The sequence below is a fragment of the Phascolarctos cinereus genome, unplaced genomic scaffold, assembly GCF_003287225.1.
Source record: "Phascolarctos cinereus isolate Bilbo 61053 unplaced genomic scaffold, phaCin_HiC Scaffold_2;HRSCAF=192, whole genome shotgun sequence".
NCBI classification, from domain to species: Eukaryota; Metazoa; Chordata; class Mammalia; order Diprotodontia; family Phascolarctidae; genus Phascolarctos; species Phascolarctos cinereus.
The window spans coordinates 76,664,816-76,808,994 of NW_027555625.1; the positions used below are offsets into that span (position 1 = coordinate 76,664,816).

Below are 144,179 nucleotides of genomic sequence, written 5' to 3' on the forward strand. Positions count from 1 at the left end.
ATTCCTTCTCCTGTTTCACCATGAGTCCTTTGAAATTATGGTTAGTCATGTGTGGGATGCCACTCAAATTAAAAAATAAAACACAGAGGTGTCCAAGGAGAAAGAGAAAGTTAATTTATTAGTTATAATTATTATTATTATTTCAAATCTCATGATTTGGGTGTCCTTCCACCAGAATGCTCTGATGAAAGGAGACAACCTGAAGAAGTGGAAGTCAGTTTATATAACCCTAAAGGTTCAATTCCCACTTCCTCCCCCAACTGTCCCTTAATTCGGCTCACAATCTCACAGGGGGGACTCTAGCATAAGATAAAGCACATAGCATACATCTCTAGATTTCTTAGTTTGTTGAGATAACATCAAAGAAGCAATGAAAAATGTGCAGTTAGGCTAGACTTTGTACTGTGGAACCAGTTTACCATAAAAGATACTTTACAATTGTTTTGGAAGGTCTTAGGGATTGAACAGACAATGCTGGGAACTGGAAGACATCTGAGTAAGATCCTGTCAAAGGGAGGTAAGGAGTAGATAAGGAACCTTTTAAGGGTTTTCTGGAGCCAGATTCTTTTAGGGGCAAAGACGAATTTGAATAAGATTAAAAAGTAGGTTAAGGCTTAATCACTAGACAAATTTTAACTACTGATATTTGTCACTAAAAAAAAATAACTCACAGAAATCTATTCTTAACCCTATCCTACCTTCTGAACTCATTACCTTAATTACACTAAGAAGTCTTCACTGGGACATCCCATTCAGTCATGATCAAAGTTACTATGTCTTTCAGAGTTGATTATCTCTACAATATTATTTTTACATAAATTGTTGCCCTGGTTAAGCTCATTTTACTTTGCATCAGTTTATACAGATTCCCAAGGTTTTTCTGAAACCATCTCCTCATCTTCTCTTAATGGCACGATTTTTTGCCATCAAATTCATATACCACAACTTGTTCAGCCACTCCCTAACTCCGCTTTCAATTCTTTGCTACCACAAAAAGGGCTGCTATAAATATTTTTGTATTGTGGTAAGAGGATTTTTATGTATTTGCTTTATGACCATCATTGCAGTAAAACAGCTTGTCACATCAACTAGCTAGGGTCTGCAAAATGAAACTGAGGCATCAATTACAACCCTCCTGCTATCTGGTTAGTTATTGCTCTGCCCGTCTACAAATTCCAGTTTTATCCCCTAGTATTTGCCAATCTATTTTTTTGCCTAATGCAGATCTTCCCCTTCTGCTATTTCTTTTTTGATGTACAAATCTTTACCTTCCTGTTTATTCTCTGTAAAATTCTAATTTTTGCTATCCTGACTTGTAGCTAAAACCTTTAAAACGTTGCTGAAAATGTCATTTGAGGCCCATTGATTATTGTTTCCATTGGAACTGCTGTAAGCATATAATAAACCCGTTATTAAAATGTCCCTTCATGTTGATAAGTACAGATGGCAGCAGTACCTATAAATGAATCCTTGAACAAATTTATACCAATTTGGTGGTCCACAAAGAGACAGGAATACGTCTTCCAGCCCAGACACCACACAGCACACATGATAAAATCTGCCTAGAGAAACTTCCGAGCAGGAAAACTCAACTATAGATAAAGTTACTATTTCTTCTAGAAAATCACAAGACAAGTTAGTGGTCTGTATTGTCTGTATTTATCTCTTGAATAATCACATAAACTATTGAATTTTAGAGTGCTTATACTGGAAGCCTCATGATCTCTCTGATGAGCATGGTGTCAGAAGGAGTCAGAAGCCAGGGCTGGGCTGAGAAACTTTGGGGTCTTAAATAGAAGAGCCTCCACTATCCCTTCTTTTTATGGTTGGATGCTTGGTCTAAGACTAAGACTAGGTATTTTCCAAACTCTGTTCCCTTTCATCTTGTTTTCCCTAAGTCAAATAAGCAAGAAAATGTTCTTTCATTTGCCATTACTGTACTGTCATGGTTACCCTCCCTGTCTACATTCATAGATAGTCTTGACCTGTTCTGATTAAAAACTGACATACCTCTGCTTTGGGTGCTCAGCAGTGAATTTTGAGATCTCTTATGGTCTGGTTTGGCTAAAGAATACAAATCTGACATAAACCTCAACTCTACAATGGGCAGTCAGAAATCTTTTTTTTTTTTGGTGTCTCTCTCAGGTTGACTTGTCTGCTGTTTGTGATTATTTCACTGTCTTGGTTAATCAGTAGTATCAAATGCAGCTGACTACTAACTGACTGAAACTGACCTTGTCCCTGTTCTCAGAAGGATCAGTAGGCTGAGGGTGACCTCTGTTTTGCAAATACTTAACTCTCCCCTCTGAAGAAGAAATTGGTAAGATGAACATGAATATAATCGGGAAGTGGGGGAGGCGAGAGGAGAAGTACATATATTATGTACATATATGACCAAACATGGGGACTGTGTTTAGAGAATGTTTCTGCGTTGGCTTTATGACCATTTTATTGTGATAGCTAATCACATTAACCAGTTCAAATCTGCAAAATCCATCTGAGACAGTCTGCCTACTATTTCTTTTTAAAATTTTCTTTAAGATTCATTAATTTATTTTTAGTTTTCAACATTCACTTCCACAAGATTTTTAGTTCCAAATTTTCTCCCCATCTCATCTCTCCCCCAACCCCAAGGCAGCATGCATTCTACCCTTTCCCCTAATCTGCCCTCCCTTCTATCTCCTTCCCCCTGCCCCTGCGCCTCTCTTATCCCTTTCCTCTTCTGTTATCCTGTAGGGCAGGATAGATTTCTATACCCCATTACCTGTATATCTTATTTCTCAGTTGCATGTGAAAACAATTTTTTAACATTTGTTTTTAAAACTTTGGGTTCCAAATTTTCTCCCTTCCTCCCTCACCCATCCTCATTAAGAAGGCAAGCAACTCAATACACGTTATACATGTGTAGTCATGCAAAACACTTTCATAATAATCATGCTGCAGAAAACTATATTTCCCTTCATTCTATTCCACCCTCTGTTTATTCTAGTCTCTCTTTTGACCCTGTCCCTCCTTAGAAGTGTTCACTTCTGATTACCCCCCAATCTGCCCTCCCTTCTATCATCTCCCCCTCTTATTCCCTTCCCCCCATTTTCCTACAAGGTAAGATAAATTTCCATACCCAATTGAGTGTGTATGTTATTCCCTCCTTAAGCCAAATCTGATGAGAATAAGATTCACTCATTCCCTCTCACCTTCCCCTACTTCCCCTCAAAAAGTAAAAGCCTTTTCTTGTCTGTTTTATGTGAAATAATTTACCCCATTCTACCTCTCCTTTTCTCCTTCTCCGAGTATAATCCTCTCTTACCCCTTAATTTTATTTTTTAAGATATCACCCATTCATCTTAATTCACCCTGTACCCTCTATCTATCAATCTATCTATACATATAATTTTTTCCCCTTCCAACTACCCTAATGCTGACAAAGGTCTCATGAGTCACAAATATCATCTTTCCATGCAGGAATGTAAACAGTTCAACCTTATAAGTCCCTTATGATTTCTCTTTCCTGTTTATCTCTTCATACTTCTCTTGAGTCTTGTATTTGAAAGTCAAATTTTCTAATCAGCTCTGACATTTTCATCAAGAATGCTTGAAAATCCTGTCTCACTGAATGACCATTTTCCCCCTGAAGGATAATACTCAGTTTAGCTGGGTAGGTGATTCTTGGCTGTAATCCTATCTCCTTTGCCCTCTAGAATATCATATTCCAAGCCCTCTGGTCCCTTAATGTAGAAGCTGCTAAATCCTGTGGTTATCCTGATTGTCTTTCCACAATACTTGAATTGTTTCTTTTTGGCTGCTTGCAGTATCTTCTCTTTGACCTGGGAACTCTGGAATTTGGCTACAATATTCCTAGGAATTTCCCTTTGGGGATCTCTTTGAGGAGGTGACTAATGGATTCTTTCAATTTCTATTTTACCCTCTGGTTCTAGAATATCAGGGCAATTTTCCTTGATAATTTCTTGAAAGATGATGTCTAGGCTCTTTTTTTGATCATGGCTTTCAGACAGTCCAATAATTTTTAAATTCTCTTCTCCTGGATCTATTTTCCAGGTCAGTTGTTTTTCCAATGAGATATTTCACATTGTTTCTTTTTTATTCTTTTGGTTTTGTTTTAAAGTGTCTTGATTTCTCATAAAGTCACTAGCTTCCAATTGCTCCATTCTGATTTTTAAGGAAGTATTTTTTTCCGTGAGCTTTTGGACTTCCTTTTCCATTTGGCCAATTCTGCTTTTGAAGGCATTCTTCTCCTCATTGGCTTTTTGGACCTCTTTTGCCATTTGGATTAGGCTATTTTTTTAGGTATTTTTCTTAAGTATTTTTTTGGGTCTCCTTTAGCAAGCTGTTGACTTGTTTTTCATGATTTTCTTGGATCACTCTCATTTCTCTTCCCCGTTTTTCCTCTGCTTCCCTTACTTCTCAAAATCCTTTCTGAGCTCTTCCATGGCCTGGGACCAATTCATATTTTTCTTGGAGGCTTTGGATATAAGACCTTTGACTTTGTTGTCTTCTTCTGGTTGTATATTTTGATCTTCTTTGTCACCAAAGATTCTATGGTCTGACTTTTTTGGTGAGGTTTGCTCATGATCCCAGTCAATTATTTGAGTTATAAACTTTTTGTTAAGATAGGGGTCTGCTTCCAGTGTGGAGAATGTACTGTCTCAAGCTTCGGGGGGTTTCTGTAGCTGTTTTCAGAGATACTTCTAGAGACCTTTAAATTTTCACTTCTTCCAAGCTGGTATGATAAGGGGAGAGATGTTTACTCCTTTCCTGGCCTGTGCTCTGGTCTATGAGTGACCACAAGCACTCTTTTCTGTCTTGGAACTGTGAGGAGGATTTACTCTGTACCACCGCTACACATGCTCCACCACACCAGCACTCCTCCTCACTCCAGGACTGCCACCCAGAAATATGACCCAGATACAAGCATGGGCAAAGCATGAGAATCCTGCCTCAGCACCAACAAAGAGATCCCTGTGATCCCCCTCTGATCAGCTACTTGATTCCCCCTCAGTCTGTGAGCCACATGTGGGGAGCCACAGCTGTCCATAATTCAGTCCTTTGTGGGCTGCTCCAGATTCACTGAGGCCTGTTTTGCCTGTGTGCCCACGCTGAACAGCATTCCTCTCCCCGCCCAGTGTGACGGACCTTTCTAATCAACCATTCAAGTTGTCTTGGGCTGGAAATTTGTTTTACACTGTCTTTTTTGTGGGTTCTGCTACTCTAGAATTTGTTTAGAGCCGTTTTTTACAGGTATTTGGAGGGTTGGGGGGAGAACTCAAGCAAGTCACTGCTTTTACTCCACCATCTTGGCTTTGTCCCCCATCTGCTTATCTGATTAGTTCCCACTCTATTAAAAAATTAATTCCCTTGACTTTTTTTTTAAACCTTTTGCTCTTCCAGATGAATTCTATTACTAATTATTATAGCTTTACCAAATAATCCTTTGGCAGTTTGACTGGAATGACACTAATTAATTTAGGTAATATCATTTTTATTATATTGGCCTTGCCTACCCATGAGCAATTAATATTTCTCTAATTATTTAGATCTGCCATTATTTGCCATATGTATAAAGAATGTTTTGTAATTGTATTCATATAGTTCCCATATGTTTTGGCAGGTAGACTCCTAAGGATTTTATATTGTCTGTAATTATTTTAAATGGGATTTCTTTTTCTATCTCTTCCTCCTGGGTTTTGTTGGTAATATACAGAAATGCTGATCATATGTGTGGGTCTATTTTATAACCTGCAACTTAGCTGAAGTTGTTAATAGTTTTGATTAGTGTTTTAGCTAACTCTCTAGGGTTATCATTCCAATTATAAAAAGTCATAGTTTTGTTTCTTCTCTGTCTAGGCTTATTACTTCAATTTCTATTTCTTACCTTATTGTCATAGCTAGCAATTGTAGTATAATATTGAATAGGAGTAGTTATAATGAACATCTTTACTCTTTATCTTATCGGGAAGAGCTTCTAGCTCATCTTCATTTTAAATAATACTTGCTCTTGGTTTTAAATATGTAATATTTATCATTTTAAGGAAAGCTGTTTATTCCTCTGCTTTGTGCTTTTTTTTCTTAACAGGAATGGGTGTTGCATTTTATCAAAAGCATTTCTACATCTGTAAAATGTACATCCTATATTGAATTGTAATCATATAATTTTTGTTGTTTTTAATTAAAAGTCAGTTGCACTCTCAGTTTTTCTAATAATAAACCATCTTTGCATTCCTGGTATAAATCTAATTTGGTCATAGCATATGATTTTTCTGATAATTTTGTTGTAATTTTATTAATATTTCATTTTTTTGGTATCAATGTTGATTAGAGAAATTTATCTATAGTTTCTTTTTCTGTTTTCACTTGTAAACCCATGTAGTCCTGTGATTTGTTACTTAGAGATGTCATTTATGACTTCTTCAATTTTTTTCCATGACAGTTATTTAAGATTTTTATTTCCTGTTCTGTTCATCACAGCAATTTATATTTTTCAGACACCTTAACCCATTTTAGTTTTATTGACATATATTTCCTTGTCTTTGTGAATTAACCTTTTTCATTTTTGATACTGGCATTTTGGCTTTCTTTTTTAAATAAGCCAGATGTTTATCTATTTTATTGTTTTTCCCCCTCTCAAAAAAAACCCCAGTTCTTTGTTAGTTTAGTGTTTTATTTTGTTTTACTTCTGATTTTGTTCATCTCTTCTTTAATTTTCAGGATCTCTATATTGGTATTAATTTGAAGTTCTTACTTTGTTAGTTTTCTAGTATTTCCAGTTGCATATTGTGGGGGGGGGGGGGGTAGATGGGAATAACCAAGTAACTAGATTAGAAATTTGTAAGCCAAAGCAAAAGTTATTGAATTCACCAGCTAAAATGGCTCTCTCACTTGGGTAGAATTATACTATTCAGGGAGACAGCAGTGTTTATATGGGGCTGGAGAGGAATGGGGATAGTTATGTTTTTAGTGCCCTGGGGCAAATCTTGCTTCACACTTGTTTGTCCATAGAGTCTAGGATATTGTGGTTAAGTTAGTTCTTAGAATCAGGCTGCAAAATAAGACATGTTGAAAACTTATTCTGGGGTGCTTGCAATTGTAAGTGGGAAGTAGGTCAGGGGGCATAACAGGGAGGAATTAATACCTGAGAGGTTGGGTGGCAGGATCAGGATCTACATTTGCCTAATTTATTTATTTGCTTTTTTCTCTTTTATTGATGTATTTAGAGACACAAAAAGTACTGCTTTGGCTGCAACCTGCAATGTCATCTGATTGCAATTATCTTTAATGAAATTATTTCTATGATTTGTTCTTTGACCTACAAATTCTTTAGGAGGTTAGTTTCCAGTTAATTTATAAACTATACTTCAAAGGCCCTTTATTCAATATAATTTTATTGTATTATGATCTGAAAAGGGTACATTGAATATTTCTGGTTTTTTGCATTTGTGCAGTTTTTAAAACCTAATATGTGGTCAATTTTTGTTAAAGTGCCATGCTCACCTGTGTAATAGTTATACTTTCTTCTTTTCCAAGTAATCTCCAAAGGTCTATCATATCTAACTTTTCTAAAATTCTCCTTAACTTCTTTATTTTATTGTTATATTTATCTAGATCTGAAAGGTCTAACTTGAGGTACCACACTATTTTAGATTTACTGTTTCCTCCTGTAACTTTTCCTTTGAGAATTTAGATGCTATGCATCTATGTGCATCTATGTGCATATATGTTCAGTATTGATATTAATTTGTTTTTGATCCCCTTTAACAAAATGTAGCTTTTATGATTATTCTTTTAATTAGGTCTAGTCTTGCTCTTCCTTTGTCTGAGATGATTGCCATGCCTTTTTTAAAAATTTTAGCAGAATAACAGATTCTACTCTAGCCCCTTATTTTGACACTACATATATCTTTCTGTTCCAAATGCTTTTCTAGTAAACCACATATTGTTAGATCTGGTTTCTAATCCTTTATGCTATCCTTTTCCAATCTGTGAGTGAGTTCATCCCATTCACATTCAGTTATGACTGTTAGCTGCATATTTCTCTCCCTTCTATTCTCTTATACTTTTCTTCCTCTTTTATATCCTGTCTCCTCCTCAAGAATGTTTTGCTTCTAATCACTCCCTCCCTTAATCTACCTTCCCTCTTATTTGTAATCCCTCCTATCTCCCACTCCCTCTCTACCCCTTCTTCTTTTAACTCCTTTCCCTCCTACTTCTCTGCTGAAGATGAATTTCTGTACCCAACTGTGTTTGTATATTCATCTCTCCTTCAACTAGTTCAGATTAGAGTGAAGTTCAAGTGTTGCCATCTCCCCTCCACCATATAAACTCTGATATGCCCCATTTATTTTCCTCATTCTTCCTCTCCCTTCCTTCCTCCCAATATATTCCTTTTCCTCAAACTTCTATTCTTCTGAGATCAACCCAACATGTCAAACACATTAAGGCCGTCTAATTAGAGTCCCTCTAAGACCCCTAGTAATGAAAAAAGTTCTGAGGGGTTTCATGTATCAACTTCCTATATAAGAATGTGAACAGTTTAACCTTGTTTAGTTTCTTATGATTTCTCACTCATATTTAGCTTTTTATGCTTGAATTCTGTGTTTAAATAGCACCTTTTCTATTCAGCCCCCTTTTCTTTTTTTTCATCAGGAATACTTGAAAGTCTTCTATTTCATTAAATATCCATTTTCCCCCTTTGTAGGATTATATGGTTTTGCTGGATATATTGTTCTTAGGCATAATCTTAGACTTCTGGAATATCATATTCTAGGTTCTCTTTTCTTTTATATGATGCCTGCTAAATCTTGCATAATCCTGACTGTGGCTTCACCATATTTGAATTCTTTCTTTCTGACTGCTTGCTGTAATTTCCCCTTGACCTGAGAGTTCTAGATTTTGGCTATAATATTCCTGGATGCTTGCATTTTGAGATATCTTTCAGAATATGACCAGTGGATTCTTTCAATTTTTCCTACTTTGCCTTCTGGTACTAAGATATCAGGGTAATTTTCCTTTACAATTTCTTGAAATATGATCTTTAGGCTTATTTTAATTTATGGCTTTCAGGTACTCAAGTGATTCTTAAATTATCTCTCCTCAATCTATTTTCCAGGTCAGTTATATCTCATTAGATATTTCACGTTTTTTTCCCTCAGTCTTTTGATTTCGTTTAAAGTCTCATCTTATTAGCTTTTATTTAGACAATTTTTGATGTGGCTAATTTTTAAGGAGTTACTTTCTTCAGTAAGGTTTTGTACGTCTTTTATCAAGCTGTTAATTCTCTTTTCATAACTTTCTTACCTAGCTTTCATTTCTTTTCAGATTTTTTTCCTCTACTGCGTTTATTTGATTAAAAATAATTTCTTTGCTGTTTCTTAATCTTTAATTTTTATAAGAACTCGTGCTTGTGTCCAAACTGTATTTTTCTTTGAGGTTTGGCTTATATGGTTCCAAGTGATTTTCTTCTACATTTTTGTCTTGCACTTCCCACTCACCAGAGTAGCTCTTTGTATTTGTGTTCTTTCTTTTTTGTTTGCTCATCCTTCCTGCCTACATCTTGACTTTAGATCTTATGTTAGTGCTCTCCTCACTTCTATGGAGTATGTATCTTGGTTTGAGCATGTCTTTTTAGGTTCTGTTGCTTTTACAGATCAGTCTAGGAGCCTGCAAATTTTTGGTGCTTCCAAAGTAGTGTGATCTGGGTTGAGGTCTGTTTACTGCTCTCCTGGTCCAAGCTCTGCAACTTATTGATTCAGGTTTGTCTGTTGGCTTGTGTGGTTGAATTTCTGTAGACAGCTACTGGACTTAGTTACTTCTAGCCCACTGAAGGTTAGGCAGGTTCAGATTAACTGAACTACTAGTTCCCCTTTGATCTTGGTCTCCTGCCTGGTGTGCATGACTAAAAGTTAGAACTCAGTTCTCATTCTCCTCTTTTTTTTTTTTTTGCTAGGCAGTGGGGTTAAATGACTTGCCCAGCGTCACACAGCTAGTAAGTGGTATGTGTCTGAGGCCACATTTGAACTCAGGGCCTCCTGATTCCAGGGGTAGTGCTCTATCCACTGCACCACCTAGCTGCCCCCCTCATGCTACTCTTGGACTCAGAACCACACAGCTAAGTTTCTAGAACTTGTTCCTTGTGCTATATATAGTGAGGGTCCCTCCAGCTCATAACCACTCCTTTCTATCCAGGAACTGTGATCCAGAATTGGGTAATGGGCAATAGAACTGCCATTTATTTCAGCAGTCTCCTGAGATGTGTTTCTGCCCCAGTGTCTTGGGTTTGAGAGCCAGTTTAGCTTCCAGGAAAAGATAGTTCCTCTGTACTCTTTCCTTGTTGAACCACATGAAGAGATGTGAAAAGACAGCTTCAATTCACCACTTTATGGAGGTGGGAGGGCCACCAGTGTTCAAACATTGCATGTTTTTGGACTTTCTCAATGCATCAATCAGTTGTGCTTATTTTTTTCCTCTTACATTTCTGAATATGGTTGATGTGTGAATTTGTTTTGCTTGATTCTGCTTATTTGTAATAATGGGGGCTCCCCCTCTCCCTTTAATAGAGGGGGTGGTAGATTTGAGAGGGATTATTAAAAAAAAAAAGACAGAAAAGCAGACCATGGGGTCATTTTCTTTCTTTTTTTTTAGGCAATTGGGGTTAAGTGACTTGCCCAGGGTCACACAGCTAGTAAGTGTCAAGTGTTTGGTCTGAGGCCAAATTTGAACTCAGGTCCTCCTGACTTCAGGGCCAGTGCTCTATCCACTATGCCACTTAGCTGCCCTCCATTGGGTCATTTCTTAAAAGTCCATAAGAGAACAGAAGAAGGTTCAGAAGGAGGCATAAATCAAGGACAACTTTTGGGGAAAAAAAAACAGGCCACCTTTGATATTAATGTGTTTAATTTATTATACAAGTTATATTTAATAAAGATTCATGGTTTCATGTACAGTCCTCTTTTTGTGTTTTTTTTAAACAATATTCAAATTGTTGATGATTGTCAAGTTCAGGATAACAAGGAAAAGAAACATTTAAACAAAAAAAAAGTATATGAGCTCTTTTTAATTAGGAGTGAGATGAGATTAAATCTCAACTAAACTAAAAGAGAGCCCAACCTCACCCAGAAAGGTCCATTTTGCAGTCTCTAGGGAGGCAAGCTAGATATCAGGCACATATTGAGGAAACAACTCTAATTGTCTGCCACATCTCGCTTCATGTGTCTCTCCCACAGTCTCTCTGGTACTAAATGTTTCTGTCCCAGAAATTCTGTACTCTATGTTATTAGTCCTTTATAGAGGCACACATCATGTACAACATCCTTCTCCAGAATCTGAGGTCATATCTCCTACCATATATGCAGCAGCACACAAAATACCTCAGGCTTGGGTAGTAGCTTGGGTTATATTCAGGCATAGTTTTAATTTTTACAACCTTCCTAGCAAACCAACAAAGTAATTTTCTTGTTATAATTCATATTCTACTTACTTAGTACAAAACCTATAGGTATGAAAGTTAAGAATGAAATTTTAATTTCATTAAAATGACCACAAAATTAAAGCTGTAAAATGTGTCTCATGTCTACTTTTCCAATATGGATGTCACTACCCCAGCATTTCTTTATTCAATTTGAAATCTGTTAATCATATGTTCTTATCTTACTATGTAAGAACATAATCATATGTTCATCTGAACATATAAGCTAGACTCTCTCTCTCTCTCTCTCTCTCTCTCTCTCTCTCTCTCTCTATATATATATATATATATATATATATATATTATATGTATGTATATAAGCTAGATATAAGCTAGACCAAATATATGTATCAAATCTTTTCTGATTTTAAAATTCTACAGCTCTATGGCTGAGGTCTTTCCTACTCTTGCTTTCATTGATCTGTAAAAGCAATGAATCATTCATCAGATAAGCCTTCTGATTCCCTTAGTTGGTCCCAGAGGAAAGGATCGGTGGGATGGAAGTAGACCATTACTGATGCCCTGATTAATACTAACTTGGGGCAACAAAATGCCATAGGTTACTAACAACATCCTAAGACAAGGTGATATCAAAGATGACACAGTGTACCAAAGCAGAAAGAACACTTGATTTGAGTTGGGTTCAAATGTCAGTCCTGCTATTTTTTTTCCTTCTTCAGCAACTCATTAAAACTCTCTGAAGTTCAGTTCACTCATTCCCAAAATAGAATTCCTAAATGCACTGTTATTGGGCAATTTGCTTTACCTCTCTGGCCCTAAGTTTCCTCATCTGTAAAATAAGGGTGTTGCAGGTCCCTTCTAACTCAAAATCTATGATGTTATTACCCTATAATACCCACTCAACATCTTATTCCATGTTCAATAACAAGACCAATCTTGCTAAATTATTAATGGAACAATGCCTCAATATTTTCTTAAAATATCTCCATCCAGACTTTGCCAAAAGATAAAATAAAATAATTTGTTCAGGATTCTTTCTTTTTTGTACTTACTCTTTAAGGCCTAGGATTTTATATTAATTATGTTGGGAACCCCCATGATTAAAAAATCACTTAGCTTATTAAGAGACTTTGCACACAGTTACATGGTAGTTTAACAGATGAGTGAATGAATTAATTTAACCACAAGATATTATTTTTGCTAGAAACTATGGTTTTCTTACAAAGGGAGCAGTTATGTGGATATAGCACTAGGCCTGGAGTCAGGAAGACCTGAGTTCATATCTATCCTCAGACACTATCCATGCGACCTTGGTCAAGTCACTTAACCCTGTTTGCCTCAGTTTCCTCATCTGTAAAATGAGAAGAATATGGCAAATCACTACAGTATCTTTGCAAAGAAAACCCCAAATGGGTTCATGAATCCGACACATCTGAAATGATTGAACAACAATAGCAAAGTGGCTTCTTGTCATTATAACTAAGCTCAAGTTCTATGCTATATATAAGGTCCAGGAGTAAATGGGTCTTTATGGTAAAATTTTTTTCCAGCCCAGAGCATCACAAGGAGAGACAGTTGTGGTACTACACTGAGGAATAGGGGTGAAAAACTCAAGACTACAGAATGAGGCTTTTTTTAAGACATAGTAAATGAAGAAAATTGTTTTTCTTGACTATACATATTTATAACAAATTTTGCTTTTATTTTTCAATTGGGAAGGGAGGGAGTGGGAGTAAGAGAAGCTGGATTACTGCTGATAGAAAAAATTTTTAAAGTGTAAGAATCATTTCAAATAAGACTACAGTAAACACAGAAAAGACAAAAAGATATAAACAGTGAAATTATATTGTGCTTAAAGGCACCATAGATAATGAATATATCAATATTTTATACATGTGCAAGCAATAGCTTAGCGTATCAATACTTAACAGAAAATTTCATCAATTTAGAAGAAGAAAATAGTAAAACTGTAAGAGTAAGGGACTTAAATGTACCTCTTTCACACCGAACAGTAATTCAGTAAGAATTTGTTAAGCACTTACTACATGCAAGGCACTAAGCTAGGGAAAAACTAAACAAAAGATAAATGAAAAAATAAGGACTTGAAAAGAAACTTAGAGGCAATGGATAGAGCACCAGCCCTGGAGTCAGGAGGACCTGGGTTCAAATCTGGCCTCAGACACATAACACTCACTAGCTGTGTGACTCTGGGCAAGTCACTTAACTCCAATCACCTCACCAAAAAAAAAAAAAGAAACTTAGAAAAATTCAAAATTAGAGATGTTTGGCATTACTGAATGGAAATGGAAAGGATTTTACATATAATTCAGCTGCACATGATACTTAGCAAATAAAAAAAAGACATCTTAAAACATAAAGACCTCACCAAAAAAATGTAAAAAAGCAGAAATATTAAACACATCATTTACTAATCATAATATAATAAAAGCAGGCTTAATAATCATGTGCTAAAAAAAGAATTTAAAAATAATTGGAGACTAAATAACACAATTTTAAAGAACTGTTGGGTCAAAGAAAAAATTATAGAAACAATAGAAAATATCACCAAAGAAAATTACAATAATGAGACAATACAACAAATTTATGGGATGCAAGTTAAAGCAATTCTGAGGGGAAAAATTTATATCTCCAAATGCTTTCATCAGCTAATGAGAGAAAGTACAAATCAATAAAATGGACAGGCAATTAAAACACCTGAACAATAACAAATCAAAAATCCCTAGCTAAGCAAAAAAGTAGAAATTGTGAAAATTAAAGAACTCAATAAAATCGAAAGTAACACCACCATTTAACTGATAAATAACAATAACTGGCATTTATATAGTACTATCAGGTTTACAAAAAGCTTTACAAATATGATGTCACTTGATTCTAACAACAACCCTCAGAGGTAGATGTTTATTACCCCCATTTTGCAGTTAAGGAAACTGAAATAGAACTCAAGTGTCTTCCTAAGGATCACACATCCAGTCAGTGTCGTAGGTTGGTTTGAACTCAGATTTTCTTGACTCCAGGTCTAGTGCTTTACCCACAATACCACCTAGCTAATAGAGGTATGAGTTTTTTTTTTTTAACATTTTGAACATTTACTATGACCCAGCAGCCCAATCCATTTCCTTGTTGGATAACTGTGATTCTTGGAAATTGTTTTCTCTGATTGAGTCAGTTAAGAAATATAAAGTCACCCACATTATAGAAAGAACCCTATCAGGGACATAATGAACACTGTCTTCTTCACGTATGACAGTTGTACAAGTTTGGAAAGTACACAAGAACGGTCTAGATAGATGCATCTTGTGCTGATTGCTTGTGGATCATATTTAATTAGTCTTGTCCAGGTAAGGGCCTAAAAAATGATAGTCTGTTGGAGAGTTTCTCAGAGTAGCTTCTTTATGAAATTTCCAATTTAAATAAAAAATATTATGTAGTATGTACTTACTATGTGCCAGACACCATGTTAAATGCTGGGGATAAAAAGAAAATTTTCTAACAGTCCCTGTTGGGGCAGCTAGGTAGCACAGTGGATAAAGCCCTGGAGTCAGGAGGACCTGAGTTCAAATCCAATCTTAGACCAGACACTTGACACTTAGCTGTGTGACCCTGGGCAAGTCATTTAAGCCCAACTGCCTTGCCAAAAATAAAGAAAAATAAAAATAAAAACAAATAAAACAGTCCCTGTCCTCAAAAAGCGCACATTCTAATGGGGGGTAAACAACACATGAATAATTACATATATAAAGACTAGATGGAGATAATCTCAAAGGAGAAAGCTAGAAGCTAGATAGCTAGAAGCGCAGGGAGGACAGGAAAGACCTAGAGAAAATGGGATGAGTTGAGACTTGAAGGAAACCAAAGAAATCAAGAGACTAAGGTGAGAAGGGAAGAGTATATTCTAGTCATGGGAGATAGCCTGGTCAAAGTCAAAAATCAGAGTTTTGTGTGTGAAGAACAACAAGCAGGCTAGTGTAGCTGGACTGTGAAGGAATGGGGGAAACAAAATATAGCAAATTTAAGAAGGGGCCAGGTTATAAAGGTGTAACTACCAAAGGATTTCATTAGGTGGAAGGTTATATCCTTGAGGTAAGTGGGAACCACATTGACTAGGGAAGTAACATGGGCTGACCTACACCATAGAGAAAAACGGACATGTAAGTGGGATATTGGGTTGGTAGAAATGTTAAAATTGGGTAATGAGGAGAAGCTAGTTTGTGTAAGATTATTATATGACATTAATACTCACAATGCCCTTCCATTAACTCAAATCATTCAGTGAAAAAACTCCAAAAATGTATTTTAAAATCTGGAAACATAATTCATTTTCCACCTATGTGTTAGAATATTTCCTAACAGATTCAATGTATTTCTATGTTCTTCAAAAGAGTTATTTTGAAACACAATGGTGACCATTTTAGGGAACTCTACTACTTTATTAAAGGACAAAAGAGGAAAAGAAACAAGAGCTTTATATTTGATCCTAGTGGCTTCCTTCAAATCCAAGCTAAAATTCCACCTTCATTTCCCACCTGGTTAATCTGGATTTCATGATCTCTTCAAGATGAAATCTTGAATTCCCTGTGGGAATTCTTTCCTCCCTTTGGTTGGAGAGTATGGGGATGAACATCTGAGAACTCCTCTTAGACCCTCCCCTTGAGGAAGGCAACTAGGGAATTCACTTCTTCATTTCCCAGCAGGTTGATCTCCATACTTTGTGATCTCCAGAAACTCATTCTGCAACATGAATTCAACTGTTATTCATCACCACAGGTGATACAGTGAATAAAGCACTTGACCTGGAATCAGGAAGACTGGAGTTCAAATCCAGACTCAGACACTTCTAGGTATGTAACCCTAAGTAAGTCACTTACCCTCTGTTTGCTTCAATTTTCTCATCTATTAGATGGGGGTAATAATAGCACTTACCTCCCAGAGCTATTGTGATAATATCAGTAAAGTGCTTAGCACAGTACCTGGCACACAGGAAGTACTTTATAAATGTTAGCTACTATTCTACTATCATTTCCCTCCTAGATGTAGGACTTCATGGTGCCCGTCTCAGGGTACCCCCATCTCTTTTCAGCTTCTTTTTGTGTCACCTTCCCCCATCTGATTGTGAGCTCCTTGACAGCAAGGACTTTTAGCTTTCTTTGTATCTCTAGTGCTTAGCACAATCTCTAGCACTTAATAAATGTTAACTGACTGACTGATCTCACTTGTTTCAGATTCAGGCAACTTTACTGACGATGTTTTGGCTTTATCCCCATATAATCTGTTATTCAGTAAGTGGAAGATTTTGAACTGAATGAACAGAGAATGTGATTGTTATGTAGATACATTATAATCATTAGGTCAGAAAAATAATTATAACAAAGAAAATAATATGCGTGTTTAGCATGACAGAAAATGGATTGGATGAATGAATATAAAAAGTATGTCTAACTAAATGCAAAGTTACTGGGTTCCTAATGCATGGATTCAGATGTTACATATTTTTATTCATCATAAATTGATAGGACACCACTCTTAGTTTTTTTTTTATGATAATAATGTTTATTGATTTCCTTTAAGTAAAACAGAGAATTGAAATAGATTTCTGGGTAATGTGAGAATTTGGGGGGGCAACAAATACTCCCCAAATTTCCTGAATTGCCTCCTTCATTTTTGCTAGTAGGTACTTGGTGCTTGGGCTTGTACCTAGCAATAAGGAGTGAAGGTAGCAGATGGTAGGAGTGATCCAAAGTTGAGGCTTGGCAGGGCACAATTAGAGATAAAACAAAGGGGCCAAGTACTCAAAAGGACAGTATATGGTTCACCAAGCAGCCCAGACAGGGAAAAGGAGGAGAGTTTACATGTAAAAAGAATGAGGACCTGGGAAAGAACTGATGAACTGAGGGACTGGAGATCATGGTGTGGATGTAGAACAGGGATTGGTATTGAAAGGAAGAGGGAAAAGTTGAAAGCCAACAGATGATGATCAGATAAGGGAATTTCAGAATTTTAGAATGTGGAGGAGATATATCTGTGGGTAATGGTAAGATCAAGGGTATAACCATTTATCTTTGTGTGTAGCTAAAATATGGTGAAGCAGTAGGTCATGGTAAATGAGTATGTTGAGGAACTGGGAGGTGAAGGTGTTTAAGGGAGTATTAATATGTACACTGAAGTCCTCTAGTTTGAGGGCAGCAATTGGGGAGGAAAGATGAAAGACAGGGAACAGGAAGAATAAGAATTAAAAAAAAAAAGCAATACACATTTTAATAAATCCAAAGCTCTTTGATTCCTAATAGTCTGTGGAGTCATGTTATACATATTTTTTCATCATCACCTTTCCTAACCTGTCCCCTTCCTCCTTTTCCTGTGTTTTACACCTTACTCCTCTCTACATAATTTGTGATCCAATAGCCTCGCTGCTATTCCTCAAACACTTGATCTCTTGAATCCAAGAGCATTTTCACTGTCTGTTCCCCATGCTTAGAACTCTGTCCCTCCTTGAGATACTGGCTTCACTTGAGACTCAGCTAAGACTCAGAATTCTACAAGAAACCTTGCCAGTCCTCCTTAATCTTAGTGTCTTCCTCCTGAAATTACCCTCAATTTAAACTAAATATCTTTTTCTAGTTGTTTGCATGTTGTCTCTTCCTCTAGATTGTTAGCTCCTTCAGAGAAGGGACTGGGTTTTTGCCATTCTTTGCACATCAAGACTTAGCACAGTGCCTGGTACAGGTGGACCCTCAATAAAATGCTTGTTGATTGACTCACAAATTGAAAGGACACCATTGCTGGTTTTTCGCTATAAAAACATTAATGAATTTTCTTTGACCAAGTAAAGTCGAAAATTAGTAAAGAATTAAGACAGTTTTCTGGGCCGTCTAGGAGTTTTTTTAGTACCAAATTTCCTAAACAGTTTGCTTCATTTTTGCTAGTAGGCACTTGGTGCTTGGGCTTGTGTCTAGAAATGACAAACATCTGGCCAAAATACAAAAAAAAATTTAATTAATAATTTGGATACTTTTAGATATTTGGCAGTATATAAAAAATTCTGATTAGGTTTTTACTTTTTGTCCTCATGTTCTGACCATTATGTAATGATCAGATTCTACTTAGACCAATATGCTTTATCATCTTGAATTAATAACTTAATTTTTCTTCCTTTGGAGGTTTACAGAATAATCTCCCTTCTTGGAATATGTGCACCTGTTATTAAAATTATTAATATTTGCATTATAGAGGACTAGTTTTTATTTGTGCTTACTAAACTATCAATATAGTAAAACCTCATTAATTTAATCTCCACTGATGGAAAATTCATGATTATTAGACCCAACCTGTATTCCACATAGGATAATAAATTAGAAAACTTTGTAATTCTCAAAATTCTGCACTGATGGTCCATGAAATCATGTAACATGGTGAGGCTTGAAAAATAGTAATAGTAATAAAATCTTTTTAAGTTTTACTTCCTTGAACTAGGCTGGGGAGAGTTTAAAAGGAAAACTGAGATGTACGTCAAAGCAGGTTAACATGTAAATTTACCCCTTTCTTGATATCCATTTCCTTTGTGTTCTTGATGGCTGCAACTGGTGTGCCTTTATTCTGCATATCTGTCAGCTGCAAAGTCCCATTGGTTTGGTGCTGTATTTTGGCCAGCCAAAAAACCTTGCAATCTCTCCAGCTACCTTAATTTAAAAAAAAAAATCTCAACACCAAAACAAAAGTACAATTCTATTTACAAAGTAGAACCAAAAGGAGTTTTTTTCTTTTTTAATAGAAAACTGTGAATGTCTATTCCATATCACTTGCTTTGGAAAAAACCCCACAAAAACAAAAAAACACATAAATTCAAACACATTACTTTCAAAACTGTCCTGCTTGTCTTTGTCTTCTTCAGACCTACCTTCTATACTCCTTTGTCTGCTTTGTAAATATTTCAATGGACTTTTTTTCTTTTTATGGTCACCACTGCCAATTCTCTTCCTTTCTGTCTGCCCACTCCCCAGTCCCCCAACTGCCATTCAGAACTGGAGGGGGTGGAGCGGGAGAAGGAATCATAATAACCATAGTTGAGCAAAACAAATTCACACAGTGGCCAAGTCTAAAAATATGTCTCCTTCCAAACATCAAGTTCATTACCTTTGTTAGGATAAATAATGCAATATAAGCTCCCTCTTCTCCCATTCTCTTCACCTCTAGACCCCCAATAAGGAGGATAAGAGGAGAATAATACTCCACTTTACCTCTTAACCCCAGTGTCTGACAATGAGGTAGTTCTTTCAAAGACCAACCCTTCTATTAATATTTTTCTGGTTTTTTCCAGCAGATTAAAACCTTAATCATCCTTACTTTCTCTCATCTGCAACCTTTGAAGTTTTTTCCCCCTAATACTTTCAAGCATGCTTAAATACCCCCTTCATCCTCAAACCTTACCAAGCCCTATTATCCTCTTGAACTACCATCTTATACCCTCTATTAAACAGTCTTAGAAAGAGCTGCCTACATTTGCTGTTTTCATTTCCTCTCACTTCTCAACACCTTGCAACATGGCTTCAAACCTCTTCACTAAATTGAAAATCCTTTCTCTGAAGTTATCAATGATCTCAATGTCCCAACCTGATAGTGTTTTCTTTGGTTATCATCCTTTTTCGGCAGTTGACACTGCTGATTATTCTCTCCTCCTAGGAAAGTAACCCCTCTCCTGAGGATATTACTAGGACTCCTAGTTCTATTTGTGTGACTGATCCTTTTGTGCTGTTTTACAGACTGCTCATCTAGTTCACACTCCTAACTGTGGGTATTCCTCAGGGTTCTATATTAAGCCTCTTCTCTATACTCTTGCATTTCATGGATTTAATCCCATGGATTTAATGACCAATCCTATGCCAAAGATTCAAGAGATCTATATTTCCATACTCAGTCTCTCCCTAGCTTCAATAATACATCACCAATTGCCTACTGGATATTTAAAACTAGACATAAAAGAAATATAACAAATTCAACATGTCAAAAAAAGAACTCATTTATTTTCCCCACTATACTCTCCCTGGCTTCCTAACTTCCCTACTGCATTCCAAGGTACCACCCTCCTTCTAGTCACCTAAATTCATAACTTGGGTGTCATGCCATTCCTCACTCTTATCTTACCTCCCACATACAATGAGTGATACTCTGATACTGCAACCACCCTGGTGTAGGATCTCATCATCTCATGCCTGGACTACTGCAATAGCCTGTTGGTTGGTCTCCCTGCTTCAACTATCTCCCCACACCAATCCATCATCTACTTAGCTGTCAAATTGGTCTGTCGGTCCATGTCACTCACCTCTTTAGTCCCATCTTCTGAAAGAAGCCTTTCTTAGTCTTCCTTAATCTTAGTGCTTTCTCTCTAAGATCAACACAATCTATCCTGTGTCTAGTTTATACATTCATATTTTTAAAATGTCCCCCTGTTAGAGTGTAAGCTCTTTGAAAGCAGGGATTGTTTTTTGCCATTCTTTGTATACATCAATTTTAGCACAGTGCCTGACACAAAGCAGGCACTTAATAAATCCTTTTCCCCTTCCCAGTTACCCTAATAATGCTAGTTGACTGATAAACCTTCCCTTTCTACCAAGCTTCCTTATTTCTACTAAGCTTCCTTATTTCTACTTACCGCACCACCATGCTTCCAGTATACCATGTTTGTATGACCCTCCACTCTCCTTGACACTAAATATCTAATCAATTACCAAATCAACATTTAAACCTCTATTAACACATCATGCATCTGTCCTCTTCTCTCTATATTCACACAGCACCACCCTAGTTCACTTTTACCTACCACCTAGGTTATTATGACAGTCATCTAACAGCTGTCACTGACATGTTTTTCTGCATCAGGTCTATCCCACATCTACTGCTGAAGTGATTTTCCTCCTGCCTATGCCTCTCTTCTATTCAACTTCATTAGCTCTTTATTTTCTCTAAGATCAAATATATGCTTCCCTGTTTCACTTTTAAAGCTCTCAATAACTTGGCCACAACCTGTTTTTTAAGCTTTCTGGTATATTATTCACTATATTCATTATATTTTCCTAAAATAGAAGTCCATATCACACACCCCCACCCCTAACCCCACCTCAATGAACACCACTGGCTCCCGGAACAAACACAAAATCCTGTCTGGTGTTTAAGGCCTTTATAACTTAGTCCCTTCCTACCTTTCCAATTTACACACACACACACACACACACACACACAAGATAAATGGGAAATTATTAACAGAGGGAAGTCATTAAAATTAAGAGGAATCGGGAAAGGTTTCTTGTAAAAGATAGGATTTTACTTGAGACTTAAAAGGAAATTAGGGAAGTCAGTAAATGGAGTTGAGGGAGAACATCTAGGCATGGTGGACAAAAATGTCTGGAGCCAAGAGATGAGTATCTTGTTCATGGAACAGCTAGGAGGCCAGTGTCACTGGACAGAAGAGTACATGGCTAGGAGTAAAATTATACACAAACAAGATATATGCAGGATAAATTAGAGACAATCTCGTGGGAAAGGCATTACATTAAGGGGGACTAAGAAGATTCATACAGAAAGGATTTTAGCTGAGCTTGAAGGAAACCAAGAAATGAAAACAGCATGGGAAGATAGCATTTCAGCCAGTAAAAAAGCAAGTAGGGAGAAGGCACAAGGAAATCAGTGTCACTAGATCATATAGTAACTCATTTCTACTTTTTCTGTTTACAGGGCACCAAACAATGATAGAACAAGTCAAAGATAGGTGTAGAATGATATTTAAAGATGACTCATTTCATACAAACATGGCCCTTTGTGGATATACTACAGGGCTTTAAAATCAAAGTGATAACGTTATAGTTACATATTCTAAATTACAGTGGTTTAAAAATGGTTTAAAATGGTTTAAAAAATGGTTTAAAAATATTTACTATTTCATTTTTTAAAGTGAACCTAAAATGGTATCACAATTAATATTTTTAAACAATACCAAAGGAAGATGAGCCCAATAAATGTACTCAACTGACTGCTTAATCCACCATCATTCTAAACAACTTCAAAGGTTATAGTGCTGATCTTTTTTTTCCCTAACTTTTAAGGAGATTGGGTGACTCCTTATATCAAAGGCATATAAGAAATGACACCTCCAGCAGCAGCCTGTACGTGAGTAAGAGGTACCACATGCTTCTTATACTTATCAGTACAAATGAAGAATTATGTTTATTGAGTTTATACTTATTACATTTAAAAAAAGATTTTATTCTTTTCAATCAGCAAATACTCATTCTCTCCTTCCCAGTCTAATCCCACCCCCCTCCCTACTGAGAATTATAAACAATTATAGTCAAAGAAGACATTTCTACATTGGCCATGTCCAACAAAACATGTCTTATTCTGTACCGAACACACCCTTCTATCAAGAGGTGGGTAAAATGTTTCATCATTAATCCTCTGGAGTTGTGGTTAGTCATTATGCTGATAAAGAGTTCCTAATTCTTTCAAAGTTGTATCTTTGCTATATTTTATATTTATAAAAACTGTTTACCTGGTTCTGTCTACTTCACTGCATGAGTTTATATAAGTCTTCCCAGGTTTCTCTGAAACCATCCACGTCATCATTGTGCTTATAGCACAACAGAACTGCATTACATTCATATATTGTAACTTGTTCATCCATTCCTCAATATATGAGCACCTCCTTCAGATTCCCATTGACTGCTAAATCAAAAGAATTAGAAATACTTTTGTACATCCTTAGTTTGTTTTGCTTAAGACTAATCCCTCTCTTAATCTACCTTCCCTCTAATTCTTCCTTTTCCCCACTGAACGAAATATATTTTAGCATCTAACTCTATGTGTATTCTTCCCTTCTTTGACTGGTTCAGATGAGAGTGAGATTCAAGGGTCAAAAGCTACCTCCCACTGTATTCCTCATTTGTTATGGTTACTTATGTACCCTGATTATGTGAGATTATTTTTCACTATCTTTTCTCTTCCCAGTATATTCTTCTTTTCTTTCCACTGCTCTCCTAAGAACATTAAGATATAACAGAAGTACTACCAGTCCTGCTCCCTAATTAGACTCCTCTTACAATATCTAATGACGATAACATCAGAAGAGACACATGCATCATTTCCCCATATTTTAATGTAAGAAGTTCATTTTTGCTTAGTCCTTTATGACTGTTCATTCATGTTTACCTCTTTCTTTTCTTTTCAGGCCTGTGTTTAAACTTTAATGTTTCTATAAAGCTCTGGTCTTTTCATTATGGTCTATTTTCCTCCCTATGGATTATGCTTTGTTCTGTAAGCCTATATTGTCTTCTGCAATATTGTATTCTGATCTTTCCCCACCATTATTGTGGTAGTGACTAAATTAAACGTGGTCCTCCTCACTATATACTTGAATCCTTTCAGGCTGCTTGCAACATTTTTTCTTCAACCTATAGGTTCTAGATTTTGGCTATGATCTTATTGGGCGTTTTTATTTTGAGGTTTCTAAGAGCTGTAGATAATTTTAAGATTTTAGCCTCTTTTTCTGGTCAAGGTATTCTGGTAGTCCAATGATTCTAAAGTTTTCTCTCCTCAATCCATTTTTTCAGATCAGTTGTTTTTGTTATGATATACCCTACATTTTCTTCTTATATTTTCAGTCTTTTAACTTCCGAATGTTTCTGAGTATCTCATGAAGTTGTTGGCTTCTATTTGGTCCATTCTAATTTTCAGGGAGTTTGTTTCCTGTGCAAGATTTTATAAACTTATGCCAAGCTTTTAATTCCTTTTCAATTTTTTCTTCTATAGCTCCCATTTCTTCTCCAAATTTTTTCCTCAAGCACTATCATTTCATTTCTAAAAACATTTTAAAACTCTTGCTTCATCTCTTCTCAGGGATTCTATTTGAATTTGTGCCTCAGCTGTGTTCTTTGAGACTTTGCTTGTAGGTGTTTTAGAGTCACTCTTTACTAAGTCTGTCTTAAGCATCTGTTATCAAATAGCTTTTTCGTGGTAGGATTCTTTTCATTTGTTTATTCTAGCTCACTTTCTGACTTCAGCAATACTGAGTACTGTCCAGTGAAGCTGAGGCTTGCAAGCTCCCAGTACTTCTCAAGTGGTCTGAACCACAGCAAAGTATGATTACTGACCCCCTAGTTTGAACTTGGCAGGTTCCTGATCTGGTTCTGAGCAAGCATAGATAACTGCTTGATACAGCCATTATTACCCAGCTGGTAAAATCTTCTGGGTCAGAGTGAGAAAACTGTAGGCTCCTTTTGGGTCTATCCTGCCCTGAATCCCTGTAGGATTCAGATGGTGGTAGAGGCTGGAAATGAGACTCCACCCTGCTCCTGAGATCTGGGCCACACTCCTGCTTTGTTTCTAAATTTGATCCTCTCACTGCACAGCCCAGGGACTCTTTTCACATCCTTGGCCAAAGGTTTTCTCCTCAATCCACCTTGGATCTGTGACTTAGAACTGGGTAGCAGGCAACCAAACTGCCAAGTGGCACCTGTTCCTGAAGCCTGCACAAAGTTGAGATGCCTTGGTATGGGTTAGGGACTAAGTCTTACCTAGACACAGCCTTTCTCTGCACTGGAGTTCTTCTGCACACAGCATACTTGTAGCCAGACTGTCCTCAGAGACCTCTCTATCACCCTGTGCAGACATGGGCTGGAAAAATGATTCACTGACTTTTTTCAAGGATTTTACCCTGAAGAGTCAGTCTGATGCATTTTCTAGATGTTTTTGAAGGGAGTTTTGTGGGGACAGGAAGAAGGAGGAACTTGGCTATTATCTCCTTCCATCTCTCTGCTTCATGTCTGTTATATTTTAAAAGAAAATAACCAGAGGAAGAAAAGCAATCAAAAACCCTTTGTCTTACTTTTAAAATGTAAGTAATATGGCCAAACAGGAGAGGATAGTTTCTCCTCTTTTTCTAATATACATGCAGTTAAGCAAAACAAATTCCCATATTGGGTGTATCCAAAAACATATATCAACTCCAATGTATTCTACAACTTGAGTCCATCACTTCTCCATCAGGAAGTTGAGAACATTCATCATCAGTCCTCTCAAATTTTTGCTGGTCATTGCACTATTTAAATTTTGCAATATTGTTTCTCACATGCAACCCTCTTCAGTTTTTCCAAAACCATCCCTTTCTATCATTTCTTATATTACAATAATTTCCATTACATTCTTCTACTATAATGTGTTCAGTCATTCTCCCATTGATGGGCCTTTTTTCCTTTTACGGACCTGGACTCATCATATTGTAAATTTAATTTAGATAATGAACAAAATGCCTTCAAACTCCAGAAAGTTCTAATGATGTAGGGACTGTGGGTAAAATAGACCTTTCATTAAATATTTAATGAAATAGTAAACTTGCAAACATTTAAAAATGTCATAATATTCAATGAGTGAAAATACTGACCAGACATTTCATCCTAGCAATTTCATAGAAGGACTTCACACTAAATTTATAAGGAAAAAAAGGGCTTCTACTCTAAAATATCCTCAGCACCTTTATGCAAGAGCAAAAATGCCAATAACACACACACATAAACATAATGATAGGATGGCTGAATAAAGTATGATACAATGCAAAACAATCATGCTATTAATTAGGAAATATAAAATGAAAAAAACAATATGAAATAGTCTATATAAAGTGATACAAAGTGTGAATAGAAGAACTGTATGTAGATTGAATGCAACCCTCCTTTGAAATATAGCATATTAGTGTGTTTATATGATATATATCATTCCCAATAGGTGGTGAGGTTCTTTACATGCTCTTGTGAATGACATTCATTGTAATGATAATCTCAAATTTCAGAACACTGAAGAGCCTCCTAAATGAGATATACAATCACTTGAGAATTTGCCCTAATTACTCACACAGGAAAAATACCTGTTGTCTGGAACGTGATATAAAAATCAGATGACCAATCTATAGAACTCTTCCATCAATGCACGTGTGTACGTGTGTGTGTGTGTGTGTGTGTGTGTGTGTGTGTGTGTATGTATGTATGTAGAGAGAGAGGGAGGGAGGGAGAAGAGCGGGCGAGAGGGAGGGATATGTGTGTGTGTGTGTGTGTATATATGCGGGGTAGTTCCAAAAATTTTGGTGACGTTCTAAGGTTATTTAAACTTAAAACTGCACTAAGACTTCTGGAATACCTTGTATATTTGGACTGACACTGCAAATGGATTATCAATGGGGTCAAGAACCAGGATAAAAAACTAAAAGGTAGCAGATTCAAAATCCTAAAAAGGGATACAGAACAAAAAGCAAAACTGTTTTATGTTGTGAATTTGAGTGGTCTTACTTTTTAAAATGTTAATGGTTTATTTTTATTTGTAGTTTGATCATTGATGAAGAATAGTTTATAATTTTTAAATGGTTAAAAAAAATCAGAGCTCATTGGGTCAAAGTATTCACTTAATCCTAAGATTCTAGGGTTCAAAGGAAGCTCAGCTGCCATCTAGTTCAACTCATACCTGAACTTGTTGAGTACAATATAAACCAACAAGTGGTGCCATCATTCTCAACCTGCTTGTAGCACTTGGTACTGTTTACCGTACTTTCCTTTCTGGGTTTTCTTAATACTACTCTCTCCTGGTTTTCCTCTTGCTTGGCTGATCACTCTTTCTTTTCCTTTGCTCAGTCTTCATTTGTGATATGTCACTAACAGTAGGTACAACACAAGGTTCTATACTGGGCCTTTTCTCTACCATATATTCTTTAGCTATCTCATCATATCCCAGGGGTCTAATTACCATCTCAAAGCAGAAAACTTCCAGATTTATATATCTAACCATAGGCTCTCTACTGAGCTTCAGTTCCATATCACACAGCATCCATACTATCTAACAGGCACTTTAACTAGATTTCCCCATAGATTTCTCATGTAGATGATAGAATTCATTATCTTTTCACCTCCCTAAACCACTGTTCATCAGACTGTTCCTATTACTGAATAAATTACAATTCCTTTCAGTCACTCAGGTCCCTAACCTCTGTGTAATCCTTAATTACTCACTCTTACTCCCTACTTCCAATCAGTTGTCAAATCTTATCAATGTCTCTGTACAAAGATGGACATTTCCCATTTTCTTCACCCATACAGCTCCCACCTTAATTCATGTCCTCATCACATTTCTCACTCAGACTATTGCAAATAACCTGCTATTTGGTTTCTTTGCATTAGCCTCTTCCTAGTCAAATCCGTTCTCCACACATCCAGTGATTTTCTTAACTCATAGGTCTGACTACAGAAATAATACTTCTATACAACTCCAGTGGCTCCTTAGTGCCTCTAGACAGGAGTGGGGAACCTTAGCCTTGAGGCCACATGTGGCCCTCTAGGTCCTCAAATGCAGCCCTCTGACAAAATACAAACTTCACAGAACATAGCACTTGAGGACCTAGACAGCCATTTATGTTCTCAAGGCTGCTGGTTCCCCATCCCTGCTCTAGAATATAACCATTTCTGTCATTAAAAATTCTTTACACTCAGGGCCCTTCTTACCTCTCTAAGTGTACTTACACATTATTCCTCTCCAGGCACTTTGATCCAGATAAATGGAATGTTGTGGACCAGGCCTGCCTCAAGCTGATCCACTAGTTTAAGTCAAATATTGTAAAGGAATGCGTTCTCAATCAATAGTTAAAAGATTTACTTAGCCATAGCAGAAAAAAGATACTCAATAAGAGTGTAACACTTAGCTTGGATAGAAAGGTCACCTTTCATCTACATATAGAAACAAATCTGGTTAGCAGAGGAGAATGTGCTAAATCCCCACGAACTGGGAGTCTAGCTTTTTTATGTTCTTAGATGACTAGGAAGCTATGTTAACATACCTTAAAGAAGATGCACCAACAGCTAGACAGCTTGAGCCTTAGCCTACTTGCCAATTAAGTCTTGGGGAAAGCTACCTTGCCTTTCAGGGCAAAAACCTATTCTAATCTACATGGCCAAGGGGGGGGGTGGGGTTTGAGGAGAAATGGTTCCAGAGAATCTCGATATGATAGTGATCCAGCTTACAACTCTGTCTTTGAACTCTCTGAACCCCATACCTGAATTGCCCTCTAATCTTAAATCTCCTCATTCAATTCCTGATTTCCTTTCATATTCAGCTCAACTAGCTGAAAGCCTTCTCAATTACATTCACAAGTTTCTATCTCCGTAAGTTTTTTCCAATATGAGCACTATGACTTTGAGTAAGAGCTCTGCTTTCAAAGACCTTTCCACATTCACCATATTTATAGGGTTTCTCTCCAGTATGAGTTAACTGATGTCAAGTAACAGCTCACTTTTCATGAAAAGCCTTTCTATGTTCATAATGCTTCTCTGCAGTATACATTCTCTGATGTTCAGTTAAGTTGTCACTTGAGAAAAAATTCTCAAGTACAACTTTCATAAGAGTTTGTGTTCTCTGATACTGTGTAAATTGTGAGCTCCAGTGGAAAATGTTCCTACATTCATGAAGTTTCTTTCCAGTTTGGAGTCTCTTTTGTCCAGTAAGATGTGGGTTGGCATGTAAGGTGTTTTCACAATTGTTACATTCAGAAGGCTTCTCTCCAGTAGAATTCTCTAATATTTCAGTAATATATGTGCTGTTGAGGCAAGTCTTTCTGCATTTGTAACATATATAGGTATTTTTCCTCCTGTATGAATTCACAGATGTCATATAAGTTGAGAGAGCTAGCCAAAGGCCACTGACAATTATTACACTTATTTTTTTCCAACATGAATTCTCTGATGTCGATTAAGATTTAATTTGCAACGGAAAGCTTTCTCACAACTGTTACATTTATAAGGCTTCTCTCCAGTATGAGTTCTCTGATGTATAGTTAACTGTGAACTCCATCGGAAGGCCCTCCCACAATCACTACATTCAAAAGGCTTCTCTCCAGTATGAATTCTCTGATGTTCACTAAGGTATGTCTTATTGGGGAATACCTTACCACAATCATCACATTTAAAAAGTTTCACTCCAGTATGCAGTCTCTGATGCTGAGTAAACTGTGAGCTCCATCGGAAGGTCCTCCCACAATCATTACACTTATAAGGCTTCTCTCTTGTATGAGTCCTCTTATGTTGAGTAAGGTATGTGTTACTAAGGAATGACTTCCCACAGTCATTACATGGATACAGTTTCACTCCAGTATGCAGTCTCTGATGTTGAGTAAATTGTGAGCTCCAACGGAAGTTTTTTCCACACTCATTACACTTATAAGGCTTCTCTCTGGTATGAGTCCTCCTATGTTGAGTAAGGTATGTCTTGTTAAGGAAGGATTTCCCACAATCATTACACTTATATAACTTCAATCCAGTATGCTGTCTCTGATGTTGAGTAAACTGTGACCTCCAGCAGAAGTTCTTTCCACATTCATTACATTTATAAGGCTTCTCTCCAGTATGAGTTTTCTGATGTTGAGTAAGGTATGAACTCCAGTGGAAGACCTTTCCACAATCATTACATTCATAAGGCTTCTCTCCAGTATGAATTCTCTGATGTTCAGTAAGATATGTGCTGTCAAGGAAGGTCTTTCCACATTCATAACATTTATAGGTTTTCTCTCCTGTATGTATTCTTAGATGTCTAGTAAACTGTGAGAGCCAGCCAAAGGCCTTTCCACAATCATTACACTTGTAGGGTTTTTCTCCAGTATGGATTCTTTGGTGTTCAATAAACTGTGAGCTCCAGCAGAAGACCTTCCCACAATCATCACATTTGTAAGGAGCATCTCCAGTATGAATTTTCCGATGTACAGTCAGTTGCGAGCTCCACCGGAAAGACTCACCACATTCATGACACTCGTAAGGTTTCTCTCCAGTATGAAGTCTTTGATGTCGGGTAAGGTGTAATTTGCTACGGAAGGCTCTTTCACAGTTATTACATTTATAAGGTTTCTCTCCAGTATGAGTTCTCTGATGAAGAGTTAACTGTGAACTCCATCGGAAGGTCTTCCCACAGTCATTACATTCATAAGGTTTCTCTCCAGTGTGAATTCTCTGATGTTCACTAAGGTATGTCTTATTGGGGAAAACCTTCCCACAATCATCACATCTAAAAAGTTTCACTCCAGTATGCAGTCTTTGATGTTGAGTAAATTGAGAGCTCCATCGGAAGGTCCTCCCACAATCATTACATTCAAAAGGCTTCTCTCCAGTATGAATTCTCTGATGTTCAGTAAGGTATGTCCTATTCGGGAATACCTTCCCACAATCATTACATTTATAAAGTTTCACTCCACTATGCAGTCTTTGATGTTGAGTAAACTGTGAGCTCCAGCGGAAGCTTTTTCCACAATCACTGCATTCATAAGGTTTCTCCCCAGTATGAGTTCTCTGATGTTGAATAAGGTATGAGCTGGAGCGGAAGGCCTTTCCACAATAATTACATTCATAAGGCTTCTCTCTACTGTGAATTGTTTGATGATCGACCATGTGTGTGTTCCAGAAGGCCTTGGTATATTCATGACTTTTATGGAGATTTTCTCCAATAGGAATTCTGTGATGAGAAATAATGGATGAATTGTGGTTGCCAAGCTTACCTACATGAATTACATTCGTGTGGTTTCTAAGCTATTGAAAATATCTGAATAACCTCAATCTTCACATTCATTATATTTAGAAAATTGATCTTTTGATAATGATCTCTTAAATACTGCTTAAGATTGAATAATGTCTGAAATTCTACTTATATATATATTTATGGAAAGCTTCTTATGTGGACATCAGCTAAGAAAAATGGATTGAATTTAAAAGCCTGAAAAGTCTTAAATTTGTTAGGATTTTTCCTTTGGATGATTATTTACTTGCCTAGAATGTTTCTCCTCGTGGTTCGGCTCCTGCTTCTCCAAAGTGACATAATATTTCAATGCTTCTCCCAATTTAAAGACATAGGAACCATCCCTTCTAAGTCTTTTCTCTGTTAACTGCTTAGTTCCAGGCCCAGTCATCCAATCTGAAAAACAAACAAACAAACAAACAAAACCCAAATGTAAACATTTCCTGCTAAATTTGAAAAGAAAATACAGTAAACAGTTTTCTGACTTTGGCATCAAGAAAATGATCAACATTTATTTTTTCATATAATGCTATAGGTCTTTTGCTGAAATGTCATATAACATTTTTGCATCAATATTTATCTCTACTTTCTCTCATTATGAGACTCATACATGTTTGGAAAAAGAAATTTAGTGGCATTCTTTTCTTTCTGTACTACTGGAAACTTAAGAGCACTGGCTTCTAAAATGATCAGAACCACAGCACCTACTGGGTTTTGTTTTGCTTTGGGATGGCCAATTAGGGCTTGCTCAATTTCCCTCTAGGCTATGACTTCTAGTCTTTCTCAATTTTCTGTACATCAGTACTTCTGATTTACATTTCTCATCTTAATAGAAATGTAGAGAAATCTTTCATATAATTCTTAACAGCATGCAATTCTTAAAAACATTTTTTCACATATCCCTGAAACATTTGTCCTTTGAGAAAAAGCTTTTGTTGTTACAGATTTGTATTATTTCCCACTGTATACTGGATAGAAAACTACTATCAGAGTTATTAATAGGTGTTTTTCATCAAATGATAGTATCCCTTCTCATTTTTTCATTTGTTAGCACAAATGCTTTTCACTTTCATGTAACTGAAATTATCTATTTTATGATTTGTGATTGCCATTCATTGCCTAAAATTCACCCTGAACCAATACTGTGAAAGGTACTACCTGGTCTGGTTCTTTTTTATTTGACATGATCTCTAAAATTAAGGTTTGTTGCTGGTAGAGATTAGAAAAAAAGGGACACTCATGCAGTGCTGGAGGAATTGTGAATTGGTCTTTCTATTCTGGAAAACAATTTGGAATTATGTCCAAAGGGATATAAAACTTGCATACCCTCGGCCCAATAATACCACTACTAGGTCTGTATCCCAAAGAGATCAAACAAAAAGGAAAAGGACCTATATAGCAGCTTTTTTTGTGGTGGAGAATTAGAAACTGAGGGGATGCCCCTCAATTAGAGAATAACTGAATTGACTGCGATAGAATACTATTATGCTAGTAAGCAAGGATGAGCAGGATTTCAGAAAAAGCTGGGAAGATTTATATGAACTGATGCAAAGTGAAGTGAGAACCAGGAGAATACTGAACATCATAACAACAATATTATAATAATGATCAACTGTGAAAGACTTAGCTACTCCACTCAATACAATGATCCAAAAAAATTCCAAAGAACTTATGAAAAATGCTATTGACCTCCTGAGAGAGAAATGATGAACTCGAGTACACAGTGAAGTATAATTCTTTTCATTTTTTTTTGGCCTTTTTTGGGGGGTCAACATGGTTAATATGGAAATATGCTGTGCATGATTTCACAAGTATAATTGGTGTCATATTGCTTACCTTCTCAATGAGTGGGGAAGGGGCTAAATAGGAGAATTTTGAACTCAAAATTAAAAAAAATGTTTAAATAAATCATACATTTTTTTAAAAACAAAAAATAAAGGTTGATATATTTATTTTGAACTTATTGAAATACTGCATAAGATGTTAGTGTAAACCTAATTCAGCCCAACTTCAAGATTTTACCAGCAATTCTTGACAAATTCTGAGTTCATCCTCAAATAACTTTTGTTTTCAGGTTTACTGAAACTGTATTGTTGAAAAGAATTATTTCAAATCCATCTTTTACCTATTCCATTCTACTGAAATACTATTCTAATTTTTAAAGTATCAAATGATTTTGATTAACAACTGATTTACTTGGAGGTGTAGAGAAGTACTATTTCCCTCTTTCATCTCTAGTTTAAAAAAAAACAACTTTCCTTTAGATTTTGGTCCCTTTATTCCTTCAAATAAATGTTATTACTTTGTCTGCCAATATAAAATATCCCCTTGGTTGTTTGGTAAGAGTAATAAATCTGTGAATTAATTTATATGGCAGTCTCATTTTTATTATATAGGGTGTCTCAAAAGTCTTTTAGTACAGTGTTAAAGCTTATAATATAAAGTTAAAACTTCACTAAGATTTTTGCAACATCTTGTACAGCAGTAGTCAAGCACATCCAGTCTGGCAACAAAGGGAGATCTAGTCTCAAAGAGAGAAAGAGAAAGAGAGAGAGAAAGAAAGAGAGAGAGAGAGATAATAGGTCTTGAGTGTGTCTTATTGACTGTCTCTCATATATTTCATGCATTTTGTAGTCATTTTCAGAAATCTCTATAACTACTGAATTTTATTATTGCTATAAAGAAGTGTTCCCTATAGACTTATTTGGTAACCCGTCCTTTTCCTAAAGATGTTAGTTAAGCTTCTTTGTTGCGTCTCTGGTGTTTTCTATACAAACCATAATTTCATCATTAAAGAGGGAGTTTTATCTACTCTTTGCCTATTTTTAATATTTTTAATTTCTTGCTCTTGTTTATTTCTATCATTAGAGTTCCAGAACTAGGTCAAATAACAGCAGAGAAATGGGGTGTCCTTTCTATACTCCTGGATTTACTGGAAAAATTTCTAGTGTGTGCCTCTATTGTATACAAAGATAACTTTTCACTTACACTTCTGTTCAGAAAGTTTCATTTTATGCCTCCGTTTTGTGGAATATTTAGCTTAAGAAGGTGTTATACCTTGTCAAAGGTTTTATCTACACTCATCAGTATAATTGTGGTTTGCATGTTTTTGTATTCAATATGATTGTTTTCCTAATAGGGAATATTTCTGCAACTCTGGTATACATACAACTTGATGATGATGAATAATTTTTAGATATAGCACTATAGTCTTTTCAGCATAATCTTTTTTTTTTCTGACAACTCAATATTCACTAATGATAAGTCATCTAAAATTCTCTTTTTTTCCTTTATCCTTCTCTGGTTTAGGTACTGAGACTACAGTTATATCACAAAGGAAGTTTAGTAAGGTTGTCATCTTTCTCAATTTTTCTAAGAAATGGTGAATTTGATGGTTTATGAAAGCATAGAAAGACAAGATATAATACAAAGTAGGCTGAAACAGGAAAAAATACACAATAAATCAAGTGGAAATCATAACCACAACAATAAAAACTGGAAGCCATTAAAATTTTAAATAAAAAATTCAAATTAATTCTACTTTGTAATTGATTCCTTATTGTATTGATTTCATATTATATTTGATTCTTTATCTTTCTATGCCCTTGAGTTCAGCACAAGAATTTAGCTTTCTGAGTTAGCTTAAACTTATAATTAAAAGTTATCTTTCATACCGGTAGCCCATTGGATATATCCAGAACATCTATATCTACTTGTTATCTTTAAGCCCCACAGGTTAACTTGGTACCAACCCCAAAAGATATGTTGTCTGTCCTTGCCTGCCCTTATACAACTAGAGGAGTTTTTATCTCTTCCAAGGAGACAGCAAGTCTGGTAGTTTTGATAACCTAAGCAAAGATTACAAGATGCAGATGGGTCCCATAAAACAATTAACATAGCTTTCTGGTCAGTAACTGCTAGCCTTACTAATTAATGGATCATGCTCTTGCTTGGAACTTTGTCTCTCAGAATTTTTCTCCCGACACTAGTCTACGTTAGTTACTTCAATTTCTTTTTTTCTCCCTCCCTTATTGACACTTTATAATCTAGTTTCTGACCTAACCACAATCTGCCAAATTTAAGTCTTTTCTCAATCACCCTTCTTGACTTCTTTGCACCATTTTACACTACTCACCACCCTCCTCTGCTAGACACTTTCTTCTCTTTTTGGCTTTTCATGACACTTTTAGGTCTTCTCCCTGTCTAACGACTCCTAAATTTCTTTTGTTGGTTCAACAACAATATTATGCCCCTAAACTGTGAGTACACAAGTCTCTGTCCTAGATTGTCTTATTGTCTTCTCAATATTCATTCTTGGTGAGCCAATCAGTTCTCATGAGTTCAATTATTCTTGATGTAGACAACTCCCAGATCTCTGTCTGTCTCTCTCTCTCTCTTTTCGCCCCACCCCCATCCACCTAGTTACTTGAGATCCAGTCTCACCATTACCAATTGCCTACTTGAAATTTCACACGAGATGTACAACAGGTAATGTTATTTCAAAGAGCAAAACACCTTATCATCTTTTAACCAAAAACCACCTGTCTTTTAAACTTCTGTCAGGGCTATTACCATCCTATGATCTTTCTATTCCCCCAAGTTTAAAAGTTCATTGTAATTGTTGATTCTTCATGTCTTTCTACCTCCTCATATATACAATCAGCTGCAAAACATTATTCTTTCTACACTACCTCTTACATCTCATTCTTTATATCTGCTCATACATACACCATTCTAGTGGAGAGCTTCACCACCTCTCAACTAGATTATCACAACAGTCTCCTAAATATTTTTCTTGCCTTATATCTCTTTCCAAACCATTCTTCACAAAGCTTCTCAAATGATTTTCTTTAAGTACAAATCTGGCCCTGTCATCCCCTTAACTCAATAAACTCCAGTAGCTCCTGATTTCTCCTACGATGAAAAAAAAAATCCTGTTTTGCAATCCTTCATTGCAATCCTGTCCTCATAGCTTTTCAGCCTTAATATACATTATTCCCATTTTTGTACATCATAATCCAGGCAAACCAATTTTATTTCTCCTCAAACACAGCACTTCATCTCCCATCTCCACACGTTTGCTATGGCTGTCATCCCCTACTCCACCTCTACCTTAGAATCCCTAGTTTGCTTCGATCCAGCTGACATACTATTTCTATATGAAGCCTTTTCTGATCATACTTCTGCCATTTTAGTGGGCTATTTAACCAACTGGGACCTTGGTTTCCTGACTTGATAATGTGGGAATTAGACCAGAGAACACCTAAAGTGTTTAACAAATGTTTGCTCATTGTGTTAGAGGTAAGAATGAAAAGTCAAGAACAGCAAAGATATTAATTTTTTTAAAAAGGTAGGAATAAAGTGGGTCTAGCAACAACAAATTTCAAACTCTATTACAAAAAAAAAGCCAACAAAACTATTTGGTACTGCTTAAGAATTAGTACAGGCACATCAGTTTAACAGACTAGTTAAACAGAACACCAAAAGAGATGTGTGTGTGTGGGTGTGTAGACAGACTGCCCAGTAGTGTTTGATAAACCTTCAAAAAGAACTCCTAAGGATGACCTATTCAAAGAAAATTGCCAGGAAATATGAAAAAAAAAAACCCAGAACTAGTTTGGTGGAAAAAGAGTTTAAAGAAGGTAAGAATTCTAGGTCATATGAACAATAAATAGCAAACATTTTTTCCAGTCCCTATTAATTCTGAAATACCTTCTAAAAGGAGGAATTATGCACCAGATGTATAGCAATTACAGAAAAATTCCCAGAATAAGAAAGAACTCTGACAAATGATTGCCTTATGTACTAATACCAGAGAACACTAATCCTGAAGAGCACATTCTGTACCTTTCCCAAATAGCTTCAAGCTCCTGGCTGTAGGCAATCAGGAACACATAACTTTATGCATTATAAATGACCTGCAGGTTTGTGCCTGGGACTCACAATGGAATCTCTTCCCTTCTGTAGAGATTACAGGCATACCCTTTAAGGTAGACACTGATTTGGCTCAGCAAAATGAGTGGGGTGAATTGGACAGCCTAGGGTAGCACTTAGGTTAGGGACCCCCAAGGGAGAGACTCTTCAGAAACCTACTATAACACCTACAAAAGGGAACAGACACTGATCCAGCCGAGGCACAACAGGAAAGGCAAAGTTCTAGAAGAGTAACTAGGGCTAGGGACTAGAATGAGTGGCTAAACTGGGCCTGAAGAAAAGGGGAAAGAAATCCAGCTGGGGCTAGCACTGACCCTGCATCAGAAGCTACTAAGGGCAGAAACCAAGAGTAGTGAAATGTAACTTCCCTCAGTTTTTCAGTAGTAGAGGCAGGTCTGTGTATCATAAAAATGGGAGGACTCAGAAAGTGCACAACAGGAGAATATAAGAAAATAAAGGCCAAAGCTCTTTCTGTGGTGGCAAAGAACTAACAACTGAAGGGATGCCCATCAACTGGGGAATGGCTGAACACAAGTTGTGGTACATGAATGTAATGGAATACTACTGTGCTATAAAAATGATGAGCAGGCAGACTTCAGAAAAACCTGGAAAGACCTGGACTGATGCTAAGTGAAGTCAGCAGAGCCAGGAGAACATTGTACATAGTAATAGCCATGTTGTGCGATGACTAACCTTGATAAACTTGGCCCTTTTCAGCAATGCAAGGATCTAATACTTCTCCAAAAGTCTCATGATGGAAAATGCTATCCACATCCAGAGAAAGAACTATGGAGATTGAATGCAGATTGAAGCATACTATTTGCTCTTTTTTTTTAGCTCTGTTTTGTTTTGTTTCGTCTTTCTTGTGGTTCCTTCTATTGGTTCCAATTCTTCCTTACAATATGACTAATGTGAAAATATGTTTAATAGAAATGTATATGTATAGCCTATATCAGATTGCACACTGTCTTGGAGAGGGAGGGGGAAGAGGGGGGAGAAAATTTAAAACTCAAAAATGTATGGAAATGATTGCTGAAAACTAAAAATAAATTAATAAAAAAAGAAAATAAAGGTTAAAACAGCAAAAATTTTAAGAGGCTAAAACTGAAAAAGACAGAGGTTAAGTATCTGAGGCAGGATTTGAACTTGGGTCTTAACTATTGGTCCAATGCTCTATCCACTGCATCACCTAGCTGCCTGAGGGAAGACAAAATGCAAACAACTATATGCAACAAAAAATATGTAGGATAAACTGGAAATAATCTCAAAGGAAACGCCTTAGCATTAAGGCAGATCAGAAAAGGTTTCTTGTAGAAGGTGAAATTTTAGCTGGGACTTAAAGGACTCTAAGAGACAGCGGTGAATAGTGAAAGAACTTCAGGCATAGGAGACATCAAATGAGATGGAGTCTTTTGTGGGAACAGGAAGGAGACAAGTGTCACTAGATACCAAAGTATGTGAAAAGGAGTAGGCTGTAAGATGACTGGAAGGGTTAGAAGAAGACAGAATAAATGACAAATACAGAATTGTATATTTTCTCCAGGATGTTACTGAAACCACGGGAGTTTACTGAATAGGAGGAGTGACACAGTCAGACCTATGTTTTAGGAAGATCAATTTAATAGCTGAGTGAAGGACAGATTACAGTCAAGAGATACTTGAGCTAGGGAAACCAACCAGAAGGCTACTTCAATAGTCCAGGTGTGATGTGATGTGATGATGGCCTGAAAAAGGGTATTGCAGGGTCACAGGAGTGAGGGAACTATATGAGGGATTTTACAAAGGTAGAACCAACACGATTTGGCTATTGTATATGCAGAGTGTTAAAGAATGAGTAGTTGAGGGTGACACCTAGTTTGTGAGCCTAAGTGACTGGGAGGATGATGTCTCCTGCATAGTAACAGGAAAGTATGGAAGAGTGCATAGGGGGAAAGATAAGGACAGCTACCGATATATTGACTTTTAAGATGTCTCTGGTGTCCAGTTCAAAATGTCCAAGAATAGGGCTGGATATCAAGATCTGAGAATCATCAGCTTAGAGATAATTCAATCCATGGGAGCTGAAAAAATCACTAAGTGAACAAGTGAAGGGAAAAAGTGCCTAGGGCAGAGCACTAGGGTGACCCACTCTTAGTGTGCAAAGGAGATTAAGACAGAATGGTCAGAGAGCAGGCAGAGAACTAGGAGAGAGTATAGTTTTGAAAAACTTGAGAGAGTATCAAGGAGAAAAGAATGATCACAAGGTTCAAAGACTGAAGGATAAGGAATGACATCTGGCAATTCAAAGATCATTAGTAACAGTGGAGAATAGTTGATGTTCAGTGATGAGGTCGAAGCCAGAATGACATGGGAAAATGTGTAGGCAGTTGAGGAACAGCAGTGACAGGGGAAATACAAATGAGAGAATGGGGATCAAAGAGGAAACAATCTTCCAGAAAAGATGGGATGGAATGGGATCATTTATACGGGTAGAGGGGTTTGCCTTGGCAAGGAAAATGGCCACCTCTTCATGTGACAGATGGATTATATAGGGAGACTGTGAAGGAAGGTATCTGAGTGATGTGAAACAAGGAGAAGGAGAGCTAGGTGAATGGTTCTAATTTTTTCAGTAAAATATGAGTCTAACCATCTAATTATTCATACAGAAAAGAAAAGAATCCTCATACATGCACTGAGTTCAAATTTGACCTTAGACACTTACTAGCTCTGTGATCCTGGGCAAATCACTTAACCTCTGTTTGCCTCAGTTTCCACAACTATAAAATGGGGATAATTACAGCACCTACCTCACAAGGTTGTTGTGAGAATCAAATGAGATATTTGCAAACTTCTTCACACAGTGCTTGGAACATAGTAAGCGCTATTGTTAACTATTATTATTATTGTTACTATGATACACTGAATATGGGAAAGTCTTCATTTTAAAATCAGATCTTCTTAAATACAAGAGGATTTACAATGGAGAGAAGCCTTATATATAATGTAATATATATTATGTACATACGCATTGCATATGTGACACACGTGAAATATACTCAAATCTGGAAAATGCCAGGGAATGTGAAAGCTAGAGAGAAATGCAAGAGGAAAACTAGGAGAGATAGCTGACTAAAGCAACTAATCTTAAAATGATTCCTACTGGAGAAATGTCTTTGAAATGTAAGGAATGTGGAAAAGCCTTCAGTCACAACTCAAACCTGAATGAACATTAGAGAGTTCACAATGGCAATAAATGTTTTAAATGTAATCAGTGTGGAAAAGCCTTTAATTGCAACTCAATCTTTACCGCCCATCAGAGGTTTCATTACTGTGCAGAGCAGAATTAAAATAATGAAGGTGGGAAAGACCACCCATAGCTCAAGAATTAGTCTCCACATTGCAGAGAAGCCTTATAAATCATAATCCCATGAACATGATAAATGTGTGAAACTCCCCAGTGAAAGGTCAAGCATTATCAGACATCAGAGGGCTCATTTTGGAGAGAAGCCTTTTAAAAGTCATGAATAGGGGCAGCTAGGTGGCACAGTGGATAATGCACTGGCCCTATAGTCAGGAGGATCTGAGTTCAAATCCAGCCTGAGACACACAACACTAGCGGTATGACTCTGGGCAAGTCACTTAACCCCAACTGCCTCACCAAAAAAAAAAAGTCATGAATATATGGAAGCCTTCAAGGAAAGACCTAACCTGAAGTGATGCAGACTGAAGGTAGCAAAGCCAAGGTAATAACACATATGGCTACACTGCCAAAGTCTATGAAAATAACAATCACAAGACATCCAGAAGAGAATGGTGAAGAACTACAAAGAACCAGCCTCGGATAATATAATGATAATATAAATATAGGAGCACCTTTTGTGATGGCTAAAAATTGGATAAAGATGACCACTGATCAGGGAATGGCTAAACAAACTGTGATACACAAATGTAATGGAATATTACTGTGATGTAAGAAATGATGAATACAGAGAAGCATAAAAAGATCTACAGGGTGAAGTAAAGAAAGCGAAGAAAACAATATACATAATGACTACAACAAAAATGTGTAAAGAACAACCATATACACAAAAAATTCAGAAGTAAATGGTGCAAATTTACAAAGAACAAACATAGCTCCTTATGAAGAGATATTCCACTCAACCTCTCTGAAGAGGTGGGAGGTCCATGAGTGTGGTACTTATACATATCTTCAGACTTTGGGGGCATACTGATCAGCTTTGGCTGTTTTTTTAAAGTCCTTTTTTTTGGTCTTTAGGAAATATTTGTTATATGGTCTAGCTCCCTGAGATTCAGCAGGGGAAAACAGGTGGAATAAGAACAAGACATCAAGACTTACATGAATGCTACAAAAGGGTGCAAGCTAGACAGCACGGTGGATAGCACGGCCAGGCCTGGAATCAAAAAGACTTCCTGAGTTCAAATCTGGCCTCAGACACTTACTAGCTGTGTGACCCTGGACAAATCACTTAACCTTATTTGCCTCAGTTTCCTCACCTGTCAAATGAGCTGGAGAAGGAAATGGCAAACCACTCAGTATCTTTGCCAAGAAAACCCCAAATGGGGTTATGAAAAGTGAGACACAACTGAAAACAACTGGACAACAATAACAAAATTATGAAGAAAAGGCTTAGACCCAAAGAAAATATGAAATGAAACCTACTTCTTTACAAAGGTGGGAGGCTCACAGGTGTGGAACTGCATTTAATGTCATGTTTTTTAGATGTACTGAAACATAGCCCCTGTCCTTTAGGACACACATTGTAATGGGCGAAACAAATGCAAAAAACCGTACATACAAGAAACAAACAATATAAATGAAATGTAATCTTATAGAGAAGGCACTAGCAGTAGAACGGGGTAAGGAGAAGACTGAGAAATCTCTAGCAAAAGGTAGGATTTGAGCTGAGTCATCAAAGAGGCCAGGGAAGCCAGGTGGTGGAGATGAGAGAGAGAATTCCAGACACTGCCAACAGTCGATGAAAATACTCTTATTATTGAGCAGGCAATATTTTGCTTCAGAAACAGCAAGGAGGCCAATGTACCTGATCACATAGTAAATAGGGGGAAGGAGGGAAAGTAATTTAAGATTTAAGAAGACTGACAACCAATTTATGAATGGCTTTAAAAGTCAAAAAGATTTTTTAATATTTGATCCTAGAGCAAGCCACTCAAGTTTTAAGAAGAATATTTTGACATCTGAGTGGAAGATGGATTGGAGTGAGGGAAGCCTTGATAAAGGAAGACCAACCCTGGTTGGTCTACTGAAAAAATTCACACAAGAGGTGATATAAGCCTCTGTGAGCAGGGAGAAAGGGAAGTATATGAGAGATGCTTCTGGAATAGAAATGTCAAGATTTGGCAACAGACTGGTTATATGGAGTGAATTTGGGAGAAGAATGAAGAATGACACTGACTCTGGGAGAATGCACAAGTAGAAGGGCACACTATTAGGGAAGGAAGTCTGTAAAAATGGAGGATTTGAGGGGAAAGATGATGACTTCTTAAGACATGCTGAGTTTTAGACATCTAAAAAGGAAAGAAAGAGAACAGGGAAAAATCTTTGCCATGAACCTTTCTACTAAAAACCAGACATCTAGAATCTAAGGAATAGACCATTTAGACGGTTTTATTACCCCATGGATACAAGGTCAAAGCACACAAAAAGGCAGTTCTAGAAACAAAATTATCAACACCCAACTTATTCAAACCCTTTAATGTATAGAAAGTTGTACATGGAAACAACTCTGCAATATTACAGAACAGCAAAAAAACTTTACTTAATAATTACTGAATAATCTTTTAAAAAGCGAGACAGGAAAAGCAACAAAACTAGTTATGCCTTTTGATCTAGTGATCGCACTGTTTATAGGATTATAGCATCAGAGATTTAGATTTCAAAGAAATGTTGGAGGCCATTAAGTTCAATTTCCTTATTTTATAGATGACAATACTAAGGCACAGAGAGGTTAGGTGATATTTGCCTGGGATCACACGGCTAAACTGAGAAAAGATTTGAACTCAGATTTTCCTGACTCTAATTCCAGTGATCTATGTCCCCTCACTGTCTCAAATTAACAGTAAACTCTAAGGATGCTATTGAAAAATATAGGTACTGAAAAAACCCTGTGTATATTATTGAAAAATCTCTCTATACAAATACTCAGAGGTTCTATTTCTGATGACAAAAATCCAGCCTGAAATGACCTATGCTTGGGGAATGGCTGAAAAGATTGTGGATAAGTCAAAACTGGATAATTATTATACCATTATCATTGTCATTTCTTAAGAACACAAAGCCAGGAAACCCTATGCAGGGAATGTAGAATGAGAATATACACTATCACAATTACATAAAAAACAGAACATTAGTTCTAGAGAACATGGAGGGAAAAAAAGATGAAAAGAGAATATAGAGAAAAATAGGATGTTTTCCCTTATTTTTAAATTAAAATTAATACACATATTTTAAAAAAGAACCATCACTAGAAACAAAGCAAAAGAATGGTTGTTGGGATTTAGATAACCCAAAGTAAAAACAGAAGAGAACAATACATCTCTGACTGAAGGAAACTCTTTCCCCAAACTGGAGGTACTTAAGAGTGGAAAGATGTTAATGAAGAGATTTGCTGACAGCTCATGCCAGATAGCCTCAGCTCTGGTCCAGAGACATAGGGGCCTTTAAGGAAGTCCAGCATATCACTGGCACATCCCCCGAAAGACCAGTGAAAATATGGCTTACAATGACTCTCCTATGCCTGGTTTTTAATGTCTCACCTGGAGAGGTGCTCCAAAGTACTTCTGAGTCCTGTATCCAAGGTGTTTCTCCTTCTTCCAAATGGGAGATCACATCTGGTTTCCAAACTGTAAGTCCTGCTCATTAGAAACAGAAATGCATTGAAGACAGAAGTCTGTTATTCTCTCACCAGTAACTTATTATCTAGGGTGAAGAGGCATGCTAAGAATGACCAAAGGATGGTATAGAGGACCTCTGAAATAATCCACTGCATTGTATTCCTGAGATATACAGTCTAGTGATCCCAAAGAATATTAGTTTTGAACCACTCCCAGTAACAGGATGAAACTTTCTTGTCCTCAGGTACCTGTAATGGAACTCTAGAGGAGAAACTCTGACCTGAAAGGACAGAGAATGGCAAAGCGCAACTTAGAGGCAACACAAACAACTAGCCAGTTTCCAGCTGTACACAGTTACGGCCTCTCACTTGAGATCAAGGAGCAACTTCTGCTCCATCAATGGCCACAAGAGAATTAGCAAACTAGTTTCCAAAAAGCAAGCACTAATTCTCAAATATTTACCACAAAGGAAATTCTGATTTAGTCAGGTGTGTTAAGAAAGACTCCACTATGGAAACAATCTGAGTCACAGAGGATAGCTCTTCTTACCTAGGAAGACAAGGTTCTTGTAATTCTCTAACATCACATCCTTGTACAACTCCTTCTGAGAAGGGTCCAGGTTTCCCCACTCTTCCTGCGTAAAATGCACAGTCACATCCTTAAATGTTACTGATTCCTTTTGGACCTTCAGGGAACAGCAAATTTGGAAAGAATTTTAGGGAGTGGTTTGAAGTCAAATGTATAGTGAGTACCAATTATATACATTTTTTATCATGTACAAACAACTGTAACAGCTTATACTGTAGACTACGTCAGTTAGGCTTATGAAGTATTTTTTTACAAAAATCCTGTGAAACAAATGTAAGAATTTACTGTCATCTGAAATAAAGAGAAAATTGGGACTAAAAAAGGCTAAGTCCCATAGCATAACCACACCCACCTTTGTAGGTGAGCACGCGTGAAACATACACTTCCTTCAAATATTGATAATTTAATAACAGTCTCATGATTAAGTACACAACACTAATATTCATCATCACACTCCAAGTATAACTGACTCTTGAGAGGCTACAAAGCAATCCATTAACTATTAAATATCATTTCTATTAACATTCTCTCGTGTCATTTCTTCTTTCTTGCACCATTTCATCCTAATTCAATAATACTAAAGCTATCCTGTAGATGACTTTTTACCCTTTAATATTAATAGCATACATTTATATTGCTAATATCATCTCATTTGAACTTGGTAAAAACCCTGTAATGTTTGTACTGTAGGTATTACTTCCCCTGGTTTACAAATGAGAAAACTGAGGCCAAATGTTAAAAACTTGAAAATCTTCACAGTATTAAGAAGCTGAATTGGAACTTCCTGGATCCATGTCAACACTCCATCCACTTCACCACAGCGCCTCCCAATTTAATTCTAAGACAGATTGTAGCTTATCACTGCATAATCCCATAAATAGCCATTCTCACAATGTTAAAATTTAACAAAAAATTTAATCCAAACACTTAAATTTGTATTACAACAACTGTCTTGATTACTTTTTTCCCCCTTGTTACACCCTAGAAAGAGTGGCCAGTTAAGTCTTTTCGAAACTTTTTCCTCTACGTTTCCTTTTGTATTTTATTTTATTGTGTACTGCAGATTCCTCTGTCAGCTCAATGAGACAAGACTGCTATGAAGGAAAAAAATTGAGATGCATAGCTAGAGACCCTATCTTATCCTCCTTCTCTAAACGTACAGAGTACTTAAAACTTTGAAATGACTCATTTGGGAATTTAAACCTTCCCTTGAGGACTCAAGTATAATTCCCAGAAAGAACAAACTGAACTCACTTTGCAGCCTGGCGCTGTCAGGAACACAGGGGCCATTCCCACCCTCTTGGAGAAGGACAGAGGGCTCAGAAGGCAGAACTGGCAAAGAAAAACGACCCAAGACAGGCATTAGTCTATCTTGCCCCTTCCAGACCATAGGCAGAACAAGCCCTCCCGCCCCACTTCCCCCCGCAGACAGAGCTCACGAACCACCCAGACCCCGGGGGGTTCAAGGACCGGGCACACGAGGAGCACTTGCAGCTCCAGCCCCAAACCCGCCGTGGGGGACCGCGGCGAGCCTGACCACGACGTGGCAGGCGGGTGCTCAGGGGTAGCAGGACACACGGCTGCGCCCAGCTCTCCTTCCCCGCAGACGCGGAGCAGCGAGAGGGGCTCAAGGGCCGGCGGGGGGCGGCCAGCCCAGGAAAGGGCCCGACCAGGCACCTGCCGAGAGAATCGCCCGGCCCCGCGCTCACAAAGACCCCCGAGGCAGGGCCTGGCAGCCGGCTCCGCTCAGCGCACACCCCCGATCCCCGGGGGCAGCTCGGCTCGCCAGCAGCGGCAGGAGCAGGGACAGGCCGCGGGCGACGTTGGGTCGGAGGGAGGCCCAAAGGCCGGAGGAGCCCTAGCTCCCCGTGCCACTACAGGAAGGAAAGAAGAGACAAAAAGGAAGTGGAAGTAGCCACGCCATGAGAGCGCAAGCGAAGAGGGGCCGGAAGTGACGTCAGAGACCAGTCCTCTCAGCTCTTCCCGCCCTTCTCCTTCAACTCCGCCCCCACTTCTAGACCGAGGGTTTTGGTGCGTCTTGCTTCTGTTTAGCATCAATCAACGTTTCCTTGGCAACCGCGACTAAGAGTCCTGTCTTATTCTGACGGAAGAGGAGCCTTGGCTCAGTATTTCCGGAAATGCAGTCGAAGATCCGGAGAGATTTGTGCGCATGTCTACAAGGAAAAGGCGACGCAACTGGAAGGTGGACTGGAGTCTTTTAGTCACATCCACACCTTCTTAAACGTTTGAGGCCGAGTTCTTAAGCTGGAGTCCGTGAACTTGGTTTTTAAGAAAACATTTTATGACTACATTTTAACATAATTGTTTTCCTTTGTAATCTTATGTATTTTATTCATTTAAAAATGTTATTCTAAGAAGGGCTCGTTAGACCTCCTCCCCAGACTGATAAAAGGTCCAGGACAATTAAAAAAAAAAGTTCAGAATCCTGGTTTGAGGTTATGTTTTTCTTTTCATTTGGAGGAGAATCGGGAGCTGGGAAGGAGAGAAAATTAATTTTGTTTTAATTTTAAAAACGAACAAGAGAAAAATACGAGCATCTATGCAGTGTGAAGCCTTGTAGTAATAGCTCAGGACACCAAAGATAAAATGAAAAATAAACCTCTCTTTCTATCCATAAAGTTTAGCATAGTGCCTAGCCCAGAGTAGGTACTTAATAAATTGTTTCTGATTGATAACTGCACAAGAGTGGGCATGGAGTATCCACTTAATTAGATACTCAGGGTTTCTGTGGACATAGAGAGTGTCTATTAAGCAGCTATTATGTGCCAGGTACTGTGCTGAACCCTGGGAATAAAAAGAAGGCAAAAAACAGTCCCGGCTCTCGAAAAACTATCTACAAAGGATGTATACAGGATAAAGTGAGAGTAGGCTTAGAAGAAAGGCATTAAAATTAAGGGAGGTCAGGAAAACTTTTCTGTAAAAGGTAGGATTTTAACTGGAATTTGAGGCCATCTAGGGAAACCAGGGGGTAGAGATAAGGAAGGAGAACTTTTCTGGCATGGGGAAAAACCAGTAAAAATGCCTTCAGTTGGGAGATGAGTTGTTTGTGGGAGGAACAGCAAGGTGGCCAGTGTCATTAGATCATAGAATATGTGACCGGGAATAAGGTATTTAAAAAGGTAGATTATGAAGAGTGTTAAAAGCCAAACAGAGGATTTTATATTAGCTTTTGGAGGTAATAGGGAGCCACTGAACTGTATTGAATGAGAGACTGGGAAGGGTATCTGGCTTGGTCAGACCTATACTTTAGGAAAATCAATTTGGCAGTTGAGTAAAGGATGGACTGAGTTCGGATCCTCTTCAGGGGATGGTAGGCCCCAGAGGCAAAATTTATCCTGATTCCAGTGGGATGTGGGAAAGTGGAGTCCAGTTCTTGTACAGAGTAGCTGAAACAGGAAGATAGAGGTGGTGAAGCACTAAAGTAGTATCTATCTGTATGCAGCATCTGGAAAAATCCAGTAGAATATAGTCCAGCACTAAATAGCAGCAGCACAGAATCTAGTGGAGACTATGAGACCAAACTCATCAAGCTCAATGGAAAGAGATCTGCAGCTCTTGTAGCATCAGAGGTATGAGTTGTTCCCATTCACATGCATCTCACTGTGCATGTTCTCTACAAGTGTGCCTCTCTCAACTTGTAACTTCTATGTTCACTCTTCCTCCTGTGTAGAAGAGTGTGTCCTAGGTTAATTGGAATGATGTTTTGTCATTATGATATTCCAATACATACCTTTGCTTTGAGCTAATTAATGTCTTCTAGTTGACTAATAAAAAAAAATAAACATCAGTGGGCCTTGTGAGTTCGTTTTTGGGGTGTAGACCCACAGGGAATCTGAGTTAGTTGTTACCCTAGTGACCCTGTTGCAGTCTGAGAGGTTGAGACCTCTCAAAGACTGGAGTATAGGACTGGGTCGTCTGAAGTGAATTTACAGACTCAAGCATTCTTTAAGTCAAGGTGGTAAAGATTCATTGTTACGCTTTTCAGCCGGCAAGGATTCTTAAGGAACCTGCAAGAGACTGAGGATGAAGCTAGGGTTTACATGGAAAAGGGCATGGGACAGGAATGCCAGGGGTACTGATTAGGTTATCCAAAAGTCCAGGTGTCTTTGGGAGCTATGGATGGGAAAGTACAGGGAGTATACCAGACAAGGAGGGAGATGACAGAAGTATGGATCTTGGGAGTCTGGAAGGAGGAAGAGTCCTTGGGCCAGCTAAGGACAAAACTCCTTGGGCTGGACAAGGCACCCCTCTCTCTCTGTCTTGATGAGAGAATGCTCTTCCACAAGGGAAAGCTTTATCACAAGACAGGAACTTACTAAGGAATTGGGATGCTTCCAGAGACATGATCTGAGGGCTGGGGCCTGAGTAGCCCAGCACTCTCTCACCCAGCTTTGTGTAGCTGCACCAGGGAGAGAGATAAGGGTGTTGCTGGGGCTCACGCATGAGTAATTGCTAGGCACAATGTCCTTGGAGTGGGGAGTGATGGTCAGAGACAGTGTTTCTGAGACTAGGGAGAAATTCGGGTCCAGGTACAAGTACAAGCACCCAAGCACCCCATCAACCCTACCTATGAATATGATGTGGATTAACCTAGAAAGAGTGCTTTGGAAATAAGGGAGAAGAAAGAGTTAAAGATGACAGCAATGTTGCAAATCTGCCTGACTGGAAAGATGGTGATACCTTCGCTAGAAATAAGGAATTTTTGGTGGAGGGTTGAATAGAAGAGGTAGGGGAAGATAATGAGTTCTGTTTGGAATGTATTGAATAAAACATGCTTAAGGTACTTCAGGGCAGCTAGATGACCCAGTGGATAGAGCACCAGGCCTGGAATTAGAAAAACTCATTTTCCTGAGTTCAAATCTAGCCGCAGACACTTAACTAAATGTGTGACCCTGGACAAGTCACTTAATCCTATCTGCCTTAGTTTCCTCATCTGTAAAATGAGCTGGAAAAGGAAATGGCAAACCACTCCCATATCTTTGCCAAGAAAACCCCAAATGGGGTCATGAAGAGTCAGATATGACTGAAAAGCAACTACAACAACTGTACTTCAAGGAGAAAATTCTAGCAGACAGTTGGATTGGATTCCAGATTCATGTTGGATATATGTTTGAGATTTACCTTCCTATAGATGATGGTTAAAACACTGGGAGCTGTTAAAAACAATATAAAAGGGACATAAAAGAGAAGAAAGGGCCCTGTGAGAGCCTCTGGGGCTCACCAGTGATTGACATGTTCATGACAGATAACCTCTCATTCCACTGTAAAGTACATCGTCTACCTGCAAGAGAGGAGAGTTGTATGAGGTGAGGGTCTGAAAGTTTTTAGAAATCTTTCCCTTCCCTCCCCAGAACTGATTTTTTCCCCCTTTCATTCAATCTTGGGCATGCACAAAAAACTTCAGAGTCCTCTTAGAATCCTACCAGACTTTGTTGTAGTAACAAGAAGAAAAGGGTATATTTTGGGGGGTGAGGGGTGTTGAGGCAGAAGGTTGTAATAGAAAAATTGAATGAGGCCAGTGAACTGGGGAAAATTTGCCTTCTCCCCATTCCTCCACTTTCACCCCTTTTCTCCTTTTTGCCCCTTATTTCCTGTGCCCACAAGGACAAGTGATAATCAGCAAATTACTTAGATGTGTGTGTGTGTATCAGTCATTAATGGTTGAGGAAAATTAATTTTAATGCTGTATTATTTTATTATTAATAATAATATGTAACATTCAAAAAGCCATCTCTTATACTAGCTTACAGAGAAAACTCACTCAGCCTCTTCTAGCAAAGGAATGTCACTATATTCCTGCCTCTCCCAAGGCTTGGAGTCGACTTTTCTCTTAACCCTCTAAACAGAAACCAAACAGATCTAGTCTATGCTACCAAGAGCTACTTGTGCGTCCTTGTTCCCTTCATCAGAATTTGGGGTGACCTGGCCAGGAGAAACCTAGCCAGAGAGATCCTGATCAGGATGGCTTCCCTTGCCCAGATTGCTAGAGGCTGCTGAATCTCACGACCAGGCCATGTTCTCAGCAGAAGGAATAGATAATTCTTAGCCTACCTCTTCATTAAATATCTACTAATCAGGGTTGCTTGTCTCTTGTTAGGGGAGGTCTCTGTCAAAAGGAAAACATGGGATTTAAGGTGGCCCAGAGACTCCCTTTTCATCTTTGGTTACTGAGAGAGGCCACTGACCTTATTTATTGATTGTTAGCCCAATTAATAAATTGATTTTTCATATCCGGAACTTTGTCTCTTGGAATTTTCATATGTTACACTATCAATTTCAAAACGATATTCTGCTCCTTTCTCTCCAATCAGCTTAGGAAGGACTCCTCCCTGAAGTAATTAGGGTGTCCACAGTTAAGGGTGAGGAGGCCTTTATTGATCAACATAAGAGCAATATCCTTTATACTCCTGCTCTAGGGATTAAGATAATGACTAGAAGTAAAAACTTTCTTTGAGTTAATACTGTTAAAATGGAAGTTAGGTCAGTATTAACCAGCTAGAAAAGAGAATCTTTGAATAGAGTGGTCAAAGAGGAATTCAGTGGTCTCAGGAAAATGATTCTCCAGGAGTGTGCTGAAATTTAATCAAATTATTTCATTGAATGAAGGAAACTGTTACCTAAACCATAAGCCATTGCTTAATCTTGACTGAAATATTGCTTGTTCAAGAGTTACATAAATTGGGACTTCAAAGCAACTTATATGCCTGAGGGCATGAAGGAGCTGTCAGTTTGGGTATTTCTGACAAGAACAATGTTTGAATTTAGAATAATTTAAAATTATTTTTATAACTATTTTGTAGGCCTGCAACACAGTACAATATTAACTTTTTCTTCAATGATGTTAAATTGGTAGACCAGGGAAATAGCAAAAAATTTGATAATGTATCTCATGCTGTTCTTGTGGAAAAGAGAAAGAGCTGTATACTAGACAATAATGCCTTTAGACAGATTCAAAACTAATTGGATGGCTTCACTCAGAGAATAGTCATCCAAATGATTCAATGTCAATTTAGAAGAAGGCTTACATTGGAAAGCCCCAGGAATCTGAGCTTGGACATGTGCTTTTTAAAGATTTTTATCAACGATTGGGATAAATTGATTTATTAATGATTAGAATACAGACTTCCTTGCCTGCTTTTAAATCTTAGCTAAAGTCCCACATTCTGCAAGAAGCCTTTTCCTGATCTCCCTTAATCCTAATGTCTTCCCTCTGTTAATTATTTCCTCTCTATCATGCATATATAGTTAATTTTCCTGTCAGGAGGTTGAGTATTCTAGGCATAGGGGATACCCGATGAAAAGGCACATAAAGTCAGCACATGGAGTGTCATTTGTGAACAGCAGCAAGTAGGTCAGGATAACTGGATCTTAAAGTACATGAGGGTAGTAAAATGTACAAGGATTAGAAAGGCAGGAAGAGGCCAGTGTGTAAAGGATTTTAAATGCCAAAAAAGAGGATTTTAAAAAGTAGTAACTAACATGTATATAGCACTTCAAGATTTGTGAAGCACTGACAAATGTTATCTCATTTGATCTTCACAACAACCCTGAGAGGTAGGTGCTGTTATTGATGAAGTAGAAAGGACTGCTTGAGACAGATGGAGCAAGCAGGATGCAGGATGTAAGATATGAGATAAAATGCAGCATGTGACCAGCCAGAAAAGTGATAAAAGAAGACTATGCATTGAAGCCCCCACCATGGACTTACCTGTGTGCTTTCACAAAGCATTCCAATTTCCTGACATTCCAGAACAACTTGCCATCCCCCTTCCTGTTCCCTTTGCTTATCTCTACACTTCTGCACTACTTTATATCCCAGGCATTCTAGAGCCATGCTTGCCCCATCTCCCCTTCTCCTGTTGCCCGTACCTCTGTGCCATCAAACTGTATTTAAGCCCAGACAGGTAACCTGGCCAATTGCTCTGCCTCCTATGGGAGCAGGCCCACTGGGTGCATTACCCCAATAAATGCCTTTTTTATTTTTTATTTTTATTTTTAAATTTTATTAATTTATTTTGATTTATCAACAATCACTTCCATATGCTTTTGAGTTTAAAATTTTTCTCCCCTTCCTCCCCATCACCCTCCCCAAGACGGCACACAATCTGATATAGGCTATACATTTACATTCCTATTAAACATATTTTCACATTAGTGAAGTTGTAAGTAAAAATTAAAACCAATAGGAGGAGCCACAGAAAGAGGAAACAAAACTCAACAGAAGAGGAAAAAAATGATAGCGATTCGACTTCCATAGTTCTTTCTTTGGATGTGGATAGCATTTTCCATCACAAGGCTTCTGGAGATATCTTAGAATCCTTGTAATGCTGAGAAAGGTTAAGTTCATCAATATTAGTCACTGCACAACATGGCTGTTATTGTGTACAAAGTTCTCTTGGTTCTGTTCACTTCACTCAGCATCAGACCATACAAGTCTTTCCAGGTTTTTCTGAAGTCAGCCTATTCATCATTTCATATAGCACAATAGTATTCCATTACATTCATATACCACAACTTGCTCAGCCATTCCCCAATTGATTGGCATCCTCTCAATTTCCAATTCTTTGCCATCGCAAAAAGAGCTGCTGTGAATATTTTTGTACATGTGGGTCCTTTTCCCAATTGCATGATCTCTTTGGGATATGGCCTCAGAAGTGCTATTGCTAGGTCAAAGGGTATGCACATTTTTATAGCCGTTTGGGCATAGTTCCAAATTTTTTTCCAAAATGGTTGGATCTAAATGCCTTTTTTAACTTGGAGGCTTTCTGAATGAATTTTTTTCAGGACACTAGGTCCCACCCATCTATTCTTTCATCATTTCATCACCCAAAATTCTTGGGGTACACTGTGAACTCCATCATTATTATCCCTATTTTACAGATGTGGAAACTGAAGCAGATAGGTTACCTGAGGGAGGATTTGGATTTAGGTTTTCTTTACTTTAGCTTCAGTGCCATATCTACTATGCCACTCAGCCGCCTAAATAATAATAGCATTTATAGAGTGCTTTACAATTTGAAAAATACTTTACAAACATTTTCCCATCTTAATCCTTATAACAATATGGGGATGGGTTTGTTATTGTTATACTCATTTTACAGTTGAGGCAGACAATTGTTAAGTGATTTGCCCAGTTAGTATCTGAGGCAGTATTTGAACTCAGGTGTCTCTGACTCCAGGTTCTGTGCTATATCTGCTAATGATGAATCACTAAAATTCCAGCTTCTGTGAGAAAAGGTTGTGGGAGAATAGGGAAGGGCTGCAAATGGGTAAGATGGAGAAGAAAAACATATAGCTGATTTGGAAGAGTTTGATTAGAAGAAGGAGAAATTGACAATAATTTTAATAATGACCTCCAGGCCCAGATAGTGGTCCAGATTCTACTTTTGATTGTTAGGGAAGTCAGACCTAGGACAGACAATTAATAGGATATAATTGAATTAAAAGGGAGCAAGGGTGGTTAGGGAGTAATAATATCTGAACAAGGCAGGTTAAGTTAAAAAAAAAAGTAAATGGAACAATTAGTGTCAATTTGAATTAAGACAGCTAATATAGCAAAAATTATGATCTTTATGAGTAGGATTGAGACCATTTACCCAAATAAAAAATTCAGAGGTTTCCCTCAGTAGAAACAGAAGTTTTATTTAGGAAGTCTCGCGCAAGAATTGGGCACCACCTACCCAGAGCGGACTGGAGTAGGGAGGCAAGATACAAGCAGCAAACAAGCAGTTATATACCCTTAGACAAACAACTCCAAGAAAAACCCTCCCCCACTTGTTTACCTCAATCTCTTTATCCTCATTGGTTGATGTAAGAGACCTTACATTCTACCTAGAGACTAGAGATATATTTTACCCAAAACAAGCTTGGGAGCTAGAAGACTGCCTTATTTGGCAAAGATAAGACTGGGGTGGTGGTTACAAAACAAGGGAGGGGATGGGCAACAGATGTATGACCTGATCACATGATTTACAGGAAAATGAAACTTAGGCCCAGCTAATGCTAAGGTCTTAACTAAATTTTGGGGCATAGCTTCCATTTCATATAAGAAACTTTCACTTGTCCCACACAGTCCCCCCTTTCATTTCATAGTTGAAAGTTTCTCATGCCAAAACTGGTAAGTTTCTGCAGCCTCCCTATTTGCTATTTCATCAGGGTGTAACCTTCCTTCTTATTCCTGACTGACTGCCATCCATCCTTGATTCTCTGATGTCATTAGTCTTATGGACTCACTAGTAGACTCTCTTAATGTAATCATCCTAGAGAGTGTCCCTTGTACAGTAGTCATGAAAGGGACACACACTGGGAGTAGTATGACTCCACTCACTGCTATTAATAAGAACCATAAAACCTGGTTACACCAAGTTCCCCCAAACCAGGACCACCCCTTTAAGTAAATATAGGAAGGATTAATCTGAGCATTGACAAATCAAAGGGGCACCCCTTCATAAATGTAGATACAGAGACCCAAAAGAAAACAATAATTCAGTTGTCCTTTTGAGATTCAAAAAGTCCCTTCTTATATAGCTGTCTAGCAGGGAACACCATCAATGAAGTCCTCTTGTCCTTGGTATTTGTTCCAGCCATCTCCAGCACAGCATCTCAGCATCTTCCTCTTCTGCTTCTTCTTCTTCTTGTAGGAACCAGCTTTCTGTACATTCTCCTACAGAAGTGATCTTAGCACAATTTTAAATCACTATTTCTAGTCCTTATAACCCTGATCACCTTTACGAACTCGAAATTGGAATCATGGCCAATTGTCATGTTTAAGAAATTCACATCAGAACCCAGTGTCTTATACTTTACATTAATCCATTATTAATTTTCTTACCAGTGGGATGAGACTTCACTATGGAATTAATCACAGGCTCCAGTACATACATACCAATTTTTAACACAGTACATATAAAATCTTAAAATTGTAGTCATACCTTGTTTCTTTGACAGCATTTACAAAATAAATCACAAGCCATTCTTCTTTTGACATTATTAATCAATGGTAACAAAACATTAGACGAGTATGATATCCAAATAACCAAAATACCATTCTTACAAGCCCCTGATTGTCTCCATACCATTAACAAGAATTAAAAAGACCCTAACTCAAACAGGAACACTAGTCCCAGTTCTATAATAACCCAAGATGTTCCATAATCAATTATTTTAGTAAATTTGTTACTGTACTTATAAAACCTTCTGACTATAGAAACTTGTTACTAAGAGATTAGAGTAGGGGGACAATATTTCCCCCAACTTCCTGTCAATTCCAGACAGTGTTATGTCGAACTGCAAACTGCATTGAGTCAGACTTAAAGTCTACCAGGTTTCAGTTAAGGACACCTGGAGTTAGACTCAGAAACAGTCAGTCATTAGTCCCGGCAAGTTCAAACAATCAGTTTAAGATATGACTATAATCTAATCCTTTTCTTATGTCTCATGCTGACTACTTGCTCTGATCATAGAAACTTACTATAGAAGGAAAAAAAGCAGGGACAGGTGACGTATCAAATATGACAGGATAAAACATCCTTAGCTTTGTTTAAATTTAGATAGAGTCACAGTTCTCCAATCATGCAGTATCTGTTTCTTCTCATAGCCAAACTCAGGAATAGTCAGGTGGGAAACATTCCTTTCCAAAGGAACATAATGGGGAAACTGAGCCAGGAGGATCCCATCCTAGATTGAGACTAAGATTGTCCCCTCGGCTTTTTCCCAAATGAATCACATTTCCTCTAAGTAGACCTCCACCCATTCTTGTGGCATTTCTTTCACATATTGATTTAATGCAGACAACTATACCCAAATTTAAACTCAAAACAAAATTAGTTATAGTCCCAAGAACCTTTTACCTCAAACAGCAAGTCTCACTAATCACAGCTTAAAGCCAGATACAATTAATTTTACTCTCATGGAGTTGCAATAAGCAATAAAAATTTACCAGGACTCACATACATAAGAGAACTCACTTTCCATCTTTCCTTCTCAAATTTAAACTTGCCCTGGTGTGAAAAGTCAATCATTAAAAATCATTTCTATCTATTGTACCTAAACTTGCAACTTCTCAGCAAACTAAGTTCATTGTCTGGGAGCTGCATAATCCTAACAAGTTCTTTTCTCAGGGCAGATGACCTTGCCCACACAGATGCAGTAATTAATTATCCCTCTTAGGTTTTAGCATTAACACACTAATCCCAAACAACTTAGTTAAAAATCTCACAAATTTCATAAATGATAACAAAACAATTTTAACTGAAAATTCCCTTTAAATAAAAATTTGGAAATTTTATGATTTCTTAAATCCCCAACAGCCAGATTCATTCCTTTTTCTCTTTTCTCTGAAGACACAATTAATTTAACATTCCAGATTATAAAGAAACTGCCCTTCCAGTAACATAACTAATACAATTGCAAACAGACTCGATAAAAAATCTTTCTTTCTTTCTAGACCCCTTCACCAGATTCAACAGTCTCCTGGGGCCACATAGTTAATAAATTTCTTAATGCCAAATAACAATATGTGCTCTTAAAATTATACAAATACACATTTCTAAGTTAAATACCCTTGGCCCTTTATAAATGGATATTATCCACAAATTCATATATTTCTTTAATATTTCAGTTTCCCATTCATGTACACATTTTCTTGCGAAAGTTTTACAAATAGTTTGGAATCACCTACCGTAATTAGGTCAGTTTAAAATGTACTGGGCCAGTATTCTAACTACTTCTTTTTGCTTTCCCTCCAGGCAGGCACCTCTGGAGCTTAATAATTAATTGAACAGTAGTAATCATAACTCACAATAACCAATATGGCATCCTCCCAGGGTGGGGAACTTAAGACCCCACCCACCCAAATTGCACTCACCAAGACTACTACACAGCCTTCTTTTTGCATTTCTGAAGGCATATAATTGAATAGGGCTCTCCCTCCCCCTCTCTCTTCTCAAACTGCCTGTACAACTTTACTATGCACTCTAAACAATTCACTCGTCTTGTGCTATTTTTCCACTGTTCTTTAGTTTCTTTAAATTTACTTTAGTGCCAAACAGTATAATAAATTCTGACCTAAGCATTAAATTAAGAGCATCACCTTTCATTTGAAATATTACCAGAATGGATTAAATTACCTTTGGTTGTGTTCCGGTACACAAAAACTTTTCTCTTTTATGAGAGGCAGAAAAGATTAAGTGCTACCTCTCTTTCTGATCTAAGGGGAAAAGGTTCCCTTTTTCTCTCTTTGTCTCCACACTCAAATTTGGCCAGAATTAGAATGCAGAGAGAGAGAGAGAAATTATTTTTTTTCCCAAAAGTTTTAAACCTTCTTACTTTCAAAACCTCTATTCACACCATGCAAATAAATTATACCTTCCTTAAGCTTTCTACACATACTCCTCTCTCCTACATGCTTAAACTTTCCTGCCTTTTTTCTAATGGACTTTGATTAAAGTCCCTTTAAAACTGCACATATCTTATATCTTTCTAATTCTGACCTGACACATCGAAAATCCTTCTCAACTTGCTTTTTACCAATCATGTAACCTAAATACTAAAGTGTTTTTCTTTCTTTCTCTCTCCCATCCACCCGCTCCTCTGAGGCTGCTGTTACCAGGGAGGAAGAGGGGGAGAGGAAGAAAGTGACTTTCCAGAGTCCAGCTGCAGCCTTTTGCTGTCTGGCTGCAAAAGATACACACTGACACTCACTCATACCACGCACAGACACAAACACACACACAAAAATAGACATACAACAACCCTCCGCCCTGTAGAATCCTCAAATCCTCAAACCATATTTAATCATTTTCTTCCTATCCTTTCCTTTATATTTTGGTAGTTCATTCCAATTCTGCAATTGCTTGCCTAAAGAACTGTCTATAGGTACTTCACATTTGTGCTCCGACTGAGCAGATTTAGATTGTTCCTTTCCCATTCCTAGGCCCTCACCTAGGGAATTTACGGGAGTCATCACCGAACTCCCTGAGTCTAAAGACTCAGACAAATCACTGAGGAGGGTCGCCCACTCCTCACCAGTTACCCATGAAGCTTTCTCAGCGGCGTCCTTTTGATGAGGTATCTATTCTACAATTTGATTAGGCCCAGACCACCTAAACTAGAGTCTGCTCTAAAGGGCCTTCACCCTTTGCCAATTACCTCCCCTGAGTGCTTACCTCTGGGTTGCACGCGTACAACTTACGTGACTGCTCTCACTCACCAGTCCGGTCAGAATTTCTTAGTTTCGTTTTTAATGGTTGGAGCCCTAACAAACCTGCTTCTCCAAGTCCCTCTCTTTGGGTTTATTTCAATGACTGCGCGGTAACCTCCCCCTGGGGCTCAAGACCTCTGAGAAATCCCGGATGCACGCTCGGTCTTGACCTTGGTAGGAATGCCCCTCCCTAATCAAAGAAAATTCTGGACAATCCCCCCATTGAGTGGGATTGAGACCACTTACCCAAATAAAAAATTCAGAGGTTTCAGTAGAAATAGAAGTTTTATTTAGGAAGTCTCGCGCAAGAATTGGGCACCACCTACCCAGAGCGGACTGGAGTAGGGAGGCAAGATACAAGCAGCAAACAAGCAGTTATATACCCTTAGACAAACAACTCCAAGAAAAACCCTCCCCCACTTGTTTACCTCAATCTCTTTATCCTCATTGGTTGAGGTAAGAGACCTTACATTCTACCTAGAGACTAAGAGATACATTTTACCCAAAACAAGCTTGGGAGCTAGAAGACTGCCTTATTTGGCAAAGATAAGACTGGGGTGGTGGTTACAAAACAAGGGAGGGGATGGGCAACAGATGCATTACCAAAACAAAACTTAGGCCCAGCTAATGCTAAGGTCTTAACTAAATTTGGGGCATAGCTTCAATTTCATATGAGAAATTTTCATTTGTCCCACACATTTAGTTGGGGCAAGAGAGTTGCAGCTCAGGGTACTGCGTAGCAGCAAGTACTGGGTGCCTGAGGAGGGGGTTGGACAAGGGGTTCTAATAGACTACTAGTCAGAGGGAGAGGAGCTGCAGGTGGGTTGTTTCACAAGGTAAATTATTTTGCTTAACAACTGAAACTGGGAATTGGGAGAAAATCTTTTGCATTGTTTAAACCTAGCCCTGCAAGGCTGGGAAGCTGGATCACCTCTACTTGTTGTTTAGAGACACTTAATTGAGGACCTAGGCTATGCTGACCATAAACTCAGTCAAATCCTAATACTGATACAAGGAGTTTTCTCACAATTTTACATCTCAAGCAACTCATAGGTCTTATTTGAAAACTGGCCCCATAATGATCAGTCAGTTATTGTTTAAATGTTTCCTACAGACAGCGGCAGGGAATGATGTGAGAAATAACTCATTTGGACTCAGGAGGGATGAAATTAAAAAGCCAGTTTATTACATAGTTGCAGCCACGGGTGTCCCATGGACTAGGACACATCGTACCAATGCATAAGTTCACTGTTTATCTCTAATCCTAGCCGCAAAATCCCTCCTCTGTTTCCTCATTGGCTGACTACTCCAGAGTGTACAACTTTCCGGTATGTCCATTACACATCTACTCCTTGACGTGTTATCTCTCTTTCTTCATATGTCCCATGTTCAGAAAATGGTGTCTTAGCCCCTACTGGAGGTGGAGAAGTTAATGTTTATAAGCCTATTAAGCCAAACTTAACCTTTTTCCTACTTCTATCAGCAAAACAAGGTAAGACCAGCTTTATCCTATTTTATCTAGTTACTTTTAGCAGTTGTTTCAATTTTATAGAATCTTTTGTTCTGATTAACTAACTTCTATCAGCAAAACAAGAGAAGACCTACTGTATCCTGTTTTACTCGATTACTTCTCTAGCTGTTTGCTCCAAATTTATGGGAACAAACATTTTTGTTGTATCTCTCAGTTGGACACTTCTTTTTCTGAATTTAGGGAATTGCAACTGTTTACTCTCTCCCCTCCCAACTTGGAAAGTCCCTAATCTTTCCTCCAATTGGAAATCAAATTAATGTTGAATTGTTTCTTTTTAATTAATTGGCCTTATTTTTAATATATAGAGTCTATCTCTCCCTGTATTCGGGTCCAGGCCTAAGCTCAGGAGATCTGGTCCTGGTTGTTTGGCAATTGGCTTGTATTGCTTAATAAATCAATATACTTAACAGACTGAACCTTTGTTTCTTTAGTCATTTTATCTGTCACTTGCCACAGCTGTGTGGGGGCACTGAGAGTAAATGAATTGCTCATGGTCACATCACTAATATGTGTCAATTTAAGATTTCAATTCAATGATTTTTTTTTCTTGGAGGCAATTGGGGTCGAGTGACTTGCTCAGGGTCACAGAGCTACTATGTATCTGAGGCTGGATTTGAACTTTAGTCCTTACTCTAGGGCTAGTGTTCTATCTATTGCACCACCTAGCTGTAGTGAATGTTTTTTAAATACCTACTAGGCACTATATACTAGGTAAACAAGACAAATACTAAGTAGCTCCTATCCTAAATGTGTTTATATTGCAGTGGGCAAATGCAGGGCTTAAAATCAGGTTTTCCTGACTCCAAAGCCAATTATCCATCAACCAAGCCATGCTACCTTTCTCTTGTAATAATAATAGAACTCAGAATAAGAAATTCCAATTACGATAATGGAAGAAAAAAAAAAGGTTTGTTCTATGTTAGTCAAGTACCAAATTCTTAACATTTTGTGATTGTTAAATACATTTTATCACTTATTTTTACTTTATTTCATTACCTTTAAAGAAAAAAAGTGATAATCAAGGCAAATATCTATTTCCCAATATTTGGCATTACTGTCAGATTATTATGTTGAAGTAATTTTGACTGTAATTTCCTATTTGTTAAAACAGCCAATTTCATTTTTCCTGATGATGTTTGTTGATCAGTGCTTTCTGATTCTTTTGGAAATATTTGTGGAATTAATCATGAGGCTTCTGAATCCACAGACCTTTCATTTCTTTTCTTTTTTAAACCTGAGCCATACTTTCCAATATATCTTTCATTATCACCTTTTGTGCCCACATTTGCCCTGAAGTCACTGTTTATCAAAACATATTTATGGAACATTGTTCAAGTTCTTTGTAACATTTTTCTATCTCTTCAACATCTAAAATAAACAGACATCTCGAAGCCCTGTAATATAAAATGGGTTTCTAGAGTTGAATTCATGTTGCTAGGTTCAAAATGAAATTAATTCTAACACTTCCTTTGCCTCTTCAAGGAGAACCTGAGAACAATCCTTCTATTTATATGAAACATTGTTTTGTGTTTTGGATCAGTTTATGATGGGACTATCAATGATGTGGCTCAATTCTTTCAGAAATAAGTGAACTCACTGTCCCCTGGACAAATATCTCACATGTAAAAGATCAACAGTTAATATTTATAGGTGGTCTAAAAACTGATTCTTAGCACCCTTCTCCCACTCTGCCCTTTTGCATCATTCTACAATTAATACTCAAGCTACACATGACTAAGGACGATTTTATATTTTTTTATGTTTAATGGGTTTTCATGGGCAAATAATTTTATCATTTAGTGACAAATCAACTAGTGAGGAGTCTCTTGATTCTTACGTGATGTGTAAAGAGTTCAAGAGACATAATTTCAGGGCAGTTAATCATTGTAAGCTTCTCTAGCTGGGTGGGGTCTCCCATCTAGGATCAAAAAGCATGTACCTGGGGCGGAGCCAAGATGGCGGAGTGAAAGTAGTGACTTGCTTAAGCTCTCCCCTAAACCTCTCCAAATACTCATAAAAAATGGCTCTAAACAAATTCTGAAGCAGCAGAACCCACAAAAAAGACAGAGTGAAACAAATTTCCAGCCCAAGACAACCTGGATGATTGATCAGAAAGGTGTATCGTGCCGGGCTGGGAGCGCAGCTCAGCGTGGGAGCGCCGGCGGCAGTGAACCTGGAGCAGGCCTCAGAAGACTGAATATCGGGCAGCTGTGGAGGTTTCCAGACTCCTCAACCCACTAATGCCAAAGACAACTTAGAAGGTCAGTGGGAAAAGTGTGTTTCTGTTGGTGCTGAGAAAGGAAGGCGGGGTCTCAGCTTCATTCCCCAAGAGCATGGCCCTGGGGGGCGCAGCTGCTTCCTGAGCTTCCAGCCCACAGACTGAGGGGGAATCCAGTGGCTGATCAGAGAGGGATTGCAGGGATCTCTTTGCTACTGCAGAGGCAGGAATCTCTTGCTTTGCCCGTGTTTGGATCTGGGTCACAGTTCTGGGTGGCGGTGCTGGGGTGAGGAGGAACACTGGTGTGGTGGAGCTTGTGGTGGCTGTGGAGAGGAACCCCTCCTCACAGTTACAGGACAGAAAGGAATACTTGTGGGCACAGGCCAGGAAAGGAGTAAACACCTCGCCCCTTATCATACCACCTTGCAAGAACTGAAAATTTACAGGTCCCTACAAGTATCTCTGAAAACAGCTGTACAAACCCCTGAAGCTTGGGACAGTACATTCTCCACATTGGAAGCAGACTCTTACCTTAACAAAGAGTTTAAAACTCAAGTAATTGGCTGGGATCATGAGCAAGCAGTGCAAAAAGAGTCAGACTATATTATCTTACTTTGGTGACAAAGAAGATCAAAATATACAACCAGAAGAAGACAACAAAGTCAAAGCTCCTACTCCAAAGCCTCCAAGAAAAATATGAATCATCCCAGGCCTTGGAAGAGCTCAAAAGGGATTTGAGAAGCAAGTAAGGGAAGTAGAGGAAAAAGGGAAGAGAAATGAGAGTGATGCAAGAAAATCATGAAAAACAAGTCAACAGCTTGCTAAAGGAGACCCAAAAAAATACTGAAGAAATAACACCTTAAAAAATAGCCTAACCCAAATGGCAAAAGAGGTCCAAAAAGCCAATGAGGAGAAAAATGCCCTAAAAAGAAAAATTGGCCAAATGGAAAAGGAAGTCCAAAAATTACTGAAGAAAATACTTCCTTAAAAATTAGAATAGAGCAATTGGAAACTAGTGACTTTATGAGAAATCAAGACACTGTAAAACAAATCCAAAAGAATGAAAAATTAGAAAACAATGTGAAATATCTCATTGGAAAAACAACTGACCTGGAAAATAGATCCAGGAGAGAGAATTTAAAAATTATTGGACTATCTGAAAGCCATGATCAAAAAAAGAGCCTAGACATCATCTTTCAAGAAATTATCAAGGAAAACTGCCCTGATATAGTAGAACCAGAGGGCAAAATAGAAATTGAAAGAATCCACAGATCTCCTCCTGAAAGAGATCCCCAAAGGAAAACTCCTAGGAATATATAGCCAAATTCCAGAGTTCCCAGGTCAAGGAGAAAATATTACAAGCTGCCAGAAGGAAACAATTCAAGTACTGTGGAAACACAATCAGGATAACACAAGATTTAGCAGCTTCTACATTAAAGGACCACAGGGCATGGAATATAATATTCCAGAGGGCAAAGGAGATAGGATTACAACCAAGAATCACCTACCCAGCAAAACTGAGTATAATCCTTCAGGGGAAAAAATGGTCATTCAGTGAAATAGAGGACTTTCAAGCATTCCTGATGAAAAGACCAGAGCTGAATAGAAAATTTGACTTTCAAATACAGGACTCAAGTGGAACATAAAGAGGTACACAGGAAAGAGAAATCATAAGAGACTTATTAAGATTGAACTGTTTACATTCCTGCATGGAAAGATGATATTTATAACTCATGTGACCTTTGTCAGTATTAGGTCAGTTGGAGGAAAAAATTATATGTATGTATATAGATAGATAGATAGATAGATAGATAGAGGGCACAGGGTGAGTTGAAGATTAAGGGGTCATATCTGGAGAATAAAATTAAGGGATGAGGAAGGATTATACTCAGAGAAGAAAGGGAGAGGTAGAATGGGGTAAATTATCTCACAAAAAAAAACAGAAAAGAAAAGTCTCTTACAGTGGAGGGGAAGCAGGGGAAGGTGAGAGGGAATGAGTAAATCTTATTCTCATAGGATTTGGTTTAAGGAAAGAATAACATACACATTCAATTGGGTATGGAAGTTTGTCTTACCCTACAAGAAAATAGGGGGAGAAGGGGACAAGAGAGCAGGGGGATGATAGAGAGGAGGGCAGATTGGAAAAGGGTGTAATCAGAAGGAAATACTTCTGAGGAGGAACAGGGTCAAAAGAAAGAATAGAATAAATGGGAGGGCAGAATAGGATTAAGGGAAATAGAGTTAGTTTTTCACAACATGTCTACTATGGAAGTGTTTTGCATAACTGCATATGTACAACCTATATTGAGTTGCTTGCCTTTTCAATGAGGTGGGGGGGGAGGGAGGAAGAGAGAAAATTTGGAACCTAAAGTTTTAAAAACATGTTTACAAAAAAGGTTTCACATGCTATCAGGAAATAGGAAATACAGGAAATGGGGTACAGAAGTCTATCTTGCCCTACAGGAAAATAGAAGGGGAAGGGGATAAGAGAAGTGGGGAGAGAAAGAAAAGAGGACAGACTAGGGGAAGGAATATTCAGAATGCATGCCATCTTGGGGTGGGGGGAGGGTGAGACAGGGTGAAAATTTGAAACTCAAAAACTTGTGGAAATGAATGTTGAAAACTACAAATGAATAAATTTATATTAAAAAAAAAAAAAGCATGTACCCCAGGGGATTTAGGCAATCTCATTCATCAACAATGTGCTTCAGAGACTGAACAACATATAGGTTTCTGAAAAAAATCCTGGTCCTAATTCAGTAATTGGTTATTAATATAAGAGGGAGATAATCATTCCAGTCCCTTATTTGATTCTATTGAGAGACATAGTTCCCTCAACAAATCATTAATTGATAGGACAAACACTTCATCAACGGTTTTTAACTACGGGGCTTATGATGGGAAACAATGTAAGGAGGTAAAAGGGAGACAGACTGGCATATTGAGAAGATCAAAGGGCAGTCCTCTCTAATAAGCAAACCTTAAAGGTAAAAGGCAAATAGGGAAAAAGCCAATAGTAAAAAATTAAAATTGGTCCATTTAAAGGTCAGAAGTCTCATCTCATATAGCTATCTGGTTCTTAGGACACTATCTGATGCAGCCCTCTGGTCTGAGTGTAGTCTCAGCAGTTTCTAGCTGACTGACTTCTCTGGTTCAGGGCACTTATACAAATCCTCTTCTCTCCCCCCCCAAAAAAAATCTCCTACAAAATGGGTCTTAACACAATTTTAAATTTACTTTGCCAATATCCAGGTCAAATACTGAATGTTACCTCAAACTTTATATAACTTTTTAGACTAGAGAATTTACATTTTTAGGATAGCCAACGATCACGCTGATATACAACCCAATTTTTATACTTGGCATTATTTATTCTCCAATTAAGAGGATGAGACTCTGCTAAGGAACCAAGAACATGACACTTTTTATAAGAAGATGGACTCTAATGAATTCTCTCAAAAATTGCAGTAATTAACATTGTAACTAAAGATGTTGGAATGGAATATATAAATGTATAAATTAAGAACAGTACTTTTTAAATATCTGTTTATAATAAAATATTTTCAACTTCTAGCCTAGTAAACCTAGTAACCCTAGTAAAAGTGGATCTCTCTGGACCATACACCATTTTTCTTTTAAGATAACTAATTGTGCTAATCTTTTCATTAACACAGAAGAATTGAGACAGTTATGATATTAACCTCACTAAATAACAGAATTATATCCCGGTTTCACAAGTCTTTATATCATTTGCCTAATTATCCCCATACCATTGTGAGAAATTAAAAGACTTTATCTCATACAGGTATGTGTGCGCACATGCATGTGTGTGTAGTAACAGATAATAAGGCTAAATATCTATTTACTTAGTTGTTGAGAATATAGAAAGGACTAAAATTCTAAACCAAATAGCTCAAATCTTTTACCTGCATCTTACTTTAGTAACTCAGATGTAGTTCAGCATTAAACTAAAAGATCTACTTAGCTGAGTTTATACTGACCGCCTAACATGATTGTAGAAATTTGCCACAAAAGAAGTGGGACATAGCTGTCCCCTATCTTGATGTCAGTCCCAGGAATGAGTTGTACAGATAGCCAACTGCATTGAGCCAGACTTAAAGTCATCCAGGTGGGATATTTTCCATTCAAAAGGAAATATCATTCTGGGGAAATTGAGTCAGGGGACTCCCACATCAACCAATGCCAAAAGTTGTTCTCCCAACCCTTCCCATGAGAATTCCACCTGCATTTCACGGATATCAACCCCAGAGGGGTTGGCATCATGGATCATTGGCTTAATAGCACTCCTTGATGATCATACTTAGAGCCTTTTCAGAACTTGTTATTAGAGCATGCTCAAGACCTACATATTCTATTACAATAATTTATTTAACATATAAGTCATCTCATATTGTTGCTTCCCTAAAACTTCCCACTTCTGCTAATTTTTCTTTTAGGATGAGAAGATACTTTAACGATCTAATCCCATATATAAACACATAGCTACCAGTACACATGGTAAGTAGATACTTTTTCATCTCTAGGTTCAACATTAGACAAATGAATTTGCTTTAGGATGTTTAGTAACAAACAACAAAAGACTAGGGATGAGATGTGTAAATATAATATCAAATTACATACAGAGAATAGCTTATATGAAAAGCTGTCTTTAGCAAAACATGTTCCATTATTAATCATGTTCAAATGGACATAAAAACAGACTACTGTTCTTTAGAAGCCCTTTACAAAATAGGAACATCTTTGAGATGACATTTAACTAATTTGTTTGCATTTTGGGACATGCTGTATATATATTTTCTAATTCTACATTAAATAAACATAAGTAAAATCAGATTCCTATTAAGGTAACACAAGATAGTTCATAAGTTACTCTCCACTAAGATAACTGACTGTATTGAAGTCCTATTCCTTAAAAGAAAAAAAAAAGGTTCCTAACTTTAACCTCACAACTTAATAGACTTATATCTTTGTTTCACAAGCTTCTTAAACTTTTTCTAATTATATCCATATCATTCTGAAAGAATGAGATACTTCAGGAACTGAATCTTATACATATGACAAATTCAAGCACTAATTTAGCTCTTGCTTGCGCCATGGAACGACTACAAATTCAGATCAAAACAGTAAGATCTTCCCCATATACTTATTATAATTATTATATATTATAGCTTATCATAGCAATTCAGGTGCGTTAGTATTAATCTAATCATTTCTCTCATTTAAGTTGGTTCTGTGATCTACTCAATCAGCAGGTAGGCCACACTTGAAGCCTTTCCAGCATGGTAGAACCTGTGAAAGCTTGAGACAAAAAGGCTTTGAAACATTCAATGTGGGAAATCAGACAGTGAGAAGCTTCATTTATAGACTTGATTTAGTATGAATTCTCTAATTTTTAGTATGATTAATGCTTTTGCTGAAAACCTTATATTCAGGGTTTTTTCCCCCACTGAATTTTCTGATGCTTGACAAGTTACAAGTGATGGCAGAAAGTATTTCCACACTCACTACATTCATATGGTTTCTCTCCTATATGAATTCTGTAATAAGACAGCAATGACTTATCAGTGAAAGCTTTGCCACAGTCATCGCATTTATAGGGCTATTCTTTAGTATGGATTGTGTGGTGAGAAATAAGTGATGAGCTTCAAAAGAAGGCCTTCTCACACATGCTACATTGGTAGGGTTTCTCTCCAGTATGAATCTCTGATGTTGAATAAGGTGTGTATTCTGGTGAAAAGCCTTCCCACATGTATTATTTTCATAAGATTTCTCTTCAGTATGAATTCTGTGGTGTTGTGTAAGGTGAGTTTTATGATAAAAAGCCTTCCCACATTCATCACATTCATAAGGTTTCTCTCCAGTATGAATTCTTTTATGGTAAGCAAGAGAAGAGTTTCTATTAATAGCTTTACCATACTGATTACATTTATAGAGTTTCTCTCCAGTACACAACATTTGATGTCGAATAAGTCTTGTCCTCAGGGCAAATGCCTTTCCACAATTATTACACTCAAGGTTTTTCCCCAGTATGAATTTTCTGGTGTTTAGTAAGGTATGCATGTGTTCTGGTGAAAAGTCTTCCTATATGTATTATAATTCATAAGATTTCTCTCCAGTATGAATTCTCTGGTGTTGTGTAAGGTAAGTTTTATGATGAAATGCCTTCCCACATTCATTACATTCATAACGTTTCTCTCTAGTATGAATTCTCTTATGGTAAGCAAGAGAAGAGTTCCTATTAAAAGCTTTACCATATTGATTACATTTATAAGGTTTCTCTCCAGTATGCAACATTTGATGTCGAATAAGTCTTGTCCTCAGGGCAAATGCCTTTCCACAATTATTACACTCATAAGGTTTTTCTCCAGTATGAATTCTCTGGTGTTTAGTAAGGTATGTGTTCTGGTGAAAAGCCTTCCCACATATAGAAGGTTTCTCTCTAGTATGAATTCTCTGGTGTCGTGTAAGGTGAGTTTTACGACGAAATGCCTTCCCACATTCATCACATTCATAAGGTTTCTCTCCAGTATGAATTCTCTGGTGTCGTGTAAGGTGAGTTTTATTACGAAATGCCTTCTCACATGTATTACATTCATAAGGTTTCTCTCCAGTATGAATTCTTTTATGGTAAGCAAGAGAAGAGTTCCTATTAAAAGCTTTATCACATTGATTACATTTATAGGGTTTCTCTCCAGTATGCAACATTTGATGTTGATTAAGTCTTGTCTTCAGGGCAAATGCCTTTCCACAATCATTACACTCATAAGGTTTTTCTCCAGTATGAATTCTCTGGTGTTGAATAAGGGATGTATTCTGGTGAAAACCCTTCCCACATGTATTACATTCATAAGGTTTCTCTCCAGTATGAATTCTCTGGTGTTGTGTAAGGTGAGTTTTATTACGAAATGCCTTCCCACATTCATTACATTCATAAGGTTTTTCTCCAGTATGAATTCTCTTATGGTAAGCAAGAGAGGAGTTCCTATTAAAAGCTTTATCACATTGATTACATTTATAGGGTTTCTCTCCTGTATGCAACATTTGATGTCGAATAAGTCTCGCCTTCAGGGCAAATGCCTTTCCACAATCATTACACTCATAAGATTTTTCCCCAGCATGAATTCTCTGGTGTTGACTAAGGGATGTATTCTGGTGAAAAGCCTTCCCACATGTATTACATTCATAAGGTTTCTCTCCAGTATGAATTCTCTGGTGTTGTGTAAGGTGAGTTTTATTACGAAATGCCTTCTCACATGTATTACATTCATAAGGTTTCTCTCCAGTATGAATTCTATTATGGTAAGCCAGAGAAGAGTTCCTATTAAAAGCTTTATCACACTGATTACATTTATAGGGTTTCTCTCCAGTATGCAACATTTGATGTCGAATAAGTTTTGACTTCAGGATAAATGTCTTTCCACAATCATTACACTCATAAGGTTTTTCTCCAGTATGAATTCTCTGGTGTTGAATAAGGGATGTATTCTGGTGAAAAGCCTTCCCACATTTACTACATTCATAAGGTTTCTCTCCAGTATGAATTCTTTGGTGTTGAGTAAAGTGAATGTTATGATGAACAGTCTTCCCATGTTGATTACATTTGTAAAACTTCTGTCCAGTACAAATTCTGTAATGGTAAGCAAGATAGATGACATGTCACTTTAGGCTTTGCAACATTCATTACATCACAAGGTTGTATGCTAATATGTATGCAAAGCTGGGGAATATATTTGAATAATATCTTTTCCTTAGGTCTGAAATGCCATCTGAAGTAATCACACTCACACACACACACACACACACACGAATATGCAAAACACATATGTACACATACATACACACATATGTAAAATAATATAATATATAAGTAATTATTTTCCCATAAGGCCTATCAATAGTAAACCAAGGATTGAACTTGAAGCTTCTGGTATACCACTTTTCTTGGTGTGATTTTAACTTGCCTAGAATGTTTCTTCTTATGCTTCTCTAAAGTGCCATTACATTTCCAAACTTCTCCCAAATTGGAAATATGGGAACCATCCTTTGTGGATCTTCCTTGGGATGATTTTTCTATGGAAACGTCCAGGTTTTTAGTAGACTTCTTGGTTTTAGGCCTACTTTCCCAACCTGAAAGAAATAAAACCATAAATTACTGGCCCTCCCCTCAACCATGCTTTCTCTTTGCTATGAGAAAAGAAGCTGCCATGTAGTCATGTCTTTTGTCTCCATTAAGAAAAAGGGCTATTAAACATTAATTGGAAGAATGATGATGCTATAATATAGCTATACAATCATATATATAGATATGTACGCATACGCACACACATATATGTATGTATGAGATACATACACACACACACATACATATATAAAAGCTTTCACATTTTGCTGTCATTTGGTTTTCACAATAACCTTGTGAAGTAGGAAAGGGAAGCTAGTATATTTGCTAGATCAAGAGATTTAAGGTCAAGGCAATTGTGTCAAAATATGGGATCTAATAGAGGTTATAGGACCACATATTTAGAGCCAGAAGTAATCTTAAAATCTAGTCTGAACCCTTCATTTTACAGATGAGAAGACTGAAGCCCAGAAAGGTTATACACTTAAGGTCATACAGGCAAAGCAAAGATTTGAATTTAGGTCCTCTGACTCCCAAATCATCACTCTTTCCACTACACCATTTTTCTTTTCTATGAAATGAGAAGATACAATATCTCCCTAACTCTAAATTTAATTCTAACTCTTAACTAGAAGTAACAAAGAAAAGCTAATGGGAGACAACTTACAACTCAACCTAAAGGATGCATATTTTCACTCTGATGTCGAGTAAGTTGGGTGCTTTGACCCTTTTAAATATTATGACCAACTATTTAATGACAAAAAATTCAAAGAACCTCACATGATAATAGTTGTATGATTAGGATTTATTACTTGATTACAATGCGTAGTGTGGAGTTTTAGATCCCTTATAAGATACCCACAGTCTCCGCAGGGTCCATGGCCCACAGATTGGGAACCTGTACTTTAACACTTACAACTATACAAAATTAAAAGGTTTTCCTCACAAAATCACAAGAATGTTAGATGTGGAAGAGAAATAGAGATCAACTAGTCTAACCCATTCACTTTACAGATGAGGAAACTGAGGCCAAGAGAGCTGAAATGACTTGTTTACATTTTCATAAATAAGTATCAAAGGAAAGACTAAAACCTAAGTCTCTTTATTTTGATGTTCATTCTCATTTCAGCACGCCATGCTCCCTCCCCGCATGGAGTAAATTCGCCGAATATTTAAGCAATAACTAGGAAGAGAATGATATTGAGAGATTACTAAATTGGTTGTAGAAAGCTAGACAGGATTTTCCCTCTGTTTACTTTGACTACATTAATATATCCAGCAGTAGGGCCATTGTGATGGATGACTAGATTTGACCATGTCAAATATTGGCCTGTTAGTAAAACGTAAACTTTATCTCCCTTTGCTTATTATTCCAATCCCAGTCTTAAACATTTACTAAGTACACACCTTTAAGTCTAGAAAAAGTTCAGACCTTGGGTTTTACAAGTACTGAGACACAACCACATCATTAAACCTAGCTTATAAAGCAATTCTATCTTTGTAGATTTTTTTGTTGTTGTTTTTCCTTTTTGGTGAGGCAATTGGGGTTAAGTGATTTGCCCAGGACCACACAGCTGGTAGAGTCTGGATTTGAACTTAGGTCCTCCTGACTCCAAGGCTGGAACTCTATCCATTGTACCACCTAGCTGCTCCTCTGTAGATTTTTAAAAGGTTTTTTTTTAACCCTTTCCTACACTTCCTAGTTATACTGCTTTAAGACCGCCTAGCCTTCCCTATTTACCTACCCTCATTTGCTTACTATTTTATAGCTATTATAAAAGGATTCCTCTTCTCAATCTTCCCTTCATTATTCTGTTGATGTCAAATACAGAAGTTGTTATTTATTGATTGATCTCTTCTCCCCTTCCCCAGGCTCACATCTAGCACAATCAAGAAAACAATATACACAATGACCACAACAATGTAAATGAAGGAATAGCAAAAAAAGAAACTAAAAGCTTTATAATTATAATGACCAAACTTATCCCTAGAACTGGGAAAAACAATGCCTGACCTCTCCTCTTCACAGATATGGAGAGTAGAGACATGGAATATTACATATTGTGTCAGACACAATTTGATCTACCAGTTAAGTTTTGCTGAACTGCACGTTTCCCTCTTTCTTTTTTAATCTTGTTTATGAGGGATGGTTCACTGAGTAGGACAAGATAGCAGGGATATGTTCAGAAATGAGTATGTTATAAGAACAGAAGCTATCAATAAACATAAGATTTAAAATTTTTAAAAATTAGATAAACCTCCCAAACAAACCCACAAAGTACATTTCATGAAGTGTTCATCAAAAGTATCCAACAGCAAATTTATGTTCACACTATTTTCCATATTTGTACTTTCTTAACAGAAAATAAAGATGTGTGCTATAACTCTGACAGTATGTTAGCAATGTTGTCCATTCTATTTGACCTGAATTTTGTTGCCTTTACTTACATTGTAGTAATTGTGAATATTCCTTTGGTGCTATTTTCTTCAGTATGCATCACTCATACAGTTCTTCTAATGTGTCTTTAAATTATTCATATTTATTATTATTCCTTGTAGTACAATAACATTCTTTTGCCACTTCCCCAAACACTCACTGTTTCTAACTTTTTGTCATTACAAAAAAATGCTGCCACAACTATATTTGTACATGTATGCCTTTTATTGCTGTAATTAACTTCCTTGAGGAAATAATCCCAGCTGTAGGATCTCTGGGTAAAAAGGTATGAACTTAGTAACTGGTGCAATTTTTTTGAAACCCCTATAGCAATATAGAATAAAAGTAAGATAACAATTCTTACAGATAAGGTAATACTAAAGTCATCTAGACTTCTCTTCCTCATCATGCCCCAGGGACCTTTTCATCCTGCAAGATCTTATTTAAGCCTTGGAACTCATACCTCCTCTGGGCCCTTTACCTCTGGGGTTCCTTCTTCCCTCATACTGGAAGGTATGCTCTTCCAAGAATCTCCATTTAAGGAGGACCTCCAGGGCAGTCATTTCTTCATTTCCCAATGAGCATTTCTCTGGACTACCGCACCTCCCACTCCCCCTACTTCTTCAGCTTTCTTGTGTCATTTTCTCCCATTAGATAGTAAGTTTCTTAAGGACAGGGACTATCTTTTGGCCTTTCTTTTCATCCCCAGTATTTAGCACAGTGTCTGGTGCACAGCAGTACTTAATAAATGTTGATTGACTGACTGACTAAATGGAGAGTTCAGAAAAGTGTTTTACTGAGGTACAGATAAGACTTTTGTAAAGGATCTAATATCAGCTGCAGCTCTTTTCTTCAGGCTTGGGTAGCTTTGAAGAGCACTCACTGTTCAACATTTCAAACACATATCCCTCTTTCAAATCACTCACCTGTGCAGGTGATTTTGGGGATTTCTTTCTTGTGGATCCAAGGTGCTTTACCTTGTTCCAAATGGCAGATCAGATCTGGCTTGGAAACAGCAAGTCCTGCTCATTGGAACAGGAAAGGAGTACCAGTAAGTTTCAAAGACTGATAACAGAGGACCTCAAGCAGGAATGTATCATGCTCCTGGAAAGTGTGGGGGTGTGTCTTGAAGTGGATTTGGACTCACATTGAAAATACATTCATCTGATCCACTCTGCTAAGGGCATGGGAATTTTTTTGCATTGAAGAATTTACAATGAAACTTTAAGAGAGTCTTTGACCTAAGGAAATGAAAAATGGGGACTATATCACGTTAGGGGCAACAAAAGCAGGCCCGATCACATAAGGCAAAGATCTGGGGACAGGCAGCAGGGATCCTGTTACTGAAAAGAATTTGGAATCTCAGTCTTTGCAGCCAAACAACTGCATAAACACCTCACAGTGTTTACTAAGAAAGGAAACTATTGATGGGAAGATTTTGAGTCATGAAGGGGAGTAGTCCTTACCCAGGTAGACCAAATTCCTATAGTTCTCCAGCATCACATCCCTGTACAACTTCTTCTGGGATAAATCCAGGTGGTCCCACTCCTTCTGGGTGAAATCCACAGCCACATCACTAAATGTCAGTGATTCCTGAAACATGATATACATTCCTGCTTATCCAGGGACCATCCCCAGAGGGAGAGGGGATGTTAGTAAGAACTAAACAGGTGTTTCTTCCTAGAGTTTGGGCTTCTGAATATCACAAATCAAATATTTATTGAGTACCTACTTTGTGCTTCAGTTTATCCTGGATTTTGAAGAGTATAAAAATATAAAATCCTAGAAAAATGACACACTTAGATTGTACTTTTTGAATTACAAATATTTATTATCCCTATTTTACAAATGACAAAGTAACATGCCCTCAGTCAAAGATAATTAAATATCAGAGTTGGGACTAAAACTCAGGACTACTGGCTTTAAGTCCAGCTCTTTCCACCACACCCTGCCTCTTGCTTTATAGATCAACCTTATACATTCTCTCCCAGGCAATGCAACTCAGTTGTGCTCTTAAATTCCCAAGTGCACCAGAGTTTGTCAAGGAGAAAAGCAAGTGAAAGAATTTGAGATTAGAGAGCCAAAAGCTACCCACTACATAAACACTGTTTTGATCTCCCAAAGTTAATAATGCTCTCACCATCTCCCCAGAAAACTTTGTATTAGCTTGTCTGTGTACACATTATTTACCCAAAAATGACTGTAAGCTTCTTGGGAACAAAGATCATTTCCATTTGCCTTTAAGTCTTGTTGCCCTCAGCTGAACCCCTAAACCAGCTGGAGGAGAAAATATTTATATTCAGGGGAAAAAAAATCAGACACTACCACAAAAGTCTACAAAAGGTTCCTTCTCTATAATGCTTGTCCTGTAAGTGGACTTTTGGAGTGTTCCAAATTCTGACTCCACTCATGTGACCTTAAACAAATCACTTTCCCTTTGTGAATCCATTTCCTTCTGTTAAATGGGGTTTTTATTACTCATGTTATTTGCAAGTATTAAGGCAGAGCACTTAAAAATCTTAAATCATTTCACTATGTAGACCCTATTCTACCACAGGGAAAATACTCATTTTATTTGGTGTTTGTTAAGCTCAGAATAAAAAAATAAGTAAAATGAAAAATCACCACACTTTTTTTGGTATTCTTCACAGCCCCTAGCTCAAACATTTTGGGAATCTGAATACCCTGACAAACTGATAAATGAAATTTGGATGAAGATGGGATACTAAGCAAGTACAGGAGTTCTCTATGGAATGAATCACTTCAGGAGGCAATGACCTAGTGAAACAAGCACTAGATTCTGGGTCTTGGTCCTACTACTTACCTGTAGGACCCTGGACAAAGCCCTTCCTTGCAGTGTCTGAATCTCCTCTGTGGACCACAGAACCCTTTCAGGAGAGGAAATTCCAACTTACCTGGTAGGTCCAAGATGCCAATAGTGGAGGGGCCATTCCCTCCTCCTTCTCTTACTCTTCACTGTTATTTCTTCATTACTGTACTTCAGAAGGCAGAGCTGGAGTGGAAAAGTGAACCTTGGCAAGGGGTAGCTGTCCTTTCTTTGTACTTCTCAGAACAAAGAGGCAGAAATCTCTATATCCCCATTCCCCAAAGGGGTAGGAATCAGAAGGTCATGAGAGAAGTGGGATGGACTCTGCTTCCTGGGGTGTCAGCACCATCTCTAGAGAATAAAAGGAACAAGGCATACTGAATATCTCAGTCAACTGAATTCTTCTTTCTTAAGGGCAGAGATGCTTAAACCTCTACCCTCAGCTCAGACTTTAAAAGAGACTCTGAACTCCTGCCCCCACAGCCACAAGACTGGCCATCAGCCTTTCCTGAGGCTAAAGAACCAGGGATATTCCAACAATGCATCTCTGGGTACAGGGATCCCCACCTGGTTCAAAGGCAGGGACTGGGAGGGAAGGAAGCAAGTCTGTGGAGCTGAGAGAGTGGGTGGGATGAGAAAACAGGGAAGCTTGCTGGCCACAAGCTCTGAGGCCTGGAGAACCAGAAAAAAAGCAGACTCAATCAACAACCAAAAACCCCATTCTTTGTGCAGCCCTCTCTTCTGTCTACCACACACCAGACCCCAGAAAGCCCCGGCCCTGTACTGGAAACAGTGCAAGAAACTGATAAGAGAGAGTCTGGGGCTTTGGCAGTGAGAGGCATCCTTTCTTCACCTTCCTTTTTCATTTCAGGTAGATCTATCTGTCCTCTGACCTTGCTATTTTCCCCAACCTCTCATCTTCATGGGAACCAGGAATCCTGGATTCCCAACCTGCCTTTCCATCAGTCCCAGGACTACTTCCCTGTAGTCACTAAAAAATACATTTAGGAGTAAACCAGAGAGAGGAATGGAAGGACAGGAGGTTATGATCAAGAAAAATTTCAAAATTCAAAGTCTTGGTGGTGGCACATTTGGGTTTCCGGTGAAATTGAGATATAACCCCTCTACATAAACAAGTGACCCCTTCCACCCTGAATTTTCCACCACCGACCCCCAACCTCCCCCCCCCCATTATCTTTACCCATTTTTCTTTTTGGCAAGGCAATTGGGGGTTAAGTGACTTGCCCAAGGTCGCATAGCTAAGTGTCAAGTGTCTGGTCTGAGATTGGATTTGAACTCAGGTCCTCCTGACTCTGGGGCCGGTGCTCTATTCACTGTGCCACCTAGCTGTCTCACCCCATTAATCTTTAATCTTTCCCTGGCTGCTTCCCTACTGCCTAAAAAGATTCCTATGTCAACGCTATCCTCAAAAAACCTTAACTTGATCTGTCCTGTGTTGGCTATTGTATTCTGTGTTGCCTCCCTTCATCAGTTAAACTTCTTGAGAAGGCCATTTACAAGTGCCTTCACTTCCTTTCCTATCACTCTTCCTAACTCTTTGCAGTCTGACTTTGATGTCATCATGAAATTACTCTCTCCAGTTATTAATGATCTCTGCCAAATTAATGGCCTTTTCTCAATCTTTGAAGCCTTTGATATTCTCACCCTCTTCTTCATAATTTCTTCTCTGGGTTTTTGTAACATTGCTCTTCCATGGTTCTCTTAACTGACTTGTCTTCTCTGTTTCTTATGCTGGATCCTCATCCAGCTCACACTTGCTAAGTGTATTCCAGGACTCTGTCCTGTGATCTCTTCTTCCTCTATACTATTTCAACTGGTGATCTTATAGACTCACGGTTTCAAATATCATCTCTACGCAGATGACTCTTGGCTCTACCTGTCCAGCCTTAGGCTCTTTCTCCAACTCCACTCTCCCATCTCCAACTACCCATCAGACATATCTTAAACAGGATGTGCTGTAGATATCTTAAATTTAACAGGTACAAAACTGATTTTATGACCTCTTCCCCTGCTCTAGCCCTCTTCTCTTCCCTTTTACTTTGAGGGTACCAGCATCCTACCACCACTCAGGTTTATGTTTTAGTTGTTATCTTCAACTTCTCACTGATCTAATATGATGAAAATAACATTAGTCCCTACCTTAATTTATTCAGTGTGAGAAAAATTATTTTGCTATTATATTAACAACCAATTATCAAATTAGAATTAAGGCTTTCCCCCTTTATTTCCTTATTCAGGGACCAACCCAAGTAGGTCAGTCAGACAGTCTCTGAAGGGCATGGCTGATAGAGGAGACTGCCCTAATACTTGGGGTACATGCTTCTCTATCTTGAGTGGGACCCCACCCAACTAGGAGATCTTATTTCTGTTAAGTGTAAATAGAATTTAACCTAGGTGAATTCCTGCCCTTGGAATAAGCTGATGTCCTTGTACCCCTCCACTCGAGGGTGACCCAGCTCATAAAGGACAAAACCAACTGGAGTGTTCTGGGTGGAGACGGATTCCTCTGTCTAGATTGCTAGAGGCAGCTATATCAAGCCATATTTCAGCAGGAGGGCTGAAGACTTTTACCCTATCTCCTCATTTAAGTGTTTATCAATCAGGGTTGATTTTTCCTGTCAGAGGCATTCTCTTTCAAAGAATATTGAAGATATTAAGTGTCTCCATTAGGTGTCTCTGCTTAAACCAAGAGAAACAACTGATCATCAATTTATTAGCTAGCCTAATTATTGATTACGCATAAACTTTGTTTCTCAGGTTTTTCATTGTCACAAGTGTCATACCAATCAAAACTGCCAACACATCACTTTATTGAACTAGAAAAAAGTATTAAATTCTTCCTCATCTAGAGGAACAAAAGGTCAGGAATCTCAAAGGAAATGATGTAAAAAAAAAGTGAGAAGGAAGGGGACCTAGCAATCAATTAATCAATAAACATTCACATAGTGCCTATGATGTGTCAGGTACTGTGCTAAGCAGGGGTTATAAAATGAGAGTCTCTCAAGGAGCTTCCAATCTAATGGTGGAAACACCAATCTAATGGTGGAAACAGCAAGCAAACAAATATATAGGGGACAAGCTATATACAGGTTTAATAATAAATAAATGACAAAGGGAAGACACTGGAATTAAGAGGGCTAGGGAAGGCTTCCTATAGAAGGTGGAATTGTAGTTGGAACTTAAAGGAAGCCAGGGAGGACAGTGGTCAAAGCACAGGAGAGAAAGTATTGTAGGCATTGGGGACAGTCAGAGCATATGCCTGGAAAGATGGAGTGTCTTGTTCATGAAATAGCAAGGAGGCCAGTGTCACTGGTTCAAAGTGTATCTGGCAGGAAATAAGGTGCAAGAAAACTGGAAAGTTAGAAGAAGGCTAGTTATGAAGGACTCTAAAAGCCAAACAGAACATTCTGCATTTGATACTGAGACAACAGGAAACCACTGGAGTTTACTGGGTGGGGAGTGTGTGCATGTGACATTATTAGACCTATGCTATAGGAAGATCACTTTAGTAGCTAGAGGATGGATTGGTGTTGCAGGGAATCCATCAGCAGGCTACTGTGGTAATCCAAGTGTGATGTGATGAGGACCTGTACTAGAGTGGTGGCAGTGTCAGAGGAGTGAAGGGGGGCATTTATGAGACATGTTGAAAAAATGAACAACAGTTCTTGGCAAAAGATTGGAAACAGGGGGTGAGAGATAGTGAGGAATTCAGGATAATTCCTAGGTTGTGAATCTGAAGGACAGGATGAATTCTATTTTGGACAGACTGTTTACAGGATATGCAATTCAAGATGTCTGAAAGGCAAGTGGAGATTTGAGATTGGAGGACAGCAGAGAGAGTGGGGCAGGATAGGTAGACTTGAGAATTATCAACATAGAGATGGTAATTAATTCCATGAGCTGATGAGACCACCCTGTGAAGTAGTGCAGAGAGAGAAAAAAGCAAGACTCAGGACATAACCCTGAGAGACACCTATGGTTACAGGGTGTGATCTGGAAGGGGATCCAGCAAAGGAGTGGTCCAGATGGGTGGGTAAGATCCAAAGGGTGGTAGGGAATGGTAATTCTAGTCACTTTCTTTATTCTCTCTGTCAGCCTACTCTAACATCCACTGAATCAATCATTGTGTCAGTAGGAGCTTTCCCTTTGCTCCAACGTGAGAACTCTCATAAATCAGAAGAGCCCCATCTACAAGGTGCTAAATTGCCAGATCTGCCACTCACCTCCAACGTTAACCACAATGAGACCTTCTTCTAATTGCTTAATATGCAAGGACAACATGCTTTTACTCTTCTTGTGTCGGCAATACTACTGTTCCATAGATGGTAATGAGAAGCAGTTGATGTGTTTGTTGTGCACAAGGCTGTATCATGCTAATCTCACAGGATTATTAGGAACTTTCTCATTTTTCTAAAAAGAGAGTTCATGTATATTTTTAAATTTTTTATTCTTTTTAATTTAATTATTAAGCATTTTTTCTCCTTCCCAACCCCCCCAATAAAAAGATTTAGTTGTGCAAAAATTTTTTTTAAATTTAACTCTTAAAACATTGAAAACTTTAGAAAATGTTACATAATTGAAATCGTCCATTTTATCTTCAACAAACCACTTTATCCTTACTTTGTCATGAACTCTTCCCCTTCACCCCCCCCTCCCAATCCACAGCTTTGAAAGGTAATTTCTTCTTTGTTTCTCTAATTTGTGTGACATTTTATATCTAGGCCATGTATCCATTTGAAGGTCATCTTAATATATAGTGTGAATTGTTTGTCTAAACCTAATTTCTGTCAGACTGCTATTCAGTTTTTCCAGCAGTTCTGTCAAATAGTGAGTCTTTCTCCCCATAGCTGGGTCTGTTGGTTTACTGAATACTAAGGTATTGTATTTGTTTCTGTATGTTGTGTACCTAATCTGTTCCACTTGTCAGTCTCTCTCCAAAGTTACCAGTGATCTCTTAATTACCAAATCCAATGGCCTTTTCTCAATCCTAGTTCTCCTTGACCTCTCTGCAGCCTTTGATAATGTTGACCTCCCTGTCGTCCTTGATACTCTCCATTCTTTAAGTTGTCAGGACATCAATCTCTCCTGGTTCTCCTCTTGCTACTAAAAAAACAATTAGAGAGAGCAATTAAGCAATAAGAAGGAAGTCTCATTGTGGTTAATGTTGGGGGCCAGTGGCAGATCTGGCAAATGTGGCACCCTGTAGACGGGGCTCTGCTGGTTTATGGAGAGTTCTCTCAGTGGAGCAAAGGGAAAGCCCCTACTGACACAATGATTGGTTCTATGGGTATTAGACTAGGCTGACAATACCACTCCCTAGTTACGGTTAACTTCCTCTTACAGAATTGCTTAGGACAGGCGTGGGGAACCTGCAGCCTCAAGCCACCTCTAAGTGGCCCTCTCTAAGTCCTCAAGTTCGGCCCTTTGGCTGAATCCAAACTTCACAGAACAAATCCCCTTAATAAAAGGATTTGTTCTGTAAAACTTGGCCTCAATCGAAAGGCCGCACCCGAGGACCTCGAAGGCCACATGTGGCCTCGAGGCCGCAAGTTCCCCACCCCTGGCCTAGGACACCAAGGGGCCAAGTGACTAGCCCAGAGTCACACAACCTTCCAGATTCGGAGGTCTCACTTCATCATGCCAAGCTGCTTTGCCCTGAGTGGGGACTTAATACATAAGCTAGTTACCTGACATTAAGCATCTGGGTATCTGGGTGGGTCTGGGCTCCTGGGCCCGACTGCTACAATACTGGAGAAAGCCGCGGATGTGAACAGGAAAGGTGAGACACACGACCAAGAAACCAGGAAGACCGGAAGCGAAAGAAGAAACGGAAGTCAAGTCAGAGATCTTCCGTCCTTCCCCTCAGGTTCCGCCCCCGTAAAGGCAAGTTCCGGCCACCCTCTCCCTGGAGAACGCTAACCATGAGAAGCCCTCAGGAGCTCCGCCTCAGCTTAAAGAATGCGGCTTCTTCCACGGGGACGGAGATCGGAAAACAAAGTAGGTTTGTGCGGCTGCGTATCGAATCCAGGACGGTGTGACAGAACCCAGGACACGAACACGAGGCCGCGTCTGCTCCAGGTCTCTGAGCATGCGCAGAAATCTCTTGGTGCCCTAAACTACACTTCCCGAAAGCCTCCTAAGATTTTTAAGAACATTTTTTTTTTTGCTTATGGAAAATGTCCCGGAATGTAAGGGCGGAGATTTGGGGGAGGGGACCGGAAGTGCTGAGAAAGGGCAGGCCTCCCGCCCGACGAGTGTCGCGAGGTAAGGGTGGAGCCACGCCCACGTCCCAGCAGCCCTCGGGCCCCGGTCCAGGCTGCCCCGCCCCGTGACACCTCCCGATTCTTGCACCTCGGCCCTGGCAGGTGCATGCGGGACGAGGCTTAGGGTAGGCGGGGATAGGATCCGGGTCCTTCGTTTTACAGATGAGGAAACCGAGGCCTCCGGCGGTTAAGCGATTTGCCCCAGGTCACAGAGGTGGTGGTCGTCGTAGCCTTGTGCGTCGCGCCTCCCCGTGGTGACCCCTGCCCGAAGAGGGAGGACAAGACCTGGGCACCGGTCCCCGAGAGTTGCCCTTCCCGTTCCTTATTGCGATGCCTCAAGCCCCCTCTACTCCGGTGGTGCCGCTGAGGCTCCGGACGGCGGCGCCCATCCCCCCGCGTCTCTGATCAGGAATGTCCGCGAGCTGAAGTGCAGGCTGCCCTTCTATCGTGCCTTTTCCTCCCCAGCCCGGCCTCCGAAAGACTGCCCTTCCCCAGAGGAGGCGGCTTTGAGGAGGGAATGGCCCCGGTGTTCCTGCCAGCCCAGGCCGGGCAGGTGAGTTTTCTCTTTTATCAGCCACCCTCTGGGTTTTCAGGAATAGATAGGGGGTGCAGTGGAAAGAGGGCCGGACCTGTATTCAGATCCGGATCAGACTCTCTCACTTAACCTGTTTGCCTCTCTTTTCCTGTCTGTAAAACGAGAATAACACCTATTTTCTCAGGGTTATTGTGAGATAATTTGTAAAGCCTTTAGCACACTGTCTAGCACCCAGTAGGCACTATGTAAATGTTAACTATTATTATTTTTATTATTGATGCAAATAGAGTGCTTGGCTAAAATTTATAGGTAAATGCTAACTTTAGGGGAACCTCTACTTGTAGATTTATGGAAATGGTTACTGACAATTGGCATGTATTACACTTAAATCTTTTGAGTAAAGGAGAAAAAGCTATGTTGGGGTTGGTATAATAAACAAGTTTGAATTTGAATTGGTCTGAAATTATACAATTAGGAAGAAATTGCAAGGGACAGTATTTTTCTTTGGAAATTATATTTTGATTGTTAATTGAGAATGATTATATTGTATGACTTGACATTCATATTTGGAGTACAATGGATGATTGTGCCTTTACTTACATGTATGTTGATGATCTAAAAAATATGATTTGGAAGTTTCAACATGACCCAATTGTAGTCCTTGAAGAAATGATTTGTAAGAGCTATAGGATGATATGGTGGAAAGAGTACTGGATTCTGAGTCAGAAAACTTGGTTTTATCCCAGTCCTGATATTTTACTAACCATGAGTATTTCACTTAGCCTTCTTTTGATTCATTCTTCTCTTTTATCAAATGAGTCAGTTAGCAAGCACTTATTATTTACTTGCTATATGCCAGGCATTGTGGATGTGGGGTTGTATGAGGATAACTGCTTGTAAGTAAAGTACTTTGAAATGTTTAAAATTTCAATAAAATGTGAGTTGTTGTTATTGTTGGATTTAATACGAAATGAACTTACACAATGGGCACTTTGACTGGAACACTCAGAAGCATGAACTTGTTAAACCCCTTTTGACAATTCCTGTCTTGCCTTCAAAGATGGTGTTTAGATAAGGAGGAATACATTTGGTATTTCAGGAATCTGTGACATTCACTGATGTGGCTGTGGATTTCACCTTGGAAGAGTGGGCGTATCTGGACCATTTTCAGAAAGAGCTGTACAAGGATGTGATGTTGGAGAACTATAGAAACCTGTTATGCTTGGGTATGCACATCTGTCCCTTTGATGCATATTTTGCCTATCGAAGTGATTTTTTTTTACTTCCTCTGCTACTAAATCCTATGAAATTCTTTTAATAATTAAGTTATTTGGTGTGCTGAGAGAGATCAAAGATTGCCTAATTCTTTTGTAGCTAAGAGAGGTTACCTCTATCTATTTGTAAGTGGAAATTGGCAGTTTGATTGTATTATACCTGAGGATCTTCCCACTCTCTATTCCTTCAGATTCTCCCTTAAAGTTCTAGAGGAGATACTTGAAGAAAAGAAAAGCTTGCCATCCTCTAGGGAGGTATTGAATCAAATGAACTAACCTTTTCCTGAGCTTAAATCTACGCGATTACACTCTTCCTTCCCTGTTCAGTCTCCCTGGCCATACTACCCAATAACACAAATCAAAGATCTTTTGTACCATTCTTTCCACCTTCCTAGCATGTTGTCTTTTCCCTGAAGTGAGAAGGGCTAGAATTGAATTCTAAGGTGGCTCTCTATCCCTAGTACTTTCCCATTTCCAATGAGCAGGGCTTGCAGTTTCCAAACCAGATGTGATCTCTCAATTGGAACAAGGGGATGCACCATGGATGTCAGAGGGAGGAGTCCCAAGAAGCATCTATTCAGGTGAGTGAGTAAAAACCCAGAAGGTGAGAGCCATTTCATTCAGCAAGCAACTCATTTAGGGACAGGAAAGTTTCACTTATCTGACATGAGCTGTTTTCATTAAGTCTCATCTTCACTTTAGCAAATCATTTTTTTGTGATATCTCCACATTCATCTGCTTCTGGCCACAAAGGAAGAGATGTCTTGAGTTGACTTTCACTTTTCTCTGGAGCTACTTTACTTAGTGGCCATTTTCCCACCTATCTTCCTATAACCATCCATTTAAAAAATGTATATTTAACAAAATAAAAATTCCTATTTGCCTCCATACTTTCTTGAATCTTTTTCTTCTGTGCATTTTTTTGACTGATGTTGCTGCTCTTTTTTTTTTTAGTATCTCTTAGCATGTTCTGAATTTACTTTTTTCACTTTATCAAATCAATTCACCATACATCTATTAGGCACCTACTTGGTTTAGGGCACTATGTTTTTAGACTATAGATAGACAAAGACAAAAAGGAAATGTCCCTGCTATTGAGAATCATATCTTCTCTTGGGGGCACACTAAATATATGAAAAGGATGTACGAACAGCTGCAAAGAAATTTTCAAGTTCCTCACCCACCTAATGGGGATGGGAAAGGAGGAGATCAGGAAAAGTTTAGTGTAGAAGACATATCTCAGTTGTACTTTAAGGGACGCTCAGACTTCTAAGAATCCTTGGGAATGGGAAGGAGGAAGGAAATAAGTATTTATATAGTGCCTGATGTATGCCAGGCCCTGTGCAAAGCACTTTAAAATATCTCATTGGATCTTTACGATAAGCCTGCAAGGTAAGTACTGTTATTATTTCCATTTTGCAGCTCAAGAAACTGAGGGAAACAGATTAAATGATTTGTCCAGGGTCACACAGCTAGTAAGTATCTGAGGCTGAATTTCAACTCAGATCTTCTTGAATCCTGGCCCAGTACTCTATCCACTTTGCCACCTAGCTTGGCGTTTCAGAATGAGGGGCTTTGCAAAGAAAAAGAGGTGGGACATTTAATGTGAATAATGAACAGCTAGTAGGCTAATTTGACTAGAGAGTATGCATAAAATAGAATAATATGAAATAAGATTGTACAGGTAGGTAGGACCCATATCATTGAGGACTTTAAGTGCCAGGCTCAGGATTTTATTTTTTATCCTAGAGGCAACAGGGATCCTTAGTGGTAAGGATTTGGGGGTAGGGGAGTGACATGGTCAAATCTGTTTTAGGAATATCAGTTTGGCTGCTGTGTGGAAGATGGGTTGGAGGAAAGAGACACTAGATTCAGGGAGACCAATTAGATTGTGATAATCCAGGTGCCAGATAATGAGGGCTCTATCTAGGGTAATGGTAATGTGAATGAAAAAAGAGAAGGGACAGACACAAAAGGTGTTGTGGAGGTGCTCTAGAGACAAAGCTTGCTATTGATTCTATTTTAAATTTTCTTTATTATGAGCTTAAGCATAAACATTTTAGTATTTAGAGAACAGAAAAGAAGATTGTACATGGAACTGAACTAAGTACGTCGTTGATTTAACATGATCGTAACAAAACTGTCTTTCTCGTCTGTGTTTCCGTCAAAACCTGCTTATCCTCTTATCTTTGTATTTTACTAATGTTTTATTGATAATTTTTTCTCTATTTTAATTTTCCTTCATTCACTATCTCTGCTTTCCTTTTTAACAAAAGAGCATAGCCAAGCAAGGGAAAACTACAATTGGCCATGTCTGATAATGTATTTCACATTCTGTGCCTCTAGTCTATCACCTTACTGTCAAGAGGTGGGAAGCATTAATCATCAGTCTTCTGAAATCATGATTGGTCATTATTTGATTAGACTTAAGTCTTTCAAAGTTTTCCTTTTTTGTAATCATTGTATAAATTGTTCCCCTAGTTCTTCTCACTTTACTCTGCATCAGTCCATATGAATCTTTTTCTACTTCTTTGAATACTTTCTATTCATCATTTCTTTTGGTATAATAAAATTATGTTAAATTCATATATGATTTATTCATCCATTCTCCAACTGATGGGTACCCACTGTTTCCAGTTCTTTAATATGACAGTTCATCATCTTCTCCCTTTCATTCAAGATAAGGAGTTTCACATTGGAATAATTCCTTCACCTTTATCCTCATTTCTTTATCTTGTTTTAAAATGTATCTCATAATTACTTCATTTTCTTGCCTCATCAAAGCAATTCATTGAGCACCTAAGTTTGGGGCACTGTGCTAGAAACTTCCAGATATACAAATATGAAACAAAGCAGTCTGTCCTCAGGGAACTTAAATTCTGTTGGGGAGTGAGGGAAGTAAAACATTTTCACAGATGAGTAAATGCAAAGGAATTTGAGGAGAGAGAGTCATAGTAATAGGGGGAGGTATTATGGAAGGCTTTATAACAGAAATGGCCATGTATTGAACCTTGGTAGAAGACAAAAATTCTGCCAGTTACAGGTGATAAATGAGTATGTTTCAGGTTTGTGAATAACTGGTAAGTATTCATAGAGTCCTTCAGGAAGTAACCATTGAAGGTTTTTGCATAGGGCAGTAACATAATAATAATAAAGTAGAAATGACATTTATATAACGATTTTAGGTTTGCAGAGTGCTTTATGTACTTTATTTCATTTGAACCACATAACACTCTTCTTCTGTAAGTACTACAGGTTGTATCTGCCTTTTACAGATTAGGAAACTGAGTCTAAGAGAGGTTAAGTAATTTGCTCAGGTTTACATAGCTGTAAATGTTAGAGGCAAGATTTGTACCTAGTTCTTTCTGAATCCAAGTGAAGTACTCTTTTCTATTGCCCCTGCTGCTGACATACATCTTTGTGAATTATAACTTGAAGTTGTTGGTGTTATAAAATAATTAATCTGGTACCCATTTGTAGAGTGAAGTGGTAATGGAAAGAAAAATAAAGTAAGGAGACCAGTTTAGATTCTATTACAGTACTGCTGATGTGACAAGGTGAGGGCTTTGATTATAATCTCAGAGTGTCTCTATAAAACCTCCATCGTCTGATATTTATCCTGTTCCTGTTATTCTTTGGGCTTATTCTTACCCCTTCTTATCTTTTCCCCATTCTCAAGGCTGTATTTGAGAGCTGTCAGAGCCACATATTCTTTGTAGGTAATATTTTTAGTAAACTTACTTTGTTCATTTAAAGCCTTGTTCTCCCTAGGTCCCATCCATTCGTTACTTTTGGAAATGAGTGATTCTTTTAATATGTATTCTTTTAGATTTGTTAACTGCCTGACAGTGTTTCATTATTTTCCTTATGCAGAGTACCTTGGTACCCAGAAACATTTTTTCCAGAGGGTAGGACAGAGGGAGGCTCATAAACCTGAAAACATTCAGCAGTCCTAGGGGAGAAAAAGACACAGGGTTAGGCAGCCTAATTTTTCTTCTTTCTTTCATTGTTCTAACGATTGGTAGTACACACATGACTATCAAGATTTAGAATCAAAGATTTTTAGAGTTACACGAAAACTTAGGGACTTTTCAGCCTTGTGGCCCACCCAGTGCAGGAAATCTTTTCTATAGTATGCTTAACTGATGATCTTCTAGTCTATATGTTTCAGATAGAGTAAACTTCTCCATTGTGGGGATGTAGCACAGTGTAGTATGAACAGAGAGTTGAAATTTAAATTTGTAGACCCTGCTGTGATGTAAATTATTGTGTGCTTTTGGGTAAATCATTGAGTCTCTCAGCCTTATTTTTCTCATTTAGTTAATTAGTTGTTGTGGGGGCCACAAGTAATTAAACATGTACATACCCTTTGCTCCATTGATCTTATTACTAGATGTATCCTGAAGACCAAAGACAGAGGGAAAGGTCCCAAATATATTCACATATATGTAGCAGCACTTTTTGTAGTTGCAAAGAACTGGAAACAAAGCCCATCATTTGAGCAATGGTAAAATAAATTGCGGCATGTAAATGTAGGTACTATTACTGTGCCATGAGAAGTAATGACTATGAAGAATTAAGAGAAATTTGGGAAGACTTGTATGAAATGACACAAAGCAAAATTAGCAGTCAGGAGAACAATTTATATGATATCAGTGATAATGTAAAAAAATTGGAAAACTTCAAAACATTGATGCAGTGACTATAACTTTATAAGATTGATGATAAAACATGACAATACTTGTTAACAAGGGAGCTCATTTTGGAGGTGGGGAGAGTCAGTGGGAAGTGATAGTGATGTAAAAAAAGAATGATAAAATATTAAAAGAAAAAAATCAGGTTTTGGGCTACAGAAACTCTAAGATTTCTTCTACCCCAGTCATTATATGTTTCATGAGGCAGCCTGTCTGAGATTAGATGATTCTTATTGTGGAAGTGTTGAACTCTTGTGTTTCACTGAAAGTGGCTTCCCTCGAACTTTCACCCATTTTTTCTAGTTTTGCTATTTGGAGCAACACATACACAATACTTAAATGCATCTGTAATCTTATTGATTCATTAGCCTCTTCCAACAATGAAGATTACAATCCATTGATTCCTGCCCGTCCTGTGTGATTGTCATCCATACCCTCCCCAAATATTGCTACAAGAGGTCCTGTTTAAGAACGATACTGTTTTGATTACATCAAACCCCAAAATGTTGCAGAACCTTTTGGCAGAGATCTGTAATTACTCAAAGAAATTTGACCTGTCCAGATACACAAGAAAGACGAAATGGATGAAGAATGTTTGTTGCCCAGATATCAATAATATGCATATCTTTGACAGTCAATACAGAATTACAGTATACAATACATATTTAAGTATATGTCTTTTAAAATAAGTCTTGTTGATACTTTTCCATCTTTTTTATTACTCATTTCCAGATACAGACTATCCCTGTCCCTCCCAGTGACTATATCCGATACTCCATCCCCATTGTTTCCATATCTCTCAGCTCAGAGGACAGGGATATATTTCTTATCTTTTTTTGAAGACCAAGACTGATTATTAAAATTACCGTAAATTTATCTTTTTAATGTTCTTTTCATTTACATGTCATAGTCATTATGTGTGTTTTTCTTTGTTCTGCTTACTTCACTCTGCATCATTTTATATGTCTTCCCATTTTTAAAAAAATTCCTTATATTATTATTTACTATACAATAACATCATTCCATTCGATTCATGTATCATAGCTGGCTCAGCCATTTCCCAGTCGATAGGTGCTTGCTTTATTTCTAATTCTTTGCTGTCAAAAAAAGGTACTGCTAGCAATATTTAGTATATATGAGGACTTTGCTTATGTCATTAATCTCTTTGAGGTAACTGCCCAGCATACTTGCTTTTGTAATAATAGTGGCTAGCATGTATATAGTGCTTTAAACTTTGCAAAACATTTTATGAACATTATCTCATTTTATCCTCACAAGAATACTGGAAGATAGATACTGTTACTCTCATCCCTATTTACAGATGAGGAAACTGAGGCAGACAGTGCTTAAGTGACTTACCCAGGATCACGTAGCTAGTAAATGTCTGATGCTGGATTTGGACTCAGGTCTCCATGACTCCAAGTCTAGCACTTTCTCTACTGTGTCACTGAACTGACATTTTTGTGGGGAGGCAGTATGGTATATGGAAAAGAGAAATGAGCTTGGAGACAATAGTTTTCAATTTGATCTCTGTCTTTGACACTTATTAGTGATGTGATTGCTAAATCATTCAAAGCCTGAGATTTTGAAAAAAATAGTAACTGCCCTACCTGTTTCAAAGGTGGTTCTTATTTCAGTTGTGTCTAACTCTTCATGATCCCATTTGGGGTTTTCTTGGCAAAGATATGGAATGGTTTGCCATTTCCTTCTCCGTTTCATTTTACAAATGAGGAACTGAGGCAAACGAGGTTAAGTGACTTGCACAGAATCACACAGCTAGTAAGTGCCTGAGGGAAGATGAGTGTTTTTGACTTCAGGCCTTGTACTCTATTACCACCTAGCTGCCCAAAGGTTGTGGTGAAGATCAAATGAGAAAAAATAATGAAAAGCTTTTTAAACACTGTATATTACTACCTATATATGAGGTGGAAATATTCTTATTTGTGTTATGCTTTCATGTTTGGCAGTAATTTTTCTTAATAAAGGAGACAAGTGAGAATTAAATGTATAATAGTTTCCTTTTTTCTAGCAGAGGAAACAGTGTACATTAATATTTTTTATTTCTTTCAGATTGGGAGACTAGACCTGAAACCAAGGAATCAACTGTAAAGCTGGTTATTTCCACAGAAGAATCATTCCAGGGAAGACTCAGAAGGGATGATCCAAGTGTTTCCAGATTGGGAGAAGATTGGGAATGTGATGCCATATTAGAGGGGCAACAGAGCAATGAAGACAAATATTCTAGGCAAGTAAAAATGGAGAAGAAACAATCACCAAACATTTATTAAATGTTTACTGTATGCCAGGTCCTGTGGATGCCCGAAAAATGGTCCCTGCCATCAAGGGAACTTACTTTTCTGTCGTCTGGGGAGACAATATATTTGCACATAAGTATATATAAAATAAATGAGAATTATTTTGGAGAGAAGATTAGCAACTGTGGAGGCGAGTAGTGGGAATTCAGAAGTGTTTCAGGTAGATGGTAGAGCATGAGCTGAACTCTGAAGGAAAGTAAGGAGTTTACGGTATAGGCAGGAGGAGGGGGTATCTTCCAAGCAAGGGGAAAAGCTTGTGCAAAGGCAGAGATTGAAGATGGAATTGTGTAAGGAGCATCAAGAAAGCCAGTTTAGCTGGATGACACAGTATTTAGAGGGGAGTAATGAAAGGGAATAAAGCTGGAAAAGCAAGCGGGAGCCATGTTGAGAAGTGTTTTAATTGCCAAACGAAGATTTTTATTTGATTATAGTGGTAATGGGAGCCACTGAGCTGGAAAAACTCCGAAAAATGAGAAGCCATGAATGTAATAAATATAATAGAAACTTCTGTTCAAGGTCACTCCTTTTTCCACAGCCAATAGTTCCTATAAGAATCTATAGAAATATGCTATAAACAAAAAGAGGTTCAGCTATTATTCACCTTAAGCAGATATAACAGAATCTGCTTACAAGGCATTTCATGCTTTTAAATAATGTGAGAAATCTTTCCATTATAATTGAGGTCTTTTTCAATATTCTAGGAAGCATACTGGAGAGAAACCTAATGAATGTGAGAGAGCCGTCAATCACAGTTCTCCCCTTATTTCCCATCATAGAATTCATGCTGCAGAGAAACCTTGTAATTATAATGAACATAGAGAAATCTTAAGTCAAAATATACAACTCACTTGCCATCAGAAACTCCATAAATGTAATGACTGTGGCAAGACCTTCTCTCTGAGCACACAGTTAACTGAACATCAGACAAGTCATAATGGAGAAAAACCTTATAAATGTACTGAATGTGGAAAGGCCTTTCGCCAAAGCACACAGCTTACTCAACACCAGACAATCCATACTGGAGAGAAACCTTATGAATGTATCAAATGTGGCAAGGCCTTCCGCCGGAGTGCACACCTTGCTGAACATCAGACAATTCATACTGGAGAAAAACCCCATGAATGTAATGAATGTGGGAAAGTCTTCAGTCACAGATCATCCCTTACTTACCATCACAGAATTCATACTGGAGAAAAGCCATATAAATGTAATGTATGTGGGAAGGCCTTCCGTCAAAGAACACAGCTTACTCGACATCAGACAATTCATACTGGAGAGAAACCTTATGAATGCAATGAATGTGGGAAATCCTTCCGCCTAAGCACACAACTCGCTAGACATCAGGCAATTCATACGGGAGAGAAACCTTATGTATGTAGTGAATGTGGTAAGGCCTTTCATCAGAGCACACAGCTTAGTCGACATCAGACAATTCATAATGGAGAGAAACCTTATGAATGTAATGAATGTGGAAAGGCCTTCCGCCAGAGCACACACCTTACGGAACATCAAATAATTCATACTGGAGAGAAACCCTACGAATGTAATGAATGTGGCAAGGCCTTCCGTTGGAACACACAGCGTACTAGACATCAGACAATTCATAATGGAGAGAAACCTTATGAATGTAACAAGTGTGGGAAGGCCTTCCGCCAGAAAACGCAGCTTACTCGACATCAGACAATTCATACGGGAGAGAAACCTTATGAATGTAATGAATGTGGGAAAGCCTTCCGCCTGAGCACCCAGCTTACTCAACATCATATAAGTCATACTGGAGAGAAGCCTTATGAATGTAATGAATGTGGGAAGGCCTTCCGGTGGAGTACTCAACGAACTCGGCATCAGACAATGCATAATGGACAGAAACAGTCTGGATGTGGAAAAAGCTTCCTTGAGAAAACACATCTTACTCAACATCAGTCGCACATTGGAGAGATGTCTTCTAAACATAATGAATGTGAACAAGCTTTCTTGCAGAGAGCACAGCATATCCAACATCAGACAATTCTTAATAAAGAAATCACATTTAGGTAAAATATGGGGGACAGTTTTCCATTAGAGCAGATAGCTTACTCTGCATCAAGTGGTTCATCCTGGAAAGAAACTTCTGTGAATATGATAAATGTGAAAAAACACGCTTTTACTTAAAAGTAACAGAATTCATAGTGATGGCAAACTCCACAAACATAAAATGGGGTGGCAGATTGATGCTGTACATATGTTGCTGAATATCAGAATTCATATTGGATTAAACATGAATGAATTAGAAAAACTTCACAGTTTATCTTTCCCATTATAGAATTCATGTTGGTATGAGCACACATAAATATAGTGAATGTAGGAGGATCTTTAATTGGATCATATTATTCATTAAGCATCAGAAAATTTATGCTGGAGATAAGCCTTAATAAGGTAAATCCTTATGAATATAATTAAGGATTTCAAACAGAGCACTTACCTTACTCAAAAATGGAAAATTTATATAAAGAAAAGCACTAAAGTTAAGCCAACCCACACAGTATCTGTTCAACCATCTTATTATTCCATATCCCCTGGCTACTTCCAACCCCTAGCCTCTTAGTTTAATGAAAACATTATAGCAATTTCATAGGAGCTCCTTCAGCTTCTTTCCTCAAAAACTCACAAAATCATTACCCACTCTTTTCTCTCTTTCCAGTAGTGGTACCTAATTTGTCTTCCTGCATCTTTGATCTCTCCTACTTTGAGGCCTTTACTTCAGCAGTTGTTGTCCTGTGCACCTTCAGTTTTTCCTGTTCCACTAGTTCCTTCCCAGCTGTATATAAACATATTTGTTCAGGTCTTCCTAGTACAAAAACAAGCAAACAAAACCAAAGCCTATTGACACTACTATATTTTAATACTATCCCAGTTTTCTCTTTGTTAAACTTATCAGAATTTATATGGAGGTGGTTAGGTGGTACAGTGAGTGGGTAGAACACTGAACTAGGAATAAGGAAGACCTGAATTCAGGTATAGCTATATGACTCTAGGCAAGTCACTTAACCTCTGTCTGCCTCAATTTCTTCACCTGTAAAATGAGGATAATGATAGCACCTACTTCCCAGGGTTGTTGTAAGGCTAAAATGAGATAGTATTTGTTAATGTGCAAACTTTAAAACAGTTATAAATGCTAGCTGTCATCACTATCATTATTATTATTAGCTCAAAAATAATTTGTACCTAGTGCTTCCACTTCTTTGCTATTCACAATCTCCTTGATAACTTGTAGTCTGGTTTCTGTTCTAATAACCACTCTATTAAAACTGCAGTCTCATGAGTAACCAGTATTGTCCTAATGTTCAGATGTGGTGTCTTTTTTTCTTTTTGGCAGTACTTATAGAGATGAAAGATGAAATATTGAACACTGTTAATCCCTCTCCTTTTTATACCTTAGTCTTCCTCATTTTCAAGGACACTGCATTCTATTTCTTCTCCTCTTATATCTTTAAACTATTCCTTTGCTCTCACTAACTAGACACTTTCTTTATCCAGCCTTGAAAGGTAGATTTTCAACAAGGTTTTGCACTTAATAGTAGACTACATTTATGTAACACTTTAAGATTTGCAAAGTGCTTTACAAATATCTCATTCTATCCTCACAACAACTCTGAACAGTGGGTGCTTTTATTATCCTCATTTTATAGATGAGGAAACTGAGAAAGGCAGAGGTTAAATGACTTGTCCAAGGTCACATAGCTGGTATGTATCTTCGACTGGATTTGATCTTAGGTTTTCATTGACTCTAGGTCCAGCACACAGCCCATCTATTTTCTTTATATAGGAATTTTATACAGTCTTAAGGCTTCAATTAACATGTCTAAGCAACTGACCTTTTATTTCTAGTTCTTGTTACTCCAGACAAATATTTCCCAACTGTCTTTAGTATATCTGATTTTACTGTTTCTGTCAAAGGCACCATCATTCATCCCAGTCTCCCAGATTCTAAAAGCTTGGTGTTATTTTTAATTCTTTCCATCACATTTTAAGTTACCAAGTCCTACTAATAATACTTTGACAATTTTTCTTATGTCAGCATGCTCCTGCTTATTCTTGCTGCTGCCATTGTACAAGTTTCCAGTATCATCTGTCTAGGCTTCTGTAATAGCCGGCTTCTTTCATGTACTTCCCCTTTTCCTTCTAATTCATCCTTCCTACTACTGGCAGTCTTTTCTTAGTTATATATAGCTATACTTATTTTTCTGTTCAAAAATCTCTTGTGAATTCCTATTGCTTACAGAATAATTTTCAAATTCCTTTGGCATTTAAATTTCTCTGGAATCTAGTGCCCATCACTCTCATTCAACCAAACTAGACATACTTGCCTTTCCTCATACATATCTTGTCATTTTTTTACTTTCTTGCCTTTGCTCATGGAGTTCCTAATGTCTGGAATATCTTCATCATTCAGTTTCACTTGTATTCTTACGGCTCCTTTAAGACTAAACTCAAATCTCCCTCTTTAATTATATTAATCATGTTAGTTGGTAATGGCCCTTTCTGTACACAGAACTTACATGGCACTATGTTTGCACTAATGTATTTGTAATATAGTTGTCTGTGTATGTATCTCATTTATTAGAATGTAAGCTCTGTGTGGGCAGAAACTGTGTCTTATCTAACTTTGGATCTCTTCCAAGATCTGGCCCAATGTTGCACACTATTTATATAATAAATTGCTTATTGAATTTAATTGAATTGACTGTTGGGAGAGATTTCATTTGTATTGTACACCTTATGAACATCAGTGAATTTGTAGTGGAGAGAAATTTTATAAATAGATTTTTGGCTACTTAAACTTCCTATTCTGTTGTCCTGTTGAACTCTGACTTTTTGAAAAAATATTCTTTGCCTTCTAAATCAGTTCTTCCATCACAAAAAAATACCACTACCATTCTCTTATTACATTTAAGTATAGTTTATTCTTTTTGCTTAAATAAAGAGATCTTTTATTTTGTAACCTTTTTGACATTGGTTGGCATTAAGGCACTCCCATGGCGAAATTTTGGGTTAGGATCAGAAATTTATTTATATGCAGGCCACATGAATTTTAATTATGCAATCACATTATATTTAGTGATTTGTCCAAGCCTGCTTGAAATGACACCTGAGAAATGTACATGCTAACTACTAGTTTCTTGTGCAATGCTAGTAATAGGCTGGTGATCCACTTTGCCAAATTCATGTATTCTATTTATTTAGAGGAGACTTTGTTATTTAAATCACAGGTTGCACCCCAGTGTCCAGAAGGCCCCTTGTTGGATTTATTGGTCATAAATTATACCTCCTATTCCCTTTATATTTGTTCTCCTAATGAAGGGGGAATAATAAAGATATTTTGTGTCCTTCAGCCCCCCTGCAGGGAACCCCCTCTTTTCCCATACTATCTGAAATGTCACAGAGGAAATGGTAGCTGGAGAGTGAGGCAATGGAGAGGGAATTATGAGGTAATTTTCCCTTTTCCTTTTCCTTATGGATAGAAGAATTTGTCATTTTCCCACATCTTCTTCTGCCAATTTTGTGTCTAGAGCCCAAATAGGATTTAGGTTACTCTGCTGAATGACTCCAGAGTTAGGGAGGTTTCCTGTCAAGTTAGTGTTTATGTAAAACCCTAGCAGTGGATTCACCTATCAGGGAAGGAAAGATGCCTAACCATGGCCTGAAAAATATCTATGCATTCATGCAAGCCTTCTCTAGCCTCAGCCCCATTCTGGAAAAAGCCCCCTCAGACCAGGAACTTTCTTGATAACTGCATCAGGTTCAGGATAGTTGGCTTGTCAGTAGGGAAAGGCAGGGTGGTATAATGGAAAGAATGCAAGATACAGTTGTGAGAGCTGGGTCTGAATCCTGCCTCCAACACTATGTGACTGTGAGTAAAACAGTTAACTTCTGAAGTTACTACCATCTGTAAATTGGTGTAACAATACTTGTACTGACTACTGCAATAGGCTGTGAAGAGTGTTTACAAACCCTAAAGCAGTTTAATAGTGTGTTATTAGTGCTGGCTTCCTGCTAATATATAAAACGAGTGGTTTATCTTTGAATATTTTTATTTTTTGATTTCCTTTTTTTGAGAAGACTATCCTTTTTCTTATCCCTATTGGTCTATGTTCAGATGTTAGTTGATGACTTAGGTGATGTGCCTCATAAATTTTAGTGGCTTCACTTTCTGGGCTGCTATATTTTATTAACAGAGGCTCTAGTAAATCCTGTGAAGGCAAACAGATCACCAGCTATGGTGAGGTAATGTAGATTCTGCTACTGCAAAGGGTCCAATAAATGTTTTGGATCTGATTCTGAAGATTTCATCCCACCTAACCAATTCTGATCTTCAGAATTATGGGCTATTTGTTCACTCCATGGTCTTTCTATTCTTTCCTTAGCAGGAACCAGTATAAACTCTCTATATTGTCACTGGATATAATTCAGTGAATGAATGGGGACTTGAGCAGTGTGAACTCACAGAGAGCCAGTCCTTCCAGTGATAATGATCTTGACGTTTTTCCCACTACATCTTTAATTATATGCATGCTGTATCCCTGTGCTTCCACACTGGTTCCCTTTTCTTTCCACTCCTCCAAAGCTGTCCCTACAATTCTATTTTGGATTTGAATCTTGATTAAGCAATTTCACTTGTCAATGAGTTTCCAGTTCTTATATTGTCTTCTGAGTAGGAAAAAAGGAGGGACATATAGGATCCCTGAAGAGGGAGGGAGTAAGCATTTATGTAGTTCCTACTATGTACTAGGCACTGTGCTAAGTATTTTCAAAAATCTCAGAACAACTCTGGGAGGTAGGGGCTATTATCCCCATTCTATGTGAGAAAAAACTGAGGCAAACAGGTTAAGTGACTTGCCCAAGGTCACAAGTAAGTGTCTGAGGCCAGATTTAAGTAAAGGTTATGACTAGAGAAATAAATGATTGAAAAAGAACATGGGGTGGCCACATGGCAAAAATGAGAAATAACTGTTGAATCTCCTAATATCCTCAAGATGTCAAGAGGAAGTGAGATAGTCCCCTAAGTACTTTGGGTGTTCCCTATGTGATGAACTTATGGGAGAAGATGGACAAGAGTCATATAGGATAGATAAGAATGGGTGAGTTGCAGTCTGTATCAGTTGGAGGAAACAACCATTTATTTAATGAGATCAGAGATCCATTTGAATATTTGAGTATGAATCAATTCATCAGTCTATCTCAAATTTTCCTGACCTCAGTTCAGTTCTCATCAAAATTAACTCTCAAGTTTAAGAAATTTAAAAAATTAAGCTACTGTGTATAAGAAAGTAGAATATATTTTCATTTATACTCAAGGGACTGGGATGTATATGTAATAGCCAGGGGTTAAGATATTGTTCAAGTGCTCAGTGGGCAGCTGGATATAAAGAAGAGCAGAGTAGTTTTGAAAGGTACCCCTCCTATTCCATGGAAGTGTGAATTCTCCCCTCTGCAGCTTTAAACATTTATTTTTCAATATTTCTTTAGTATATATGCATGAAAGGGTATGTCTCACTTGGGGCTTCTTAAGTCTCCCAATAGAGTGATACCTTTGAAAAGGTCTCCATTCTCAAGTTAAGAGGTAGAACATTTCGTTCCCAAGTGGATGAAATAGACATTGGGCAGTTGGTAGTGGTGGAATATGGGTATTGAGGATGAGACCTTTTGTTTTCAGGGATGTTGGACAGGGACCAGTGGAGAAGCTTTCACCCATTCGTAATTAAGAAATCAAGGACATTTTAAAATTTATTTTTTATTGCTCTTCTTTCTTCCACTACTTTCCTCCCTGAATAATGTTGTAGTGTTTGTCAAGGTCTGGGTTTTATTCCCTGTACTCAGTCTGTAGGTGGTAAGATTAAAGACCCCTCAACATAGTGGGTACTATGGTCTCTCCTCAGCCACAGAACAAGCTTTGAGTGATTTTTAGACATTCTGGAAATCAAGGAAATTAAGAGGTGTCCTGACTGGGTTTCTGGCCTACATTTAAATCAGTCTTCCTCCATTACAAAGAACGCTACCTAATTTAAGTTGCCAGCTCTGTTGCTGGAAATTAGAGGCAAAGGATTTCTAGGCATCTCTGTTACAAAGATGCTGTCTGAGGTCAATAAAGCCTTTGAAATAGAAGGCATAATTTCTCAAGTGAGGTAAAGGCAGCAAAGGGCTGTTGTTTTTTGTATCCCTAATGCCTTGTGCCTAATAACTGCTTGATGAATATTTGTTGAATTAAGTTTTAACTAGTGAACTGCTTACTCACTTGCTCTGCACAGGTCCACTTATTGGTGATGAACTGAAGACAGGACCCCTTAGATAGGAGAAAAATGATTATTTTCTTATTAATAACCAATTTTTAAAAAATGCACCCATCTAGAGATTTAATATAGCAGTCACAAGTAATCTAGATACCAGAGTCAGAATACTTTCTTTTGTGTTTAGGTACTAAAGAGACAGCATAGCATACTGGAGAGAGGGCCATCCTTGAAGCCAAGAAGCTGTGTCGGCCTCATCATAATCCCATTTGGTGTTTCTTGGCAAAGATGCTGGAGTGGTTTGTCATTTCCTTCTCCAGCTCATTTTACACATGAGGAACTGAAGTAAACAGGGTTGAATGATTTGCCCAGGATCACACAGCTAGTAAGTGTCTGAGGCCGGATTTGAACTCGGGAAGATGAGTTTTCCTGACTCAAGGTCAAGTGCTCTATCTACTGTGCCACCTATCTGTGCCAATAACCAATTTTCAATGAAACATTCTCCTCAATCTTGGGTAAGACCCCACTCAATTGGGATAGCTTAGTTCTGATTAAAGGGTAAAGAGAATCTTATCTAGGTGGAATCATCATTATTATTATTATTATTATTATTATTATTATTATTATTATTATTATTATTATTATTTTGGTGAGGCAGTTGGGGTTAAGTGACTTGCCCAGAGTCACACAGCTAGTGAGTGTTATGTGTCTGAGGCTGGATTTGAACTCAGGTCCTCTTGACTCCAGGGCCAGTTCTCTATCCATTTTACCACCTTGCTGCCCCTAGGCAGAATTCTTACCACCACTGTTCTACTCTGATAAGAGTGGGTGGAGAATAGACCCTTTTGTATAGATTGCCTGAGGCAGGAGTAGCCCTCTCATTTTATTTTAAGCTCTTTTTTAAACTAATGCCTTCAGACATAGCCAGTGTGTTTAATTGTTTTACTTGGCTGTACTCATTTATTATAAAGGAGTATTTTTATTTAGGAATGGGGAATGAGTTAGTACATAATAACAGTGGTGTGAAAAGGAAAAGGAAAATCAAAATATTTTAATATACACAGAATATAAGAACTTCAGAAGGAGACATAAATAGGACATTTTATTTTTGCTATGTCAACTTTAATATATACTTAAAAACTTTACATAACAGAACTTCATGGTTTTATATACAGTCCTCTTTTCTATACACAAATGTTCATGCTCATTGATAATTACATTTGTAGTAACTACATTTATAGTAATAGCTACATAACTATATTTATAATAATTACATAGATAATACTGTTTGTAAAAGTTATCAGTTTTTAATTTAAAAAGTCATCTTGTCCAACTCTCCATTTTACCAGTGAGGAAACCAAAGCCTAGAAAATTTAATAAAAATACAAGCAAAAAAAGAGACAGTTTCTGCCCTCTAGGAGCTTTCATTCTCTTGAGGGAAGACAACACATAAAAGGAAGCTGAAAAGGGTGGAAAAGGGGGATAGTGTTGCAGTCCAGAGAATCAGAAAGAAAAGTAGTTTAGACATACACTCGACTAGAATTCTTGGAAGAGATGAAGCTTTAGTTTAAAAAAGACCTTAAAAGTGAAATGAGAGGGCTAACTAAAGGAAAAGAAAAAGAAATAAGAGCTATAGAACAAAGAATTGGAAAGAGAACTAGCTACTTAGCAACAGGTTCAAAACCTTATCCAAGGAAACAACTCTCTGAGAATGATTCCATGAGACAACAAGAATGTTAAACCGAAGTCAAAGAACTGAAAAAAAAATAGAAGAAAGTGTAAAGAATCTCATAGCAAAAACAAGTGACCTGGAAAATAGATCAAAGGATAGTTTAAGAATCATAGGATTACCTAAAAGCCAAGACTGAAAAACAGTCTAGATATATTTCAGGAAATCAAAAAAGAAAACTGTTCAGACCTTTTGTAACCAGATGGCAAAGTAGAAACATAAAGTATGTACCTCCTTAAAAAAAATGAGAACTCTCAGGAACATTATAGCTAAACTCCAGAGCTCCCAGGTCAAAGGGAAAATATTGCAAGCAACCGGAAATGAAGAATTCAAGTACCAAGGAACCATGGTCAGAATTCTTAAAGATTCTTTAAAGATTCACTAAATCTTTGATTTCCAGAAGGCAAAGTATATAGGCTTACAACAAAGAATAACTTACCCAGAAGAACTAAGTTGTAAGCATTTCTTATGAAAAAACTAGAGCTGCACAGAAATTTTGAAGTGCAGATGTGAGTCAGGAGAAACAAACAGGACTAAATAGAGATGTTTACATTCTAATATGGGGAGATGATATACATATCATTTCATAACCCAATTCTTATCAAGGGTCATAAAGGAGGTCTAATTAGAGTGACTTATGTTTTGATAATCTTGGGAGAATAGAAAGGGAGAGGAAGAAGAATACATGAGGGACAGAGGACAGAGGAGGAAAATTTTCTTACATAATTAGGGTGCACAACTAGGAGTTTATATACACAAGGAAGAAGGGGCAGTGGGGGTACTTGATACTTGAACCTCACTCTGATCTGAACTGGTCAAAAGAGGGAAAAATATACATACACAGAGTTGAGTACAGATATACATGTTACTCAACAGGGAAATAGAAGGGGGAAAAGAGAAGGAATAAGAGGGTAAAGTAAAGGAAGGATTAGTCCTAATCAAAACAAAGTCTAAAGATGTACAAAAATACTTGTAGCAACTCTTTTTTTTTAATGGTGGCAAATAACTGGAAACTCAGGGAATGCCCATTTATTGGGGAATTGTTGAATGAGTTATGATATATAAATGTGATGGAGCACTAGTGTGCTATAAAATGATGATGATGGGGATGGTTTCAATAAAACGGGAAGTTTTTGGTGTAGATTGAGGTAAGTACAACTAGGAGAACAGTTTATACAGTGACAACATATTGTAAAGATGAACAATTTTGGACGGTGTAGAAGCTGTGATTAACACAATGACCAACTGTGATTACAGAAGACTCGTGATGAAACATCATACCTACTTCCTGATAGAGAGGTGATGGTTCACAAACTATAAAAAGCTGATGCAACTTTACCTTTTTAAAAATTTCAGTATTCTGTACTGTGGATTCAAATGTGCTAACATTTTTTCTTATTTTAGAGTTACTGTGACCACATTCATTCATTCAGTTACATCAAATTTTTGTTCTAATGTAATAACAAGTCTCTTTTTTGTGTGTATTGGCAGCATTTCCATTCTGATTTTCCCCCATTTGTTAAGAGCTTAAAATAAATTAACACAACTGTTGGTGATATGATATGTAGCAGCATATCCCATCCATATGCAGTGATAGGCAAGTGCAACATCCAGCAGTAATTGAATTTTGGCTTGCATTAAATGTGACCTGCTATCATTTCAATTAACCCCAAATTGAATTTTTTATTATTTGAACTTGCATTAATCAGAATGAAGCAATAATAATATTGAAAGAAAAAGACCATTGGATTGATAAATAAAATTAAAAGCTTTTAAAAGGAGTTAATAAAATAAACACTGAATATAGTTTTTTTAAAAAATGAGATGAAAACTAAATTGTTCCTATCAAAAATTAAAAAGAATTCACAATGAATTTTTATTCCTTTATTTTGTCTTTAGTTGTTGGGAATCTCCCTTTTCATGCTAACAAAACTGGTAGAGGAAGTAAATGAATACTTAGAAAAATATAAAATACCTAAATTAATAAAAGAAATAAACTATTTAAATAACTAATGCCAGGAAAAAAAATTGAACAAGCAATAAGTGAGCTCTCAAAGGAAAAAAAAATCTGAGACCAGATGGATTCACAAGTGAATTCTATCAAACATTAATTTCAATTATAATTACAAACTATGTAAATTGTCTGTAATAATAAGAGAAGAAGGTCCTATCCTGATCTTTTCTATGATATAAAGGTAGCAGACTTCTGTGTCCACTACGAAGTTTAATCTCCAGTGAGGCTGAAAAGAGTGAAAAAGAAAGAAGGAAAGAAAGAGAGAGAGAAAATAATGCGGACCAGGGGGTAGCAAGTTATAAACAGGCTCCGTTTATTGATCTAAGAGTTAGGGTTTTTATACCCCATTTGTGGGACAGAATCAAGAGTGGAAAAAACCAAGTATGAACAATTAATTTTTCTCATGGTAACAGTAACTGGGGGGAGTATCCCCCCGGAGTGGTCTCCTCGCTTCCCGATTATCTTTCAAGGTTTATTGAAAAATCCTTCATCCTCTCATGGGACAGACAGTGCCTCGAAGAGGTCGGAGAGCCTATGTTCTGACCTAGATGGCTCTTAGATAATGGACAGGAACAGGAACATCCCGACATGACCTATATCCTCAAACCCATCAGTGCAAGCCCTCAACATATAAATATGTTCTTAATATCTAAACCAAAGAGAAATAAATCAGAGAAATAAAACTACACAGCACTATCCCTGATGAATACTAATGTAAAAATTTTAAATAAGATATTGGCAAATAGGCTTCAACAGTTTATTAGAAAGATTACATAATATGACCAGGTTGTGTTTGTACCAGGAATGCAGAGTTAGTTCAACATAAGGAAGACATAAATATACTGTAATAGGCAGTGTTAGAAATATGAATAAATAGCATGAGACCATAAATAGATGCAGAAAAGTGTTTTAACAAAATCCACTTGTGTCTGTGAAAATCTAGAAACTATAGGAATAAATGGATCTTTGCTTAATATAATAAATTATATAAAATTTTTAATCTAGGAGCTAACATTATATGTGTATATGTGTATAGATATGTATAGATATAGATAGATAATGGAGAAAAGTTGGAGACCTTTCCAGTAAGATCAAGGGGAAAGCAAGGATGCCATTATCAACAGCACTACATAATAATGTACCAGAAATGCTACCTTCAGCAATAATACAGGAAAAAGAAATTGAAGGACTATGCACAGACAGAGAGGAAATAAAACGATCAATTTCTGTATATGATAGGATGGTGTACCTAGAGAATCCTAGAAAGTCAACTAAAACTTAATTCCAATGATTAATAAATTCAGCAAAGATGTGGGATATAAGATAGACACAAATCATCAGCATTCCTGTATATAACCAACAAAACTTAAATAGAAGAGATAGAAAGAAATTCTATTCAAAATAACTACAAAAGCTATAAAATATCTAAACATATGTCTGCCAAGATTCATCCAGGGACTATATGAGTTTAACTACAAAACACTGCAGAAAGAAAGACAGAGCTAGGTAATTGGAGAAATGTTAATTGCTCATGGGTAGTCAATATAATAATTATGCTACTTAAGTTATTTTACTTATCTAGTGCTGTACCAATCTTATTTTGTCTTGTAACAGTCAAACAACCCAAAATATTAAGTCTATCAGTACCAGAGCTCAAACTGTAGTATAAAACGGAGTTTACCATCACTAAGAAGGCAGTGTCTGACTTCATCAAAAGTAAAGTGAAAGTAAAGTTTAGAGAGATGCAAGATTCTTGGCTTGGTAAGAAGGAAGATGAAATTCAGTTTTCCACTGATGGTAACAATCTAAAGCACTTTTATGATGCCTTAAAGGCTTTTTATGGGCCAAAGACCTGTGGTGTATCTCAACTACTCAGTGCTGATGAAAACACATTGATTAATGATTAGGACATGACCCTGGAGAGATGAGCTGAACACTTCCATGTCATTCTCAATAGTCCATCATCAGTCAATGCTGAAGCCATTGACTGTATAATCAATTCCTCTCTAGCTGAAGTTCTAACTGAAGAAGTTTTGAATGCCACGAGGCTCCTCTCATGTGGCAAAATGCCTGGGACTGACTCCATTCCAGCTGAGGTTTACAAGGCAAGGGGTACACTGCTCACAAGGCTTTTGACACTGTCAGTCAGGAAGGCCTGTTGTATGGTAATCATGGTAAAATTTGGTTGCCTGGAGAAATTTATCAGTATTGTACATTAGTTTCATGATGGCCTGCTTGCACGGGTAATGGATGATGGGTTTTTGCTTTCCTAGTCACCAATGGAGTGAAGCAGTGCTTGCTCCCATGCTTTTTAGCATGGTGTTTTCAGCAATGTTATCAGATGCCTTCAGTGAGGATGAAAATAGCATCTAGGTGAGCTACCGCACTGACAGTAAATTATTCAACTTGAAAAGGCTACAAGCCAAGACTAAAATGGAGGAAGAGTTGGTGCATGACTTTTTATTCACAGATGATTGTGTACCCAATGCAGCCTCTGAGGCTAAGATGCAACAAAGTATAGATCAATTATCTTCTGCTTGTGCTAATTTTGGCCTAACAATTAACACAAGAAAACACAGGTTCTCTACCAGCCAGCACCACACCATCCATAAGTGGAAACTTTGGTTACAGCAAATGGAGAAATTTTGAATGTTGTGGATAAGTTCACTTACCTAGGCTGTATATCTTCCAGGGATATACACATAGATGATGAGGTTGATGCACACATTACCAGAGCTAGCTCAGTGTTTGGGAGGCTCCAAAGGTAAGTGTGGAAGAGAAGAGGTATTAAGCTGCCTACCAGACTGAAGGTCCACAGAGACATTGTGCTGACTTCATTGTTGTATGCCTGTGAAACCTAGAAAGTCTACCAGGGCCATGCCAAGAAACTGAACTGCTTCCATTTGAATTGTAGGATTCTGAAGATTACCTGGTAAGATAAAGTACCAGAATTGAGATCCTTTTTCAAGATGAACTGCCAAGCATTCAAACTCTACTGCAGAGAGTGCAACTCTGATGTGCTTTTGTTGAATGTTAATATTTAGCTGGGGAAAGATAGGTCTATGATTACTCTAGCACTCTACACCACACATTGCCTTCATTATTCTCACATTCTGTCTGTTCTCCTTACAAAGACATAGTCTATTAAATGCCAATATTTGCTCTAAGAGTGTATTCATGAAGTTCTGTTGTGTTTAGGGAAATGGAAGACAATGTTGGTTGATGAGGTCTTGAGATGTACAAGTTTTTAGTAGTAAATGACCATGGCTGTTGCTGTTTCTGACTCCATTCCTCCCTGCCGTGTTTGGTAGTCTGTGTCTACTCTGGTATTAAAATCACCCAGAATTACAAGTTTGTCCTCTTTTGGCACACTGATAATGAGAGTCTCCAGGTCTTCATAAAATTTTTATTTGATTTTATTAGAGTTAGTCATGGTGGGAGCATGCTCACTGATGATTGTGGCATGGTGCTTTCCTGAAGGTGGCAATTGCATTGTCATGAGCCTGTCATTCACTCCTTTTGGGAAGCATACAAGCTTGTTGACTAGATTAGTTTTGACTGCAAAACCTAAACCAACTTCACAGCATTCCCCATCATTGTGGCCACTCCAGAAAAATGTGTATCCAGCTCTGACTTTGCTGAGCTGGACTTCATTTGCCAGCTTTGTTTCACTCAGGGCTGCTATTTGGATGAGATACCTGCAGAGTTCTCTCACAACAAGAGTTGTTTGTCTTTCAGATCTACTGGATTTCATGTTGTCTACAAGTGTGTGTACATTCCCTGAGTGAAATCATTTTTGCAAAAATTTTTGTACTTTTTTTGTGTTTTGACCACAGCGTAGGATCCCTGCCTGCTGTTATAAGCAGGCCAGGGTTTGGTGGAGCAGACAATTTTAGGGCACCTTCCTCAGCCCCTTCCTCAAACCAGGAAGTGAGCAGTTTGATCCTTAAAAAAGGCTGCTCAGACACCCAGGAGGCTTCTGAATCCCACTGTTGCTTCAGTCCAATGAGAAGATGACTCTATCTCCTGGGTCACCTGGGTACAGAGTTGTGACTACAGCTCCCAGTGTATCCACACCCGCTGTTTCATCACTTGCCTATTGCCACAGGACTTTGAGGTAGATAAAAATAGTAAAGTAGTATGAGTGACATCTTTTGATTCCCACATAAATTGGATTTAAGTGAGGTAATTAGTGAGTCATTAGCCTCACTCTCTTCCAAAGTCATTGGAGTCTAGTGACAAGACAAAAGTCAAGACAACTGGTGATGGCTCAGGATGCAGTGGATGACCTTGGCATCTTTGAGGTCCAGTCTCTAAGTGCCTCATATTCCCTGCTTCAGTTGCCTTCATGGCCACTGGAACAAATTGTTCCCATCTGCCCATTCTGCCAGGGGAAGTCTTCCCACGCTTGGGGTAGACACCTCCTTAGCTCACCAATGGGTTTGAGACCTCTCAGTTACCCTCAACCTGGTTTAACCCATCTGCTGAAACAGTTTACTGGAGTGTGGCCTCTGTGCATGCTACATCTTCTTACAGCCACAACTGATAGGTGAATCAGTTGGACACCAAAGGTGGAAATCAGTCCTTACACCAGAATGTATTCTTCCCTGAACACCCCTACAACCCCTTATGAATATAGTGAGTGTGAGAAAACTTTCAGTGATTATCTCTTACTTAACATTAAAGAATTCATAATAGAGAGAAATTCTGTAAATTTAATGAATGTGGAGAGGCCTTCAGCTATAAGAAAAACTTTATTTAACATGTATTTATGCTGGAGAGTAAGCCGTGTGACTGTAATGACTGTGGTAAAACCTGTTGGATTTCATCCCTTAATTAACATCAGAGAATCCATACTGGAGAAGAACTGTATGTACATAATGAAGGTCGAAAAGTCTTCAGGTGAAGAAATTTAGCATCTTGTAATTCATACTGGGGGAAAAAATCTCACAAATGCAACAAATGAGGGAAAACCTTCAGACAAAGTACACGCTTCACTGAACAGAAAATCCAGCCTGGAGAGAAATCCTACGAATGTAATTAATGTAGGAGAGCCTTTATTCAGAGCAGAAACCTTACTGAGTATCAGAGAATTCATACTAGAGAAAAAAATACATACATAATGAATATGGGAAAGCTGTCAGCTGGATTTCGTCTCTTTCTCAATATCATAGAGTTCATACTGGAGTAAAACCTTATGAATATAATGAAGGTGGGATAGCCTTTAGTGACAGGTTATCCCTTACTAGACATCAGAGAATTCATACTGGAGAGAAACCATGCAAATGTAATGAATATGGAAAGGTCTTTTATTTGAATACAGACCTCACTCAACTTCAGAGAATTCATATTGGTGACAAACCCTATGAATGTAATGAAAGTGAGAGAAATCCTTAAAGTATGGTACAGTATCCTACTCAATATAAGAGAATTCACATTGGGGGAAAAGAAACCTCTTATAAATGTAATGACTGTGGGAAATCCTTTAACCAAGGAATACACCTAATTCAGCATCACAGTATTCATATTGGAGAGAAGCCATACATATGTAATGAATATGGGGAGGCTTCTGGTCAGATTTCATACCTTACTCAACGTTAGAGAGTTCATACTGGAATGAAACCCTATGAATTTAGTGAATGTAGTAAAGCCTTAAGCCATAGATGTCTCCTAACTAAATATCAGAGAGTTCATAAGAGAGGAAAGTGAATAATGTGAGAAATACAGGAAAGTCTGTAGCTCTGCTTCAAGCTTTGTTAGACAAAATGTATTTCACAATGGAGATATGAACCCTGGGAATGTGGTGGTGAAAGGAAAGTGTCTGTCATACTCAACCATTAGTTGAAAACCTGAGCGTGAAAATAGATTATGCTTTATTCTTAGCTATGATTTCATTTGAGGTGCTTAAAGGAGAACTGTATCCAGCCCTCTACCCCCCCAATTATATTTCTCTGTTTATCACATAAGCTGATTACTACTAAGTAACCAAATAGAGTTGTTTAAGTATGAATTGTGACTGGGTAGTGACATAGTTCTTGAACCTCCATTGAACTTCAATCTTAAAAAAAAAAAGTGTGTGTGTGTGTGTGTGTGTGTGTGTGATGTTTGGAAAGGTGCCATAATAAAAGCTTACAAGGGAGTCATACTGCCATTCAATAATTGGAATGGAAACACTGAAAGAAGTTGCTAGTAGTTTTTACAAGGACATTAAATTTTAAAATGATCAAACCAAATAAAATTTTGGCTATAATTAATTTTAAGTCACAGTTTAATAAAAATGAGGAGAGAACAAATATACACACTGAAATAATATTGGAATGTGTATCAGAAAAGGGTCCTGAGACATATGTACAAATGAACTATAAACGTACTCAAAGAATTAAGGGGCTAAATTAAATTTTGAGAAGACAAATTGAATGTAGATGAATACTGCGAAGAATTAAAGGAAGAATTGAGCACAGGTAAGAAATCTTAGAAGACTGTAAGGGGATGATGCATAAATATGTAATCTGACATAGAAAACTTAACATATTTATTGAGCACAGTCAAAAACAATACAATGAAGCATAGAATGACACGAGTTGAAAGCCAAAAGCAAAATCAGGAAATATCACCACTGGAAAGCAAGCTGAAAGTAGGATAAATTTACAAATTAAGAGAGCAACTTAAGGAGATGGAATTTTAAAATTATTGGTGTCCCAGCACATATTAAATAAGAAAATAATATGATCACTATATTTCAGGATTTAAGAAAACTTTTGAGAACTTTCAAAACCCAGTTACATTCTGCAGTTAAACCCAAAGGAACGCCAATGTAAAATGAATCACACTCTTAATTATCATAATTCAATACCATAATAATAAAGGGAATGAAAATTTAAGCTGTCACAAAGGAATTTACACCCCCCCAAAATATCAAGATTTCATCAGATTTTTCCACAAAACCCCCAGAAATGACCAGACATTGTAAATACACGGAAAATATTTTTAAAAAAATTATGGGCATCAATTCCAGAGTCAGTTTCCTAGCAAATTCAAACATGTTGGAAATTTAATGATGAATATTTAACAACCTAATGAACTTCAAAGAATTCTTGGAAAAAGAGCTAGAAAGATAGAGAAATAAATGTACAAAAGAATTGATTCTCAGCATGGGTTAATCATGGTTGAAATCTTAACATTAGAAATGGTACTTGGAGATAACAATCGTAGTATTGTATTGGATAAATTATTTCATGATTTAATCATATTGAAAAGGGAAGGGGGAGAGAAATCAGAAAGGAGAAAGGAAATATAATTAAAAGGACATTTTAGATAAAGGGAATGGAAGAAAAAACAGAATAGAGAGGGAAGTAATGAGTATTGATAAGCCTAAGATAAACCTAATTAATTTCATCAAACATTTTAAAAGTACCCACAGTGTGTAAAGCACTATGATCAGCACTGGAGTTATAAAGGAAAAATAAAACAATGCCTAACATCAAACATTCGTTCTACTAGGGATAAGATAGGCATGTACAGGTAAGTGTAACACAAGGCAGGGAGTTAAGGAGGTAGATGAGAGGTCAAAGGGGAACAGCACTAACAGCTTGCAAGATGAGGGTGTGGGTGTGTATTACAGGTATAGGGGATGGCTTGTGGGCTTGTAGGTGGGAGGTACCATCTTACTACAGTGAGTGTAGAGAATAATAATCTAGTTTTGCTGGAAATGGAATCAAGAGAAGTCAGATTGTGAAGGGTATTAAAAGCCAGGCTAAGAAATGGGAAAGACACAGTTTTGAGTCCCACTTCTGACACCAATTAACTGAGAAACCCTGATCAAGGTACTTTGCCTCTGAATGCCCTAAATATATTTAAGATTAAATTACAGAATTGTTGATCTGCATTTGTAGAGGGAATTTTGTCATCTGTAGTATCCCACATCAATGAAATCACAGGTCCAGAAGAAAACAAGACAAAATGGAACTTGTATTTCATTCTAGAGGCAATAAGAAAGTTTTTAAGAAGTGGAATGACTTAGACTTGTGTCTAACAAAGATTATTTTGGCAGCTATGTGATAAATTGAAAAAGATTAACAATGATCAGTAAATCACCTGCCTATATAAAAGGACTTGGTTCAGATGATAATCTCAGGAGATAGTGAAACTAGAAATTAGTGATACAAAAAATGAATAGGAAGCAATTGTGTGACTAGATAGCTAGATGGTGAATTGTAGAACTTGGTCAGGAAGACCCAAGTTTGAATCTCAGACTAATTGTGTGACCCTGGGTAACCATTTTGTGTCTCAGTTTCCTCATTTGTAAAATAGAGATAATAATATAACATAATTTACAAGTTTGTGAGGACAAAATGAGATAATATTAGTAGAGCACTTAGCATGGGTGCCTGGTACATAGCTAGTAAGTGTCTGAATGTAGATTTGAACTCAGGTCTTCCTGACTAGACCCAGCATACTATCCACTATGCTACCTAGCTGCTCCTCAAGCACACAATGATAGCAGAAGTCTAAATTCTGAGAAGTGTTCTTTAAATACTTGAAGGCGAAGCACTAGAGAGTGGTTTACCCAGTAACTTTACTCTTGGGAGTAACTAACTCTTAGGAGTTAGAATTGTTTCATTTTTATTTGTATTTGTGTTCCTAGCATCTAACACAGTGCCTCTGACATTAAATGCTTAACTTCATGTTTGTTGTTGTGATCTGAGAAATTTAGACCCTTCAGGGACCGGAGTATAAGATGGGTCATCTGGAATGAATTTGCAGGCTCAAGCATTCTTTAAGCCAAGGTGGCAAAGATTTATTGTTATGCTACACAGTAGGCAAGGATTCTCAAGGAACCTGCCATGGTAGGCAGAGCTCCTTAGGGAACTTGCAATCTAACAGAAATGATGCTAAAGCTTATGTAGGAAAAGTAGTGGATTATGTGCCAAATATGCTAATTAGGTGATAATATACAACTACTTCATTCACTATTAGAAACCATGGGGAAGGGGGGGTTTCCTAAGGGGTGTGTTTTTTGGCTTGTTATGTCTATAACAAGATAGTTTCAGGAATATTAATGTCCAAAGCTAGACCTCTGGATTGTATACAGTAACTGTGGGCATCAGTACTTGATAGTTCTGCTGGTACAAGATAATCCTGTTCATACAAGGGTGATTCTACAGATGTCAGCTTGTTCTTGTAACAAGGAGAGACAGTTTGCCTCACTGGGGCCACTCATGAGTTATTGCCAGAGATAGGGTCCTTGGGCTGGAGGGAAACTGTCAGGGATGATGCCTTGAGGCTAAGGAGAAATATAATCTTAGAAGTAGGTCTGGGTACAAGTACCCAAGCACCCCATCATTTGTGAGTTTTTGTTATTTCACTGTAGCCCAGATTCAAGAACCTTGGGGTGGGCATTCCAAGAATTCAGGGCCAAGGGGGAGGGAGACCTCAGTGGGGTAGGCAGGAGTCAGAGGTGTGCATTTGTCCTGAATTTGAGGGTACTTAGGATTTTCAGGGCCCTGGAGCTCTGGAAGATTGTGACACTCAAAGGAGCAAGAAATTCAGGAGAATGAGGGGTGGTGGTGTAGTGCAGTGGAGGAATGCTGTCTCTTGGGAACAATCAAGAAGGCCTGAGTGGCAGTAACTCCTCAAAGTACCGAGGGTGGTATCTCGGTTTCCTCATTTATAAAATAGAGATAATAATATAACATAATTTACAAGTTTGTGAGGACAAAATGAGATAATATTAGTAGGGGGGGTCCTGGGGGAAATGCAGTGTTTAGGAGGGCCTAGGGGGTCGTGGTGAGGAGCAGCTAGGTGCTAAGGAAGATTCATCTTTGTGAGTTCAGATCTGGCCTCAGACACTTGATAGCTGTGTGACCCTGGGCAAGTCACTTAACTCCATTTACCTCAGTTTCCTCATCTGTCAAATGAGCTGGAGAAAGAAATGGCAAACCAGTTCAGTATTTTTGCCAAGAAAACACCAAATGCACTCACCAGTGGAACACAACTGAACAACAACAAATAATTCAGAATTCAGAACTAAGGAGGAGTAGAACTCCACCCCACCAAGTCAGAGATTTAAAACACCTCTGTCTTCCAGGAGGTGAACATTTTCCATTCCTTACCTTTAGGCTTCAGCCACAAGAAGGGAGACAATTGTACTACATTTCCCAGAGGCCTTTTCCGCTAAGACCCCCAACTGAGATTTCTAAAGTTTCCCAGAAGCCTTAAAAGATTGAAAAAAAATGATAATGGAACGTCTCCATTGTGAGCAATGGCCTTCGGGAAATGAAGTCGAGGTAACTCTGGCGTCTTCTGGGAAGCGTCGTTTGGCGGGAGTTAGACTGCAGGAGCAGCTCAGTCTTGCATTCCTGTGTTCTGAGGCAGCAAAGTGGTGAGTGGGGGGATGGAGGGATGGAGGAGGCAGGAACCTAAGCTGCCTGAAAGCCCGCGCTCAGGAACCGCGTGTGTGTGTGTGTATGTGTGTAGTCCTGAATAATGTGCCTATTTGTGTCATGCCTTTTTCTATCCCACTACAAAGGCGTGAGTGGTGAGTCTGTGTGTGTCTCAGAAGAGACCTATGGATCTGTGTGCTTGTGTGTCAAAAGGGAGGTCCATTCCCGTCCTTAGGGAAGTCAGAGAATGTGTTTTGTATGTCTGTTTCAGAGACATACTTTGTCCATTTGGAGGGTATCAAAGAAAGCCTTTGTTTTCCTAACGGGGTAGGATCCTAAGTTTAGAGCTAGAAGGGGCAGGAGGAAGCTGTCTGTGTGTGTGAGAAAGATGAGCAGTGTGTTGCTGTGTGAGAGAATGGGCAGCATGTTGCAGTAGAAAAATTGCAGGATTTGGAGTCAGAGGGCCTGGATTTAGCTCCTAGTCCTGTATGACCACTAAACTTCTCTTGACCTCCATTTTCCTCATCTGTAAAATGACAGATTAGATAAACTTTGAAGCTCCTTCCAACACTCTATCTGATTCTTAGTTGGGGGGGACAGGGGGAAGAAGGGGATGGTATTGAGTAAACATCTTATTCTTTCCTCATTTCTAAGGCTATACTTTAATATTTAAGAACAGTTTTAATTGGAATGACACTTTCATTTAAAAAAATACCCCTGACTCTTTTTCCAGGCTTCTCTCCATCATGGAGTATTACAGCATGGTGAATGCAGTGGAGATAGTGCTGGATTTGGAGCTCCTATCCTAGCTCTTACATTTAATAGCTGTGTAACAATGGTCAGGTCACTTAACCTCTCTGTGCTTTAGTTTCCTCATCTGTAAAATGATGGAACTGCATTAGGTGATCTCCAATTCCTTCCTAAGTCTAAATCCTGTACACCTTTGAAACTTTTGCTCATATGTCTGGGTCACAATCATGTGTCTGTATATCAGACTAGAGTCCTGAGGATATATATCGGTCTAAGAAAAAGCCAAGTGTATCAGAAAGGATCCTGTTTTCTGTGTATGTGAGAGAGTTCTTTGTAAAGTATGTATGTTTCATAGAAAAGCCCTTTGTTCTTATAACTGAATCAAAGAAAGACTATATTAAGGATTGAATATTTAAGTGATATGTATGAATATCACTTTGTGCCTGGTATATGTCACTGTGCTAGAGAAAAGCCCTGTATAAATATTTATAGGCTTTTCATTGAGGAGCCCTCTGAAGCTATGTGGATGTTTGTCAGGATATCTGAGTTTGTGTGTGCGAGAGAAGGACCTTGTGTTTGTATGTTATACAAGAGCCCTGTATACCTACCCTTCTGAGTATCAGAGAATAGTCCAGTATACATGTAGCTTTGGATGTTTGATAGCCTTCTATAAATGTTTGTGACCAAGAAAAGTGTCCTGTATTTTTTTCTGTGACAGAGAAGAGCCCCATGTCTGTGTTTTAGAAAAGAACCCTACGTGTGTATGTATGTATGTATGTGTGTATATATATATATGTATATATATATATATACATATATATATAATGTGCACCTATACATATGTATGTGTGTGTATATAGATATGTATATCTGTATGTCCAGAAAAATTCCTTTATACATATATCTTTTTCAGAGAAGAGGTCTTTGTATATATGTCTGTGTGTTAGGGAAGAGTCCTGTGTTCATGGTTCTCAGTATCTGATTATATCAGAGCCTACAACATGTGTTTTCTTATTCACTGAAATTAGGGAACCTTGCCTTAATTCTTATATATCATATATCCCATTGTGTGTGTGTGTGTGTGTGCATATCTATCTGTCTGTCTGTCTATCTATCTATCTATCTATCTATCTATCTATCTATCTATCTATCTATATCTCCCACGTGCTTGAAGTACAGTAGTATATACATGTTAAGTATTTCCTGACTGAATAAAACTTGTCATGTACCTATTTGTATGTTTGAGGGGGTCTGGCCATTTCTATGGGGCATTGAGGTTAAACAGTGTTACTGTCTTTGCTATTTTCCTGACTCAGTCCTATTTCTGTCTTGACTGGCATTGGATTGAGTCTATAGTAGTTCATCCTGGGGGAGAAGAGAGAGAATTCTGAACTCTTAGTACATTGCAGTGCATGGTATATAGTAAATGCCTAATAAATGATCATCCATCCATCCATTCATTCATTTATTCATTCATTCATTCATTCATTCATTCTTGTAAAGTGCCAGCAGAAGTGATCTTGTGTGCAATTCCTCTGTCCTCAGTTCATTAGAAACTGCCTCTCAGGGTACTTAAGGAGCTGGCAAGCGTGATGCTGAGCTGCTGCTAATGTTTTTTGAAAAATATGGAGAACAGGCAAGATCCTGGAGTATTGCAGATGAATAAATAATACCAGCTTTCTAAAAGGAGAAGTAGTGAGCTTTGCTCCAATTCTTGGCAAAATTCTAAAACACTTTGTGGAGGTATAATTTGTGAGTATTTAGAAAGGGGATTTGTGGTTGCCAGGCTCCAGCAGGGGTTCATTGAGAACAAGTTGTACCAGACTAACTTTGCTTCTTTTTTTGACTGAATTCCTGGACAACTCTGTCAAATTCTGCCGATGTAGTATATTTAGATGTTACCAGGACATTTGACGAAGTCTCATGTCACATTGAATGATGAAATTCATTTCACAGATGTGAAGCCCAAAAGTGATAGTGCAATTAAGTGGATTCAGAACTGGTTGGACAATCAGACATCAGGATTGTGTGGTGCAGTAGAAGGAAGCAGGATTTGGAGGATTTGGGTCCAGATCCAGGCTATGCTCCTGATTACCTGTGTGATTCTTGGTAAATCACAGCCTCTCTGGGTTTTAGTTGCCTCAATTGCAAAATGAAACATTGGACTAGATGTCCCTGAAAGTCCCTTCAGTCTCTAAATCTATGATTCTACTAGCATACAGTAAATATATATATATATATATATATATATATATATAAACGGAAAGAGTTTCAAATGGTATGCTCTAGGCTTTTTTTGTATGTGTGAGGCAATTGGGGTTAAATGACTTGCTTAGGGTCACACAGCTAGTGAGTAGCATGTATCTGAGGCTGGATTTAAACTCAGGTCCTCCTGACTCCAGGGCCAGTGCTTCTAGGCTTCTTTTTGTCCCTATTTTTTAAAAAAACACTTTTATTTATTTGGATGAAACTTTGATGAAGGCATAAATGGCATGTTTATCAGTTTCTTTTGGTGACATAAAGGTAGTGGGAGTAGTTAAGGCTGGGATTATTTTTGTATCCCCTCACTTAGCTCTGTGCCTGGCACATAATAAATGCTTAATAAATACTTGACTGACTGACTGACTAAGATGTCATGATAGAATTGAGAGCTAAAATTAGTTCAACAGCCTGGAAATATAGGCCAAATCTACTAAGAAGAACTTTAATGGCAATAATAAAGTGTCAAGTCCCAGTTGTCATTGTTCAGTTGTTTCAGTCATGTCCAACTCTTCCTGTCCCCATTTGGGGTTTTCTTGGTAAAGATACTAGAGTGGTTTGTTATTTCCTTCTCTAGCTCATTTGACAGATGAGGAAACTGAGGCAAACTTGGTTAAGTGACGTGCTTAGGGTCATACAGTTAATAGGTGTCTGAGGCTGGATTTGAACTGAGGTCTTCCTGACTCCAGGCCTGGTGCTGTGCCACCTAGCTTCCCTATCAAGTCTAGACTTGGATTAAAAAAAACAACAACTGTACACAAGCAGGATGGAAGAGACATACCTGGATACTAGTTCATGTGAAGAAGACATTGGTTTTATACTGGAGTCTAAGCTTCATCAGTGTGAGTCAGCAGTGTGATGTGGTTGGAAAAAAAGCCAACATAATTCTTTTTTTTATTAAAATAAGAATGGTATTCAGAACAAGGGGATAACAGTCCTATTGTATCCACTCCTTGACCAAACACTTCTGGAGTTCTGTATTTAGTGCTGGGTTCCAATTTAAGAAGCTGCAGCGTTCACCCAGAGGAACGTGACCAAAATGATAAGGGGTCTTACCGTTAATCAGTCATGCAGTTGATAAATACTTTTCCCTACCAGCAAGGAGCTTACATTCTACTTGGGGAACAACAAGTATATAAAAATTATAAAGTGAGTAAATACAAATATATACAAAGTTGCTAAATGCAAGGTAGCGATGTGGAGGATCAGGAAAGGCTTCCTATTGGGCAAGTGCTTTAGTTGCATCTTAAAGGAAGAAAGGGAGGTAAGAAGGGAGTGCAATATAGGCATGGAAGATAGCCAATAGAAAGGCACAAAGATGAGAAATGGAATGTTGTGTCCGAGGAACAAAGAGAACATCAATTTGGCTGAAGTGTGAGAGGAAGTCGGTAATGTCCATTGAGGCTGGAAAGGTAAGTCAGACAACACGGATTTATTAAGTGCCTCCTACATACCAGGCTCTGCGCTAAGTGCTAGGGGTAGAAAAAGAGGTGAAAGACAGTCCTTGCCCTTTAGGAGCTCACAATTTAATGGGAAAGACTTTGATATGTACATACATATAAACAAGATATACACAGATTAAGTATAGGAAATAATTAAAATAGAAAAGACACTAGAATTAAGAGGGGTTGGGAAAAGCTTACTATAAAAGATAGGATTTTATTTAGGACTTAAAGAAAGATGGTAAGCATCTATAAGGAGGAAGAGAATTTCAGGCATGGGGGACAGCCAGAGAAAATGCCTGGAGATGTGAGATGTAGTGTTTTGTTCATGGAACCTCCAGGAGGTCATCATCACTGAATTGAAGAGAATGTGGTGGAAAGTAAAGTATAAAAAGCCTGGAAAAGTAGGAGAGGGCTAGGTTAAAAAGTGCTTTGAATTCCAGATTATTTTGTGTTTATCTTGGAGGCAATAGAGAGTCATTGGAGTTTATTGAGTAGAGGGGTGACATAGTCAGACCTGCACTTTAGTAAAATCACTTTAGTGGCTGAATGAAAAATGGATTAGAGTGGGGAGAGACTTGAGACAGGCAGACCCACCAGTAGGCTATTTCAGTAGTCCAGGAGTGAAGTGATGAGGGTTTGCACAAGAATGGTGGCTGTGTCAGAGGAAAGAAGAGATCGTGTCCTAGAGATGTTGCAAAGGTAAAATCAACAGGTCTTGGCAACAGATTGGATATGGTGGTGGTGGTAAGAGACAGTGAGGCATTGAGGATGACACCTAGGTTGTAAGCCTGAGGGGTCTGGGAGGATGTTGGCACCTTCTACCATAATAGAGAAGTTTGCAGTTAGAAAAGTTTAAAGGGAAAGATAATGAGTTCAGTTTTAGAAGTATTGAATTTAAGATGTCTACTGAACATCCAGTTTGAGATGTCTAAAAGGTAGTTGGGGATGAGAGACTGGAAGTCAGCAAAGTGGTTAAGGTAGGATAGGCAGATTTAAAAATAATCAGCTTAGAGATAATAACTAAATCCATAGGAACTGATGAGATCATCAAATGAAGTAGTTTGGAGGAAGAAGAGGGCCCAGGACAGAGCCTACACCTACAATTAGAGATCGAGTAGGATTGGGTTGAATAGGGCTTCAAAGCTAAATAGAAAAGTTTCTAGAGGAAATAGGAAGCCACGGGAGTTAATTGAGTAGGGGAGTCACTTAGATCTGTATTTTAGAAAAATCATTTTAGCAGCAGTATATAGGATGAGCTGGAGTAGGGGAAAAATTACAGTAGGGAAACCAATTAAGAAGCTGTTTTAATAATCTAGGTAAGAAGTGATGAGGACCTGAACTGAGGTAGTAGCTGTATGAGTAGAGTTGTAAGAGGTATTGTGAAGGTTAAAGCTGCAGGATTTAGGATTTTGAAACTATTTGGTTATATGAGGTGAGAGAGAGTGAGAAATCTATTATAAGTAATGCCTTAGTTACAGACCTGAGATAATTGTAATCATGGAAGTACCTGGGACAGAAATAGAGATATTAGGAAGAGGGAGGGGTTACAGGGAAAGATAATGAGTTCTATTTTGAGTTTGAGATATCTATAGGATGTCTTTCCATTTTGAGATGTTTAGTAGGCAATGGATAATGTATGACTGATGCTCAGGGTAAGGATGGGAACTGGATATAGAGATATGTAATGATAGTTAAACCAAAGGGAGCTGATGAGGTTATTAAGAAAGTAGAGTGGGAGAAGCGAAAAGGCCCTAGGATAGAATTTTGGTGAATACCCATAATTAGAGGGAGTGGTATAGATGGTAAGCAAACAAAAAAACACTGAGAAAAGAGCAGGACAGACAGACAAGAGGTGAACCAGGTGAGAATGGTGTTACAAAAACCCAGAAAAGAGAGAGTATCCAGGAGCAGAGTGGTCATTGAAGTCACTCAGTCAGTAAACATTTATTAAGCATTTACTATGTATCAGACATTGCTATAAGCACTGGGGATACAAAGAAAGGCAAAAAGACAATTCCTGCTCTCGAGATCACAGACTTATGGGGGAGATGCCATGCAAACAACTGTGTACAAACAAGCTACATACAGGTTAAAATGGAAATAATCAATAGAGAAAAGGCATTAGAATTAAGGGAGATCAAGAAGGACTTTTTATAGAAGGTAAAATTTTAGCTAGTACTTTAAGGAAGCCAGGGAAGCCAGGAGGTAGAGTTGAGGAGGGAGAGAATTCCAAGCCTGGGAGCAGCCAGGGAAAAATGCCTGGTTGAGTTTTTTTGTTCAAGGTAGCAAAGGGGCCAGTTAGGGCATATGGACAAGTGTAAGGTGTAAGAAGGCTACAAAGGAGGGAGTGGGGTGTTTGTGTGTGTATAAGTGGGACAGCCTGTGAAGGGCTTTGAATACCAAATAGAGGATTTTGTATTTGATCCTGGAGAGAATAGAGAACCGTTGGCATTAATCAGATAGGAGGGTGATATGGTCAGATGTGTACTTTAGGAAGATCTATTTGACAGTGGAGTGGAGGATAGATTGGACTGGGGAGAGATTTATGGCAGGGAGACCAACCAACAGGACATTGCAACAGTCCAGGGGTGAGGTGATAAAGGATGCTAATGTGATGGCAGTGTCAGAGGTATGTATGAGAGATGTTCGGAAGGTAAAAACTAGAGGCCTTGGCAGCAGATTGAACATGGGGATGTAGAGGTGAGAGAAAGTGAAGAGTTGAGGATAATGCCTAGGTTGTGAGCCTAACTGATGGAGATGATGGTACCCTTAATGGTAATAGAGAAGTTAGGAAGGTTGGGGGTGGTGTTGGAAATAATGAATTTAGTTTTGGATATCTTTAGGTTAAGATGTCAGTGTGGCATCCATTTTGAGGTGTCCGGTAGGCATGGAGGTGTAAGACTGGAGGACAGCAGAGAAGTTAGGGCTGGATAAGTAGATTTGAGAATCATCAGCAGAGAGATTATATTGAATCTATGAGAGTTGATGAGATCACCAAGTGAAATCGGATAGAAGGAAAAGAGAAGAGATCCCAGGACAGAACCCTGTGGGATACCCATGGTTTATGTGCATGACCTGGATGAAGATCCAGTAAAGAGAACCAAGAAGGAGTGGCCAGTTAGGTGAGAGGAGAACCTGAAGAAAGTAGCAGCATGAAAACCTAGAGAGAATATGCTATCAAGGAGAAGAGGGTGGTAAATACTGCACAGAGGTCAAGAAGGATGAGGCTTGATAAAAGGCCATTAAAATTGATCATTAAGAGAGCCTAAATAACTTTGGAGAGAGCAGTTTCTGAGGTCAGAATCAAAACCATAGAGGTGGAAATAGTTATTCTGTTTGCTAATTAGTAAGATCACTAAGAAATCATTGGTAATTTTGGAGAGAGAAGTTTCAGTTGCGATGAGGTCAGAAGCCAGATTTTAAAGGATCAAGAAATTAGTCCAAAGAGAGGAAGTGGAAGCATTGAATGTAGGTAGCTTTTTCTAACTGAGAGAAAGAGAGAGAAAGCTGAGAAAGGGAGGAAAGATAAAGAGGGTTCGGGGGAATGATAGAGTCTAGTGAAAGTTTTCTAAGTGTACAAGGAGACCATGTCATGAGGCTACTAAGTTAAAGGAGCTTGTGAGTTTTGATCTGAAAAGAGGAATACCTAGTGACAACAGGAATGCTGTCTAAAAATATTTGAAGGATTGTCAGGTGGAAGAGGGATTAACCTTTTTCTTCTTGGCCCTAATGGGCAGAACTAGGAGTAATGAGTGGAAGTGGCAAAGAGGACATTTGATAATAAGGAAAATCCTCTTGACAGGTAATGGAGTGTGCTGTCTTAGATAATAGTAAGTTCTTCATCACTGAAAACCTTAAAATGGAGCTTGTGCAACAAGTTGTTCCAGTTGTTGAAGATGTAGTAGAGAGTATTTATGTTCAGGTGTAGGTTAGATTACGTTGCCTCTGTGGTCTCTTCCAAATCTGAGATCCCATGATTTTCTAAGGTGAAGGTAGGAGAGGATGTCGCTGGGACTAGGAATCCATATTAGTAGGAGAAACACTGGACCTGGAGCCTTTAGCTTAAGCTTCGACCTAGAGATTAAAAATTGGAAGAAGTTCTTAGGGCTGTTGATACTGGAGCAATTCCTGACAATCCTGCCTAAGGACAGAGTCTTTGGGGAAGTCACAACATAGAGAAGTTAGTGAGGAGAGGGATGAGCATGGAAAGTTTGAATCAAATACCTGAGGATAGAGGTGGCAATAATAGATTGGGGGAATATGGAAGTGTGGGGAGGGAACCTCTCTAGTGTGTGACAAAGGCAAACAGACACTTCAGGGGAAGGTATTTGAAGGAATGGTTGAGGTAGGAAGGGACTAGAGACCCTAGCTGATCTCTTACTCTCTCACCACACCTATCACACAGTTATTTGCTTCAGTTCCATGGACTGGTCTAGTCCTATTAGCCCCACTATACTGTTCTTTAGGGACACAGCAACCTCTTCCCTTCTCTCCTCTCTCCCCCATGGACCTTTACCACCTGGTTTGTGGAAAAATCCCTTCCTCTTTTTTTCCCACAGAATTTTCAGTTTAATTAATCAAGCATTTATTAAGCACCTTTTATATTCAAGACATTGTTGTCATTTTCATTGGAGATACAAAAATGAACAACCAGCCCTCCCTTCAAAGAGACTGTGTTCTAACAGAGAAGAAATGACATTTATGCAAATAAATATGATACAAGGTAGAACATAACAGCGGCAAAGGAGAGACGTGGACATAGGGCTATCAGTAAATTCAAGGAAGGAAGAAAGCACTTTGAACTCAGGGACTGTTTCATGGAGGAAGGATCAAGAAAGAGAGCCTGGTGTAGTGGAAAGAACATTGAATATCTAGTAATAGGATCTAGGGAGAACTTTCAGGCTGGCTATTAACTAGTAATGATTTTAGATAAGTCACTTCACTTCTCTAGGATTTGGGTTCTTCCTCTCTAAAAAGAGGGATTTAGACTAGACGATCATCTTAGAGGTTGTTTCTGGCTCTTAAATTTGATAACTCTATTAGCTTATACATGAGTTGGGCCTTGAAGGAAGAAACGCATTTCAGCAGGCAGTTGGGGAGGGTCGTGACTCCTTACTGCTCTGTAGCGGGAAGGTGGGAGAAAGCACAAAATTAGTCACTGTTTAGTAGCTCAGTTTGGCTGGAGTGTAAAGTGTGTAAAAGTGAGGAATATGAAGTAAGGCTGAAAAGAACCTTTAAGAAACTTAAAGAAAGTGGAGGAGGGAGGAAATAGGCGGAGCCTTGAGTCAAAAGTACAGGAATAGATGAGTTTCCAAAGTATAATCTTATGTTTGGAACTGAACTTAGTTATATCTTAAGAGGAAACATTCTGCTTGGCTCATTTTGCAGTGGCATCTGTCTTTGGTTTTGTTTCTTCACCATAGATCTGCCTAGGAAATCCTACGTTAATGTTTCCATTTTTACTTTATTTTTGTTTTTTGGAGGCAATTGGGATCAAGTGATTTGCCCAGTGGCCCACAACTAGTAAGTATCTGAGGCTGAATTTGAACTCAGGTCTTCCTGATTCTGGGGCTGGTGCTCTCTATTCACTGTGCCACCTAGTTACCCTGTATTTCCCTTTTTTTGACTTGTGGTGGTTCTCCTTCTCAGAAGGAAGTGGTACTCATGGACTTTCCCTCTGATTGTGGAGAGGCCAGCGATGATTCTGGGCTCTCTTCCATCTGCCTCTCTCATATCCAGCTGGTTTGTGAGGAATCCTAGCTTGGTGAGTCAAGTCTTTAAGTCAGGATTTGTGGTATATTGAAAAGGGCAATGGACCTGGGTTCATATCCTTATTCTGGCACTACCTATGTGGTCTTTGACAATCACTTATCTAATGTCATAAGATTTAGAGCCATAAGAGACCATAATGATAATCCCTTCTAACCTCTTATTGTATCTGAAGAAACTGAGTCTCAGAGCCTCAATGTTAGAGCCTTAGGTAGGTCACATAGCAGGTAGCCAAGCACAGATTTGAAATTACGTCCTCTGACTCCAAGTCTAGTGCTTTTTTTGTACTGCATTGTAGAAATGTATACTTCTTTGCCCCTTAACTTCTCTGGGACTCAGTCTCCTTATCTATGAAATGGAGTTGGATTGACTTAAGTTCCTCTTCTAGCTCTAAAATCCCATGACTTCAAAGTATATTCTCCCTCATGGCTCCTTTCTCTTCTCTAGGTCTGCCTTCTCAGGACTTGGATTTTCCTATAGAGGGAAGCACAAAGCAGGAGGGAATGGCCACAGAGCTCATGACAACCTGGTCCCAGGTGAGTGAGACTTTCCTCTTTCTCCCAGTGCTGGTTTCAGAGGGTAAAAATATTTCCTTAACTTGTCCTATAGCTGCTTTGCCCAGCAAAATTAAACTCTCCATTGCCCTTTATCCTTGCACCTTTTGCTACGTTATCCTATCATTTTTTACCAAATCCTAACCCAGGGTTACTCCTGCCATCTACATTCTCTGCTCCTACTTGGTGTGTAGCTTGAGCACCCATGGAAATCAAACAACCATGCTAACTGGTTCAACTACGAATTTATGTTCTTATTTCAACTGGACCTGCATGACTTCATGGCAATCCTTTTATTCTTTCCTAGTTAACTTTCCTAGTTACCACTGTAGTTGTTCCAAACCTCTTATCTCTTAAAGACCCCTACAGTGCCTTTCTAGTCTGAGCAGAGGAACCCATCCTTTAATTTACTGAGAAAATGAGACCAGCCACTATGATTTCCTTCTTCTCTCCAATTCTGTACCTCAAAAACTCCCTAGAAAACCTCCTATTCTCTCCTCTCTTGCTTCAGTCTTTGAAGAAAAGGGGACCTTTTTTCTTGCCATGACTAGACTTTTTCCTAGTACTCCTCCAGCAGCTTGTCCTTTTGATCCATTATTAGCTCTTTTTTATCTTTAATCTCTACTTTTGTCTCCTTCTTGCTGCCTACAATAATGCCCATGTTTCTCCCATCCCTAAAAACCCTTCGCTTGATCCTGCTATCCCTCAGACTATCGGTCTTCTCACTTTTGCAGCCAAACTTACAAAAAAAAATTATCTACACTCTTCAACTCTACTTTATCACCTCCCACTCCTTTGCAATATGGTTTCTGACTTCACTACTCCTGAAACTGCTCTCTCCTAGGTTATCAGTATCTCTGAATTGCTAAATCTAGTGGTTTTTTTCTCAGGCCTTATCCTTCTTGATTTCTTTGCAGCTTCTGACACTAATGACCGTCCCATCCACCTTTCTCTTCCTTCAGCATCCATGGCATTACTGTCGTCTGGTTTTTCTCCTGCTTCTTCTGAATCTTCTTTTGTCAATTCCTCATCCGTTTCTCACATTCTAAGCTTAGATGCCCTGCAAAGCTTTGTCTTGGATCTTCTCTCATTTTTTCTACACACTTTTTCTTGGTCATCTCATTTACTTCCATGGGTTCAATCATCATCTCTGTGCAGATGATTCTCAAATCTGCTTGTCCATATATATTCTTCTTTTTGAACTCCAGACTCACATTGTCTCATCTGGCTGTCCTGTGGGCTTCTCTAACTCAACAAGTCCAAAATAATTGTTTATCTTCCCTGTTAAACTCACCCCCTTCTCCTGACTCCTTATTTCTGTTTAGGTACTACTCTTCCTCTTCTCACACAGGTTTGTAACTTCAGAGTTATCTTTGACTCTCTTTCATTCTAAATATCTAATTATTTGCTAAATCTTTTCAGTTCCACCTCCACTTTTGTAACCATCGCCTTCTCTGCTTGCTTTTTACTCCAGTTCAGGCCCTTGTGACCTCTGGACTGGACAGTTGTAATAGCCTTATAACTGGTTTCCCTGTTCATTATTTGTCTCCTCCTCATTCCATCTTGAATAGTTACCAAAATAATCTGACCCTGTCAATTCCTTGCTCAAAATTTTTCAGTGGCTCCCTATTGCCTCCAGCATAGAGTACAAACTCTTTAGCCTGGAACTTACAGACTATCACAAGCTAGCTCTAGCTTACTTTTCTGGGCTTACTGTACATTGTGCTCCCTTATATGAGAAGAAACTAGGTGGTACAGTGGATAGGGTGTTGGACATGGAGTTGAGAAAACTTGAATTTAAATCTGGTCTCAGATGCTTACTAGCTGTATGACCTTGGGCAAATCATTTAACCTTTTACTGCCTCCATTTCTTCAACTGTAAAATGGGGATAATGAAAGCACCTCCCTCCCAGTGTTGTTGTGAGGATCAAATGAGATAATAATTGTAAAGTGCTTCACACACTGCCTGGCACCATAGTAGGTATTATATAATACCTCGTCTCCTGAGTCCAAGTCCAGTATTCTTTCAACTGCTGGGCTAACACAAGTGCCAGTAAAACTAGTATCCTGCAGGGTACGTCAAAGAACTCACTCACTCCTTTATGCTTAGGGTCATGGGAGCCCATATCAGATTTTGAGCTGGGACACATAAGGTTAGTGCTGTTTACCTGGTCTGTCTGGGAAGCTAATGTCATAATATTATAGGATTGTAGAAACTAGAGTTTTAAGGGACCCTAGAGATTATCTATGTAAACAACCCCCTTTTTACAGATAAGTTTATTGAGCCCTATAGTTGTCTGCAATGATTCCTTCCATTTGTTCAATAGACAAAAATTAATCTTCTTTCCATACTTCAGTACTCGAAGGAACTGTGATTTCATTAGTGTTAATACTGTCTTCATTGATGCACATCACAGCCCCTTTATAAGTTAGATGTTCTTGAGCATTATTAAAAAAAAAAATCATCACTCTGTAGCCAACCTGGAAATTATCCTTCATGACTTGTCAAGAATGGATCTTCAGATGATAGATATACTTTCACTGGCCCATACTCCAGGCCTTTCTAACTTTGCAAGACCTGTCATAGCCTGGCTCTGGAGGCCTTGACTTTCTACCTCAGGGTCACCTACATGCCATAATAAGACATTAAAGTAGGACTTCAGTGGAAATCTCTCCATAAATCATATCAGTATTCCATTTTCAGACTTTTAATGTTTCTTTTTTATTATTTGGCTTGGGGGTTCTCAACCTTTTTTGTGTCATGTACCCCTTTTACAGTCTGGTAGACTGTAGCCCCTTTTACACAATAAGATTTTCAAATACATAAAATGAAACACACAGGATTACAAAGGAAACCAATGACATTAAAATAATATTACCACAATGTTAATAAAAATATCAAACCACATTTGTGGTGTTTGTACTTTTAAATGGACACACTGAATAATAAGACAATTCATTTAATGTATTTGCAACTTGAAGTTAAATTTTGTTTTTCAAAGACATCAGTGTGAAGACTGTTGTTGCTTAACTTGAATAAGAACAATAAATTGTGGGATAGACTTTGACAAGGGAACATATATCACGTTGGACATTCAAGCAATGTTTTTGGTTTTGTTTTGATGGTTCCAAGTGTTGGATTTCAGTCTGCAAAGATATGTTGTTGCAAATAGAATTAAAGTCTTCATAGCTTGCTTTACAAGGAAAGAATAAACTCTTCTCAAGGAACATGAGAATTTTACCAAGGTCAGGTCCACACCTTTGATGTGGTTTATATCAGAAAGAAAGTGATAGTGAATCCTTGATTTAGCTTTAATGTTATAAATATGGAAATAACTTTTGACAGAGAATTTTGTATCTCAATTTCCTCTTGTTAAAACATTTTCTTCAGTGTTTGAAAGTTTTTAAGGATGTTGGCTTTTACTCTCTTCTTCCATATATTGGCAAGCTTAGCCAAGAAAGTTTGTAAATTTTCAGTAGTATCCATAATGGTCACATTAGAACCTTGAATTGAAAGGTTTCAGGGGTGAGGAACTTGTGGCATCGAGGTCACAGGTGGCCCTCTAGGTCCTCAAGTGTGACCCTTTGACTGAATCCAAACTTCACAGAACAAATCCCCTTAATAAAAGGATTTGTTCTGTGAAACTTAGACTCAGTGAAAAGGCTGTACCCAAGGACCTAGAAGGCCACAGGTTCCACATCCCTGGTTTAGGTAAAGCAAGCAGTGGATAAGATACTTTCTTTCAAAATGTTCCAATGTGGATTTTTTTTTTCTTTCAGAAAAAGTGAAGCTTTTACAACTGAGGTTCAGACAGGTACTTTAAGACTTGTCCTTTTGAAAGCCAATGAACTTCTGCATGTGGTAGAGAAATACTTTATATTTGGTTCCCATTTCTTTTCTTTTTTTTTTTTTGTTAATGCAATTGGGGTTAAATGACTTGCCCAGGGTCATACAGCCAGTAAGTGTCTAGTGTTTGGTCTGAGGTCAGATTCGAACTCAGGTCTTCCTGACTTCAGGGTCGGTACTGTATCCATTGCAACACCTAACTGTCCCACATTTGGTTCTTAACAAAATTTTTTTATTGAGATGATTCAGAAATCTGCTTTTAATCAAGTTTATGACTAGTATGGCTGTTGACTAAACTTCTTTCAGGATTGTTGGAAGACTCGTAGTTGCCAGTGCATGTCTATAAAAAATAATCAGTGATGATATTGTGAGAAGCTTCCTTTTTTCACTAAAGTAGCAAAACTAGATGTATTACCAGACATTGAAAGAGCTCCATCTTTTCTTTCTAGTCAAAGTCTTTTTTTCCCCCAAAATGGAACCCAAACAAACAACTTTTATTATTTCCAAATTGTTGATGACTTGTAGTTTTCAAAAAGGACTCAATAAATAGGAATTCTTTTTGGTGGCATTAGCATGCACACAGTGAACAAAAATAATAAGCTGGTTATATTGAAAGATGAATGTAGTTTCATACATTTGCATACTGAAGGAGAATGGCAGGGCTACCAGTTATTCTGTGACCTGCTTCAAAATGTTAAAAACATCGATTGTTTGAGAATGGATCATATCATTTGACAATGGAACTGCTTTCAATTTTTTTCTTCTATTGCAGTTTACCAACTAACTTGATCATTTCCAGTGCACGTCTTTGCTAAAATCCTTCCAATAGTATGGGATTTTTTTTTTGTTTGCCAATTTAGTAAGCAACTTTATAGGATGCCTCAGGAAAAGATTTTTGTGAAATGGTAAATCCAGGTTTTGGACATGTCCCAGCTTTTTGGAATCAAGCTTTCTTCCCATGAAAAGAGCTCATATCTTTAAGTGTATTTTCAGTATGGATAGGTGTGAGGTATTCTCTCCAGTTTTGCTGGCTTCATACTTCTATTCATAAGAATATTTCCATACAAAAAAACAGTCTGTTTTGTGACATCCCATGTTAATTAATGCAAGTGAAATAATATAAAACATAGTCTTCATCATATTTCCTTCTTTTTGACGTTTCAACTTAAATTGGATCTGTAAATATAAAGTACAGGTAATATAAAATATTTGATTCATTTATTTGAAATTTGATATTTTATGGTTTTAAGTGATTTGGCTGATTAATCTGCATAGGAATAAGTAATTTATGTTAAATAAAGGTTAAAATATTCAGAAAATTTGAATGACAACTAAAATGAGGTAAGTTCTACAATTAATTAAAGTTTTGACACTTTTAATGACTTTTAATTCTCCAATGGCTATTTAGATTACAGCAATAGCTCAGGAGGCCTGTTCTTTCTAGAATTTGGCAGTTACTTTGAGTAGAGTTTTATGGCTTTCTGTGCCTTCCTAGAAATAATAATTCTCATTTCTAATAGCATTTGCAATTTTTTCTTGAAGTTATTTTTAAAATTCATGGTATTTTCACAGAATAATAATACATGAATACCAATTGTTTTATTAAATATTGTAATTACTTGTGATTGTTCTGGTTTTTTTTCCCTAGTTGCAAAATTTTCATCCCTTGTGTTTTGTATGTGTTTCTTTTTTTTTTTCTTAATTTTAGTAACATGTTTCTCTTATTACCCATCCTTACTGAGGAAGAAAGAAAGAAAGAAAGGAAAAATAAAGCCCTTAAGAAATAAATCTATAGTTTAGCAAAATAAATTCCCACCTTGACCATATTGGTTGCTCACCACTAGACACTCATCAGTTTATCAAAATTCTTCCTAAATTATGAGGGCTAGAACTGAATATACAAGATGTTGACTGAGCAGGGCAGAGTACAAACTATCATCTCCTTATTCCTGGAAGCTGTGTTTCTTTTCATGTAGCCTCAACTTACATTAGCTTTTTGGACTGCTCTATCACACTATTGAATCATACTGAGTTTGTAGTCCATCAAACTGTAGAGCTTTTTAAGACAAACTGCTATTTTAACTTTGTGAAGTTACTTTTTTAGCTCAAGTCCAAGACTTTAAATATATTCCTATTACATTTCTATTAGGCTTAGACTAATATTCTAACTTGTCAGAAGCTTTTTGGATTCTAACTCTTTCATCCATTATATTAGCTATTCAATTCAACAAGCATCTTTAAAGCACCAGTCAGGCTGTCTTTCCCAGTTATCTTACATTTGTGTTCTCTAAAAATTTTATAAAATGGTGTCTATGCCTTTTCCTAAGTAATTTTAAACATGTTAAATATCATAGGATCAATTGAAGTACTGATGGAACTGTGGAATGGCGTAACCATTCTGGAAAGCAATTTTAAACTATAGTCCAAAAATCACTGAACTATATCTTTTGATCCAGTGATACTGTTAAGTAAATTCCCTGAAGAGATCAAAGAAAGAGAAAAAGGATTTATATGAGTAAAAATAAGTGTAGCTACATTTTTTTTGTTATAGGTAAAAAAGGAAACAGAGTTGGCATACATGAATTGGGGTATGGCTGAACAAATTATGGTATATAAATGTAATGGAATATTCCATTAATTCCATAAGAAATGATGAAAAGGGCAAATTCAGAGAAACCTGGGGAAAATTATATAAACTAACTCAGAGTTAAGTGTACATAACAAAGAGAACAATTTACATGATAATTAGCATATTGTAGAGGAAATCTTGGAAAGACTTAAAAATTCTAAACAATAAATTTCCTATAGTACAATAACATTTGATTATAAACTTATGCTGCTGTTTTTCAGCCATTCCTGTTAATGAATAACTCCTTTTTCCCAGGTCTTTGGTGCCACAAAAAGTGATTCTGAGAACAGTAATATTTTAAAAAGGTTTATCACAGTGTTAAGCACATAGGAGTAATTTGATTTGGAACACTCAAAACCCTGAGCATTATCAGAACATTATTAGAATCCTCTTAACATCCTTTAAGCTGCCAGCTCATGGAATGTGTTTGGTGTTTTAGGGATCAGTGACATTCAGTGATGTGTCTGTGGACTTCACCCAGGAGGAGTGGAAGCAACTAGATCTTGCTCAGAGGAATCTTTACAGGGATGTGATGTTGGAGAACTATAGAAACTTTATCTCATTGGGTAAGGGTTTTATGTGTGAGTCAGAATTTCGCTACTGAAGTATCCTTGTTTTCTTAATTGTGAAGAGTTTTATAGATCTGTCAGATGCTTTATTGAACTTGTCCTAGAGGTCCAGGGATAAGAGTTTCTTCATCCCATTTGTTCCCAAAGACAGCATGCTTCTGATTCCTCTTCCCAGGAGAAGGGTCTGTACTTTGTTGAGTCAAAAATATGCAGCTTCCTTGTACTCACTGTGATGCTGCTGTGCCTTCTCTTTAGAGATCCTAGAGATCAAGGGACTAGAACTGCATGGCTTTTGATATGAAGCACAAAACCCAGGCTCCATGTCTTTCCGTATAAACAGGTCAGCAAGTTTCCAAACCACGTATAATCTCCCAGTTGGAGCAAGAAGAACCTTGGATGGTAGAAAACACAATACCAAAAGATATCTGTCCAGGTAAGTGAATGGGGACCAAACAAATGGTCATGAAGAGTTGGAATAATAGAAATATTGGTTAAATAACTATTGTCAAAGCCCTTAAGTCCTGTGGTGGAAACCAAAGGCATGAGCTTTATCTGATATCTTGACCAATAGAGTTCATAGGAGGAGGAGACTGGTGAAAGCCATAGCAATTAAGGCAAGTTTCTTTTAGGGAGGCAGTATGGTACAGTAGAAAGAGCACTGATTCAGGGGCAAGACCAAGGTACAGATAATGCCTCTAACATTCACTACCTGTCAGGACCTTGGGGAAATCACTTAATATCCCTGAATTTCAGTTTCCTCATCTGTAAATAAGGGGATTGGATTGAATAGCATCTGAGGTCCCTTTCAACTCTAAATTTATGATCCTAAGAGTTGCTCTGAGTCTTATTTGGTCTCTGAAAGATGTTTAGCAATTGAACTGGGGAACAGTTAGGAAATTGGCCTAACTAGAGAGGGGCAGGGATTTTGGGGGAGTCATAGAATATAAGTAGGCTGAGGCCACATTGTATCAGGCTTTGATTGCCAGACTTAAGACTAGATGTCCCCCTGTAGTCTTTAAAGGGTCATTCAACAGTTTACAACAGGAAAATGGCATTGAAACTTCAGAGAATAGATAGCAGCAGGACAATGATGATTGCATGAGTGTCAGAACTAGGAGAGAGCTGGTCAAGGGCACAGGGTTTAAGCCTTCCTTGCTTTCTAAGTGGCTAGAAACCAAGAAGTCGAAGTAGTTTTTAGAGGTTCTTGTATTAGGGGTCAGACTAAGTGAATCTCAGCAGCCTAGGAAAGTAGAGGACCCCCAATTAAGACAAGTTTTTGGAGAAGATGATCATAGCACAAGGCATCAACTTACAGGATTGAGCCTTATCTTGAGATCAGGGTGTCTTCTCATTATTTCCTATTGACTGTGGAAAGCCCAGGTCCTGTGAGCATATTCAGCAATTCAGTAAACATTTATTGAGTGCCTGCTATGCTCCAGATGCTGTGCTAGGCATTAATAATATAAAGATGAAAATATGCATAACCCTTATTTATGCACCATTACTTTGGTAATGTATACGGTTGATTGAGAATCTGATGTACTCAGATAAGTATATACAAGATGGAATGTTTTGCTTTATTTATTTATTTATTTATTTGTGAGACAATTGGGGTTAAGTGACTTACCCAGAGTCACACAGCTAGTGAGTGTTATGTGTCTGAGGCCGGATTTGAATTCAGATCCTCCTGACTCCAGGGCTGGCGCTCTATCTAATGTGCCACCTAGCTGCCCCAAGCTAGAATGTTATACAGAAAAGTAGAGAAACAAGGAAACTTTGAGGAAGGAGAGGACACCTTCATTTAGGCTGGGACAGTTCAGGGCAACCAAGGATTTTAACAGGTGAAGGGGAGGAAACAATGAGTTCTAAGACCTTTACAGATGCTTAGAGATAGGAGGCAACAGTTCAAAATAATGGAAGAGAAGTCCAGGTATGTGTAAGAAACATCTAGATAGCAGCAGAGTAATTGCTTATGGTTTTTGATTGTGGTTGGAGTGGACATTGGAGAGCCAGGGTTATAGCTTCAGAACTGTGATTTCATTAGTGTGGGAACTTCTTTCACTAATACAGTTCATAATGCCACCATGCTTTAGTAAATTGTCTTATTGAGTTGCTCTATTTAAAAAAGCATACACAGACACAAATAAAAATTATCACCTTGTGGCTAACGTTTTAATGATCTTCATCATTGTCTAGACTGGTCTTTATTAATAGAATCTCCCAGAGCTTGTGCCTCACCTGCTTTTGGTTTTGAGAACCAAGGCCACCACTATGCCGTAATGAGGCTTTAGAGAAGGTTTTGGGGAAAGAAGTGCTATTCTTAGTGACATGCAATTGTTATTGAAAGTGACTTTAGTGGTGGTTAAAATTCCTTGGGGGTTAATTTTATGAGACTAGAGTCAAGAATAGTCGGGGTTCTCTTACAGAAAAGCAGGCACGAAGTGATAAGTATCTAGAATCTGATCCCAGAGTATTTCTTCAAATTATGACTCCTCTTGTAATATTTCCTCTTAGCCATATCCCCTCTGTTTTAATTTATTCTTCTAATTATCCTGTTTATCTTCCAATTTGCCTGGAATAGGCTTTCCTTATTCTCTATGCATACTGGACCAGTTCCCATTCCCCATTACAATCACTCATGAGTCCTTCTTATTGCTCCTTTGCTCCTCTTCTATTATATCTTCAAATTGCAAGGTTATATTTAAGAATCATCAAAGCCACATTTAACATGATCTCATTGTTATCTTTTTCATTCTACTATTGCCACTATAGAATTTCCTTTTCCCCTGCATGTGGAACAGAAGACATTTGCATTTTCAATTTCTTTCAGACTGGGAGGCTGACCCTGAAACTAGAGAATCAGTTCCTCAACAGGACATTTCTGAAAAATCATCACAGGAGATGATAGTGGAAAAACTCACAAGTAGTGATGTCTGGTACTCCAAATTAGATCAAACTTGGGAATATGATGGGCAGTTATGGACACAATTAGAAATCCAAGAGAGATATTTAAGACAAGTGAATGTCACAGCTAAGAAGAATATCCTTGGGAAGAGAGATACTGAATATAATGAATTTAGAATAAATTTTAATATGAGCTCAATCCTTGTTATGCAACATAGAGTTCTTGTAGGACAGAGACACAATAAATGTGATACATGTGGTGAGAACTTTGACCATAATTTTGACATAATTAAGCATCAGAGAATCTGTGCAAGGAAGAAATCCCATGACTGTAATGATTATGAGAAATCTTCCATTGATAAATCACCCCTTATCAAGCATCAAAGAATTCATACTAGAGAAAAACCCTTTGAATGTAATACATGTGGGAAAGTATTCAGCTGGATTTCATCTCTTACTCGACATAAAAGAATTCATACTGGAGAGAAACCCTATAAATGTATTGAATGTGGGAAAGCCTTCAGTTGGAGGACTCACCTTAATCAACATCGGATCATTCATACTGAAGAAAAACCTTATGAATGTAATGAATGCAGAAAAGCCTTTAGGGACAAGTCATCTCTTTCTCGACATTGGAGAATTCATACTGGGGAGAAACCTTACACGTGTCATGACTGTGGAAAAACTTTTAGGTGGAGTACAGAGCTTACTCAGCACCATAGAATTCATACTGGAGAGGAACCCTATGAATGTAATGATTGTGGTAAAGCCTTCAGTCGGAGCACAAATCTTGCTCAACATCATATAATACATACTGGAGAAAAATCCTATGAATGTAGTGAATGTGGGAAAGCCTTCTGGTGGAGTACACATCTTATTCTACATCAGAGAATACATACTGGAGTTAAACCCTATGAATGTAGAGAATGTGGGACAACTTTCAGTCGGAGTACTTACCTTACTGAACATCAAAGAATACATACTGGAGAGAAACCATATGAATGCAGTGAATGTGGAAAAGCCTTCAGCCGGATTTCATCCCTTAATCAACATCAGAGAATTCATACTGGAGTAAAACCCTATGAATGTAATGAATGTGGAACAGCTTTCAGCGACAGATCATCCCTTACCAAACACCAGAGAATCCATACTGGAGAGAAACCCTATGAATGTAATGAATGTGGGAAAGCTTTCCGTCGGAATACAGATCTTACACAACACCAGAGAATTCACACTGGTGTAAAACCTTATGAATGTAATGGATGTGGAACAACCTTCAGCAACAGGTCATCCCTTACTAAACATCAAAGAATACATACTGGAGAGAAACCTTATGAATGTCAAGAATGTGGAACAGCCTTTAGTGACAGATCATCCCTTACTAAACATCAGAGAATTCATACTGGAGAGAAACCCTATGAATGTAATCAGTGTGGGAAAGCCTTTAGGTACAGTTCGGACCTTGTCAGACATCAGAGAGTTCATTAGTGGAGAATAATGTTTTGAATGTGGATAAAATAAAAGCTTTATATTTTTATACTGAGTGTTTAGTTAAATATTTCAGAGTTAAGATGTCACAGTTTGTCACTAGCTCTAAATTTGTTTGGAATGGTTGATGGAAATATTTTCTCCTTTATTTCTTTCTCTCCTGTAATACATGCTGAATACTACCAAGTAGCACTAAAGTCATGTCATTCTGAGTTCTATACATCTGAGTTCTCAAAAAACAGTTTGTCAAAGAAACAGTAACAATTTAAAAATAATATAGAAATCAATTTATCCAAACAATGAATCATTTTACTAAAGAAAACAACATGACTTAATTAAAACCTTTTAGAGGGAAGGAACCAAATAAATATAGGCAGTCTTTTTTTTATGGCAAGAAAAACTGGAAAAGTGCTGTTAAAACTTAATTTTCATTTAGTCAACAGTCATTTATTAAGTGCTTAATATGTATTGAACATTGTGCTAATCACTGGAGATACAAAATTAAAAAAAAATTAAAAAACAAAACTCTTGTTCTTGTCCTGAAGAGGCTCACATTCTAACAGGAGAGATACCATGCAAATAACTATGTAAATACACAATATTTATAATATAAATGAACAGTAATCTCAGAGGGAAGGCACTAGCAGGGTATGGACTGGAAGGAGGGATTCCAGGAAAGACTTCTCTTAAGAGGCAAGATTTGAGCTGAATCTTGAAGGAGTCCAGGAAAGTCAGGAACAATGATATAATAGGAGATTACATACATGACTAAAGGGCAAATGCAAGGATGGGGAACCTGTAGCTTCAAAGCCACATGTGCCCTCTAGGTCCTCAAGTGTGGCCCTTTGACTAAATCCAAACTTCATAGAACAAATCCCCTTAATAAAATAATTTGTTCTGTTTGAGTCAAAAGGCCTCACCCAAAGACCTAGAAGGCTGCATATTCCCCACCCCGGGCTAATGGCTTATAGAAATGACAAATTGCTCATTTTAGTAATTATAATTTGAATGATACCAACCTTTTAAAATCTTATTATATGGATAGATTAAACACAGCAACATAGTAACAAATCATCTAAAATTGAATTTAATGTATTATCTAGAGTACTGTACAAACTTCTTTGTAATTCCTGCTTATAATCACTCTAATAATGCAGAAGGTAAAGGAGCACCTTTATCAGTTTGATGGAATTTAGAAGTGTTTCTCCGGTAAGATTTTGACCAGTACCTTTCAAGAATGAAAATTTTTGGTGAGGCTTAAGACCATTTGAAATAACTTTTTTGAGAAACTAAAATTCAGATTCCTATTTTGTTGCGGTTTTCTCACTGTAAATTTCCCTGTATTAGCAAGCATAGATATTAGAGAGAAAAGTTGTTGGGTTTTCTGCTTTCTAGAGCTGCCACCCCATCAGCCTTTACAGGTTCACTAACAGATATAAATCCTAATGTTTTTCAGGGAAGACCCCTTTAAATTACATTAATCAGTACTTCTTGGCACTGAATTTTTTGAGTCTTTGATCCATCTCTGTATTGTGATTTTATAATTCCAAAAACCCTCAAAGCATTGGCCAGATTAATGGCCAGATTCAGAGGTCAGAGCCTTGAGTTTGATTCCAAATCTTTAAAATAAAAAACCGTATGTTTAAGTTAACTCCTTTATTTTGCATTTTAGTCACGTATTACAATTAGAGCACTGTTTTCTATCTTTTTTCAGCCATCATTAAGGTTTGAATATAAGGACTACATGAGGCAGTATAGTATCACAACCCTAAACCCAGTCTCAAGGCCACTTCCAGCTTCAGTTGTTTCATTTTCTTCTTTTTTTTCCTTTCTTTTTTTGGGGGGGCAATTGGGGTTAAATGACTTACCCAAGGTCACACAGCTAGTAAGTGTCAAGTGTTTGGTCTGAGGTCAGATTTGAACTCAGGTCCTCCTGACTTCAGGGCTGGTGCTTTATCCACTGCTCTATCCACTACCAACTGCCCCTGTTTCATCTTCTTTTAAAGGAATCTTTCCAAACTCTGATCCTGACTGATTTTTGGTTAGTGGCAGTGATTGGCAAGGATAGTTTCCATTAAAATTCAAATCCTGGGAACTTCTGTAACTTTCATTTTTCTGAGAAGTGCTGATAGAATCCCAATTAGAAGCATCTTCTTTGTCCATGGCAGGTCCACTGAAAGTAAATTCTGGATCAGAAACCCTCTCCATGAACTGCTGATATAGGGTGAAAGGGGCTAATTAAGTTTCCCCATTAATTTATTGGTGAGGAACAGAATGACCAGTGACAATAGCATATTCCTCAGCTGTACATCTATATGTATCTTGGCAAGAGAGATCAATATCATAAAGAAGTCGACTTGACTATGCCTGTTGGTTCACCACAGACAGCAATCATCAGGGCTGTTCTTGTTTTGCTTTCCCTCAGTTTTATGTCAAAGCAGCTTTGCTGCCATGGCTGTGTCTCTCCAGAGGCAGCATAGTGAAGTGTAAGGTTGTTAGTTCCCACAAGATTAGGGTCTGCACCATGTTGGAGCAGGATAGTTGCACACTCCTCCTGCTGATGCTGTACTGCCTTAATTAAAGGTGTCCGACTATCGTTGTCATGGATGTTTAGTTTGCATTTTCTCTCTACTAAGAGAGATACAACATCTGGATATCCATTAGCACAGGCCAGGTGTAGAAGTGGTGTGTTCACTTTGTCCAGAGATCGTTCAGGCCTACTTAATGAGCAGCAGCAGCAGCGGCTGCACCTTTGTCACATCCCCCATTGAGGCAGCTTTGGGGACCTTCCTAAGGCCCTTTACCCTGATGAGGTATCCTGTATTAGGGCTGAATGCTTGGACCCTGCTATCTCTCCATGGGGAGATGGAGGCACAAGATGGAGACAACTCTTTCTTGCGGCCAAAGCAGAAAATCATCCTGGCGGCAGGCTTCAGAGCCAGTCGGGAGAATTCTTGAGGGGTTCTCCCATGGCTTCTAGGCTTGGGCTCTAGAATTAAAGTGGAAAAACATTCATACCAGAGGCTGGAGATTTAAGAAGAGACTCAGGAGCATGCAACAGTGATAAACAATTCAATCCTCTCCTGCTTCTGCAGGCAATTTTGCAGAATCAGAAAACCACAGATCTTTAGCTGGAACAGTGACACTGTTGCTTCTGTGGTGCAGACCCTCATCACCTCACCCCTGGATTACTGCAATGTCCTGCCGGTGGGTCTGCCTGCCTCATGCTTCTCCCCACTCCAATCCATCCTTCATTCAGCTACTAAAGCTATTTTCCTAAAACACAGGTCTGATCATGTCACCTCTCTACTCAATAAACTCTAAGCAGGGATAGGGAACCTGTAGCCTCGAGGCCACATGTATTCTGTCAAAGGACTTAGAGGGCCACATGTGGCCTCGAGGCCACAGGTTTCCCACCCCTGCTAGTGTGTCCCTGTGGCTTACAGGATCAAATACAAATGCTCTGCTTGGCATTCAAAGCCCTCCATAACCTAGTCCCTCCTGCCTTTCCAGTCTTCTTAAACTTTACTCCCCTGACACATACTTCTCTTTCCAGTGACACTGGCCTACTGGCTGTTCCACAAACAAGACACTCTTCTCTCCTCTCTGGGCATTTTCTCTGGCTGTCCCTCATGTCTGGAATGCTTTCCCTCCTTAACTCTACCTACTGATATCCCTGGCTTCCTTTAAGTCCCAGCTAAAATCTCATCTCTTACAGGAATCCTTTCCCAAGCCCTCTTAATTCTAGTGTCTTCTCTCTGTTAATTATTTCCTATTTATCCTATTATAGCTTGTTATGTATATATTTGTTTGCATGTTGTCTCCCCCATTAGATTGTAAGCTACTTGAGGATAAGGACTCTCTTTTGTCTTTTTTTTTGTATCCTCAGCATGTAGGACAGTGTCTGCCACTTGGCAGGTATTTAACAAATGTTTATTAATTGACTGATAGGTTCTATTCTAGGCTGAAATACTGACTTTGATTATTTTGATTATTTGATTATTCTCAAAATCAAAAGTCTTTCTACTAAGATGTCCTTGGAAGATTCCTGATGCCAGCTATGAGTGGACACTCTAGGAAGAAGGTCTGGACTGATTGGGAGGTCCAAGTTAATTTTGGTACCACCTGCCATAAATGCCAAAAGTAACAATTTGAAAGAACTTACTGAGCCCTATAAATGTGACTTCTTATAAAATCCAAGTATACGTAAGTTGTGGTCTGCCTATTAGGAAAAGCCTGACTTTTTTTGGTTTCAGGTGTATTCTTTCCTTTCTGATGTAGACATGGTTTAGCTTTCATGGAGGTAGCATAGCAGCAATACACTTTTCCACTTGGTTCATAATAGATTTCTCATCTATTTCCCTGTTTTTCCCTCTGTGAAAGCACCACTCCACAGAAGTTCCCCTTCTCTTTTCTGCAAGCAGTGGACCCACCTGAAAGTTTGGCAGGCCTTCCGTCAAAGCTGAAATCTTAGCTCAGCTGGTTTAAAGAAGGGTTTTTGAATCATCACACTGACAAACAATTATAACTTGTTTTGGCAAACAATCTGAGGGCAAAATGATTATGATGCTGCTTTAAGGTATGCTTTATGTGTTCATTTTTATATAGTGCCACCTGCTGAAAGACCCTCAAATTCTACTTGATGCTTTGATTGAAATAATACCTCAGGGATACCTTTGACTTTTCAGTTGAAGCTCCTACCTCAGCTCCTCATCTTGAGATCCTTCAAGGCTTATACTATAACATGGGAAGGAACACTACTTATACTTTACTGGCCTTCAAAGCATGATTTTCATTGGACACAGCAGCCCAAGTTTGGTCTTTACAGACTGTATTACAAAAGGCCAGGAATCCAGGTATCTGCTATAATCTATTTTCTTATCTGTGTGACCTTATAAAAGTAATTTCTTTTTTAAGCCTCGTTTCCTAATCTGTAAAGTTAGGAGTGTGGACCAGATGATCTTTGAGGCCCTTTTCAACTCTAAATCTTTGATCCTTCCAATTCTAAATCAGTGATTCTAACTCACAGAAGATCTGTGGTCCTATAATTCTACATAATGGTTAGGAGGAGCCTTGAAGTACTGGCTGGAAGTACTGCAGGACTTCACACAAAAAGGTGAGTCTTTCCCTGGTTTCTGGATTTCTTCAGCTCTTGGAATTGAACCACTGAAAACATCCCCAAATATCAGCTTTTGGCAACCAGGTTAAATGAGAAATCCTTTGCCTTAATAACAAGGTATTTTGCAATCAATCAATAAGTAGTATAGTGTAGCCAGACTGGGAATTGGGAAGATGGATTCATATCCCACCTCAGACACTTACTAGCTGTGCAATCCTGAGTAATCTCACTAAGTTCCTCCTCAGTAAAGTAAAGGAATTGGCCTAGATAGCTTCTAGGGTCTCCTAAATCTATGGTCTATGAACAAGCAGTTGTTAAAACACCTATCATGTGACATACATTGTGATAAGCCCTAGGGATATAAAGACAAACCTACCCTCAAGGAGCTAACATTGCACTGGGGCTTTGTGCTCCTTTCCTTTATTCTCTGTCCTCTACATCTTTTAATAAGTTTTGTTAAAAATATGCCATATGGTTTTATTTCAGCCTTTTTTTTTTTTAGGTATCTGGGGTTAAGTGACTTGCCCAGGTAGTAAGTGTCAAGTGTTTGGTGGGAGGCCGGATTTGAACTCAGGTGCTCCTGACTTCAGGGCCAGTGCTCTATCCACTGTGCCACCTAGCTGCCCCTCAACCTTTTCTTTTTATAGAGGAAATGAATGACTGTTAGTGTCATGCCAGCCCTTTTTCCTGTGGGTAGTAAGTGTTTTGTTAATGTGAATCATAGGTTTTAGAGCTGAAAGAGACATCAGCATTGACAATTATTTAGTATAATCCTTCACTTTTATAAATGAGGAAAATTGAGGTTTACCTTAGAGGGAAAGTGACTTGACCAAAGTCCTGTTGCTAATACATTGTAAGGCCAGGATTTGAATATCAGGCACTCTGACTCCCTATCATACTAAGTAAGAGACTTTTAAAATTACATACTTGGGTTCTCCCCAGTCATTCCCATGGGAAAGGCATGTGTGTGTGGGGGGGGTTGGGGAGATTGGGTTGGGTATTTCCATGAGCTACATGGAGGATACTGAGATCATCCTCATTTTAGGAAAGGTGTTGAGAAGTTGTTGGTACCTGGGGGAAGGAGACTAGGATGATAAGGGAACTAGAAACAAGGATTGGTTCAAGGAGCTAGAGAAGAGAAGACTTGGAGTGGGTTATTTGTTGTCTTTAAGTACTTAAAAGACTGCCATGGAGAAGAAGGATCAGTCCTATTTTGTTTAGTCCGAAGGAGTCAAAATTTTTAAGGCATATTTCTGCTTAAAATAAATTTTGTCAATGATATAATATTATATAACGATACAAATAAAATAAAATTTTGTCAACAATTAGAGCTGTGCAGAAGTGGAGTAAGCAACTCTGAGAAATAATGAGTTCTTTTTCACTTCTTGTTGTTCAGTCGTGTTCAAGCCTAACAACTTGGAATGTCAGAGAGGGAATTTCTTGTCTGAGAGTCAAGGGGAAGGGGGAAAAGGTGAACTCCTCTAGGTCCATGGCTGGTGAATCCAAGGTGAAAGAGAAACAAGAGAAGCTGAACTAGGGACACTGCAGAAGGGAGATACCTTTCATAAGGCCTAAGTTCTTATACCCAGAGCTGCCAAATAGAGAGAATAAGACCCGAGGTAACCCCATTTGGCAAAGAGATGGAGTGATTTTCCATTGCCTTCTCCAGCTCATTTTACAGATAAGGAAACTGAGGCAACCAGGGTCATACAGCTAGTAAATGTCAGAGGTCAGATTTGAACTCACAAAGATGAATCTTCCTGACTGCAGGCCTCTCACTCCATCTACTGTACCACCTAGATGCCCCTCTCTTACTGGAGATCTTCAAAACAAACTGGATGACTCCTTGTCAGGGAAGTTACAGGGGCAGTTCCTGCTCAGAAACAGGTTGAACTAGATGTTATCTGAGATCCTTTCTATCTCATGAAATATCATGACCATTACAAATAGTTGGATCCAGTAGAGTGAGCATGGGAATAGACATCTAGAATCCTAGAGTACTTTCTCAGCCACTGAGAGGAGAGTGAAACTTGGGACACCAGGGAGCACAGAAAAGAATTCAAGCAGGCCACCAGTCAGGGAGTGTCTTCTGTTGTGAGAAGCTTCGTGGAAAAACTGGGTTTAGGAAATGATCACAGAGTCTCAGAAAAAGGGTCTATGACCAGGGATAGGGAACTTACGGCCTCGAGGCCACATGTGGCTGTCTAGGTCCTCAAGTTTGGCCCTTTGACAGAGTCCAGACTTCACAGAACATGGCCACATGTGGCCTCGAGGCTGCAGGTTCCCCACCCCTGGCACCCTGTACTAATTCAGAGCAGTTAGATGTAGAGGCAGTGTAATCAAGGTCAGAGTCAACTGTGACATTCCACCTAGGGCAAGAGTTCTTAACCATTTTTGTTTCATTTATCCCTGTAGCAGTCTGGTGAAACCTTTGAATCTTTTCTCAGAATATTTTTAAAATTCATAAATATGTAAGATTATAAAGGAAATAAATTTTATTAAAATGCATCTATCTATCTATTTTAAAAGTTCATATATCCCTGGTAAAGAGGTGCTAATCTAGGGAAATTGTGCTGAAGAGAGGGGGGAAGAGTGGGAAAGTTATCTGTAGACCCAAAATGTTGAGATTTTCAGATAGAGGGTGAGGAAACCAGAAGCCTAACAACTTGGAATGTCAGAGAGGGGTAGAGTTTCTTGTCTAGGAGTCAAGGAGTGGGGGAAGGTGAACTCCTCTAGGTCCATGGCCTGTGAGTCCAGGGTGAAAGAGAAACAAGAGGCTCAACCAGGGACACTGAAGAAGGGAGATCTCTTCCCTAAGGCCTAAGTTCTTATACCCAGAACTACCAGTTAGAGAGAACAAGACCCAAAGTAACCTCAAGGATGAGACATTACAGAAGGAAAGAAGGTATTAAAGACCATTGTAACCTGAGCTTGCCCTTTAATGTCTCATAAACTCTGTTAATTTCCTCTCTATTCTTCTCCTAACTTTCTCAACTTCATCTTCCCATGGTGAAATATAAGAAGTGCCTGACTTGGAATCAAGTGACCTGGTTACAAGCCATTGAACCTTAGTTTCACATGTCATCTGTATGCCATTAGGCAAGTCACAATTTCTCACAATCTTGATTACCTTAATGACACTTATACTTCCTAACTTACAAAGTTGTTCGGAAAGTACTTTTAAAAATTAAAATTGCTATAGAAACCAGCTACTATAAAGTATAATACCCTCCATGTATACATTCTCTCTCTCCCAGTATTCTTTTTCTTTTGTTCTTTTTCTTGCCTTATTTTCTGAATCCCCAAATCTCTTTTGACTTCAAACTGATTCATCTCTAATTCCCTTGTTTCCTCTCCCTTCTTCACTTGCACTTGATACTACTGATGGAGGTAAGGGTGGGAAAAGGAATGTGAAAGAGACATCTCCTTTTACCTAAAGCTTTAAGGTCTACAAAGAATTTTCATCACCAAAAAAACATGTCAGAGAAATAGTTCAATATATCATTATCCCCATTTTACAGATGAGGAAAATAAGGTTAAAAGAGAAAAAGTGACTTATATGTCACACAAATGCTAA

The 144,179-nt window shown here is 38.1% G+C and overlaps 3 protein-coding genes and 1 non-coding gene across 4 annotated transcripts; 2 read left to right on the forward strand and 2 right to left on the reverse strand.

Moving 5' to 3' along the window:
- Nucleotides 1-22,643: 22,643 nt before the first annotated feature.
- On the reverse strand, nucleotides 22,644-81,684 carry LOC110193192 (uncharacterized). Its single transcript, XM_078149137.1, has 17 exons — nucleotides 81,487-81,684; nucleotides 80,762-80,902; nucleotides 80,023-80,209; nucleotides 75,867-76,129; nucleotides 74,418-74,544; nucleotides 73,878-73,973; nucleotides 70,357-70,522; nucleotides 68,489-70,022; nucleotides 68,308-68,386; nucleotides 49,647-49,706; nucleotides 46,425-46,600; nucleotides 45,844-46,278; nucleotides 45,659-45,757; nucleotides 44,366-44,501; nucleotides 43,739-43,834; nucleotides 31,282-31,426; nucleotides 22,644-30,970 (listed from the first exon to the last, which is right to left on the reverse strand). The coding sequence occupies exons 4-17, from the start codon at nucleotides 75,900-75,902 to the stop codon at nucleotides 29,188-29,190; spliced, it is 4,968 nt and encodes a 1,655-aa protein (XP_078005263.1). The 5' UTR covers nucleotides 75,903-76,129; nucleotides 80,023-80,209; nucleotides 80,762-80,902; nucleotides 81,487-81,684; the 3' UTR covers nucleotides 22,644-29,187.
- A 20-nt stretch (nucleotides 81,685-81,704) lies between these two features.
- On the forward strand, nucleotides 81,705-95,599 carry LOC110193203 (uncharacterized). Its single transcript, XM_078149466.1, has 5 exons — nucleotides 81,705-82,615; nucleotides 83,697-83,823; nucleotides 84,357-84,452; nucleotides 90,636-90,814; nucleotides 91,586-95,599. Exons 1-5 carry the CDS (start codon nucleotides 82,580-82,582, stop codon nucleotides 92,915-92,917), a joined length of 1,770 nt encoding a protein of 589 aa, XP_078005592.1. The 5' UTR covers nucleotides 81,705-82,579; the 3' UTR covers nucleotides 92,918-95,599.
- A 3,102-nt stretch (nucleotides 95,600-98,701) lies between these two features.
- Nucleotides 98,702-98,830, reverse strand: LOC144456091 (small nucleolar RNA ACA64). The gene has a single exon (XR_013484994.1). It is a non-coding gene; the product is annotated as a small nucleolar RNA ACA64 (small nucleolar RNA).
- Nucleotides 98,831-108,287: 9,457 nt separating this feature from the next.
- On the forward strand, nucleotides 108,288-135,679 carry LOC110193206 (uncharacterized). Its single transcript, XM_078149138.1, has 6 exons — nucleotides 108,288-108,459; nucleotides 123,940-124,028; nucleotides 130,962-131,088; nucleotides 131,432-131,524; nucleotides 133,922-134,794; nucleotides 134,963-135,679. The coding sequence occupies exons 1-6, from the start codon at nucleotides 108,288-108,290 to the stop codon at nucleotides 135,481-135,483; spliced, it is 1,875 nt and encodes a 624-aa protein (XP_078005264.1). The 3' UTR covers nucleotides 135,484-135,679.
- Nucleotides 135,680-144,179: the final 8,500 nt, after the last annotated feature.

Coding starts and splice junctions, on each gene's coding strand:
- LOC110193206 (XM_078149138.1), top strand. CDS start 108,288: ATGGTACAGTATCCTACTCAATATAAGAGAATTCACATTGGGGGAAAA. Junction 131,525..133,921: donor ACCAAAAGATATCTGTCCAG/GTAAGTGAATGG, acceptor AATTTCTTTCAG/ACTGGGAGGCTGACCCTGAA. Junction 134,795..134,962: donor GAGCACAAATCTTGCTCAAC/ATCATATAATAC, acceptor ACCTTACTGAAC/ATCAAAGAATACATACTGGA.
- LOC110193203 (XM_078149466.1), top strand. CDS start 82,580: ATGGCCCCGGTGTTCCTGCCAGCCCAGGCCGGGCAG. Junction 84,453..90,635: donor CCCAAGAAGCATCTATTCAG/GTGAGTGAGTAA, acceptor TATTTCTTTCAG/ATTGGGAGACTAGACCTGAA. Junction 90,815..91,585: donor AAGACAAATATTCTAGGCAA/GTAAAAATGGAG, acceptor TATTCTAGGAAG/CATACTGGAGAGAAACCTAA.
- LOC110193192 (XM_078149137.1), bottom strand. CDS start 75,902: ATGGCCCCTCCACTATTGGCATCTTGGACCTACCAG. Junction 74,545..75,866: donor TGGCATCTTGGACCTACCAG/GTAAGTTGGAAT, acceptor ATCATGTTTCAG/GAATCACTGACATTTAGTGA. Junction 31,427..43,738: donor ACTTTGGAGCACCTCTCCAG/GTGAGACATTAA, acceptor TTTGTTTTTCAG/ATTGGATGACTGGGCCTGGA.